Below are 133,889 nucleotides of genomic sequence, written 5' to 3' on the forward strand. Positions count from 1 at the left end.
CAGCTAAAACCCACCTGCTACCCACAAGCCCTCAGCTTGACCTCAGAGAGCCTGGACGTCTCCCAGCTGCCCGCAGCATCTCTGGCTGCGTCGTGCCCGGGCCCTGGCCCAGGAACCTGTACAGGTGCCCCTTCCTCGGACTCACCCTGGAGCACTTGGGGCTGCGTCAGGCGGGGCCCAGGATACAGGCGTCTTGTGGGTGCGTCCTGACGCCAGGTGGCCCCGCAGAGACGCCGTGACGGGCGGCGTCCTTGCCCAGGTGGTGCCGACCCGCCAGGTCCCGCTGCCGGCCCAGGTGGTGCCGACCGGCCAGGTCCCGCTGCCGGCCCAGGTGGTGCCGACCCGCCAGGTCCCGCTGCCGGCCCAGGTGGTGCCGACCCGCCAGGTCCCGCTGCCGGCCCAGGTGGTGCCGACCCGCCAGGTCCTGCTGCCGGCCCAGGTGGTGCCGACCGACCCAGGTGGTACCGACCGACCCAGGTGGTACCGACCGGCCCAAGTGCACGTGGCCCTCGCCCCGTGGCAGCTGCTGCTGGGGAGGGGGCGGCACCTCGCGGGCTGACGAACCTGAGATTGTCCCTGGATGCTCACCATTCTCAGGTTGGACAGTCCTGGAGGCACTGCCCAGGCGGCTCATGGGGCCTCAGCAGGCACGTTGCTCCTCTGGGCTCCTCACCCTGTGTCCCGGGAACTTCTGGACAAGTGAGGGAGGGGCTCCGGGTCTGCCTCCCGCCCACTGTCCTGTCCCGTCCCCGGCTCTGAGGCTGCAGGCTGCAGCCCCACCCTCAGCTTCTTCCCGCTACCCGCCGACCCCTCGGCCTCTGCTGGGCCCACTGGAGCCCAGGTGCCCGGAAGGCAACACCAGGGGCTGTTAATCAGTCCCAGCTGCCACACAGCCCGAGACGTTTTCCCTAGAGGTGGGCTCCTCCGGCCCTGAAGGGCACCACCCAAGGTTTCTTCCCAAACGGGAAGCCCCCGATGTTTCCAGCGGCTGTGCCGAGCCCTGTCCCCAGGACAGCCTTGGACCTTGGATCCTGGTCCTGTTTCTGGGACCAGGAGGCTCCCTGGGGCTGGAGGGATTGCCCCTTCCTCCCATCGACACCCCGAAGACTCTCTGTCAGGGCTGTTTGGAAGGTGACCCACTTCTACCACCCCTTGGGGGCCTGGCAGGAAGTGGCCCAAGAACTCCCCTAAGCCGTGACCTCGTCTCTGAGCTGTCTCTGATGAGAAACCCCAGCCTGAGCAGGCAGGGCTCGGCCCTAGGCCACCACCGACCCTCGAGAAGCGGGAGGAAGCCGTCCCACCCCCCGAGGCTGGTGGCTGAGTGAGGTGGGGGCCCTGAGCTGCATCACGCACACGTGTGTGTCTGGGGCCATGTGGCCATCTGCACACGCATGAGCACATGTGGGTCTGATTTCTTCTGTGGGAGCTGCTTATCCTCTAGCTGGACTCGGGGCCCCTCCCAGGATCACCTAGCTCCTGCCCAGCTCCTCATCAACGGTTTGCCCCATTGCTCATCTGGGAAGAGCTGGCCAGACGGAAGGGTATCGGCCGCACCACAGCACCTGCGCAGGGCCAGGCCTGCTGCAGCCTCCAGGCTCCAGGCACAGAGCACAGGATGAATGAATGAACCAACCAACCGACCAACCAACGAATGGGGCCCTGGAGATATGGGGGAGGGTCCACTCACCAGGTTGGGGAGGAGAGGCCCCTCCTGCTGACCTCGGGGCTGTGTCGCTCCTCTACCCTGGCGCCTGGCCACCTCTGGACAAGCTCCCGCCTTTATCTGCTGCCCTTGGCCTGGTCCCCACCCAGGGACTTCCTGTCCCCGCCCCATGACAAGCTTTTCCATGACATGGCCTTTGTGAGGTGAGGGGAAACCGAGGAGACCAGGAGGGCAGGAAAGGGCAAGAGCCAGGCCAGGAGGCGGGGGACGGGTGGGGGATGGTTCCGAGAGCTCACCGGCAGCAGCTGCGAATCAATCGGCATCAGGCTCTTGAGCCAGGCAGGCAGCACCCTCGCCGGTGCCCTTGCCCGGGAGCGGCGAAGGCAGGGCGGGATGTGGTTTCTGGCCCTGAGCGGTGTGGCCGGCTCGGTGAGGCACCGGCCACATCCCTTGCAAGTGGGCCGGTTCCTCACTCCCTCCTCCAGCCCCGCCCACACCCATTTCCGCCCCGCCCCCGCCGCGGACAAACACGTGCTGGGGGAGGGAAGTGGCTGTGGAGGCTGTTGACATCTTGTAAGACCCAGAGCCCCAGGCCCCGGCCAGATGGCCACCAAGGGGCCAGTCTAGCACGGCCAGGAGCTGCAGGCCCAGCTCTGCCCTCTCCCAAATCTGCACTGACCCTGGACGGTGAGAAAAGCCAAGTACAAGACCAGAAGCCCCTGTCCTGCTGCGGGGAAGGCGGGGGCCCAACCAGGACCCAGCGGAGGCCAGGCTCCTCAGTCCCTCCCTCTCCACAGTGGCCTCGCCGCAGTGGGGATTGGGGCAGCCCTGGGGGCCACTCCGCAAGCCCAGGGCCCAGGCAGGACACCACTCCCGCACCCCAGCTAACCAGTCACGGCTTCATTTTCAAGTTTTATTTTACAAAATGTTTAGACAAGGTACACCGGTAACACGTTTTTTCATTAAAATAAGTTAACATCTCTACCCTGTAAGCCCCGGGGAAGCAGGAGGGGTTGGGGGCGGGGAGGGCGGCTACCCCGCAGAGCCCCCTTCCTCCTCATCGCTGCCATCGGGGACGGCGTCGGTCCCGAAGTAGCGGTCGCCGAAGTTCCCTGGGGGAAGAAGCAGGTCCTTGTGGTGGGGGCTCAGGCCCACCTGCCGCCCCAGCTGTCACTGACAGGGCCGGGCAGCCTCACCTATGCCGGGGATGATGCGGAAGAGATCGTTGACGCGCTTGTCCACCGCCGTGGTGATGATTCTCACGCGCGGGAAGGCATAGGCCACCGAGTGGACGCCCATCTCCGCCATGAGCAGCGACAGCAGGAAGATCTTGTCCTCGGGCACGTCGTGGTCCTGCGCGGCGAGGGAGTGAGCCGGGCCCAGCCCCCGCCCGCCGCCCGCCCGCCCCCCTCCCGCCCACTCACCAGCAGCACCCGCACCGCCATCATGGCCGCCGCGCCAGTGGACACTGTGCAGTCCATCAGGATCACGTGGTCGTCACTGATGTCCTTGGGGAGCCGCAGGTAGTGGAGCTGCAGGCGGCCACAGGGTCAGGGCGGCCCAAACCGAAGGCTGCACCTGGGCTCCCCGTGCCCCGCCCCCTCCCCAGAACTTCACCCCTGCCCTCCCCCCACCGGACCCCCCTTCCCCAGGCCCCCCACCTCGGGCTCCCCGGTGAGCTGGTTGGTCTGGATGAGGATCGTGCCGATGCGCACGTCCTTGCACACGGCCCGCAGCGCAGGCTCCATGGTCTCACCGGCCCGCAGGATGGACACGCCTGTGATCTGGGGGGACGAGGCTGAGCTAGCCAGACCCCCGCCTTCCGGCCGCCCCAGTCCCTTGTCGCCCAGGTCGGGCCCCTGGTACCTGCTTCCCCGCGTAGCACTTGCCCGAGTAGTCCTGGCCCTGCGGGGTCTGCACGACGCAGTCCTGCGCAGGGCGGGGGCGGGGCGTGAGCGCAAGGAGCCTCCCCTCCCCCTACTCCCCCGGCCCCCTCCCTCCCCCCGCTCCGCACCTGGAAGGGCAGGAAGGAGAGCGCGTGCTCGATGAGCAGCCGCATCAGCCTCTTAGAGTAGAAGATGAACTCGTCGCGGCTGGTCTCCCGGTCCCTGCCAACGCGGGCCAGGTGGGGTTAGCGAAGGTCGGCCCCGCCCGCCCGCCTGGCCGGGGGAGTGGGATGGGCCTCACCTGATGATGGTGTGCATGCCCCGCACCTGCGGCGTGCTCTTGAGGACACTCAGCGTCCGGGGCAGGGGGTGGCACTGGTGTGCTGAGGCCAGCGCGGCCCTGGGGACACAAAGCGATTGGGAACTCAAGAAGGGGCATCTTCCCCCAGAGCCCCATCCTCCCGCTGCAGACTGTAGGGAGCAGTCGTGGTGGGCACGGTGGGTGTGCAGGGTGGAGGCCACCCTCCCAGTTGCTGATCTGGAGGGAGGGCCCCATCCCGAGATGCCCTCCGCCGTAACAGCCAGGCAATGGTTAAGGGACACGGTGGAAGGCAGAGCAGCTGACCGTTAGCCAGGAAGCAGGGGCTGCGGTGCGAGCCTCCCTTCCCGCTCCAGGTCCCCTCCCCGTTCAGGACCTGGCAGTGGGAGGGCGAGGCCTCACACGTGCAGATGAATCTTAGCCCCCAAGTTGGGCATCTGGACCCCAACCTCAGGACACCTCTCCCTGGGGAAACAGCTGAGCTTTGGGGCCAAGCCCTGCCTAAGGCTTCCCCCCAGGTGATGTGCAGCCCCCTCAGGAGAGGCGGGCAGAGCTGGCTTCGCACTGCCCTGCTGCCCCAGCCTGGAGCGGGGCGGGGCGGGGAGGAGGCGGAGTGGGGGGCCGGGGCGGGGCGGGGAGGGAGGGGAGGGGACGGGCGGGGCGGGGCGGGAGGGGAGGGGAGGGGCGGAGCCTGCAGAGCGCCGGGCACACAGCGCGCAGGCAGCACCGCGGCCAGAGCACTCTGTCCTCACAGATCCCAGCGCAGCTTCCTCTGCCCACCAGGTGAAGAGGCGAAGAGTAGGTCAGGGAGGGAACAGGGCAGGAAACCCCAGGGTTTACAAAGAGGAAAAGAAGAGAAAGAAAAGACCACTTAGCGGGGAGCACGGTGGCCTCCGTGGCCACCGCTGGCCTGGGGAAGGGAAGAGCAGGAGGCCGGGTTGGTGGCAGGGAGACCCTGCAGCCCGCGCCCCCGGGCCCGCGAGCACCCGAGAGTCCACTGCATTCGGCCCTGCGGGTCCGTCCCTCCCACCCACCACAGCCACGCTTCCTGGAAACTTTTATTTCTCTGAAACAAGGCTTCCAGAGGACGTGACGTGGCCAGACCCGCAGGTGCCCCGGGCCGGGTGAGAGGCAAGCGAAGACTCATGCGTGGGCAGGAAGCTGGAGGCCGGCACCCGGGCCTGGAGGCATTTCCAATGCAGCTCGAGCTGGAGGCTCGGTCTGGTGCTTCCCAGCTCCGCCGACCACTGCGTGGGGACAGGCGCCCCATCCCTCTCGTGGGCAGGAAGGACACGCAGCCCAGGACTCCTGGGGGCTCCTCCTGGCTCTCTGTGCCTCGGCTCCAGGGCCACGGTGGGCTGGGGTGCCGGGATGCGGGGGGTGGGGTGCCTCAGCACCGCTTGGGGGAGTAAAGACCCGCCCCTCGGCTCAAGTAGAGAAGCTGCAGACCCAGGCCCTCTGGCTGCTGAAGGTACAGGCCTGTGGCCACCGCCCTGGGGCACAGCGGTGCTGGCTCAGGACAGCTGTGCCCTCGGGTCCGACCCCACACAACCAGCCCCAAGTCGGGTAAGAGCCTCCAGAGAGGTCTGGCCAGCCTAGAGTCAGGGTGCTGTGTGAACTTGGGCAAACACCTTAACCTCTCCGGGCCTTAATTCCCTCGACTACTGGCAAGGGCAGGTAGAAGCGGTGTGGCGGCCACCACGCCACTCCTTCTGTGCTGGGCGGGGGGTGGGTCCACCACAGGGGGTGGGCGTGGTGGGAGGGGACCTCGCTGCCTGCCTGGGTGACAACCCAGACTCCGAGCTCCCTGTGGATGCTGGAAATGCCTCCGTCTGTGCAGACAGGTGTGGGAAGTCTTACCTGACACTGAGCTCACGCTGCGGCAGCGACACAGGGAGACACAAGGGAATGGGGTGGGGCATCAGTGACGGCAGCACTGCTCACCTCCAAGTCACCGGACGGCACGGCCCGTCGCCACCGTGTGCCTCAGCCAGCTGGGCCACCCCCACCCAGGAACGGACACACCACAGCCCCGTAGCGGGAGAGTCCCGGGGGGCTGCCTGCCACGGGAGGGGGCCAGCTCCCTGTGGCCTCTGGCGTGGGCACCTCTGGGCTGGGCCTTCAGAGCCAGGACGCTTGAGGCTCTGTTCCGCAGGCCCCGAGCACCCCATCGTGAAGCCTGCCCGAGGGGTGGGTGGCGCCCTGGGCCGGCCCGGGGTGTGTGACCTCCTAGGATGCTCAGGACGTGGGACGCAGCACCAAAACCCAACGGTGGCCCAAAAGGGTCTGGAGGGACAGGGGCACACCCTTCCGTGCGAGGCCCAGCTCAGGCTGGGGGCGCTGGAGACACTCCGCGCCCCATGGTCCCTCCGGGAGCCCAGCGGCCTCTGGCCGGCACACGACGGGGCAGTAAACGTGGGGGCCGCCCAGGCAGGTGGCCGTGGGCGGTGGCGGTGGGGAGCAGGCCTGGCGGGGCCGCGGGAGCCTGGACACCGGCTCACCTCTTCCAGCTGGCTGTGCACGTGCTGCACGATCAGATCGATGGCCACTGTGTTCCCGCTCCCTGGGTCGGGACAGGGGGGAGGGTGAGGTCCAGCCTGCCCGCCCCCGCCCTCCCCCCCGCCAGGCGGGCCGCAGGCTCACCCCGGGGCACCACGATGTCCGCCACGCGCATGGTGGGCTGGATGTACTGATCGAAGGCGGGCTTCACAAACTTGTTGTACTGCTTGATGACACCCTCGATGTCCCGGCCCCGCTCACTAATGTCACGGCGCAGCCGCCGCACGAGGCGGATGTCAGAGTCCGTGTCCACGAAGATTTTCATGTCCAGGAGCTGGACGGGGAGAGTGAGTCGCTGAAGAGGGCCTGATACGAGGGGCTCCAAGGCCCTGTCACCAGCAGGATCAGAGTGAGCACCAGGGGACGGCCTCCGGCAGAGATGTCTGGTCTGCGTGTGGGCCCAGGAGCAGACCAGGCCTGCGCGGCACCTCTCGGGTCTGGACGGGGCGGGGGCGGGGGGGAGCGTGTGGTGTGGCTGCGTGTGTGTGGGGGTGTGCACTGTGCGTGGAGTGTTGAGCGTGTGCGTGCGTGGCGAGCAGTGGGGTTCCTGGGGCATGAGCACACTCACACTCGGGACCAGCGAAGGAGCCAGGACAAGGGCATAGCCGGCTGGGCCCTCTCGGGCCTCGGCAGGGCGGGGTCACACCTGGGGCAGCTGCCCAGAGCCTCCCAGGGGAGACGATGTCCTCACAAGCAGTGCAGACGCAGGAGGCTGGCCCCCTCCCAGGCAAGAATACACACACGCACACCCACAGGTGAGCCCACTGCCACCAACGTCGCTCTGACCTCGGCGGCCACGTGGACCCCAGAGAACAGCAGCCGAAACCCTGACTCGGGGGGGTGAGGTTCAGGAGACAAGGCTGTTCCTCACCCAACCCTGGGGCTACGGCACGGGACGGGGATGGAGGCAGGTGTAAGGCGAGTCCCATGGGAGGACCAGGGAGCCAGGCCATCCGTCCTGCAACCCGTCCTCACCTCCAGCAGTGTCTTGTCAGCAAAGGCCATGATGCCCTCGAAAATGATGACGTTGGCACCATAGAGCGTTTTCTGCAAAGGAATCCTGTGTGTTGAAGCGGCCCCGAGGCCCCTGCGCCAGCCCCGTGCAGCTGAGCCTGCAGGGCCTACCCAGTCCTTCTTCCGGCTGTGGGTGGTGAAGTCGTAGATGGGCACCTTGACACTCTTGCCCTGCTTCAGCTTCTTGAGGGTGGAGATGATGAGGTCGAAATCAAAGGCATCTGGGTGGTCGAAGTTGAAGTTGTTGTGGGCAGCCTGCTCCTGCTGCTGCCTGGTGAGCACCTGCAAGGGGAGGAGCACCTGCAAGGGGAGGAGCACCTGCGGGGGAGGAGCACCTGCGGGGGAGGAGCACCTGCGGGGGGAGGAGCACCTGCGGGGGGAGGAGCACCTGCAAGAGGAGGAGCACCTGCGGGGGAGGAGCACCTGCAGGGGGAGGAGCACCTGCGAGGGGAGGAGCACCTACAGGGGCAGGAGCACCTGCAAGGGGCAGGGGAGGAGCACCTACGGGGGAGGAGCACCTGCGGGGGGAGGAGCACCTGCAGGGGGAGGAGCACCTACAGGGGGAGGAGCACCTGCAAGGGGCAGGGGAGGAGCACCTACGGGGGAGGAGCACCTGCGGGGGGAGGAGCACCTGCAAGGGGAGGAGCACCTGCAAGGGGAGGAGCACCTGCGAGGGGAGGAGCATCTGGGGGGGGAGAAGCACCTGCAGGGGGAGGAGCAGCAACGGAAGGAGAAGCAGTCGCGGGCTCAGGCCCCAGGCCGGGGCAGGAGCTGTGGACCTCATGGAGGCAGCTGCTCGTGCAGGACACCCTTACCTTGTAGAAGGAATCCATGGACAGCAAGACCACCCAGGGCACATCCAGGGCCTCGATGATCATTCTGGCCACAGTGGTCTTTCCAGAAGCACTGCCGCCTCCCAGGCCTGTGGGGAGGGGCAGAGAGACCCTGAGCGGAGCGGCCCAGGTCAGCCTCACAGATGTGTCCCAGTGGTGCCCATCACCCGACGCTGCCTCCACCCCGGGCTGACCTGGACCGAGGGGCCCGAGCAGCGCGGGTCACGGAAACACCGGCTGGGGCATGGCGGTGGGTTCTGCCTGACCCGCCCACTCAGGGGTCTGGGCGGGCGGCGGCCTCGGCCCACCCACGCACCACAGCCATGCTCACCAATGGCGAAGGCCTCCTTGGACTGGGTGCCGTGCTCGTTGTACCAGGGTGGCCGCCCTGCCGTGTAGATGGTGCGCTTGCTGGTGCGCAGCAGGGGCGGCTCGGACTTGCACTGGCTGGTGGTGCGCTTCCGGGGCGAGCGCCCGGCCCCCACAGGTGGGAGAAGCCTGTCCAAGGACTCCGCGTTGCTGCTGCTGCTGCTGGGGGGGGTGGGGGCACGCTTGCCTTGGCCCAGGGCCACCAGCCCCCCTGCCACCCCACGCTGGGCCTGGCGTGACTGGTCCACGTGGTGCCTCCACGCAGGCACGTGGGCACGGCCAAGGTGAGCGGGCTCGTGGCGGGACACAGCAAACCTGGCTCCAGCCTGTCCGCTGGGCCCGGGGGCCTCGGACTGCCACTGTCCACAAATCCAGAGGGACAGCAGGTGGCAAAGGAGGACACAAGGGGAGCGCTGTACGGGCCCAGCTCTTCCTCCCACGTGGATCGGGCCTCAGCAGGGCCACGAGGCCCCCTTCCCGCAGGCGATGAGAGGTGGGCCCGCCGAGGAAGCCAAGACCCTGTCGAGGACTGTGTCCTCTGCCCCCACACACTCTGGGCGGCCCTCTAGTTTTGTGCCACCCTGCAGGGCATGCAGGGAGAGGGGCTCCAGAGACAGAGGCTGCTGACAAAAGGGATGGGCCGGCGGTCGTGTGGACGGACCGGGAGGGAGACCCGGGGCGCCCTGCCGAAGGGCGGAGGCCCCCAGAGGCTGTGCACAAGGCGGGAACCCGCCTGGGAGATGCAGACGCCATGTGTGCCTGCTCTCGCCGTGCCACGCCACTCGAGCGGGGCTGTGCTGACTTCTCTGTAGGTTTATACCCCTAAAGGGCATGGGAGTGATGACTGGCCCAAGGCCTCAAGGCCTCAAAGCCTTCAGGAACAGCTCGGGAGGCTCGGCTCAGCTGAGGGCCCGACGAGAGGTAGCATCTGCCCGATGCCGGCTCAGTCTGTGCTGAGAGGCTGGGACGCAGACCCGGTGTGAAGGTGGCCCCGGGGGCAGGACCAGCTTAGGGAGGAGGCACTTCCACCACTGCCTGAGAGAGAGACCGCTCACAGCGTCAGCTTGCAGACCTGCCCCAGAGACTCCGAAGGCAAGCTGATCGTCTAGGCGGGAAGAAAGTACCGGGAACCTGGGGTGCACCGGACAACCCTGGCAGGACATGTGTCCACCCACGGCTGGAGCCCCAGTGATGGATGCTGCTTGGGACACAGGCGGGAACCTGGGGAGGAGCCACACACGGAAGGCATCCTCGAGGCAAAGCTCCCCGAGCCGTAAAAGCCAGCGTGAGCCTGTGAGACGCATGCACAGAGACGGCCACCAAGGGCAGGAGCAAGGACTTCCGCCAGGTTTTCGTGTTTTATGAGCACACGCCCCTGCTTTATCCAAAACTAAACCAAGCCTCTGTCTGTCCTCGAAGCTCGCTGTCACGGCTACAGCCTGCTGTAACGGCCAGGGCGCAGGGTGCTGTGAAACTGGCCTGCTCGGGGTGGCCCGAGCATCCCCTGACAGGAACACTGGCGTCTCCAGCTGTGCGGTGCTCCCAGCACACCCAGTGTTGCCAAGAGCCAGGAGGACGGCGCCTGTGTGCACACGCGTGTGGGGCGGGGGGGAGCAGTGGAAGGGATTAGCTCAGGCCTAACACGTGATGAGCCACACCAGCAGCTCTCGAGGGCACAGAGGGCCGTGTCAGCACAAGTTACGCAGCAGGAAAGCCGGCCATTGGATGTGACAGGAGGCGTGCAGCACCGTCCAGGGGACAGAGAGCACTGGGCCGCCTCGCTCCTCTGTCATTGGACGGCGTGGGGAGAGAGCCCTGGGAACCACTGGCTGCCTGTGTTGCCTCTGGAAGTAGCAATCACTCGTCCGTGGAGCCAACAACACAGTGGGACACCCAGATGACGGGGCAGTGACAGCTCACTTGATGTCTCACTCAGCCAAGCAGGAGATGGACGGAGCACAAGCAGTGGTGTCTTCGAGCCCCGGCCGGAGGGCAGCGCTGGCCGTTCCCCTGGACGCACTCATCCCCCAACAGCAAGCACGGGGCCCCCGGGGCTCACAAACAGCTGCCCTCCCCCGCAAGCGACCCACAGACCCTGGAGATGACCGACAGCCTATAGCCGGGGAGGGGAGCTCCGCACAGCCCCAGAGGAAAGAGTCCAGTCTGTGCCTCCTACCCGGGGAGGAAAAGCCAACACAGAAAACCTGGTTTGCAAAGGAGCTGGGGCCTCAGTGCCCCAGCTAACCCGCCCTTGTGCCCAGCACGCTCACGGACGGCCAGACGGCCTCGCGGGGCTGACGTGGGATGGGAGGCCTGGGCTGGCGCTGCTCCCGTGCCCCTGCTGAACTCACCCCAGGCTGGTGCCCTGGCCTCTCGGCAGGAGCCCTCACCCCTCTCTGTGACTGACCCTTGTCCTACTGAGGTGACGACGACCACTACCACGGACGACTTCCAAGGCCTGTGGCGCCGACAGCCTGGGACAGACACCTCTTCAGGGAAGAGCCGAAGGTTAGCCAGGGATGACCTTGCCAGAAATCCGCCCGGCCAAGGGCTTGCAATAGGCCTGAACGGCATCAGGCCAGTTCTGCAACCACGTCCAGCTCCACTGCCTCCTCCAAAAGCCCGGCTCTCTCTCAAAGCCAGGGACAAAGCTCACTGCGCCCTCAGAGCAAGCCTCACTCCATTTTCACAATGGGACAAACTGTGACATGGGCAAGACTTCACCTCCCTGCTCACAGATGGACAGGGTGCTGCCAGCCACAGGGACAAAAGGCAATTTCAACCGAAGGGTTATGAGCCACATGGACACAGGTCAGCTGGTAACTGAGAGCCCCAAGCAAAGCCGGCAGCTGGTCCCCACGAGCACCTGCCTGGCCTGTCTCTGCCCTGATGTGTCCACTAGATACGGCACACGGGGCTGGCGGTGGCCGAGACGCAGCAAAGATGGGCATCGTCACTGGAAGACAGCAGGCCTGCCACTCACCTGCCTTCTGCTCCAAGGGTCCAGCACCCTGAGACCCTGATGCCAGGGTAAGCTGGGGCGCTGCTCATGGCCAGGACACAGGGGAAACCGGGACAGCAGGGTGATCCCAGGTGTGTGCAGGGCACCACCACACTGCCTCTTAGAGCCCTGGCAGACCCCCAGGACAGCTCAGGAGCCCCCTGGACTGCTCCTCCACGGGTGGGCAGCACAGCAGGTGAGAGGCTGAAGTGGGGTCCAGGCCCTGGCTGGCAGAGGCTGTCCCCTGGGAGGCGGGGGGCCAACAGGTGAGAGGCCGTAGGAGCCCGTGCCGAAGCAACAGCACTCGGCGCCAGCCTCAGAGGCCGAGGCTATGGGCATAAGAGGATCACCCGGCTGGGGGCTGTGTGCTGGCCTGATATTAATAGCACTGAGCTGCCCAGAACAGCCAGGCCAACCTCAGGCCAGCATCGGGCGTGAACTGCCCCTCCTGTGCTCAGGCTGGCACACTGCCCACCCAGGGCTGGCTGAGGACCACTGTGCCCCCCTCCTCTACAACAGCCTGGAGAAAGCTGCAGACCCCTGGTCTGCCGGGGACGGCAGGGCCCACCCCCGCACCCCCCCAGCGGGACAGGGAAATCAGAGGTGTCTCTTGGCCTCCAAGCTGTCAGCGCAGCGGAGCTGAGCTGAGCACCCCTGCCCCCAGGTGCCTCCGAGAGGCATAAACAACCTGAAACTCTACCCGGCTGAGGCCTCCTCCGAGAATAACTGCCCGCCACCCCCCCAACACACACACGAAGGCTCCAGCACGTCCCCCAAGGCCACCCGTGCTCAGCGCTCAGCTGGGGACACAGCCACGCCCCAGCCTGGCAGCAGGAGGCGGAGCAGGCCCTCGGGGGGGCGGCTGCAGTACTCACTCCCGTCCCAGGTCCCTGGCCCCTCCCTGTGATGAATCCAGCCCACACGCCAGCTTTTCTAGTCGGCTTCCCACAGCATCAACGTGGAGACGGCTGGCGGGGGCTCAGGGGAGAAAGAGTTTCACTTGGGGTCCGCACACTGAAGGGGGCCCCTCCCGGGCGCTGCCTCAGGGTGACAGGCCTGCCCCGCGGTAGCTGCTCCTCCTGCTGCGGCCCTGCCCACCGGGGTCTGAGGAGCCCTGATGCCCTGTCCTGCTTTAGGAAAATCTCCGGGGGGGCGGGGCGGGGAGTGAGTCAAATGAAGCCAGAAGCAGGAGGGAGGAGCTGGCCCGCTGGGGCCTGGCCTGGGGAGGCGGGGCCGTCCCAGACTGGCTCAGGGACAGGGAAATCAGGGCAGCTTTCTCAGAGCAGGGAGAGAACTGGGGGGCTGGGGGGGCTGCAGCCCTAAAGGGGTGCAACAGGCTCCAGGAACTTGCACTGGCCCCACCCCACCCCACCCATTGGAAATCCCCCTGTGGGACCCCCTCCTTCCCCGCTGCTCTAGGCGAGTCCAGCGGGCTTCCTTCCAGTCGCCCAGCGGCAGCCCCCAGACCCGTGCCCACCTGGACCTCACCAAGGGACAGCCCGAGGGGTACCCTGTCACCACTGCGAGGTGCTCACTTGTCCACCAGCATGTCCAGTGCAAAGGTAGGCCGAGGTCCCCGTCCTCACCGGACTGACCTTCCGGAGGGACAGGCACACAGGAAGCCACGGCAAGGTAGACCGACCAGACCACGCTGTGCAGCCATGGTGATGCGGAAGGCGAAGCCGGAGCCGTGGTCGGGGAGAGCCTCGGTTTCGAGGCATCTGCACAGACACCCGGACACTGACCAGAGCCAGCTCTGGCTCCCTCGGGCCGTGCAGGGACTGCGGGGGAGGGGGAGGGCACGTGCTTGAGGAACATCGCAGAGAAGGCAGGGGTTACGGGAGCGATTTCCCCGTGACGTCCAGAGGCAGCTCCAGGGCCACCCCAGGCGCCCTGGCTCCCCTCCTGTCCCCTGAGGACCACGCTCCGAGGAGAGGAAGACCACTGCTGCCCCAGCCCCGTGAGGGGCACCCATGCCCACTACGCGGTCTGTGCACGGGGCAGAGCCAGACGGCTGCTGCCACCGTTCTGCGTCTGCAGGGAGTGTTCTTCTCAAGAGCTTATCTGGTCTCAGGCTACATCAGATTCTCTGGAACTAACAAGCGTCACAGACTCAGGTCCTCCCTCTTCCACCCTATCACCCTGAGCCAGGCTCGGAGTCACTGCTCCCCAGGAGGGGGTGAGCCTAGAGGAACACAAGATGCTCCTCCAGGCCCAGGGAGCCTCTTCCTGCCGGCACCTCACCCCTTTGACCCCTCTCCCCTCCTGCCCAGAGGCGCTGCTGGCAGCACCCCGACAGTCCCAAGCAGTCCAGGCCACGGCACTTCCCAGGAACAGACACCTGGCTGGAAAAGTTTCCTTTGGCCCCAGCCTGGAGCCAGCGCTGGCCCTGGCCCAGGGACGGTTCAGATCCAGAAGTGAAGAGCCAGCCCTCGCCCGAGCGCCGCTTGGCCGTCACCCTCTGGGGCCTGGCCCTAGGCTGACAGCGGAAGCCGCCCCCCCAACCAGGTGACAGCGGCCCCCACCACCTCCCCTCCTGCAAAGCCCCCAGAGCCTCCAGGGTCCCCTCCCCCGGCGCCTGGCCGGCAGTCGGAAGGCACTGAGCACCGCGCCGCCCAGCATCACGACCTCTGGCCTCGAGTGGGGCAGGCCGAGTCCGTGCGGCTCCCGGAACGCACTGACCACCTGGGAGCATCCGGCGGGCGCACAGTCCAGCCCGGGTGCTCGCTGGCCCGCCACCCCGTCTGCTCGAGACAGACCGAGGCCCCACGCGGGCCCTGCCCACGGGCCCCTTCCCGCGGCCGTCCGCGAGGGCCCGCCACCGCCAGGCCCCGGGGACCCTCCGCTGGTCCAGGCTCGGCTCCCGCAGCCGCCCCCACCACGAGATGCGAGGGGCGCGCCGCGCCTACCGGTCCTCGCTCTTCCCCTCCAGCCGGTCTGGCCCGTCTCCAGCCGCTAGGGGCGGCGGCACCGGGCGGGGGGCTTCAGCTGAGGCCGGGAGCGCAGCCATGAGCTCGGGGGCCTCTCCGCGGGCTGGGCGGGGCTCGGGGGCCGGGCGGGGCTCGGGGGCCGGCCGCACAGGCTATCGGAAGCTGTGGTTCGGGGCCCGGCACCAGGCGCCCGCCAGCGAGCCCCGAGGACTACAATTCCCATCAGGCTGCGCGCGCCCCGCGGACTACAAGTCCCACCAGGACGCGCACGCCCTGCAAACCAGAAGCCCCACGAGGCCGCGCGGCGCGAGTGCGGGGAAGGCCCGCACGCGCTCTTTAACACAAACTCAGCTGCACAAAACCCCTGGAAAAAAATCAATAAACATTTATTTGATACAGTCATTTTTAATACATACAGTTGATGGCCCGCCCCCGTGCCACTTGGGGCCGGGGGGCGGGGACGAGGACCGGGGACAGATGGTCACAAGGCGGGCAGGGCCCGAGCTCACCGTCAAAACATCTTGCAAATAAACACTTTGTAGATAGAATATATACGTATATATATGGTTACAAGTTGATAGCCGGAACCTCTCTTTCGAAATGCACTTATTACGGAGAACTGGCATTAAAACACCCAAACCGAGAAACCCCAAGTACAGGATGTGTGGCTGCCAGGCAGGAGGTGCTGGCTGCCCCCAAAACCCCAGGCCTCCAGGACAGCTGCCTGGGGCCCACCCACGGGGACACACCGGGACAGCCCTCCCTTCTATGGGTCAGGGTGCACCCATTCTTTCCCTTCCAAACCCGAGGGACCGGAGGGGCCTACGACTGGGAGGGCCGCCAGTCACACCAGGGGACACTCATCTGCCCTTGCATGAGCAAAGAAGTGCATCCTATTCTCGTGTGATGTGTCGGCCCCTTGAGTCGACCCTTTCCTGTCCTCAGGGCAAGGGGGGTGGGCTGGGCCAGAGGTAGATCTTCAGAAAGGGACCTGACACTGTGCCCTGCGTTTGGGGTCTCAGGCAGGGTCCACACCCACCGCATGGAGGGGGGTGTCTGCCGCTCAGTCCCTCTCACGGAAGGTGTCAGTCAAGGCTACCTGGCTGCACTCCCACCAGAGTGGGAAGTGGGCAGATCTCGCTGAGCCACCCAGGGCTCTGCCCCTGTAGGAGGAGGGCTCTGAGGACCGGCTTGCTGCTGCCACCCACCAGCCAGAGCATGGAAGCCGGGAGGGAAGAGGGGAGAGAGAGGGTCCAACCCAGCGCCACTTTTGGCAGCAGTCCCCACGCCCACCTTAAAGACAAAGAAGGGGGTTAAAGTGCTCAACATCAAGTTACCCAGGACCCCACCTCTTCCCACATATCTGGTGGGGTTCCCACGCCAGGGACCACACGTGGACTTTCAGGGGTGACAATGAAACGCATCCCCCAGCCAAAACCAGCCCCCGCTCCCCAAGGGCCAAGTACCTGAGAGGCCGGGGCAGGCAGCTATCCCCAGCAGAGGTGTTGAGGTCCAACCTCCTCCAACCATTGGTGACAAGGACAAAGTGCGCGTGGGGCTCCCATCAGTGCCTGCTCTCCACCCTCCCCCCGGCAGCTGCCCCTGCAGTGGCTGCCCGACCCACCTCTACCTCCACCAGCTGTACCCAGGAACACCCAGGAACACAGGAAAGAAAGCCCTCCTGCCCCGAAGTCATGCTGCTTGCCTCAGCCTTTGATGCTGGATTACCTGCACCTGCCCAGGCCTTGACCCCCTGATCAGATCAGGTGCGTGTGAGTGGGGGGAGTCCATGTCTCCACACCCCCTCCCTAGCATATCAGGCCAGGACTGCCCGGGGTCAGAGCATTTTGGCTGAAGGAAGAAGCTGGAGACGGGCAGCACGGCGCCTCGGCCCCAAAGCCCTCCTGGAAACTGTCTCCCTAGTGCGGGGTGAGGAGAGCTGAGCCCAGATTGGAGCCCCTCCTCTCCAGGGACTGGAGGAGGACAGGAGCTGGGGGGCAGAGGGGTGCCCAGTCAGCACCGCCTCCCTGAGCAGGAGAGGGACCCCAGCCCAGCCCCCAGATCCACCGTCGGCACCAGGAAACCCTTAGCACCAAAATGTCAGATTGTTGTGAGTTTTCGTATAAAAAACAGAATTAAAAAAAAGGTTTGTTACTTGTCACAGCAACAAGACTGGCATCCACTACACCCAGGAGACACACGCACACGGGCAAATATCAAAATTCACATCATCCAGGGTCGGCAAGGCCGAGCCCTCAGCCCACCCCCACCCCCCAGTGGAAAACAGCCTCCATCCAAATCCAGCAGCTCTGAGCATCCTCCCTGTCCCAGTGATGCCACGGTTGGAAGGTGGGGCCCAGGCAGGAGGTCAGAAACCATGTGGCTGCCTCCTCAGGGTGCCCTGGACTCCACCTGACCCAACCTACAGACCTCGCTGCCCTCAGGGCACCAAAGGGAGCCAAGACAGAGACTTGGAGCCGCCACCAACCTACTGTGACCTTGGCCAAGCTCCCCCCGGGCCTTTGGCTCTCACATCAAAAGGCCACACAACCAGAAACGAAGGAGCAGCTAAAAAAGGGGGAAGGAGGCTCCCATGGGAGCTTGGCCATGGGCCAACCCAGGCCAGCGACAGAGGCTGCTTCCCACAGTGGTCACTACTCGAGCCAGGCCCCAGGTCCCCGCCCCTCATGCCCGTGGGCCCCAGGTGACCCCGGAACCCAGACTGGCCCATCCCTAAACCCATCAGGCTACCCGACTCGGGCCAGTGGCATTAGCGAAGCTGGAGGCTGAGGCCAGAGCTCACTTCATGTGGCCCCTGCCCCACAGCCCTGCAGTGGCAGAAGCAGAGCCTCTGCCTGGCCCCAAGTGGGGAGCACTCCTGGGGACGGTGGAGCAGGGCTGCCTCTGCCACCACGATGGGCACACGGGCCAGCGGGGCTGCACCGCAGGGGAGGGCGGGCCTGGAGAGGTAGAGAGCAGAAGTGCAGGAACCAAAAGACGGCGGGGTGGGGGTGGAGTGGGGTGCGGTGGGGCGGGCAGGTCAGCGCGGCAGCTGTCAGACTTGGGGTCTGTCCCGGGAGGTAGCTGGGGGGTGCCGGGGTTCCAGTGTCGGGTCACGAGGTGAGGCTGCTCAGGTACCCTCATCAGCCCAGAACCACGGGCCACCAGGGACCCCCGAGCCTTGGGCCCGAGAAAGCAGATGGGGCACGGAGCTCACACGCCGAGGACCGGAAGGCCATCTGCCTGCTCCATGCCGCGCCAGCACCGAAGCCCAGGCTGGAGCCCTTCCGCTTGCCGGCCCGTGAAGGTCCCTCCAGACTATTGCACTTCTGCAGCTGCCCTGGCCCTCCCGGGAGCCCCAGCCCAAGGTGCCCTGCGGCAACCCGCGTGGGGCAGGGCCACCCTCGGGGAGGGGAGAGGGCTGGCCGCCCCCGCTGGACAGATGAACAGGCAGGGGTGGGGGGTGGAGACCTGGAGGGCAGGAGGCTCTGGAGCCCCACCCTGGACAGAGGGGGCCGGGCCCCACCCACCTGCCAGGCTCCAAACTCACTTCTCCGGCGCCTTGCCGGCTCCCACCTTCCGGCCAGCAGAGCCCCGGGCCCCCTTGTCTCTGCCTCCGGGGGGCCAGTCGTCCCGGTCGGGGGGCGTCCCAAGGGCTGGACCCTCAGGGGGTCGCTCCTTGGGCTTGCGGCCTCGCTTCTTCCCGCCAGCCGGACTCTCCTCCTTTCTGGGCACCAGGGAGTCTGGACCCTTGTGTCTGGGAGGCGGGTCTGCCGAAGTGCGGAACCAGTTCTGGGAGAGAGAAGCAGCGATGGAAACCCTGGGGCCCAGGACCCTGGAGGGCGCGGTGGCAGGGGACCCGGGGCCTGGGGACACCCAAGCTTCTCTAGGGAAGCCGGAAGCTGCTCTGAAGAGAAACCAGCAGATTCCTCAACGTCGCCCACTCGCTCAAATAAAGAACCGTCACCCTGACGCCCCTGCCCTGCCCAGCCCCCTCCACGGGGCCAGCGCATCCAGCCACAGGCCCAGCAGGGCTCGCCCACCAGGCCCCTGTCCCTGACGCACCTCCGCGTGGGCCTTGAGGATGTGGTACTTGACGCCACTCTCGGAGCTGAACTCCTTGGGACACAGCAGACAGCAGTACTTCCCCACCAGGTGGTCCCCCTGGAAGGCACAGTGCAGTTCAGTCCCTGGAGGTTGGCCCCCACCACTGGCCCTTGGAGGACCAGAAGTACCCAGATGCAGCCAGGACCACCCCAACCTGTGTGGCTTATCTGGATGGGTGCCTGACAGGTGTGCTCTGGGGACCCACGAAGCCACCCTGTGGCAGGATCACCAAGGTGCCCCCACGGCAGGGGAGGCGGGAAGCAAGGAGAGGGTGAGAAGAGGCAGCTGCTCCTGGGAAGGGTCGCAGCCCTTTGCCGAGGGCCCTTACCCCAAGCCCAGGTCGGGCTGTCCCGGCACAGACGAGGAACCCCCGTAGGCAGAACCACCCGAGACTGAGTGACTGACAGCTGGGGCCGGAGGCGGTGAGTGTCCGGGGCTGCGCTGGCCCCGCCCCACAGGGGCAGGGGCGCACACCCGGTGTGTGCGGACCCCTGGGGGGCAGCTGGGAGCACCAAGCACGCACGCCTGGACGCCGGGAGGGCCTGGACACTGACCTTGCTGCAGCTGGCCAGATGGGCCTTGAGGCCGGACACGCTGGAGTAGATGGCTTCGCAGCACTGGGGGCGGGAGGCGACCGTGGGGGCGGGCCCTCCGGCAGGGGCCCCCCACCAGTGTGCACCCCTTGCCCAGCCCGGGGGACCGGGGCCCATCTGGGGCAAGTGGGGGGACTTGATCCCAGGAGTCACCCCTGCCCAGGGGTGTGGGCAGGCTGGGCCGCTAGGGCTGAGGTCAAGCAAGGCCCCTCTGCCTGTGGGGCTCCGTCTGAGGACCCTGCAGGGGCCACGTGGAGGGCTCCCCCCAAGGCCACCCCTGGGCCCTCCGTCCTGAGTCCCAGCGTTCCCATGCCTGCCCAGCCTCCCTGGCTCACATCATTGGGGCAGTTGACGTGGCCCTTCTCCTTGACCTCATTCTTCCACTCCTCCAGCAGCTGGGGGCTCAGCACAGGAAGGCCGGGCCGCGTGTAGTTGAGCTGCAGACGCGGGCAGGTGCCAAGGGTAAGCTCGGGGCTTGGGCTGGAGGTGACCCAGATGCTCCCTGCTGAGCTGAGAAAGCCCCAACCACGCCCTCCCAGGTCACGGGGGCCTCAGGCTCAGCGACGGGGAGGCTGGGCTCACCCGCGCGGTCTCGGGCACCAGGTCGTCCTTCATCCGCCGCTTGGTCCAGTCTCGGGCCAGCTCGTCCTCCGCAATCTCCTGCAGGTGGAACACAGCGACCTGGGCCGACGTGCGGCGGATGCGGCCGCTGGGGGTCCGCTCGACGCCCAACAGGTCCTCAGCCTCGGGGGCCTTGTCCGCAGGCTCCTCGGGGGGCTGCGGGGGCGGGGAGGGGGAGGCCGGATGAGCCACGGGAGCCACGCGGCACATGCCACAGAGAGAATGTGCGAGCAAGCGCACGGGGGACACGGAAGCCCATCCCAGGCTCACTCCCCCCGACCCATGATGCACGTGGGCCCCTGGGAGGGAAGGCGGAGCACACGTGGCAAGCAGCACACAGGCGCGCCTGCCTGGTGCCCGAGGGACAGGAGGCTGGGCTGTGGGCCGCTCACCGGGGCCGCGTGCTCCGAGCGCACGTGGTAGTCGTGGCCGGCCTTGGAGCGGTAGGTCTTGCCGCAGTGGGTGCAGGGGAAGGAAGGGGTCTCCACCTCGCAGGGCGGCTTCCCGCAGCGTCGCTGGTGGTACTGGTAGCCCATGAGGCTAGAGAAGGCGGCCCCGCAGCCCTGGGGTTCCGGGGGCAGGTGAGTGGCCGGAGAGTGGCGGGCCCCATCCCGCCTGGCGCCCGCACCCACGCGGCCCACTGACCTCCTGGGGGCAGCGCAGCCGCCCCACCTGCTTCAGCACCTTCCGCAGCCGCTCCCGCTCCTCGCGCTCGCTCGCCTCTGAGGCCTCGGCGTCACAGGGCTGCGGGGCAGGCCAGCTTCAGTGCCCCCGCCACCACAGGGCCCCGCCCCTGCCCAGGGGCTGTGGCCACGGACGTCCCTAAGCTCTGCTAGTGAGAGGCCAGCAGTCAGAGCTGGGCAGGCGCAGGGGGGAGACCAGCGGCCAGTGGGCAGGGCCCGACGGCAGCTGGGCACAGGGGCGTACCTTGGCGCTATGCTCAGCCATGGTATGGTAGTTGAGGCCCGCCTTGGACTTGAACTGCTTCCGGCAGTGCTGGCACTTAAGTGCATCCTGCAGCTGCAGATGGGCACGCTTGTGAGAACCTGGCCCTGGGGCGCCTCCCCTCCCAGACACTGGGGCAGCCTTACCTTCTGACACACTTCCATGTGCTTCTTGAGCCCCACGAGGGTCTTTCGGGTGACCACGTTGCAGGTGGGGCAGACGGCCTCCCCCCGCTCGTGGATGGCTCGTTGCCACTGCCCCTCAGGGCCACCTGTGGAGCAGGGCCAGGGCCTCAGGGGCAGGCAGGAGCTCCCAGATGCCCTGGACGCCAAGCACAGAACCCAGGGTCCACGCTCGGCGCTCGGCCCCCGGCCCCCGCCCCACCCTCAAGACCCGGCCTGTGCCCCGCCACCCGGCAGCTCCCACCTGGGGCTGGGTGGGCCCCGGGGGCCGGCACCTCCTTGCTGACAGCGCTGGTGGGGGCTGGTCCCCTCTTCCGCACCTCCTCGGGGACCGGCCCCTCCTGCTTCTTGGCGCGGTGGATGCGGGCTTTGTCCTCCGCCTTGGCCAGGCCTACGTGCACACGAGGGAGGGGCACGTGCAGGCTGAGGGCGCGGCCACCGCGTGTGCTTGGCCCCGCAGGTGCCCGGCTGGTCCAGGCCTCACCTTTGAGTCCGAAAGTCCCTGAGATGGAGGGCTGTTCACCCGTAAACTTCTTGGGTGTCTTCTGTTTCCTTCCTGACTCGGGGGAGAGAAAACAGAGAACAGGGCTCTGGTCAAATAACCATTGGGAGGCTCGGGCCGGCTGGCCGCTGCCCCCGCCCGGCCGCTGCCCCCTGCTCTCGTCTTACTGTGCTTTGTGCGCTCTGCACCCTCCTCAGGCGGGGACACGGGGCCCGCGGCCCTCGGCGCCTCCTTTCCCCCCAAGGGTCTGCCGCCCAGAGAAAGGGGGCTGCTGCTGGGGTCTGTGCTCAGCTGGAAGGCTGAGCTCTGGTCTGTGGTGGACGGGCCGTACTCCCCGTTCTCCGGCCTCGCCTGCTTGGGCGGGAGGGGGCAGGCATCCAGGCCGTCTGCAGCCCTGCAGAGAGCAGGGAGGTAAGGGGCGGGAGGGCCCGCTCTGGGCCCTGTTACCCCTGAGCCGCAGCCGGGGACACCCAACCCCAGCCCAGCAGGAGTCCCCATACCTTTTCTTACCGCTGCTCCTACCCGCGGCCCGAGGAGCCTTGTTCTCAGACTTGGCCAGCAGCACCATCTTGCAGGGCGGCGTGTGTCTGCTGATGGCAATGGGCCTGCTGACCGTCACCGGCTTACTGACCACAATGGGCCTGCTGACCGTCACCGGCTTCGCAACTGGCACGGGTTTCGTAACTGTCACAAGCTTTGTCACAGACACCGGCTTGTTGATGGTCACTGGTTTGGTGACCGGCACCGGTTTGTTGACTGTTACTGGCTTGGCAATTGGCACAGACCTGGTGACTGGTATAGGCTTGTTGACTGGCACAGGCCTAGTGACCGGCACAGCCTTGGTGACTGGCACGGGCCTGCTGGCCGTCACTGGTTTGGTGACCGTCACTGGTTTGGCGACCGGCACAGGCCTGCTGACTGTCACTGGCTTGGTGACCGGCACAGGCCGGCTGACCGTCACTGGCTTGCTGATGCCGATGGGCTTGCTGATAGTGACAGGTTTGCTTACTCCAATGGGCTTGCTGACCCCAACAGGCCGACTGACGGTGACTGGCCGGCTGACTGGCCCAGGCTTGGGGGCAGGCAGGGGTCGGTCCATGTGGTTCCAAATCCGGTGCTTCTCCAGCTGGGTCTTAGAGGTGAATGCAGCCTCACAGAAGGGGCAGGGAAAGGTCAGCCTTTCTGAGATGGCACCCTGGGTGGAGAGGGCAGGCGTGGACACCCCCAAGCCAACAGCCAGGGCAGGGTGGGCCCCAGGCCTCCCCTTCCCCAGGCCGCAGCCCCTTACCCCTTGGCACCGCTGGTAGTGGTACTTGAGCCCGTAAATGCTGGGGAACTCCAGCCAACACCCAGCGTTTGGACACTTCACCCTCGAGTGCGCCTTGAACTCGTCTTTCCACTGGTTCATCAGGGAGAGCTGGGCATGGGAAAGGCCAGGCTGCTGACCCTGCAGCCACCCAGGCCTCTGCTGGCCAGCCCCCGACTCAGCACTGTCCCCAGGCCGGCGGGAGCCCCGCACAGGACCCGCTGGGCCCCAGGCCGCCTCTCGAAGCCCTCGCACACGGAGCAGCCAGTGGATCCGGGCTGAGGCTCGGCACTGGATGCGCAGCGGGCCAGCCTGCCAAGGCGGTGGGCTCCCCGGCAGACCCTGCAAGAGCCCCACCCGACCCTTGGGGAGCTCACAGGAATGTCTCGGAGTGCTTGGTTCTCGGCTTTCGGACGCCCCTTTTTCTTCCCTTCCGTTCTGTCGCTGGCTGGACTTCCCGGGTCAAAGCAGAGCGGGGCCTGGCTGGGCACTGTCGGCCCACCCCGGACTACCGGCAGCCCTGCAGCACACAACACACCAAGGCTCAGAGGCTGCATTCCCTGCAGCCTTGTCTGCCACCCAGGGGGCTGGTCCCGCTTGGAAGGAGCCTCATTTCCCCTGCACTGAGGCACGAGGGGCAGGAGGCCGTGGTCCACCCAGGGCCCCAGGCTGCCCCCACCCCGGGAAGCCTCTCAGGAGCCGAGGCTGGGCGCCCAGGAGCTGGACATCCAGGGAGGCCCACACCCAGCACTGGCTGCCCGTGACCACCTGGAGTTGACCTTGCCCTGGCTCCTCTTACCCAGCTTCGGTGGGTCGTGAAGCATGGGAAGTCGGACCTCATTCCGGCCGCCATCCCTCCCAGGCCCACTCTTGCTGGACCCCGGGAGCCGGCGGCCTCCTCCAACACAGAAGGGATCGGTCATCTCTGCAGAGCAAGCGGACAGGCCCATGAGGTCCATTGAGCCCAACTCAGGACTTGAAACGGGCTGCTCTTGACCCTGCCCCAGACAGGCCCGCTCTCTGGCCTGAGGAAGGGGAGCCCGCCCGCCTGTGTTTTTGGCCACAAGGGAAAGCAGGTGATGGGGTGGATGGGCGGGGGGTGTTCCGGTTTAGGGGAGGGGCTGCTCAGCCAAAGTCTCCCTGGATGACCCAGAAAACCCTATCAGCATGGAAGAATCTAGCCCTGTCCTGAGACCTTCACCAGCTCCGGGGGGCTCCCTGCCTCCAGACACACAATCCCAGAGAGCGAGAGAATCATGCGCCTCTCATGCACCTCGTACCTGGCGCTTAGCTGGGGATGGCTCCAGGAGAGGCGGAGTGCCCCAGGGGAGGAGGCCAGGGACACCCCTTGGGGGCCAATTATGACACCAGCGTGGCTGCCGGCTCACAGGCTGTGCTGGCCCAGCACCTAGAAACACCTTCCCCCACAGCCCCACCCAGACCCAAGGCCACGCTCTGGGGCCCAGGTGGGTGCCCTTGCATCCTTCTCCCCAGGACACAGCTGGAAGATGGCCAAGGTGGGCACTGAGGGCCCCAGCCCACTCCCCAACTGCGCACACACCCTCTCCAGGGGTAGCAGACCAATGACCCTGCAGCACTGGCTTCTGGTCCCTGTGCCAGCTGAGCCACCCTCCCTGATCCCCTGCCCTGCTTTGTTTCCCGCCGGGGCCCCTCCGACCAGACGGACGCCTCATGCTGGGTCCCTCAGCCGCTCTCCACCTGGCTGACCTCCTCCTCACCTCCACCCTCAAGAGACTCTCTGTCCCCAACCTACAGGCCCACCAGCGCCACTCCAGAGACCACAGGCCCCTGGCCACAGAGAACATTCCGCCGACTGAGGCTGGGCTTCAGTGGGCCCATTCTGCTGGGGGACCCCAGGCTCTGAGAGCTGGGACGACTCTGAGTTCAGCCCTTTTGGGTCCTCCCACAGGGACACTTAAGGCCACAGAAGAAGGCGGGGCGGAATGTGGGCAGGTTACCCCTCCCACACAGCATGTGGGATCTTCATTCCCCAACCAGGGATTGAACCGGTGCCCCCTGCAGTGGAAGCGTGGCGTCTTAACCACTGGACCGCCAGGAAAGTCTCCTAACTTCTAACAGAGAGAAGAGGAGGGATGTGCTGTGCCTAGGTGGTCCAGAGGCCATCTGGGTAGACTGAGATCAGAGATCGGGGCAGTCACTGCCCATTGTCAGGGGGCTGCCTATATCCTGGGCCTGGGGTCAGTAAGGGTCCAGAGAGCTTCAAATAAACTTCTCTGGAAGCCCTCACACTGATACTTCCAAGGAGACATGCCAGCGCCCTTTTGACCCCAGCGGAGGAGACTGTGGGTACCTGCTGAGCCCCACCTTTCCAGTCTTCCTCCAGCTTGGGTGGAGAATTCGGAGTTGGGAGCCCCCGGGACCAGGGCTGGCCTAGGAGGCAGAGACTCCCCTTCCATTCAAGGCCTGCGACTCCCGCACCAGGAGGAGAAAGGGCTCGCCCCTCCCCAGAGGGGCCAGCAGGGTCGCAGAGGTGGGACCCTCTGGAGGGGGGAACAGGAGCGCCTCGCGCTGACCGCAGGCGACGCTGGCGGTGGGACCGCGGCCCAGGCCGCTCGGCCTGGGACCCCGGCCTAGGCCCGGGCGCGCGGATGAGGCCGGCCAGGGGGCGCACACCTGGGGGCTGGCCTCGCCACCCACCTGTCACCTGCGGCGGGTGCGGGCCCGGCGTGGCCCCGGAAGGGCCGATCCCGGGCGCCTGGGGAGGGGGGGCCCAAAGGCAGTGAACCAAAATGGCGACTTTTTCTGGAGAAGAAGGAGGCAGGGACGCGACGCCGGCACGGGGCGCGGGGCGCGGCGCGGGGGTCCGGGCGCGGCGGGGGCGGCGGGCGGGGGCTCCGGGTCCGGCCCCCCAACCTGCGCGCGGGGTCAGGGTCGAGGGCGCGGCCAGCGCGGGGGCCGCCCGGGGTCGCGGCCGGGAGCGCGGCCGGGTGCTTACCTGCGGCGCCCAGCGGGCCGGGGCCGGGCGGAGGCCGGGGCCGGGCCGGGCCGGGGCGCGGGGCGCGGGGTCCGGGCGGCGCAGGCTGCGCGCCGCGCTGCGCACATGCGCGCTCCCGCCCCTCCCACCTTTGACAGTTTTACTGTGGGGGGGAGGGGGCGAACTCTCGCGGTATTCCTGCCGCTCTCCGCGACGGGAGAGACGGGTCGGGGGAGGGGGCCCGTGCGGCCATCCGCTTGCCGGGTGCCCCGTCCGTCGCCTGCGTGGGCTGGGCCGTCAGGGCGAAGTGGCCAGTTATGCCTCCGTCGGGCGGGAGGTGTTTTTCAGGCATTGGGGTAAACTGAGGCACGATGGGGCGCTGGGTGCTGCCCCAAGCCCAGCGCGCACGGATGGAAGCGACGGGAAGGTGCAGCGAAGGAGGCCGCCCTCCCCTGGGACCTTGAACTCCTGGCCCCGGGGGCTTTGAGCCTGCAAAGCAGGATCCAGCCTCTTTTCCAACCAGCCCTGTGACCACGTCTGCCTGTGGCCACCCTCAGGAAATAGCCTGGCTCCTGGCAGTGCCGGGGCAGTTTGAGGCCATGGGATTTATTGGGGTGACTGAGCAGCCTGTCTACTTTAGGGCGGTGGTCCTAGACCAGCAGCCAGTGCCCTCCTTGCTCCTTTGTGCCCCAGAACTGGGCTCTTGGCAGGGATGCTGGGATCAGGTCTGGGGGTGACAGGGCACCCACCTCACCGAGACTTGGAAATGAATGAAGTAGGGAAGGAGCGCTAGTTTGGAGACGGAGGTAAAAGGTGCTCCTCCTTCCCCGAGGCTCTTTCTACCTGCCCTGTCCACGCTGGAGCAGGTTCGGCTACACTGTTTGTGGGCAGGGCACAAAACATGTGGGCAGATTTGGAGTCTTCCTTTTCTCACAGGGACCTTTGGCAGCTGCTTCTCTCGAGGCACAAAGTGTCCACACTGGGGCAGAGGCAGGGAGGGGCCCTCTGTGGAGGGGTCAGTCGGTCCTTCCTTCGGAAATCAGAGCCAAAGAGACCTGTGTAATCCCTCCCTCATTCACCGTGCCCACCCCAGGGTCAAGACATGCAGGATTTCGGGAGAGGGGTCAGTGTGTGTGTCCTGAGGTGCATCCAATTGGTAGGTGTATGTCTGCATGACCACATATGTCAAGCTGTGTCCTGTTTGGCCATCAAGGTGTCAGGGTATGTCTCTGTGTCCCGTACTAGGTGAGGAAGATGCTGGTCGTATGTTAGTATCCAAGTGACTGGACACCAGGTGTGGGGGGATGTCTGGGTCTTGGTGGATGTGTGTCCAGGCCGCGGTGCGTCTGCATGTCAGGGCAACGTGTGATGTTGTGTGTGTTGTGTATGGGGTGCACTGTGCCTGGTGTTTTTCTGTATGTTAGGAGGTCATGGGATGCTGGGACCCTGTGTCAGTGTGTTGTGTGTCTGGATGCTGGTGTCATCGTGTCTCTATGTGTTGGTGCGTGTGTGTCCAGACTGCAGGGCTCGGTTTATGCCTCTGTGTTAGTATTTGTGTGTCTGGTTGCTGTGTGGGTATGTGTGGGGGCATGTGCTGTGACGTGTGTTTCTTATGTCAGGGCTTTCACTTGTGTGGGGGGCTAAATGGGGATCCCCAAAAGATAGTCACTTCAGATCCCTGGAACCTATGAATGGGACCTTATCTGGAATAAAGGTTTTGCAGACGTGATTTAAGTTAAGGATCTTGAAATGAAGAGATCATCCTGGATTATCCAGGTGGGCCCCATGTCCAGTGACAAGTGTCCTTGTAGGAGGGAGATTTGGCAGAGATTTGGAGATTTAGGCAGAGGTAATGTAACCCTGGAATCCAGGATGGAGTGGTGTGTCCATGAGCCCAGGGATCCCCCCAGGACAGCCCCCAGAAGCTGCAGAGACGAGGAAGGGTTCTTTCCTGAGCCCAGGAAGGAGTGCTGCCCTGCTGGATTCCAGACTTGTGGCCTGTAGAACAGTGAGAAGGTTCGTTTCTGTTGTGTTAAGCCTCCCTGTCGTGGTCATCTGTTACAACAGCTCCAGGAACCTAACACACCTGTGTCCCTGTCTCTGGGTGCGGCCCATGGGGCAGCTGGGGCCAGCAGGGGCCTGGGGTACACAGGCGCCCCACCAGGATGGGACACCACTGCCCCCTGGTGGCCCCAGCTGGAGGCAGCTGGCCCAGGCGCCCCCTCCTCCCAGGCCCAGGCCCCACTCAAGGCTCTGAGCGTCCCCCACATGCCTGGGTGGCCAGAGTCGGACACCACACTCGCGGCACTTGAGAACCAAGTTTATTTCTGATTTTTTTGTCAGAATATAAAAAAGCGCAAAACAAGGAAGATGAGACAGGAACACAGCGGGGCTGAGGGTCGAAGACAGGGAGGGAAAAGGGGAGAGAGACAGGAAGGGCTCCCTGGAAAGGGTCATGTCGTGATGGCATGAGGTGGCCAGGGATATTCAGGGCAGCCGGGCAGGATGAGGGGCTTCCCATGGGGAGGCGCACGGGATGGGGGGCACCAGGCCAGTTGTTCAAATTCCACATGGGACCTGCAACAACCAACCTCCCATCCTGAGGCTGGCACGGGGCACGGATTGGGGTCTGGTGGCTCAGCCTCATCTATCCCCGAGAGTTTCAGAATCCCCTAGGGGATTGAGTGGGCAGAGGTGCAAGAGGGTGGGGCTGCCAGGGCTCCCTAGCTACCCCCCTGCTGGGCCCACGGAGTGGTTGCTCAGGTGCTGGCTGGGTCTCCACTGGGTGGGCCTGGGGGGTGCAGCTGTCAGAACAGTTCTTGTGTGGATCCGGGTTCTCCTGGGAAAGGGGCAGTGGGAACGCCCACCCATGACTAAGCCTGGAAGGCAGCCTCCATGACCCTGGGAGGAGGGAGCTGTCCCCCAACCTAAGGCCAGGACACAGGTGAGCCTGGTATTGGGCACTGGGCGTGGGGTCCTCCTGGGGGTCAGGTCTTGGGCGTGTGTTCCAGTCCCCATGAGTAGATGGGGGCGTGGTAAGGGTTTCAAAAATGAGTGACAGCACTTGGCACGGTGGCTGGCTGGGCTGGGCCGATGACCATTCTCTAGGCAAGGACAGGGGAGGGCCACACACCAAAGGGAGCCTTGGCAGTTTACCCCACCTGTGCGGGCAGTCCTCTAGGGGCTGGGGGAGGGCAGGAGGCCTGGCGATGGAGGGTGCCGGTGAAGGGAATAGAAATAAACAGACTCCTTGGGAGTCTGGGGGGATGTCCAAACCGGCTCTGGCTCCCGGTGGCTGCCCTGCATGCTGCCAGCAGCACCAGGGTGTGGACCTGGGCTCCGGTCCTGGGAGGAAGGGCCCCACTCAAGCAGCCCCTGCCCGCCCGCCCGCCCACTCCCAGGCACGGCCCGGAGTGCACAACCAGAGGTGGCTGGACGTGGCGATGCTCGTCCCACCTGTCCAGGGGCTGGCCCCTGGAGCCTCACGCGGGGTCTGAGAGGGGCTGCACGGCCACCTCTGCCTCGTCCTCGTCAAGGGCTCCGGTCACAGTGCTGAGGTCCGGCGTTCAAGCCTAGGCAGCAGCTAGGACATGTTTCCGAAGGAAGCTATGGGGTGAATGGGGATGAGGAGGGTCGGGGGCCTCTGGCATCATCCCCTCTTGCCCCAGGTGCACGACAGCCCTTACTGGGGTCCCCGGCCACCCTCCTGAGGTCAACCCACCCACCCTGCACTCCGGGGCCTCGAGGCCCAGCCCCCCCAGGCCTTTCTGAACCTGTGGGCATTCCTGGCTCCTCCCACTGACCTTGGCTGAGCAGCTGCAGGCTCCGCCCCTCCTCGCGCACCTGTAGGCGCAGCAGCTGCTGCAGCACCTCCTGCCGCTGCGCCTCCTGCGCCAGCCCCATCCGTTGCAGCTTCTCCGCGTTCAGCCGCAGCAGTGCCCGGCCTGGGAGGGAGGGGAGAGGGGTTGAGCCGAGGTTGCCATCCAAGGGGCTTCGAGAGCAAAGGCAGAGAGAGAGAAGGGAGAGAGAGGAAGAAAGGGGTCGGGTGGGCAGAGACAGACATGCAGAGAGAGACTCAGAGAGTCGGGGCAAGAGAGGGGGAGAGGCGGAGGGAGGGCAAGGAGGAAGGAGGCTGAGCAGAGCGAAGCCAGGCGACGACAGAAACAGAGACGAAGACCCAGACGGAGAGGCCGACTGGGGAGGAAGCACAAGAGAGAGGGGAGGGGGAGAAGGCTCTCCGGGGAGCCCGCCCCTGCCACACCCCAGCCCCCCAGCCCCCCACGGCACCGGTGATGGCGTGCTGGGAGAAGGCCTCTACGTAGACGAGGTAGTTGTGGGGACAGTGCTTCTTGAGCCACTTGCAGACGTCCTGCTGACTCCACAGGACCACGGGCCTCGTCAGGCCACCCAGGGAGGGGCTTGTGTGGTACAGGCCATCGTGGTCAGAGTACAGCCGGCCCTGTGGGAAGAGGGGTGGCCGGTGGAGTGGGGTGGCAGGGAGCGCAGGGGCTGAGGTGGGTGTAGTGTGTGGGTGGGTACCTGGGGGGCCTCGGTGCCGGGCTGCTGAAGGAGCTTGACCTGCCGGCTGCCAGCTGCCCTCTGGCTGCGGGAGTCGTGCCACGTGAGGCTGGTGCCCGGGGTCCGAGGCAGGGGGCAGGGGATGCTCTCGGCCGACACCGTCTGCTCCAGAAGGGTCCGGCAGAAGCTGAAGTGGGCAGTGGCTGCAAAGCAGGGGTGCCTGGTCACAGCGGTCAGGGGCAGGGGCTCCCTCCCTGTGATCCGGCTTCCTGCTCAGCCCATCTTCCCTCCACGGAAGAGGAGAGGCACGTTCCCAGTTAGGGGTTCCCAAGCCTCCCCAAAGAGAAGGAAGTGTGCATGAGCTGTCCTGAGAACTCCACCTTCAAGAAGCATAGTCCGTGCTCTGGGGAGCAGGATGGATTCTGTTTAATTAGAGAGAGACATGCCCACCAGGGAGCCTCACACTCAGAACCAGGTGGGGCTATCCTGGGACGGCCCTGGTCTTCTCCTTGGGCTGGCATAGCCACATCAGACCAGGGCGCACGCACGCACGCACAGGACTTGCCTGTGCGGAAACGCAGCCCCAGCGTCCTGGGAGACTCTGTGCGGTGGGGAGACCCCTGTGGCTGGGCTGCCTGCCCACGTCGTTGAAGGCACCTGGTCCCTGCAGCCCCACCTGGCGTTCGTTGGAGGCTTGGCCTCTGTCCTGCTGTGCTCACTGGCTGTGACTTGTGAACAAGAAGAAGCCTGAACTCTGGGCAAAGCCCACAAGGTTCCTGCTCCCCCTTCCTGCAGGCACCCTGGCCCAGGGCAGCTCCTGGGCATGGCAGTGTCAGCACAGGCACACAGGCTGCAACCACGCGCTCGGGGACCCAGGCTGACGCCTTGTGCTTTCTCTTCCCATGCCAGCTTCGTTACGCTCATCACGTTTTAGTTTTACCGTCGTTTCTGTGCTGGTTGCTGACAGGAGTCAGAGGAGGGTAGACACCCGGACTGACTCCTCCCAAGGCCTTGCACAGGTCTTGGGACACAGGAGGTGCCCAGAAACATTGTGAATGACTGAATGGATGGATGAAGGCTCCGTGTGGTGTCCATAAGTCAACAGAGCCCTGGGGAGAGACAGGAAGCAGGGCCCAGCCTTGCCCCATCTTACAGCATCCACGCCCTGACTCAGCAGGCAGGATCGGGGGGCGGGCGGGGGTTCCCAGGCCGGGGTCCTTCCCCCACCCCCTCAGCAGGAGTGTTAGTGACCCTCCTACCGCAGACACAGCCTCTCACCCCCACTGAGGGCAGGGCTTGGTGATGTGCCCAGGAGGTTTCCGTAATGAGGGAAACCCACATCTTCCTCCCCCCCTCCCTCCCCATTCTTACAACTTTCTGGAGTTGGCTGGCAACTCTCAATTTGAGGTCTGGGGTCAGACAGAGGGCGTGGCCGAGGGTGGTTCTAGTACGGTGGGAGGAGACTCATTCTAAGCAGGCACGTTTCGGGGGAGGGGCGCCCGGGTCGCAGGGCTTCGCCTGGAGGGGCCTCCAGGCCGGAGAACCAGTCGGACGCCTCTGCCCGCGCCGCACCTGTCCTGGGCCAGCCGGGCCCCGCCCATTTCCTGCCCGCGCTGGGGGAGGGCTCTCGGTCCGTCTGTCGGTCCGTCCCTCCTTTCCAGCCCCAACGTCAGAATTCCAGGAGGAAATGGGGCGGGGACCCCCCTCTGGGCCCCACTGCAGGGGCCGGGGAAGGTTTTCTCCGCGCGAAGGAACAGGTGACCGCAGGGTGGTGCTAGCCTGGGGACAGGAGCCTCGGCGGGTCACCTCCCCCAAACCAGGGCGCACCGATCCCCAAGGCCTGACCGCCGCCCCCCCCCCGCCCTCGCCCCAGCGCGGGATAAAGACACCCGGAACCCCGTTCGGCCGGGACGCGCCCCCTACTCCGAGCGCAGCTGCAGTTTGGATTTCGCTAGGACCTGGCCCTGTCCCTCCGGTCCTCGTGCCCCCAGACCGCGATAGCTCCGCGCCCGGGTCCAGCCCTGCTCACCGTCCACATCCCGGCGCTCCCCGAAGCCGGCGCGCACAGCCCCGGCGCGGCCTCGCGGGGGGCTCGGCTTGGTCCTCAGCTCCGTGAACATGGGGCCCGCCGGTCCCCAGCCGGTGCACACGCCCCTCTCCGGGCGCAGGGCGGCCCGTGTGGCCGGCGGGGAACGCGCGCCGCTGCCCCGCCCCAGCCGGCCCCGCGCCCGAGCCGGTCCCCGCGCCCGGCGAGTCTGCGCGGCGAGGCACCTGCTGCCGATCCCTGAGAGCGGGGCGCGCTCCGGGAGCTCCGAGGGGTGTCGGCGGCGCGCGGATGTGCGAGCGCGGAGGGCGTCTGCCAGGGCAAGGGGCGGCTGTGCGCACCTGGGCATGGCGCCAGGGACGAGTGACTCTGTGCGGCCGCCCGGGGTCCAGGCGTCTGCAGGAGCATCTGAGGGTGCCTTAGTCCTCTCTGCGGATGGAGAGGAGGGGGTCTCCTACCTGCTCCTGGGACCCTCTGCCCCATGGGGCCTAGGTCAAGGGCCAGACCCACCACTTCCCTCCATTCTCCTTTGTCAATTTACTTACTCATTCGTTTATTATTCATGCATTCTCCAGACCTCTCTGGAGGTTTCTCCCTCGAATGGACACTTGCTTCCCCAGAGAAGCCAGTTTGACCCTCTCTTACCTTCCCCTCCCCACTCTGTGAACTTCAGGTGGACATCAGGGTCTCTCCCCTTCCCTCTGTAGCCCCAGAATCTGGCTCAGTGCCCAGGATATGGCACCGAAAAGGGGTAGGCTGGGGACAGGGAGGAGAGAGAAACTCCGAGGGGGCTGCAGCAGGCAGGAGGGATGTGCTTGCTTCAGGACTCCAGTGAGAAGTGTTAGGGTGGGCTGGGGGCTGCCTGGTCCAGCAGAAGGCTAGACTTGTGACCAGCTTTTTGCCTGCTCTGCCAAGAGCCCAAGGGCTCTCCCCAGGTGTATGTGGGGACCAAAGAATGTCCCACCGCCACCTCAGCAAAGGTGCACATGGACACACAGTCATGTATCCAGATAACAGTCCTGCGTGTCCACCTAAAATATGAGCACGGGTGGTCGGACTTGCACCCCTGCGCACCAACACACACGGAATTCACCCACATGCTGTGACCGCCCATGCCCACATACTGACTTGTTCTGCTGCATTTATTTATTTTCGTCAATTAGCTCTCTAGGGTCTGGGCTCCCACGGTCACCGGAATCACCGGAATGTTCAGGGTATGGTGGGGGTGTGGGCGGGGCCCAGGAGTCTGAGCGCGGAGAGCTAGGGCAGCAGTCTGTACCGCGATCGGGGCACATACACCCCGCACAAGCCCTACACAGTCGGCTAGGTGTGCAGCCTGCTCAGGTGTGTTAGGCCCTGCCCCGGGGCCAAGGCGACTCTGAAGGGCAGGGTGGGAGGCTCAGGGATGAAGGGGACCCATGGGTCCTGCTCGTACAGGCAAGTCTCGGAAATGCATCGAAAACACGCAGTAAGCAGGGCCGCCCCTGCTCAGTTTTGAGGTCCCCCAGGGCTAGTCCAGGAGCACATCGCCTGCCCGCCGCACCAGGAGCGGGCGCTACAGCACATGCGCTCGCCGCGTCTCTGTCCGCTTAGCCGCGGTCCAGAGCCGCCGGGAGCCGCCGGAAGTCGAGTTTCGGAAACTTCCGCCCAGGGAATCCGCGGTGGGCGGGGCTACGTGGGACCACGGGCTCTGCTTCCGGGGCGCGGGTGACGCGGGCCGCGATCCTTCCTGTTACAGGGCCTCGGACGTGTGTGGATTTTCGTCTCCGGCCGCGGCCTGCGTCCCTTCCCTTCTTGGCCGTCGGCGTCACCGGCGCCATGAACAAGAAGAAGAAGCCGTTCTTGGGCATGCCCGCCCCGCTCGGCTACGTGCCGGGGCTGGGCCGGGGGTGAGGCCTGGGGCGGGCCGCGCGCTGGGGGAAGGGGCCCGGGTCTGGGCGGCCGCCGACAGCGACGGGGAGGACGAGAACAGGGATGGCGCGGGGTTGGCCTGATCTTGTTGGGAAGAACGGCGCTCTGGGTTAGGGCAGACCCGAGGGAGGCTGTCTGCCCCTAGGAGGCGGGACGCTTGGGCTTGAAGCGACGATTCTGAGCCCGGTTTCTCTCCCCGGGGTGGGTGGCAGCACCGTCTTGCGAGTCTGCCGTGGCGAGGACGCAAATCTCCGTCAGGTAGTCGGAGCACCGTGGCTACCCTCCCCCCCAGCTCAGGCCGGGCAGGCCGGGCCCCCCCCCCCCCATTCTTGGCTTGAGCGTGACTGATTCTCTCCTCACGATCCGGGCTGGAGTCCTCTGTGTGGCCTCTCACGGTGGTACCTCATTCTTCCCCTGAGGTGCTGGTGGTCACATTGCTGCTTCTTCAGACTCTCTACTCCCCAGGGGTAGGGATGGCATCTGTGAGCCTTGTGACTGGGTCCCCCAGGTCAGATGACTACCGTGTATTGTTGAGCACGTGAGCAGGCATCGTCACCCTGTTTATTTGTTATTCATCTGATCAGGTTTCTCTTGTTGGGATTATTATGTCCAGCGTTATGGACGTTAGAATCTGGGGCACACACAAGTCTTAAGATCTTGACAGTGTCTTCAGAGGACCTGCAGTTTACTAGGGGAGATGAGGTGTTTGCATACATAAGTACATAAAGAGGAACAGATTTAGAATTCTGGGGTTCCAGCGATCAACATCTGAGCCAAGTTCAGAAGGACGTAGGGGTGTTCAGATGTGGCAGGGTTAGAGGAAAAACTGCTGCTTTGTGTGTTGGGCATTTGAGAAGGAAGATGAGGCGTGGAGGAAGAGGAAGGAACTGTGAGGAGTCTGTGCGGGTGGGATGTGCGGTGGGTGGCGTGGAGCTGCAGGGGCAGAGGGCCCAGGGCCCCTGTCGGCCCCGGAGGAGTAGACACCGCAGTGCGCCGCGCTCAGAGCTGTGCCGAAGCACAGGGAAGCTCCGTGCAGGGGTAGCTAACTTGGATCCCAGCTGCGGTGGGAGTCATGGTCTCGGAGGAGGGATTTTGGCAGTAGACCCCGTAGAATTTAGAGACGGATGGGAGGGAGAGGGAGGCAAAGCTGATGCCGTGGTGCCTGGGACGACGGCACTGCCACCATCGGTGGAAACAACCCAGGGCAGCTGTAGGGCAGGCACAGAAGAGGACCTCCGCCTGGGCCGCGTTGGGTTTGGGGGCCTGGTTGGATTCAGAGAGAGGGCTGATCGGCAGATCGTTGGAAACGGGAGACTGTGACCTGGGAGCAGGGCGGTCTGGTGCCCGGGGGAATCTCCCTCAAGGAGAATGTGGGGTGGCAGAAGGGAGCCTGAGAACCTTCTCAGGTTTCTCTCTTGAAGAGGACAGCTGTGTGGAGTTCACTGCTTCTGGGCTCTTTGGAGGTTTCCCAGAGGAGTTAGAAAAAGAGAGGTCATTAGGTGACAACTGTGGAGGGTCTTGGCACAGGAACAAGGCCACTCACATAAATGGGCATCTTGGGGTCTCCTGCAGTGCTACTGGCTTCACCACCCGCTCGGACATCGGGCCTGCCCGGGATGCCAATGATCCTGTGGATGACCGCCATGCGCCCCCAGGCAAGAGGACTGTCGGCGACCAGATGAAGAAGAGCCAGGCTGCGGATGACGATGACGAGGATCTGAATGACACCAACTACGATGAGGTGACTTGTGAGGGGCTCCCCGGCCAGCGTCCATGTTCTTAACCCAGTGTGCTATTGGCATCTGTGATGAGTGCCTTGGAGTGGTGGGTACACTGGCTGTTTCAGCTAGTCGGGGGGTAGGGGGTAGGGGATAGGGGATAGGGGATAGCTGAAACAGAGCTTGAGAGGGAGCAGGAGAAGTATAAAGAAACGTGCCCTTTCGTGGTCTCTTCAGAAGAGGTACACTTGCAAGTATTAGAACTGTTGCGTTGGTGCTGTGTCTTGGCTGGCCTTTAATGATGAAAATTTTAAGTGGAATCGGTAATATTTACCTTCTTTTGCTTTAGTGCTTATTTTCTTAATGAATTCATGTTTGGTCTATTGAAGTTTTCTACAGATATGTTACAACAGATGGCATTTTTCCTCAGAGAAAAGTTTTTTAAAAATTCAATTTCGAGTAATTGTAAAGTTACAGAGAACTTTCAAAAATAACATGGAGACTTCCTGCATACTCTTCACAAGTTTCTCCCCATCTCACATGACCCTAGTACTATTATTATTTTTTTATTTTAAAATTTTTAAAAATTTTCATTTTTTTGGTCACGCTGCATGGCATGTGGGATCTTAGTTCCCTGACCGGGGATCGAACCAGTGCCCCCTGCCGTGGAAGCATGGAGTCTTAACCACTGGGCCGCCAGGGAAGTCCCTATTTTTTTAATTTTTATTTATTTAATTTTTGTTTTTATTTTGAGGTATAGTTGATTTACAATGTTGTATTAATTTCTGCTGTACAGCGAAGTGACTCAGTTATACAGATATATACATTCTTTTCCATTACGGTTTATCCCAGGATATTGAATTGGGTATTCGGTGCACCCTGGTACTGTTATTGAAACCAGGAAATTAACACTGACGCAGCAATGTTAACTAACCTGTAGATGTTACTTGAATTCCACTGGTTTTTCCACCTGTGTCCTACTTCTGGCCCAGGACCCCACCTTGCATTTAGTTGTGCCTCCTTAGTGTCCTCTGGTTGGTGTGGGTACTCTCTCTTTCATGCCCTTGACAATTTTGAAGAGTACTCATCAGCTATTTTGTTATCCTTCAATTTGGGTTCAACCGATTGAAAAAAATTGTTGAGCAAGCATTTTGCAGCTAGATGTGCTCTATTGATGTTTCTGTTAGTGGGGGTCGTATTGGAGAAAAGCTGACACTCTAAGTATGTTGTTTGGTTCTCAGTTTAACGGCTATGCTGGGAGCCTCTTCTCAAGTGGGCCCTATGAGAAAGATGACGAGGAAGCAGATGCTATCTATGCGGCCCTGGATAAAAGGATGGATGAAAGAAGGAAAGAGAGAAGGTAAGACAAATTATCGCTCTTCATGCTGTGTTTATCCAACTTAAAAAAAAGTGTTTGTTTGTTTTTGGGCTGCACCGCGTGGCCTGCGGGATCTTAGTTCCCCGACCAGGGATCAAACCCGTGCCCCGTGCAGTGGAAGCACAGAGTCTTAACTGCTGGACTGCCTGGGAAGTCCCAGAAAGTTTCGTTTCAATTTATTTCAGACTTGGAGAGAAGTTGCAAGAATAGGACATGTGTCTGCTCAGCTTTGAGGCTGCCTGGGGCTTGGTCTGTGGCAGCCACACTTGGAAAACCCTGGACTGTTGCAGAGTAGCCTTGGGGCCTGGGGACTGGAGTGGAGAGCTTGGGAACTCCGTGTTTGACTTCCCAGAAATCGACAGAATTTGGGGGATTATTCTGCCTATGCATCAGGGTTACTATCTTTGAAATGGGCGTGGTGATGTTGATGAGTGTATATTAAGTAATGTGGAGGCTCACTGAAGATGGCAAATGACCATCGCAGTCCTCGTGGGCATGCGGCTGTGTCTTGAGGATCTTACTGCACAGGTCATTGTTGAACTGGGCTGGTGGGAACGGACTCCAGTGAGCTGGAGGCTGCGAGGCCCAGGCAGGCTGAGGGAGGGGCACCCTGTGTTTCTGGGGGTCCGTTGGGGGAAGACCACTCCCCCACAGAGCCCTCCTGTTTTCCCTCTGGGGCTCTCACGTGGGTGTGTTGGACTGAACTTGGCCCAGCACGTCCGTCCTATTGATGTTACCTCATTGGCAACTTTCTGATTCCTTGTCATTTTTTGGGGAAATACATGCAAAATCAACATAGGATCTTGCAAACTGTAAGTTTTATTGCTTCATAACATTTTTATATTTTTTACTACAAAAAGAATGCATTCTCGCTCTAGAATATTAGGACAATAAGATTAAGTGTAAGTAAAAGCGTAATGTTTGTTCACAAGCCTGGAAGTTGACAGTTAACATCCTGGTTTACTTTTTTCTTTCTGTTGCTCATTATACATACAGTTTTCTTTTCATAACTTGTAGAATTTTTAGTTTTTTCAAAATCACATTAGAAGAGTGAAGTACCGTTCTTCAGGGGAGTTTTTTAAAAGCACGTTATTTAATCAATGGGCATGAACTTATTATACGTATCGTAATTAGGTGGTTTTCCATATTAAAGAAGACTTGATTCCAATCTTCTGGAGTTCATTCATTAAAAAAATCTGAGGGATGTGGACACATACAGAAAGTTGTTGTATTAAGTGGTTTTAGGGAAGTGGTTGGCTTTTGAAAACTTTTCACAATACAAAAAAGCAGAAAGAACAGCGCAGCAGACAGGCGTGTGCCCCCACGTAGTCTGCACTATTCGGTTTGCACGTTCGCTTCTTCTGCTTCTGCAGGTGGGCTTTGCTGGGTCCCGTTGGGGTCAGTTCGCCCTGGCGCTGAGCAGTCCATCCTTGTTACTTGGTGGCCAGTCCACATCCAGTGTTCCCTGCTTGTCCCCAGAATATTGTAGAACTGCCTTTTACGAGCCATGACGCAATCAGTGCCACTCCTCCGGCATGTCTCCTAGCCACCACCACCCCTTTACGGAATGACTGCCCACCTCCTCATGGCACCCTTTTCCTTGTTACGCTCTCGGCGTTTCCTGTGGATTGGAAGTTGGAGCCTGAGGCTTGATTCAGATCAGGTGGAACATCTTTGGCCGGAAAACCTGACGGTATCTGTGCGAGTTGCTCCCCATCAGGAGCTGTGATGCCAGGCTGTCTCCAGCCGGTCGAGAGGTGCTTGTCTTTTCCAAGCACGTCATTATTCACAACGCATTCAAGTTCCTGTCTGACCTTATGGAGGGAAACATAAATCTCAGCGTTGGGAAGCCCTGGCTGCTGGGCTCATGTCTACTCCGGTTTGCCTAACTGGGTCGATACTTTGTCACCATTGCCCACGGCTCTTTGTGTTCACATATGACCTGGTCCTAAGTCACCAGGAACGCATTTGGATGGGTGACTAGGACAACGGTTCAGCTTTTCTTCTGAGCTGAGTTATTCAGAGGATGGCCCCACCTTTGGGATTTTATCGAATTTTAAAGCAGGAAATATACTTGTGTTCAAATGCAAGTATTTAATGGAGTAAGACAGCTTGCTTTTTATTTTAGTGAGTTCTGGTGTTTTCATCTGGTAGCAAGTTGAGTTATTTGTGAATGTATGCATTGTTGCCTTAAAGTAGATTTGATTTAACTGCTAAGTGTGTGGGATTACTCTTTTTGGTGACTTAATTAGGAAGGATAATGAAGTGACTGTGTTTCAGGATATGGACATCCAGGGTTTCTAACACGTGCACACATTGTACTTCTAGGGAGCAAAGGGAGAAAGAAGAAATTGAGAAATACCGCATGGAGCGCCCCAAGATCCAGCAGCAGTTCTCAGACCTCAAAGTGAGCACAGGGGTGGCCTTCCCAGCGGAGGACAGACGCTCTGGGGCACAGCTGATGAGACGAGCACAGCGCTGCTCACTCTGCTCTTGCTTTAATTCAGAGGGTAGAAGAAGGGCCCTGCCTGGGTGTGCTTCATTGTACGCGCGTGTGCAGACAAGCTCTCCTCCGCAGAAAAGGGGGGACGGAGGAGCTGAGTTTCTTTGTCACTTGGTAACTGTGTCCGTGTAGACATCAGGTTTTCTGAACTGTGCTCCCTGGGCTTTGACGGCACAATTGAAATCTGAGTGAAGGAGAGCAGATGCAACAGGTCGCTTTTTCCAAGCGAAGTAGGGAAACCGTGTCTGCATCAGAGTCCTTAAGGCGGCGTGATTTGGGCGATACGGGTCAGGGAGAACATAATTTTTCTTGTGCATGTGCGGTTCTGCCAGAGAATTAATGTTTGGGGGCCGGGTGTTTCCAGAGGAAGTTGGCAGAAGTCACAGAAGAAGAGTGGCTGAGCATCCCTGAGGTCGGCGATGCCAGAAACAAGCGCCAGCGGAACCCCCGCTATGAGAAGCTGACCCCTGTTCCGGACAGCTTCTTTGCCAAACATTTACAGACTGGAGAGAACCACACATCAGTAGATCCCCGGCAGACTGTGAGCACCCACAGACAAGGCAGACGGGGCTCCTTGTGTCTGGTCGGACAGATGAGGGCGGGGGTTGGGGGCGGTGCTGGAGGAGCCAGAGTACGTGCTGCGGCTGTGCTGCGGCTGTGCTGCGGCTGAGTCTGTCCGCTGGTTCAGATGCCAGGCTCCAGCGGGAAGAGGTTCCAGAGATGAGAGTGAAGTGCAGGCGATGCAAGCCAGCGTGTTGTCCTTGCTTCCCCAGCAATTTGGAGGTCTGAACACACCCTATCCAGGCGGACTGAACACTCCATACCCAGGTGGGATGACACCTGGACTGATGACTCCCGGCACAGGTGAGCTGGACATGAGGAAGATCGGCCAAGCCAGGAACACTTTGATGGACATGAGGCTGAGCCAGGTGAGAGGCTGTGTCACGCGTTATTTTCCTACAGATTATATTACAGAATTTTTGGGTTTGCTTATAAAACTAATTTATATTTGTGAAAAGTTCACCCTTTGAAGTGCTTCGTCACATGTTAAACAGACCTGTGACATGTCCAATTCCCTGTCCCATTACACAGTGTGATGGAATCCTGCACTCAGGCTGGTGCGTGCGTCGACCCGGAGGGCGGGCACAGGTGTGCTGCATTCGGTGCCAGCAGCAAAGGGCCACCTGATGCAGTTCTCCTGCTCCCTTGGGGCTTGGGGTCTGTGGCAGGTGACAGAGGGCTGCCTGAGGAGCAGCCCAGACAGGCACTTGTGACAGGCCACGTGCTTACTGTTGATGTCGCTTAATGCCCTTCTCTCTTTACATAAAAGTTAAACGTACATGTGTTCCTCCTGCACCCTAGTGAATCCCTGTGTCCTTACGGGGCGTGCACTTGGTTCCGTGCTCTAGAAAACCCAGGCAGAGCGAAGACCCTTTCTCATATGACATGCACGTCAGAAACCGTGAAGGAAAATACTTTCAAATTGACTACACACAAATTAAAAACTTTTGCACAATAGAAAGCACCGTAAAGTCAAGAGAACCAGCAAATCAGGAAGGAGTCATCATGCACATGAAAACCAGACCCTGAGTAGTTGTGTGTGTTGAAGAGAGTGTGGATCTGCACAGGCCAGGACGTGACCAGGGCGGCACACCCACACCACTGGGGAATGCTTTGTGTTAAACATTTTTATGGAAAAATTTCACACATACTTAGAAAAACAGCAGAGTGAAGTACTCAACCATTCCTGTTGCCTCAGTGGAAAACTTAAATTTTAATTGAGCTTTTGCTATACTTGAGTTTTTTATGGTGAGCAGGTATTTTACAGTAAAAAAAAATAGGAGCTTACAGATCCAAGAAATTGCACGTTTTCATGTTACTAGATATGTATTTACTTTATAAATTGGAGAGTAGTTCATTGTGGATATCACGATTTAGTCTTTGATTGATGGACCTTTTGGGTGGATTCTGCTTGTTTGTGGTTACAAACCATGTTTTTAAAAATTTTTTAATAAATTTATTTATTTGTTTATTTTTGGCTGCATTGGGTCTCCGATGCTGCGTGCAGGCTTTTCTCTAGTTGCGGCGGGCGGGGGCTACTCTTCGTTGAGGTGCGTGGGCTTCTCATTGTGGTGGCTTCTCTTGTTGCGGAGCACGGGCTCTAGGCGCTCAGGCTTCAGTAGTTGTGGCGCACGGGCTTAGTTGCTCCGTGGCGTGTGGGAATCTTCCCAGATCAGGGATCGAGCCCATGTTCCCTGCATTGGCAGGCGGATGCTTAACCACTGCGCCACTGGGGAAGTCCCACAAACCATGTTTTGATGAACTCCTCGTGCTTCTATCTTTGCAGATTTAAGTAAATATTTTTACAGTATCTTTCAAGTGGAATTGTTGGGTTGGCATATTTTCACTTAGGTGCCAAATTGTCTCTCAAAGGCACGACATTTCACACTCGGCAACGTGGGGGAGGTGGCTGTGCCATCCATCACCCCCCACCCCCACCCCTTTGGCAGCTCTGGTCAGGGGGCTTTGTCTTCGCCCATCTGGGAGGCCCATTCCCTCCAACAAGCCTCCACTTAATTTGCATCCTTGTGAGTGGTGAAGTTGAGCTTCATTTATGTTGCATGGATCTAGTTTGTTGTTTATCTTTCACACTTGTGTGTAAAATGTAGAGAAAAAATAGTAATGTTTTGTGCTAAGATATGTATAAGATAAAATTTAAAGTTTTAGCCATTTTTAAGTGTATAGCCCAGGGGCATTGAGTACATCCATATTGTGCCCCATCCCCACCATCATCTCCAGCACTTTCTCATCTTCCCAGACTGAGACTGTCCCCGTTCAACACGTCCTCCTCATCCCCTACCTTAGCCCCTGGCTCCACCATCCTACTTTCTGTCTCTGTGAATTGACTGCTCTAGGGACCGCATGTGAATAGATTCATACAGTATTGGTCCTTTTGTGGCTGCTTTATTTCACATACTTTGGTTTACGTCCTCAAGGCTCATTCATGTTGTAGCAGGTGTCAGGATTTCCTTCCTTTTTGAAGCTGAATGGTGCTCCATTGTATGTATGTATAAACCGCATTTTGCCTATCTTGTTATCTGTCGTGACACTTGGGTTGCTTCCACCTTTTGGCAATTGTGACTAATGCTGCTGTGAGCCTTGGTGTACAAATATCTGTTCAGTTTCAGTTTCAGTTTTCAGTTCTTTTGGATATAAACTCAGAAGTGGAATTTCTAGATCACATGGTAATTCTAGGTTTACTTTTTTGAAGAACCACCATACTGTTTTCCACAGCAGCTGCACCATTTTAGATTTCCAGCAGGGCAGCACTGTACAAGGGTTCCAGCTTCTCTACATCCTTGACAGTATTGGTTATTTTCGGCATTTTGACAGTAGCCCTCCTCATGGGTGTGAAGTAGTAGCTCATGGTGGCTTTTCATTGGCATTTCCCTGATTGGTGACGTTGAACATCTTTTCATGTGCTTATTGGTAGTTTGTATCTCTTCCTTGGAGAGATGTCTATTCAAGTCATTTGCCTTTTTTTTTTCTTTTTTGGGTTGGGGGGCCATGCTGCGCGGCTTGCGGGATCTTAGTTCCCCGACCAGGGATTGAACCCGGCCCTTGGCAGTGAGACCGCCAGGGAGTTGCCCGGGTTGTTTGTTTTCTTGAGTTTTAAGAGTTCTCTGTGTATTTTGGATAACAGTTCTTTATCTGATATGTCTTTTCCAAATGTTTCCTCCTGGCTATAGCTTGTCTTTTCATTCTCCTGACAGTGTCTTTCACAGACAGAAATTTTTAATTTTAATGAAGTCCAGCTTATCAATTCTTACCTTCATGGATTGTGCCTTTGATGTAGTATCTAAAAAGTAATTGCCAAACCTCAGCTCATGTAGATTTTTTCCTGTGTTGTTGTCTAGGAGTTTTTTTTGCCAGTACCACACTGTCTTCATTACTATACCTTCATAGTAAGTCTTTAAGTTGGGTCGTGTTCTCCAACTTTGTTTTTCTGCTTCAATGTTGTGTTGGCTGTTCTGGGTCCTTTGCCTCCTCTCCATGTGAACTTTAGAATCTGCTTGTCAATATCTACAAAGTAACTTACGGGGATTTTGATTGGGAATGTGTTGAATCTACAGATAAAGTTGGGAAGAACTGACATCTTGACAGTACTGAGTTTTCCTGGGCATGAACATGGAATCTCTCTACATTGATTTAGTTTTTCTTTGATTTCATTTGTTAAGGCTTTGTAGTTTTTCCTCTTACAGATCTTGTACATATTTGTTAGATTAATGTCTAGGTATGGTTGACCCTTGAACAGTGTGGGGTGTTAGGGGCACTGACCCTGTATGCAGTCGAGGGCCGCCCACGGCCGTCGGTTCAGCCAGCTGCAGATCGTGTAGCGGGTGTGGTATGTGTTGAGGGGAAAAATCCAGGTATAAATGGACCCACGCAGTTCAAACCCGTGTTCAAGGATCCACTGTGTTTCACAGTTTTGGGTGCTCTTCTAAATGTTGTGTTTTTAATTTCAGATTCGACATATTCACTGCTGGTATGTAGGACAGTGATTGATATTAACCTTGTATCCTGCAGCCCTGCTGTAATTACTTATTAGTTCTGGGAGTTTTTTGTTAATTTTTTTCAAATTTTCTGCATAGATAATCAATCAAGTTACCTGCAAACAAAGGGAGTTTTATTTCTTCCTTCCCATCGCTTTTCCTCTCATCCTTTTCTTGTCCTGCGGCATTTTTTTGCCCATTTTTGACTCAGGTGCTTTTGTTTTTGTTGTTGTCATGGTAACTTTAAGACACAACTTGAGAGAATGCTACAATGAACTGCTCCGTGAAAATGTAGAGAACATTAGTTGAAATCATCGATCTTCGTGATTTCTGGGTTTCACTCTTTCTTAGATGGACCTTATGTTCAGTTAGGCTTTTCCCCCGGGACTTTTATGTTTTCTTTTTTTTCTAAAATCTTTATTCTGTATGGGTGAAATTTGCTTATTATCGTTACAAACTATTGTTTGAGTTAAGGTTGTTTTCTTACTTAAAAGTTCTCATGCCCACTGGTAGTCGGGATTATGGGAAGGGGCTTCAGGGACCCTCTGAGGACTTCGTTCCAGGCATTCCTGGCTCTGTCCGACTAGCTGGGCTTGGCCTGTCTTGCAGGTATCTGACTCGGTGAGTGGGCAGACTGTGGTTGACCCCAAAGGCTATCTGACAGATTTGAATTCCATGATCCCGACTCATGGAGGGGACATCAAGTGAGTACCCTGCAGGGCCAGTGGCTGGGTGGGCTCAGGTTGCTGGGAATGTGTTGGATTTTATTTGAAAAATATGCAGCCAAAACAGGATGTGGATGTTCTAAGAAAGGTAGAGTGGAATTGTTTGATTTCTCGTTTAAAGTATATCCGTACCCGTTCGTTGTGGACATTAAATTTGTTACATTCCAAACATTCCAAATCTGTGTGTGTGCCGAGCTAGCGAGCAGCTTCCGGATTGCGTCCCATGTTTCTGACCTTGACCTTGGGCTCTATGCCTGTGTGTGTGGAGGTGCCGCAGACTTGGAAGGGTGCCCACTGAGTTCTGACTTGGTTCTGTCAGCAGGGGCATCAGATGTGACAGTCTGGACATTGTGTCTGCAGTGGCACCCTCCTCCGGGCCGGGCATGCCCTCAGCGCCTCAGCGGGTGGTGGCCTGACCCTGTGCTTTCTCGCCTGCACAGTGACATCAAGAAGGCCAGGCTGCTCCTCAAGTCTGTTCGGGAGACAAACCCTCACCACCCGCCAGCCTGGATCGCGTCGGCCCGCCTGGAGGAAGTCACTGGGAAGCTGCAGGTGGCTCGGAACCTCATCATGAAGGGGACAGAGATGTGCCCCAAGGTAGGGCGCCCTCCCCAAGCTGCACCATGCCCCTGAGGGGCTTCAGCGTCTGGGCCGCGCAGGACGCCGTGGGAGTGAGCTGGACTTGGAGGGAATTGCCTGCCTTTTGGTGTTGAAGCTACAGGCGGGGAGGGGAAGAAAAGTGGGAAAGGGTTTTTCCTGCTTGTTTTTCCTTGGAGTGAAAGCCTGACCGCCACGACTTCAACAGGGCGATAACCTGAACTAGAGAGAGCCAGGCCGCTCAGCGCTTGGCCCACCCTGAGGTCAGAAACCTGGAGGTGGGCCTGACTCTTAGGGCGTGTGATTCGATCAGCTCCAGAAAGCCCTGAGACCCTCTGAGGGACTGTGCGCTGGCTGTGAAGGCTGGGGCACCCTGACAGCCAGAGGTGCCCTGTGAGTTCTTCCCGCAGGACGTTTGCATCAATCCGAACCTCTTCCTGCCTGTGTGTCTCCGCCTCGTCGTGGGCTGACTTCCTACCCTGAGTGCAGGCTGTGCTCTCCTCACAGTGTGGTGGCGTGTCTTTCCCACACAGGCACAGATGTGCTGTAGCTACGCTCCCACGTGTGGGGCTTTCAGGGTGCCTCTGGCGCAGGCGTGCTGGGCGCCCAGCTCACCGTAAACCCTGGGCCCCGCGGGTGGGAGGACCCTGGGCCCCCTGTCTCCGAGGCTCGTGTGCGCCCTTCTGGGGTGCCTGCCGCCCCACCAGCCTGCGCGTACGCTGTCTGTCCTGTCCCTTTGCCCCCCAGAGTGAAGATGTGTGGCTGGAAGCAGCCAGGTTGCAGCCTGGGGACACAGCCAAGGCCGTGGTGGCCCAGGCTGTCCGTCACCTCCCGCAGTCTGTTAGGATTTACATCAGAGCAGCAGAGCTGGAGACAGACATCCGCGCCAAGAAGCGGGTTCTTCGAAAAGGTGAGCCTCCCTTAGGGACCCGGCAGGAGCGGCGCCGCCTGGCTGTGGACCTGAAGGTGGGGGTAGCCCCCTGCTCTGTTGCCGACCCGGGGAGCGGCCTCGCTGCTGCTTCGCGAGGGCTCTGCTGCGAGGGCTTAGAGAGTGGGGGACGCTCTCCACGCCTTCGTCTGGCCTGGGTTGCTTCTGCCCTTGGAGCCTCTGTCAGGGAAGCTTCTGGTTGAGGTGCTTGGGCTTAGAGCTCACGCCTGCCTTTTCCTGCTCTGTGGCCTTGGGTGAGGGCAGGTGCTCTGTGGCGCTGTGGAATGCCGCGTGCAGGTGCTGTGTGCAGGGCAACGGAGCCACTAGAAGCTGGCCTTGCAGCGCTAGACTTCCCGTCTCCGCCCGCAGCAGGTAGAAGGTGCCACTCGGGTCTGAGTCTTAACTGCCTCGGTGGTCGCACCAGAGTGGCACGAGAAGTAACTCCTTCCCGTCTTGGGAAATTCCTGCAGGGCAGTGTGTTGGCGTGTGTGCCATTGGCTCGTGGCACGCTGAACGGTTTGCACGCCGGGGAAACTGAGTCCACCTAGGAGTCACTGCCAAGATGGAGCTTTTGTGGGTAGTTTGCTTTTCATTGTTGCAGAAGTGAGAAAAGAACAGCATTGCTCCCTTCACTGGAGCCGTAGAGGAGATGCTGCTTTTGACTTTTGTTCCAGATTCAACACCAGCTGGTCGGAGGGCTGACCTGGAGTAAGCCTGCGCAGACGGCTTGTTCCCCGTGAATTTGTAGCGTGGGTAGAATAGGTGTGTTTTGGGGAACTGAGGGCAGCTTGCAGTGGGCCGTTTCCAGCTCTTGTTTCTAAGGTGTGTGTTTGCGTGAACCGTCAGGGGCGTGTGATACCAGATGTGCAGGGGTTGTTGGCTGCGGCCTGTGACGCTCTACTCTGTGTGTGTGTTAGGGGCCAGGTGGTGGCCACTTGTGTGTGACTCTGACCGTGTGTGAGTGTGTGTGCGTTCCAGTTTGTGTTCCTCCCTTGGGTCTGGTGTCTTGATTGCAGCTCTGCCACGCTTAACCTGAGGCCGGGCGGAGCGTCAGCCCCTGTGTTGGTTTATAGACATCAGCTCATCTCTTTTCAGCCAGGAAAATAGTGCTCTAATGACAAACACATTAAACTCTGGGTAATCAGCATGATTTATTTAGGAAAGCTCTACCGACCCCTGCCACAGTGTGATGAACGGTCAGAATGGCTTTGTGGCCACTCCCTGTTCACCCCCAGATTACCTGGGTCCATTTCCAGTTGGCTTCAGGTTTGGAGAGAGGGCTGGGCCTGGAAGGGGGCCTCCAGGGGAGGGTCGAGCGATTGGTTTCCAGGCCGTCCTGGGCCCCAAGGGGGGCGGGCCTCCCGGCTCTGCTTTCCGTCAGGCTGCGCGAAGGTGGGGAGAGGGTGGAGCCCCTAGCTGGCCTCCACCCTGCTCCCCGGTCCTGTTCCTGGCCTTCCCCGTCCTTAGAGTGTTTCCAAAAACAGCACTCTTTCTCTAGGTGCCTGGGGGCACAGCTGGCGATGCCTCCTTTAGCGCTTGGTGAACCTGACAGCTACTGCTGGAAGGATCTGATGTTTGGAAACCAATGACAGTTACTTCCATCAGTGACTGGGGAGGACTCCGTGCCAGCTCAGTTTCCGCTTGAGCTCTGGGTCCAGCTGGTGCAGCTGACATCGTGGTCCTTTGATGGGAGAACCGGAGCTTCACATGCTACTCTGAGACCTGAGGCCTTAGGAGGCTGAGTGACGTGGGGCGGGTGCTTGGCCTCAGTCTGCGTGCTGTCATCTGTAGGGGCACCTGTGGGCCTGTGAGCGCTGTGCTCCGGGGGCCAGGCTGCGGCTGCTTCCTGTGGGCTTCGCTCACGATGAAGGTGTCAGGCACCGTGTTCCTCGGCTGATCATGCAGGCCTGGAACAGTGGAGTGACTCTGTCTCCAGCCAGCGTGCTCTGGTCCATAAAGTGAGTACAGGATGGCACCATGTGTCCCCACCTTGGGGCCAAGGGCCAGAGAGTGCGTTGGCCTCTGATCGCAGGCTGTCTAGTTCAGACTGCTCCGTTCCCGACCGGGCCGGCCCTGCCACCCTGGCTGGCCACAGCTCTTGGCGATAGCCTTGACCTGGCGTGGTGGATGGTCTCTGGGGAGCACCTTGGTGAGATCTGGACTCGTCAGCAGTGGTTGGCTTCAGCTCCGGTCCTGGGGGCTATTGATGAAATGCCAACAGAGGAGTTCCCAGTCTCTCCCGAAAAGTGGGGCCATCCTGGGCCTCACGCCCGTCGCGGGGTGAAGTTAACAACCCCATGGCCACGGGCGTGGAGTGTGACCAGGGGGAGGGCGCAGGCAGGGCGGGCGGGGCGGGCCCCCGCAGGCCTCCTTATCTGACATCACTGCTGAGGGGCTGTTCCCTCGGTGGTCTTGGCTTTCTTGGGCTGCTGTGCTTCCTGGTGACTGTCACTCCGGGAAGTGGGACTGCTCAGCCAGGCCTCGGGACGCCGCTCTGGGCTATGGTTGAGGTCTCCCCTCGCGCACACGGTGGCAGACCGGTCTCCCCGTGGGGGTCAGGGCTCACCTCGCCAGCCGGGGCTGGTCTGGCGACGCGTGGAGGCCAGAGAACTGGGTCCGCCTCAGCCTCCAGTGCAGGAGAACCATGGCCACGGGCCTTTGGACACATCGTGTCCCTCGGGATGAGACCTCTGGACAGCTGAGTTCAAACTCGTGGGGACAGGGACCAGGCTCCCCCAGGGATGATGACATGCAGCCCGCGGCCACATGCCTGTCAGCGCTCCCCCCTGGCCCTGGGGGTCCTAGTCAAGCAAGAAGCACCGCTGTCACTGCGTGTGGCCTCCTGCGAGGGTCCCCCCAGCTGGTGCCCTGCCGGCGCTGGGCCGAGTAACAGGTGTGGTCAGGCCAGAGAAGCCCAGGGGCCAATCCCTTGGCTGCACCTCTTTTTGCAGGCTGGTGGCGCTGTGGTCCTTGCAGAGCCCTGGGCCGCAGGCCGGGGCATCGTCTTCCATGGCAGGTGGTTCCGGAGTGGCAGCTCGTTTTTTGTCATAGAGGAGAGGTCCCCATGAGCCCTGGACCATGGGAACCTTTGAAACTCACTGGGGGTGGGTCCCTGGGGTTCGTGGGGTGTGTCTCCCCACCTCTGGCCCACTGGTCTTAAGCATCTCGGGCACGTGCTGCTTCCTGCTCACCAGCCAGGGAGGGACTGGCATGGTGTGCAGTGACCTGGAGCCACTGCCATCCTGTTTGGCCACAGGAGAGGAGGGGCACCCCTTTTTCAAAGGCCTATAAAGGAGGGAAGCCCGTCTCCCAGAAGTGGGAGGGGCTGTTTCTGCTGAAGGGAGGAACGCGAGAGACTTGGTGGGTCCGCAGATTTTGCACCATTGAATCTTGGGGCTGTTTCCCGCAAGCTTGGCCCGTGTGTTTTCTAGAAAGAAGATCTCCTCTGGGCTGTTCTGGTTTCCTGCCCTCATCAGCTCTTAGTCACCGTCACGCCTGCCAGGGGCTGACTGGAGGCCTTGCTTCAGCCTCCCTAGTCCCCCTGCTGCAGGGCTCTGTGTTTAGCTGCCCAGTGTTTTGGCTTTTTCAGTAAATTGCATCTGAAGGAAGGGCTCTGCTGCTTAAACAGAGGTTTGGGAGTTTCCGGACTGCAGGATGTCATAGCTTCTCCTGGGAGCTGGTCCCCCTTTCCTGCTGTCACTCGTGTGAACTGAGGCCCCGAGGCTGCCAGTGGGGTGCAGCACCTGGTGCCTTTGCTCTCGTGCTCCTTGGGGTCCAGGGAGGAGCCCTTGCTCTGCCGTCCTGGGCAGATGCGGATCCCAGAGTCATTGGCACTTTCTGTCCCCGTGACTTCCGCACACTCACTCACACGCAGCCTACTCGGCTGGCCCTTCCTGGGCAGCAGGTGCCTGGTCTGCGCTGCCTCGTTTTCTAATGTTGATTTTCAAGTGTGAATGGGTGTGAGATGATGCACAGCCTTCTCTGCCACCCTTGCTTGCTGATTTGGGACATCTGCACTGGTCTCGTTGGTGTCTGTCCAGACCCGAGGGACCCATGTGAAGTCCCGGCCTGTCACCCAGGGCAGAGACCATCTGGACTTGCTGGCAGCAGCATCCTCTGTGACACAGTATCTTGCTTTCACTTCCGTTTTTCTGTGATCTGGTTTCTTGTTTGACCTTTCCCAGCCCTTGAGCACGTTCCAAACTCAGTTCGCTTGTGGAAGGCGGCCGTGGAGCTGGAAGAGCCCGAAGATGCTAGAATCATGCTCAGCCGAGCTGTGGAGTGCTGCCCCACTAGCGTGGAGGTGAGTCCCCTGCCCTGCGGAGGCCTGAGCCCGAGGCCAGTGTCTGCAGGAGGTGTTGGCTGGGCCTTGAGCTCACTGAGGGACTCCTGGGCTGCTGCCTGTGGTCCAGCTGCCTGGCAGCAAGCGCAGTGACCATATGCTCCTGAAGGAAATGCAGAGCAGAATCTCAGCTCGGCCCCGACCCCTTGGGGAGCTCCGCGCCGAGCACTCTTCTTCAGGGACCAGTCCTCCTAGTTCAGCTCGAAGTTTGTCAGTGGGACCTGAAGGGTGACAGAAAAGACTGGTATGTCTCTGCCAGCCCAGTGGGAGGTTGGCTGTGCCTCAGAGCTACTTGGATTTCTTTAGTTTAAAATTTTCTTGTTCACAGCGTTTTGTGAAATGACTTTTAGTCATGATTTTATGATGTTCAGTCTGTCTTTAATTAATCCTAAGGGGTGTTGTGAAATTCTCCAAACAAAATTAATCTTAATTTATTTACATAAAAATAAGTAGAGCCCATACACATTTTTGGTGATAAACTGTTGCAGAATCAAAACCTGGGGTGTGAGAACTCCAGACAGCTGAACACCCGTGTCCTTTCAGTTTGCGAAGGCGACAGTCACACCCTGCTCACCTTCTGTCCTAACGCTGTGTGCCTTTAACCAGTGTTTGGAACGCGGGGCTGAGAACCCATCACCTATTCATGTCAGTCACATCACTAAGTGAGTCAGAAGCGTAACCAGACAGCCTGCAGATGAGGCAGAACATGCACACGTCCCCGGGCCCTGTTTAAGATGGTCCTTGAGGGCTTCCCTGGTGGCGCAGTGGTTGAGAGTCCGCCTGCTGATGCAGGGGACATGGGTTCATGCCCCGGTCCGGGAAGATCCCACATGCCGCGGAGCGGCTGGGCCTGTGAGCCATGGCCGCTGAGCCTGTGTGTCCAGAGCCTGTGCTCCGCAACAGGAGAGGCCACAACAGTGAGAGGCCCGGGTACCACAAAAAAAAAAAAAAGTGGTCCTTGAAAACTTGTACAAAGGATTTTGTGCAAGGGCTGTGGCCTGTGGAGGGTCCCCCTGACCTGGCGGGTCTCTCCGTGCAGCTCTGGCTCGCCCTGGCCAGGCTAGAGACCTACGAAAATGCCCGCAAGGTCTTAAATAAGGCCCGGGAGAACATCCCTACGGACCGGCACATCTGGATCACGGCCGCCAAGCTGGAGGAGGCCAATGGGAACACACAGATGGTGGAGAAGATCATCGACCGGGCCATCACCTCCCTGCGGGCCAACGGCGTGGAGATCAACCGTGAGCAGTGGATCCAGGTGAGGTTGGCAGGTGCCATGGTGTCTGCTTTAAACGCGGATGCCCTCCTGCTCGTCAGAGTCCCTTGGAGGGTGGGGACATCGGGGTGGCACCTGAGAGGCCCGTCCTCATGCTGGCAGGCACAGCAGGCACAGGGGTGGCTTCTCCTTATGTGATCACCTCGTGGCTTTCTATGGAGGTGCAAGCCTGAGTGCATCTTGGGGAAAACTTCAGTGTGCCGACGCTTGCGACCAGCCCTGCTTTTCCAGTAGAGAGGATACGATTTAAAAGAGAGTGAGCCTTAGAGCTTCTGTCTCTCACGTCCCCATCTTTAACTTCTGTAGATCGTGGCCAGCGAGGTCTTTGAAAGCACTCAAACCCGCTGCCAGGCCACAGCTGCCCTCTCCTGCCTCCTCCTGCCCGTTTGCTTCACCCACTGCCCTCAGCCTTGGAAGGCGGCCCCAGACCTCTGCCGCCTCCCTTCTCGTGCCTCTGCCGCCGCAGTGCTGCTTGCCCTCCTCCCAGTGGCTCCAGCTGCTGCACCGGAGCTGCTCCAGCATCGCCCTCCTCCCGAGGAGGTGGCGATGGATCAGTACCTCTGTTCTCTTCCCTTCCTGTGTTTGGGCAATGTTTTAAAATCTCAGGTGCGAGGCCTCATACGTACCTCTAAAATCGAATCATCTAGATTCAGCTCCTTTATTTATTTAGTGTGGTTTAACCATTTTTGACATTCTCATTACTTTGTGTGGATCCCGGTTTCCAGCTGGTGTCATCTTCCTTCTGCCTGACGGACTTCTTTGAACATTTCTTTCAGTGCAGGCCTGATGGCCAGTTCTTCCAGTTTTTAAATGTCTGGAAACAGTCTTTATTTCTTCCCTGCTTTTGAAAGATATTTTCTCTGGGTGTAGAATTCTAGGTTGACAGTTTTTTCTTTCAGTGTTTTAAAGACACTGTTCTTACCTGGGTGGTTCCCAGCGAGACACCTGCTGTCATCTTTGCTCCTCTGTACATACTTTTTTTTAAAAATTAAACTAAAAATTTTTTTAATTTCTAAATTAAAAGATTTCTATCTGCTTTTAAGATGTTTTTCTGTATCATGGGTTTTGAGCAGTTTGATTGTAATCTGACTTGGTGTGGTTTTTCATGTTTCTTGTGTGTAGAGTTTGTTCAGTATCTTGGATCTGTGGATTTATAGATTTTATCGGATTTGGAAAATTTGTGTCCCCTGTTGCTTCAACTCATCCTCTTTCAGGCACAATTACCTGCTCATTAGGCCACGTGAAGCTGTCTTCCAGCTCATGGTGATCTATTCATTTTTTAAATTATTCTTTCTGTTTCATTTTTTAACAGTTTGTTAAGCTATAATTAACCATCCATAAAATTTACCCATTTAAAGTAGGTAATTCAGTGGGTTTTAATATAGTGGGTTATTTATCTTTTTATTGTTTATTATCTATTTTTGAGTTGTAAGAATTTTTTGTATATATTTTGGATACAAGTCATTTGTCAGATGATTGTATTGCTTATAGCGCAAATGTTTTTGATACAGTCCAATTTATTTATTTCTTTTGTTACTCGTGCTTTAGGTATCATATCAAAGAAACCTTCCCTAACCTGAGGTTATGAAGATTACTCCTGTGTTTTTTTTTTTTTTTTTTTTTTTTTTTTTGCGGTATGCGGGCCTCTCACTGTTGTGGCCTCTCCCATTGCGGAGCACAGGCTCCGGACGCGCAGGCTCAGCGGCCATGGCTCACGGGCCCAGCCGCTCCGCGGCATGTGGGATCCTCCCGGACCGGGGCACGAACCCGTGTCCCCTGCATCGGCAGGCGGACTCTCAACCACTGCGCCACCAGGGAAGCCCCACTCCTGTGTTTTTTAAGATTTTTATTTTTTTAGTGCAGGTCTGTGATCCATTTGCCTTAGAGTTGAACTTCACGCTTTTACAAGTGCATGTCCCGTTGTCCCGGCGCCACTAAATCTTCCCCTGTTGAGTAGTCCTGGCACTGCTGTGGAGAGCCAGGTGGTCATAAATGTAAAAGTATACTTCTGGAATCGCAGTCCTGCTCCGCTAGGCTGTATGTCTGGGTTTGTGCCAGCACCACACTGTTTCGCTTACTGTGGCTTTGAAACGAGGAGGCTTTGTGAGTCCTCCTACTTTGTTCTTTACAGACTGTTTCGGCTGTGCTTGGTTCTTTGTGTTTTCATATGAATTTTAGGGTCAACTTGTCAGATCCTACAAAGTAGCCAGCTGGGATTTTGATAGAGGTTGCATTGAATCTACACTACAGGTCATCTGGGTGGACTGGTGCCATCCTAACAGTAGTGACTCTTCCAGTCAGTGAACGTGGGGTGTCTTTCCATTTATTTAGTTTTTTTTTTTTTTTTTTTTTTTTTTTTGCGGTACGCAGGCCTTTCACTGTTGTGGCCTCTCCCGTTGTGGAGCACAGGCTCCAGACGCGCAGGCTCAGCGGCCATGGCTCATGGGCCCAGCTGCTCCGTGGCATGTGGGATCTTCCCAGACCGGGGCACGAACCCGTGTCCCCTGCATCGGCAGGTGGACTCCTAACCACTGCGCCACCAGGCAAGTCCCATTTATTTAGTTTTTAAAAAATTTTTTTCAGTAATGTTTTAGTGTACTAATATTACACTTATTTTATGTAATCTAAAGTACTTTATTATTTTTGATGCTGTCATAAATAGAATATTTTCTTACTTTGATTTTCAGGTTCGTTGTTCGTGTGTAGTAATACAATTGATTTTTAAATATTGATCTTATGTCCTGTAACCTTGCTGAAATCATTTATCAAATTGTAATCGTTTCAGCAGATTCTTTAGGATGTTTTATGTATAGGATTATACCGTCTGTAAATACAGTTTTACTTCCTCCTTTCCAGCACGGTACCTTTTATTTCCCATCTGCTTGCCCGGCTCGAAGAGCAGTGGTGAGGGCCCCCACCTCTGGTCACGGACCTGGGGGACGTCTAGTCTTTCCTGTGGGTGTGGTATGAGCTCAGACGCCCTCTGATGCTCTGGTCGGTTACAGAAATACTCTTTTTTTCTCTCAGTTTCTTCTTGGATAACTTCTATTGCTTTGTCCTCAAGTTTTGCTAATCTTCTATAATGTCTAATCTGCTGTTGACGTCATCGAGGACATTTTTCATCTTAGATCTTGGCAGTTTTCACTTCTAGGAATTTTGATCTTTTTAAAAACCTTCTATCACATCTTTCATGTTGCCATATAACATTTTGAACACGTGGATCGTGATTATAATAATTGTTTTAGTGTCCTTGTCTGCTCATTCTAACCTCTGGGTCAGTTTGGGGTTGATTTTGGTAAACACTGACTATTTTCTTCTTCATTATGAATTGTCTTTCCCGGTTTCTTTGCATGCCTGATAATCTTTGCTTTGCTGCGGACGCTGTGCGTTTTCCCTTGTTGGGTGCCAGATGCTTTTGTGCCACTGTGAGCATTCTGGGCTTCGGTGTTGGTGCGCGGTTCTGTATTGGAAACGTTCTGACCCCATGGGTCTTGCCTCGACACTTGCTGGGTGGGACCCACTGTAGTCAGTGTGGGGCAGTTTGGGACTCACTCTCCTGTGGAGGTGACCTCTGGGTGATGTGCTCAGTGCCATGTGTCTCCTGGGGGGGTCTCCACTCTGGCCAGTGGGAACAGGCGCTGTTCCTGGACCCAGGTGTGCTCCGAGGACCATTCCCACTAATCCTTTTGGACGGTTTTTTCCAGCCCGCCTGTGCTGGGTTGTGCTCAGTGGAGACCACGGGGGACCCTCTGCAGAGCGGATGCCCGGGGCTGTCTCCCTGTGTGGCTCTCCTCTCTCGTGCCTGGTGCTGCGTGCTGTGCCCTCCGTGCCCTTCTGGGGTGCTGAGCTCTGCCCCTTGGCTGTGGGTCAGCCTGTGCCCTCTCCTGAGCCTTTGCCCTTGGCTCTTCTCTGCCTGGGATGCCTTTCTGATGCTTATTACCATGCCCGAGGGGCTCAGGCGAGGGCTGCTGTGCTGTGCTCCTCTCACAGCCGGGGAAGCCTGGCCCGGCGTGTCCAGCCAGCCTGGAGTCTCTGGGTGATGGCGTCAGCAGGCTGCTTCCTACTCCTTTAGCTGTCGCAAACAGTGCTACAGAAGCGTCCTGGCACGTCCGTCGTTTCGAACGACTGGGGGTATGTTCCTTAAAAGGCATTGCTGGGTCAGCCTGTGTGAGTTCTGTTTTGATAGGGAGCTTGAAGCTGCCCGCGGTAGAGGTCGTCCCTGTGTCCATCCTCAGCCGCACACGTGTACGTCTGTCCCCACCTTTGCCTGCACACTTCGATGTCGTTGGTCTGACGTGTGTAAACGCGCGTTCCTCTCTGCATTGCTGGTCCTTCCCACCGGCTGTGCAGGAGGCTTCAGTGGCACTCGGTGTCTCGTCTCTGGAACCACGACTGTCTTCTCTCTGCTTGTCCTGAGAGTTGCTCTCCTGAAGTCCAGGGCTTTTCTGCTGGTCAGCCCGTGCCCCCGCCTGCCGCAACGCCCTGGTGGCTGGTCCCTCCCCAGGCTTCTGTCTCACCTTCCATGCACTGGGCTTCTTCCCCCAGTCAGGTCTGCCTCTCTGGGTTAGAGTGGCTCTTCCTTTTGTCCACTTCGAATCTGGATCCCAGGCCGACAGTATGAGTGTGAGTGACCTCGTCTTTCACCCCCAAGTGCTTTGGAACTTTCTTAGCATAGCAACCCCTTATGGCCACTGAGTTGCCTACTCTAGTACTTTGTACACAGTAGGTGCTTATGTAATGTTTGTTAAGTGGGTAGCTTAGGGATTTGTGGAATACTTATCTGCTGGGTGGCAGGGAAGGATGATCGCAGCCAGCGGGCAGTGGCAGGGCCACGAGGGCATCAGAACCCTGGGAGCTCACCCCCTGCAGCCCGCTCCGTCCAGGCATCGCACCCATCTGTCAGGCTCCTGCAGCTCTGGGTGGTGAGTTCAGTTCTGTGTTCCTCTTTCAGGATGCCGAGGAGTGTGACAAGGCTGGGAGTGTGGCCACCTGCCAGGCGGTCATGCGTGCCGTGATCGGGATTGGCATTGAGGAGGAAGACCGGAAGCACACGTGGATGGAAGATGCTGACAGCGTGAGTGTGGCCGCGTGGGCCTGGAGTCTGTGTTTATGGGGAACCCGCTCTGGTTTGGAAATCTTTCTGATCTGCTGATTTTTATTTTGTTTAATTAATTAATTTATTTAATTCATTTTTGGCTGCATTGGGTCTTCGTTGCTGCACGCAGGCTTTCTCTAGTTGCAGCGAGTGGGGGCTGCTCGTTGTTGGGGTGTGCGGGCTTCTCATTGCAGTGGCTTCTCTTGTTGTGGAGCACAGGCTCAGTAGTTGTGGCATGCAGGCTCAGTAATTGTGGCTCGCGGGCTCTGGAGTGCAGGCTCAGTAGTTGTGTCGCACGGGCTCTAGAGCACAGGCTCAGTAGTTGTGGTGCACGGGCTTAGTTGCTCCACGGTCCATGGGATCTTCCCAGACCAGGGCTCGAACATGTGTCCCCTGCATTGGCAGGCGGATTCTTAATCACTGCGCCACCAGGGAAGTCTCTGATTTTTAAACATAAGTTGCAACTGTAAGGAGTACAGTTTTCTGTTAGTCTGCTGCAGAGCTAGAATTTGAGCGCTTACTAACCTGGACCTAGAATCCATCTCCCAAACCTTCCCAGCTTTTCACCCTTGACCTCTGGGCCGTCCCTACCTCTGGTCTTTGCTGTAACCTGCGCTTCAGAAAACATTTGCACATTGCCCCCTCTGAAATGATTTCCTTGGAGTGGTGTTCCAGAGAAGAGATGATGGGTTCAAAATCAATAAAAACATTTGAGGCTCTTAATACCTTAAATGTGGCCCTCTCTTTTTAATAGCCCCCCCCCCCGCTGTGTTGTGTCTTCGTTGCTGCGCGCGGGCTTTTCTCTGGTTGCAGCGAGCGGGGGCTACTCTTCATTGCGGTGCGTGGGCTTCTCACTGCAGTGGCTTCTCTTGTTGCGGAGCACGGGCTCTAGGTGCGTGGGCTTCAGTAGTTGTGACACATGGGTTCAGTAGTTGTGGCTCGCAGGCTCTAGAGCGCAGGCTCAGTAGTGTGGCGCACGGGCTTAGTTGCTCCGCGGCATGCAAGATCTTCCCAGACCAGGGCTCAAACCTGTGTCCCCTGCATCGGCAGGCGGATTCTTAACCACTGTGCCACCAGGGAAGCCCAATAGCCTTTGATTTAAAAAATAACTTTAGACTTACAGAAAAGTTGCAAAACTGTAAGAAGAATTCTTTTACGCCCTACGCCTAGATTCCCCCAGACTTACCCATTTCACCACATTTGCTTTTGTGTTCTCCACACGTGCACACACTTGCACACACATGCCCCTTATTTTCCCTGAACTGTTTGAGAGTACATTGCACATGTGGTGGCCTTTTCCCTCTAAACATTTCCGTGTGTGTTTCTTTAAAAGGGGACCTTCTCTTATGCAACCACAGCATAGCTATCAAGCTCAGGAGATCAGTGTTGATGTAGGACTATGGTGTAATCTGAGGCCTTATTCACATTTCACCGATTGGCTCACTAAGTGCCTTTTGGCAAAAGGAAAAACCCGACTGCGTCCTGGTTGAGGAGCTGACCAGGGTCATATCCACAGGTCTCGTGGCCCCGAGAGTTCGGGGGAGGGCTTTGGTCTGTCGTTTTTCATGAGTGTGACTTTTTTGAGGGTACAGGCCCCTTGGTTTGGTCTCCATGCTGTGTCCTCACGGCCGGGCTCTGATCGTCGCAGGACTCTGTCCTGCTGGGTCGGTGGGGGCACATCCTCTGAGCAGCTCAGGCGGTGCCTGCCAGGTCCCTCCCCTGGAAGGCTGCTGTGGCCCTTTGTAACTAGTAAGTATTTTGTGGGGAGACACTGAGACTGTGTAAACATGCCGTTGCTCACCAAACTTTGACCTACTAGTTTGCGGGTCCATTAATGATGCTTCTGGCTTCTGTCAGTTATTACTGTGGGATCTGTCAGGTGCTGGTTTTCTAAATAGCGTGGCTTCTGCGTTTGACGAGAGTTGATCAGCTGGATCCTGCCGTGCAGAGCTTTTCTTTCTCCCTTGTTCGTGTGGGCGCTCTCCTCCCCCTCCGGTCCCTGGATGCAGGCCGTGGCCGCTGTCTGCATGGAGCTCACGCGGTGTCACACGTGTGACCCGGGTGCCTCGTGAGCACTAAAGAGTCTCCAGTGCCAGCCGTCGTGGTTTCAACAGAAAAGTGTGAAGAATGAGCTCGCAGCCTGCACGGTCCCTGCCCGTGGGAAGAGCCCAGCTCCCGCTGGTTGTCGAGGCTTTTAATTCTGAGTGTGGACTTGAACTCTGTGCTTCCCCTTACTTTCCTCGTCACCCTTGACAACACAGGGGCCTCGGTGGGCATCACCCTGCAGACAGGTGACAGACCGTGCGAGCAGTAACTCTGGAGCCCTTTCAGACTTTCTTCCGTTTCTCTGTCGTCTCTTCACTTGGGCTGGAGCAGGCAGCTGTCCTCGGCGCTTTGTGACCTGCAGGAAGAGCGGAAACCCTTGGTGCCCACGAGCGTGGGGCTTTCCAGGGCTCACCCCCAGAGATGGGCTGGCCTGCCCATCCCCCAGGCCCTGAGCGACTGTCCCTTGGTCCCGTGGGGCCACGGAAGCCCCAGAGTCTTTGTAACTGGCCTACAGGGCTTGGGTCGGGAGTCACAGAGTGGGTACCCGTCCTGGGTCGGTGCCGAGCCGCCCTGTTTATGACCCTCTTTCTGCCCTAGTGTGTAGCCCACAGCGCCCTGGAGTGTGCCCGAGCCATCTATGCCTACGCCCTGCAGGTCTTCCCCAGCAAGAAGAGTGTGTGGCTGCGGGCCGCGTACTTTGAGAAGAACCACGGCACCAGGTACGTGGCAGGCCCGCCACCCTGCGCCGGCTTTAGGCCTCTCGTCCCCGCGGGTGGGCTAGGGCCTTGTTCGAGGTCCAGCCTCTGCGGCGAGGGGCAGAAGCTCTTGGGCTTTTCAGCCAGGCTGTCTTTCTGGCACCTTCTGCGCTAGCATTGCTGCTGTTGTGTAGTGCCAAGGCACTGAGGGGCCCATCTGCCCAAGTGCCTGCAGCTGAGCCAGGGGCACTGGTGGTTTGAGGGGTCCCTGGGGCAGGGCTGGAGCCCGAAGTCCCACGTCTGTGGGCTCTGGCTTCGGCAGCGTGGGCGGTGCGGCATCTGGGCCCCGGCAGGCCTGTTTTTCATTTCAGCTGTGCTGCATTTGGGTTTGGGCTGGTTTTTGTGCTCCGAGGAGGTCCTTGACAGTTTTCTTTAATTGTCCTCTTTAATTGAAAAAACCTTTCGGGTCTGCCTTATTGGCTGTAACTGCTGATTAAATTAGATGTTGCACCATCTGCAGTTAGGTGGGCAGCCTCTGCCCGGGTCCTCTGCTGCGTCCTCTCTGCTCGGGCCTCCTGGTCCCCCCTGGGCTGCAGCTGGGAGCACGGAGCCCCTGTTGCTGTTCTTCTCTCTCATCGATCAGTCTTGGGCTTTTCAGGGAGTCTTGGCTGCTGCAGTTCCCGTCCCCACCGGCTGCTGTGTGTTTTGCAGTTAACTCCTTTGGGGACACTTTGAAATGACCCTGCCGGTTCACCCTGTACGAGTTCACCCGGACAGTCCTGTCTAGAGCAGGGCTGCTCCCGGGGGGTCTTGGGCCCTGGGTTCAGGGCCAGTTCCCCCCACCTGGCTCTGGTGTCCTTGGCACGGTGAGGGGGGCCAAGTGCTTCAGACCTGGGGGTCTTGGTTCCGGCGTCGAGCTTCACGCCATGCAGACGATTCTGTGCGCTCACTCGGTCTTGCTGCCGAGGCCCGGGGAGGTCGTCTGTGCCGGGGGTATTACAGGGGTGGTGGGCTGCGCAGGGGTTGGGGGCTTCACACCTGAAACCCAGGCTCCTTGCTTGATGGTGACCTAAAATAACTTTCTTCCAATAAGACAGTTTCTCTAGATGCCGGAGAGTAGACTCGGGTCGTAATCTTTATCGGCGGATCTGTGGTTAGAGATGAAAAGGCCCCGGCCCCCAGACCGCGAAGTTATCACGCCTCCAGGACACACGGCTGTAAAAGGCTCTCTTGAGAGGTTCCATCAGACTCTGCTGTTTGAACAATGCATTGCTTTGTAGCACCCTCTTCAGTAGTTGACTTTCGAGCCTTTATGGAGAGAAAAGATTTCCCCACGCTCTCCCCATTGTAAAAGTCTGGCAAATCATTGACAGCTTCGAACTTTGAAGCGCTAACTGTCTTTTCAGTGCCCGCGGCTTGGCTGAGAGCGGCCTGCATTCTCTGGTGGTGACCAGCCCCTGTCTTGCAGGGAGTCCCTGGAGGCCCTGCTGCAGCGGGCCGTGGCCCACTGCCCGAAAGCCGAGGTGCTGTGGCTCATGGGCGCCAAGTCCAAGTGGCTGGCCGGGGACGTGCCCGCGGCGAGGAGCATCCTGGCTCTGGCCTTCCAGGTGGGTGAGGGGCGGGCCTTGGCCTCAGGGCTCCAGGGTCCCGTGCCCTCCTCAGGCCCTCCCCCCTCGTCGACGGGAGCTGACCCTGGAGGGGCCGAGCGTGGGCAGGCCGCGTGGGACTTGGGCTGCTCTGTGGGCAGTGGGGCCCTGAGGGGGCCTGAGAGGAGGGAAAATGGCCCAGACGATGGTGGACACCTACCTCTCATCTGCCGCCACTCAGTCTGACCTCGGGCTAAGTGTTCCACAACACAGACTCAGGGAGACAGGAGGGACAGGGTGGCAGCCGGAGCACCATGTCCCCACACGAGGGCACGGCGACAGCCACTTTCCTACGTGAACATTAGGGTGTCCAGTCCCCGCCCGAGGAAGGCCTGAGCACAGGTGCCTGCATTGGGGTCACACGTGGGCCACCTAGTGCTGCCGAGGCCCGTCAGCGGGTGGAGTTGAGTTCAGACAGCTGCACCTAGCCAGGCTTACCGTGGCTGATGCTGTGAGCTGTGCATTTTTCTTTCCTTTTTCTAGTTTTTTTTTCTTTTTTTCTTTTTTGGCTGCGCCACATGGCATGTGGGATCTTAGTTTCCTGACCAGTGATCGAACCCGCGTCCCCTGCATTGGAAGTGCAGAGTCTTAACCACTGGACCGCCAGGGCAGTCCCCGTGCATTTTTCTTAGGACCTGATTTTTATTGTCACGTGTAACATCCTAATACTTTATGACAACAGGGGTGTTAGTCAGTGGTTTGCGGCATGCTTTTTTATAAACTAGAGAGTCTACGTCACTGTGTTGTCACCCAGGCTGGCATAATAAAGTCTGTCCTTCCTTGAGTAAATACGTGGCGGCGCCTGGCCTGGGTCTCCCTTCGGCTCTCAGCTGTCGTCTGGGCGCCCAGGGTGGAGGACACTCCTCCTCTCCCAGTGGTCCCGGCGCTCTCCCGCCACTGCCTGGGCAGTGATGCCTGTCTCTGCCCCTCTCCTCCTTAGCTGCCACCGGGGGGTGCTTCTCAGGTTGGGGACGTGGTCAGGCTGAGTGTGGCCAGCAGCTGGCTGTGCTTTCAGGAAGCTGGAGGGCACTACCTACGTGTCTGCTGGACTCGGGGTTGTACGTGACCCAGTCCTGACCCTGGGAGCCCTCTCCGTGCCGTCCGTGATGTCCCGGGCGTTCTTCCGTCCTATCCACGTTGACACGCTGGGACGGCCAGTTCCTCATTGCCAGGCTTGGGAAAGAGCAGGGTTGGGTGGGCGGATCCACGCGGGTGGGACGTGAGTGACGGCGTCAGCAGGCAGAGGGGGGCGGTTGGCACCACGGCCCCAGTGCCATGGAGGCTGCACGTCTGTGGCAGTGAGACAGGCTGGCTTGTTTGTGAGGAAGTCGGTGTCCTGGGGCTGCACTCTGCTCTGTTCCCGGTTAGCCCAGGACATGCCTGGATTAGACGTCCTGCTGCAGAGGGAGGCCCGGCCTGGCTGCCAGGCGGGCTGCCTTTGATGAGGGTACCCTCGCCCTGCTCGCTGCTGATGCTGCGTGCTTGCCCCGCAGGCTAACCCCAACAGCGAGGAGATCTGGCTGGCGGCTGTGAAGCTAGAGTCCGAGAACAACGAGTACGAGCGGGCCCGCAGGCTGCTGGCCAAGGCACGGAGCAGCGCGCCCACCGCCCGGGTAAGCAGAGCCGTCCCGCCCGTCACACGCGGGGACCCCCCGCGCCCCCGCACCCGCCTGAGGCCACGGTACTCGGAGCTCATTTGTTCACTCTTGGCTTTAAAATGCATTCATGTGTGTAGCCCTAGCTTGTCCCAAAAGATACGAGAGGGCATTCGGGGCGAGCTCTCGGGGCGGCGAGCGCCAGGAAGGTGCTGGCCCAGCCCCGGCCCAGCGCCAGAGCCGGGCTGAGGCCGTCCGACCCCTCAGGTGTTCATGAAGTCTGTGAAGCTGGAGTGGGTGCTGGGCAACACCGCGGCTGCGCAGGAGCTGTGCGAAGAGGCCCTGAAACACTACGAGGACTTCGCCAAGCTCTGGATGATGAAGGGCCAGGTTGAGGAGCAGGCGGAGCTTGTGGACAAGGCCCGCGAGGCCTACAGCCAGGGGGTGAGCTGGGCCCGGAGGGGCTGTGGGCTCGGGGCAGGCCCGTCATCTGCTGACCCGGTCCCAGCCTCTGCCCCCACCAAGCCGTGCACGCTGCACTCAGCGGAGTACGTTTTATGGCCCACGTAAGGCACAGGCTGCTGAGTCGACGACCGTGTGTCCATGCACATGGCACAGCGTGCTCATGAACACACACCCCGCGCACGTGTGCACAGTTCAGCCGTGCGTGTAGACACACGCCTGGGCGTGAAGTGTCTGGGTCTCTGGGGGCAAAGGTGGCCCTCACTCCCGTTTCGAGGAGCCACCACGGCTGTTACAGCCCCCCCAGATGCCAGCTGAGCCCTCTCTCACTTGTGTCTGTGGCTGCAGTTGAAGAAATGTCCCCACTCCACACCCCTGTGGCTTCTGCTTTCCCGGCTGGAGGAGAAGGTGGGGCAGCTGACCCGAGCTCGGGCCATTCTGGAGAAGGCTCGCCTGAGGAACCCGAAGAACCCCGGCCTGTGGTGAGTCCCTGCGCCGCCCACATGGGCCAGCCTCGCTCACACGCTCAGGCCGAGGACTTGGTGCAGCATTTCCAGCTCAGGCTCCGTGGGAAGTGCCAGCCGTGAGGAGTCCTGTCTCGGCCGTGGGAGGGTTCAGACGGGCCTGAAGGTAGTTTGACGCAGTGTAGCCTGTGTTCAGATTACGTGTTCCCCAGGAGAGCCAGGAGCTGTTGATGGGGCATCGGGGGTGGATGATGCCGAGAGAGTGGACTCTACAGAAGAGGTAATATCTGGGAAAGGCCTTGGAGGATGAATAGGAGTTTGCCGGGTGAAGGATATCCATAGGAGGCTGTGCACACAGAGATGCAGCGTGCGCCTTCAGGGTGTCAGCTCACTGAGGCGCCCCAGCAGCCGTCAGCAGGCATGTCTGTCTTCATCCTGGCCGCCTTCATTCGCACCTCGATGACATCAGAGTCCAGGTGTCGGCTACTGCGGCGGCTTGAGGGTGGGGGTCACCAGCATCTCCCTCCTCTGGTAGATGAGCCGCTGGGCAGAGCAGGGAAATCCAGCCCCTGTGGCTCCCCAGGACCTTCTGCTTGTCACCGGGCTGCCAGTGGACGGCGCTCGACCCCCGCCTCGGGCCTCTCTCCGCAGGCTGGAGTCCGTGCGGCTGGAGTACCGCGCGGGGCTGAAGAACATCGCCAGCACGCTCATGGCCAAGGCGCTGCAGGAGTGCCCCAACTCCGGTAAGCACCCCGCTCCCAGGCTGCAGACAGTGGGCATCAGGTTCGAACAGACAAAAATACATCTGTCATACTCGGTCGTTTAGACGATTGAACTCAAGCCTCAACGTGAGGAGTTTGACCTCGTGTTCTGAGGTGCTACCATTTTTTTTTATATACAATTTAATTTTTTACTATTTCATCTCAAGTCTGCAAGTTAGTGCACGTGCAGTATAAACGAATTTGGAGCAGAAAAGGGGACATGAAAATCACCTGTAAGCCCAGTACTCAGAAATCACTGCTTTTAGCTTGTTTGTATTTTTACAACTTGTATTATTGCACAAAATCAAAGTCATACTGTGTGTTTGGTTTTGTGCCCTTTTTTTTTGGGCTGTGTTGGGTCTTCGTTGCCGCGCGTGGGCTTCCTCTAGTTGCGGCGGGCAGGGGCTACTCTTTCTTGCAGTGCGCAGGCTTCTCATTGCGGTGGCATCACTTGTTGCGGAGCACGGGCTCTAGGCGCGCGGGCTTCAGTAGTGTGGCTCGCGGGCTCTAGAGCACAGGCTCAGTAGCTGTGGCGCACGGGCTTACTTGCTCCGTGGCATGTGGGATCTTCCTGGACCAGGGCTCGAACCCGTGTCCCCTGCATTGGTAGGTGGGTTCTTAACGGCTGCGCCACCAGGCAGGGAAGCCCCGTGCCTTTTTTTAAAGCTGAAAATTTTGTGAGAGTTTTTCATTATTGAATTCTTAAGAACGCACAGTTGTTAGTGGCATCGTAGAATTACCTGCGTGTGTGTCAGAAATGCACCACCCACTGGGGGCCGGCTTGCAGGCTGCTGTCAATCCCGGGTTGTCTTTCTGCCTGAATCTTTAGTAGCACTTCTGGTTATTTTGTTACAATAAATTCTCAGCTGTGAAGTCACTGAGGCCCTGGGAGTGAACCCTTGGAAGTTGTTGGGACTTTCAGCCTAGCCGCCCCCAGGATGTTGTCCCATCCGTGCCAGTGGGGCCCTGTGGCTCCAGGTGGGCAGTGGGGCAGGCAGCACAGGCGGCCTCTGCTCTTCTGCCCGAGCAGACGTGAGCGGCCATGCGGGAGGTGCAGCTGTGGACGCTCTCAGTCTTCGAACGCCGCCCTTGGGCAGCCTGTGTGTGGACGGGCACAACTCTGAAAGCTGAGGCAGACGTCTGTGTGTCTGGATTTCAGGGGTCCTGTGGTCTGAAGCCGTCTTCCTGGAGGCGAGGCCCCAGCGAAAGACCAAGAGCGTGGATGCCCTGAAGAGGTGTGAGCACGACCCCCACGTGCTCCTGGCTGTGGCCAAGTGAGTAGGTGTCCTCGTGGCGGTGCTGAGCCTCTCACGGGTCCCTGGAGCAGGGCGGGCTCCCCTGGTCCGCGGCCTCCACAGCTCCATGACCGAGCGCATCTCTGGGCAGAGGCCCCCTGGACCTGGGCTACCTGGATGGCCTGGGTCATCCTGGACCCCGGCCCTCTGTCCTGGTTCTTTCTTGTGGCTCTGCTCTCTCTGTCTCTACTACTCTTCAGTTTATTCCTACGCGGGCCTTCGGTTGCAGGACAGACAGAGGCTTGCTGATGCTGGTCCACACGGAGTTTAGTTTACAAGCGAACCTTCTTTGGTTCAGAGGGCTGTAAGCAAGACAATTGTTTCCATTGCGTTAGGGCCAGAAGCCAGACCCTTTGACCTGTGTGACCCCGGGAACAATCCAGGGCCCAATCAGTGTGCCTGGGGGTGTGGAGGCCACCTCCCAGCCTCAGGGGCAAGAGGAGGTGAGCAAGCGACCTCCCGCTGCACACTCATGCAGGGTGCTGGGTCCGGGGCTCCCTGGGGAGGCGTGGAGGGCCTTCAGAACCTCCTGGCCCCGCAGGGTCTGTGCTCCCTTCTAGAAGGAGGACGATGGCCTGAGAGGAGCAGCCTGAGTCCCGGGCCGGGGTTGGGTGTGGCCGGGCTAGGAGGGCTCCTTGGGCTCTCACCTGGGCCACGGGGTGGGTGGGGCCCAGGAGCTCCTGTGCGCTGTTGCTGCCCCGGCAGGAGCCTGGCCCACCTGCTTGCTCAGCTCCTGCCAGCACCCCCTCCGTGGGGGCTGAGGGCACTGCGTGTGGGGCTTCCCGCAGGCCCCTGAGGCGCAGCCTGGGCCGCCCCCACCTCGGAGGCCCCCCCACCGCCTCCCTCCCTCCCGCCTGCCCGCCCTGTGCTTCCGCCTTCTACTCCGCTCCGATAGGGCTGCCATAAAACCTCATAAAAGGCTTTGTAAGGTAAACAGGTCCCTCCTTGCTGTTCCCAGGTGGGTGCTCTGTGTGCTGCTATCTGGGTTTGTGCTCTTTAAATCACAGTTTATCTAACATTAGCAATTAAGAATACCACAAGGCTTAAAAAACAATCAGGCTATCAGAGCATGAAATTATTCCGTTTTGTAGCTGAGACCAGCCCAAACAGCTGCCTGGAGGGTGCGTGGTGCACCCTGGTGCTTCTGCTCTGGTGCTTCTGCCTGCGGAGCTGGGTGGAGGATGGAAGCCACCCAGAGGTCCCGGTGGGCGGCTGTCAGAGTGCCCACCGTGCCTTCCCGCTGGCCTGCCCTTCTCTCGCTGGCATGTTGGCAAGGCTCCCTGGGCCCCTGACTTGATTTCTGACGCTGTGGATCCTCTCCTGGGCCTAGTTTTCAGGTTTCTGTGTCTGCTGGTATAGCCCAGGTTCTCAGTGTTGGCTTGGGTTCCCGCTGGAGCTGCCTGGTAGGGCAGAACGTTCCAGAAGGTGAATATGGAGGAGCAGGTGGAAATTCACTTCACTTTTCCTAATCAAAGCCTTGATTTAATTTTTGTCAGGTTTATTACTTTCATCTCCCTGCATTTTACTCAAAGGAAAATAATTTAAGGGAGTTTGAAGTTCTTGCTCTGTGGGTGGTTTTTAAGAAATGCTCTGGTTAGACACTTGCAGGAGGGTTTCAGGTTAGACACCTGGAGTGGTTTCCGGGTGCTCAGGACTGATTCCTCGGCACCCCTGTGGGAAGCCCGAGCTCTCCAGGGAGAGGACCAGGCCAGCAGCGCTTGAGCCAGGCTCCGTGCCACGGTGGCTGCCTGTAGCAGGTCCCTAGACTCACCAGGCTCATCGTCCAGCCCAGCCGGGAGCACGCTGTGGCCCGAGGAGGCCAGGGCCAGCCCCAGCATGGCTTCTGCGGCCGCAGGGTGCCCCCCAGCACCGTCCCCTGGCCCCTCACTCGGCCCCACCCCACTGCCTCCCCGCAGGCTGTTCTGGAGCGAGCGGAAGATCACCAAGGCCCGGGAGTGGTTTCACCGCACCGTGAAGATCGACTCGGACCTGGGGGACGCCTGGGCCTTCTTCTACAGGTTCGAGCTGCAGCACGGCACCGAGGTGAGGCACCCGCCGCCCGCCGCCCCCGCCCTACCTGTCCCGCAGCGCCGGCGGCTGATGCAGCTTCTACGCGGCTTTCTGGCTACAGCCTTGGAGCCTCTCAGCCTGAGATTTAGATGTTTGGGGCATCTTTTAATGAGTTGGTTGTGATGGGGGCTTGGGCCATGGCAGAAATGGGGCTGGAGCTGGAGGCCTGGGGGTCCTCCTTGCGCCTCGGGGGCCCTGTCCTGCTATGCAAGAGCCCTCCCGGAGCCCAGTCCCGTCGGGTGCCCACGGGACGTGGAAGCCACGCTTGGGGGAGCTGGTCGGCTCCCAGTTGGGGGGCAGGTGCGGGCACTGGTGTGAGGCCTGGTGGAATGTGGCGGGCCCGCTCCTGGGGAGCGGGGCTGGGGGCGGCGGGGGAGTGGGGGCGTCTCATGCGTGCGGTCCCCACCCAGGAGCAGCGGGAGGAGGTGAAAAGGCGCTGCGAGAATGCCGAGCCCCGGCACGGGGAGCTGTGGTGCGCCACGTCCAAGGACATCGCCAACTGGCAGCGGAAGATCGGGGAGATCCTGGTGCTGGTGGCAGCCCGCATCAAGAACACCTTCTGACTGTTCGGCCCTGCACTGGCTGGGGGCGGGCCGGGGGGTGTGAGAGGGGGCTGTCCTGTCTTTGATTAAAGGCTTTCTAGTAGTTGCGGGGTTTGTGGCCGGCGGGTGTTCTCCGAGCCCTCCCTTCACGTGCTTTGGCCACCGCAGTCTGCCCCGCGCTGGATGGGGCTCACTTTCCAGGAGGCCTCGTGAGAGCCCGTGCCCACAGAGGAGACGCCGGGGGAGCGGTGAGGCTCTCCAGGGCTTTATGGAGACGGTGGCAGGACTTCATGTCCTGGGTAAAAGCCCCGCATGGGGACAGCCAGAGTCTGGCTGGCCTGGTGACTCCAGTGCCCCTGCGGGTGAACATGCTCTCCCGCCCCGGGGTGGTCTGCGGCCCCCACCCGCCCGCAGCGGCAGGCTGCGTGTGCCCCTGGGTAGGTGACTTTCCTGGGTGCGGATGGGCCTGGCCCCTGAGGTGCTGCCCCCAGTGTGTGAGAGGCTCACTCCCATTGGCAGGTGAATTCACTTTTGCTAATTTGTAGTCAGCAATTTTATGCTAAAGCACTTGTAACTGTCCTCTCTCTAGACTGGAAATGCATTCATTACTTGGGAGACTTGAGTGTGTTTTCACCATGTGAGGATGAAAGACTTCCTCGGGCTCTGGATCCCTGCGTCTGTGTCCAGTTGGAAACTAGCTAGTTCTCTTGGAAGGGGGTGCGTTGGCCACGGCTGGAGGCATCTGGCCAGAGGTCAGGGTTGGTCCAGAGGCCATGAGCCAGGGAGAAGAGATGCGGATTGTCACGTGTGGTGACGAGAAGGGCGGCTGGCAGTTACTGCCACACATTCTTTTGTAAGAAACGATCCCAGAGGGGCTCCTCGGTGCCTCGTTCTGCGGGTCGGTCACTGACCCGTGGCTTAGCCCTCTGGCAGCAGCCGAGGTTGGGGAGCACTCCCTCCTCATCAGCACCAAGGGCGTGGGCGTCTGCCTGCAGAGCGCGGGCCCAGCCGGGTCCACCTCCGATGCTCTGGGAGCCGCAAGGATGTGGCCAGCCCTGGGCGGGATCGGACCATCCCTGTGTGGGGTCAGGAACTGCTGGTGCCGGGGTGGGCGTCCGGGGCAGGCCCCGCTCACCGATGGTCTGTGGCTCTGGAAATCCTTTCACTCCTTACCCGAGATCGGCCAGTCCCAGAGGGCCATGCCGGAGGTTCCTGGGTGTTTTCATTGATCCTCAAGAGTTTCCTTTGATCCCTTTTGGAGGAGGTGGGAGGGATCCTGCCCATTGCGCTGCAAAGTGAGTCCTGAAGTTTTTTAGGAGCTTGAAAGCCAGCTTGTCCCTGTACAGATGTGGAAACTGAGACCCAGGAAGGGGCAGTGACTTGGCTGTGGCCACAGGGCAGCTGGCAGCCCTTAGTTGGTTGTGGCTTCTCCCGGACACTTTCTCTGATCTCAGGTCAGGTGAGGCCTCTCCCACAGGGCCTTTGGAACGTTCCAGAGCATCTGATTGTCCACATGCAAATGTCTTTCCTCGTTTGCCTGGGGATTGTTTTCTCAGTGCCTCTCGAGGTGGTGGTGAAACTACTTTTCTCCCTGGGGAAAACATACCTTAGCTTTTCTTCCACTGACATTTTTCAGTTCCAACTCAAGGCTAACTGAGTTCCTAGGCTTGGGCAGGGCTGGGCAGCACCAGCATACTGCCCGGCAGGGTGCTGTGGCCCAGTTCCCTGCAAGCCTGGTTGGGAGGGTGGCCGTGAGCTCCCCCAGCAAAAGACCCCCTTCAGCCCGGGATGGGCGAGCGGTGGGAAGCACCTCTCCCCTGAGTGCTGGGCCAGTGGGGAGCCCGGGAAGTCCCCTGCCTGGGACCTGCTGGGGCAGGACCCCCCGGACGTCAGGGTGGGGGAGCTGGGGGGTGGGAAGGTTAAGTCCTGCTCACCTGGTCCTGCTGGTGGCCAGGTTCCTGGCAGAGGCAGCACCTGCTGACCACTGAGGAAGGCCCTGGAGGAGGGCGCAGGGCGGCCCCCGCTTCTCCTGGCTCCCCTTCCCCGCCAGCTGGGCCCTACCCTGCTCTCTGCCCACTGAGCACCCTACCCCCTCCTCGGCAGAGAAGATCTCCCAGGTCCCATGGCTTAATCCAAGATCCACTGGGTGGGAAGACAGCCCGGTGGGGCTGGGCTCCAGGGTCAGGTTAATTGAAGAAGTGATTGGATAGCGGTGGGGAGAGGGAGGGGGCAGGGCTGGAATCCTGGGGCCTCCCTCCTCCCTCCCCCCTTTGCTCAGAGGAGCCAACTTCAAAAGCCGCGTCTGCCTGCCGTCCAGGGAAGCCTTGTTGGCCGGGTTTGGAGCCGGACCTGGAGCGGCAGCTGCACTCCCCACCTGAGGACCCCAGGGTCATGTCCGAGGCCCGCTGGCGGGAGTGAGGGGGGGCCTGACCCTGAGACGCCCATGGTGAGCAGCTGCGGGCCGCTGGGGAGGGGACTGACTTCGGCTGAGGGGCAGGGAGCGTGCACATCCCGCTGTGTCCCCACCGGGAAATCCCCCTTGGTTCCCGTCACCGCAGCCTGGCCCTGGGTGCTCTTCACGGGCCTTCCCGGCAGCGGCAGCGGCGGGGGGAGGGAGTCTCCCTCTTGGAGCTGGGGCCACCCTGTCCTCATGGGTTGGACTGGCCTGAGCCTCGGGCCCTGGTCAGGGGCAGACGGGCCTTCCCGGGACCCCCCGGGCAACCAACCTACCCCACTTGGACGTCCTTCCAGCACCAACGGCTCTTGTTCTCACTATGATCTCTGACCCTCAGCAGGCAGAGGGGGCGACTGAGTTGGCCATCATGCCAAGCCTGTCTAGGGAGGGGGTGGGCTTCGAAAAGGGCCCACAGCTAATTGCATTTGGTCCTGCGGCCAACGCTGCCGGGTGCCTCAGGCAGAGAGCCCCCACGGACTCCGGGTCCAGCCCTGCGTGGTCAGGCTCTCCTGCCAGGCTGGGAAGCAGAGTCGAGTCCTGTGTCTCGAGTCCCAAGTCTCGCTGGGTTCGCATGATTGATTTTCCAGTGCTGTGTGACTCCAGCCTGGGGGCTGGGAGCCTGCAGACAAGCTGCTCTTTCTCTCTGATGTTTGGGCTTCTGAGTGGGGGTGGGCTTCTTCCCCATGAGAGCCAGTTCTCTTCTTTATGGGGGCGGGGAGCCCTGGTGGTGTGGACCGCGGTCCCCTTCCTCCCTTCGCCTTGGGCTTTCCCCAAGCCTTCCCCTTCCAAAGGGGTGTGGCCTTGAGCTCTGAGCCCTCACCCCTGTCCTGGTTGGGTTGGGGGTGCAAGGGAACCCCAGCCCCCATGGCTCTCAGAGCTGGTAGCAGAGCCATGGGGAGGGTGAGGAGAAGCTGCCCGGCCATTGAGGGGGCACCTGGCGATGAGCCCAGCTCTGGTGGGCATGGGTCAGGGCATGGCCAAGGATGATGCTGTACAGGGGGTGCTTCCCGCTGTAGCCAAACCTAGGTCAGTCCTGCCCTCCAGTCTTATGGGTACTTGGGCCCTCGCACCCATGCAGACCAGAGCCGCGGGTGCTGTCGTCTGTCCTTCCCCAAACCTGCCAGCCCTGTGCCTAGAGCATTTGTTGAATGGCATGGCGACGTCTCCGTTATACCAGCTCAGAGATTCCCTTGTACACGTGTGTGTGGAGTCGGGTGCAGGGGCGGGCGGTCGGGGGCGGGGAAGCACATTGCCCGCAGTGCTGCAGGAGGGTCGGCCCCTCCGCAGACTCTTGAGTCTGTATCCCTTCCAGGGGCCCCCCAGGCCCGCGCTCTGGGCGCTCCTGCTGGCGGTGCTGGGGGCTGCACCGGGCCGGGCCAGGCTCGGCGCCTGCAGCGTCCCCGACGTGCTCCACCACTACCGCGCGGTCATCTTCGAGGACCTGCAGGCCGCGGTGAGGTGGACCGGGCCGGGCTCCAGACAGCTCCATTTCATTCAGAAAAACCTGACTGGAGCCGCGGCCTCCCGATGGCGGGGCCGGGTGGGCGCCTCCTGTGGCGCCCATAAGGTATGGAGACATCACCACCCAAGCCCTCCAGCCCCCTCCCCACGGGGCTCCTCCCCCAGTCCCCCGCTTCCTCCCCTCCCCAGGAGCACAGTATCCTCCTGTCCATCGTGGCCCTGGGTCGGACCCTACGTGGGGCGGTGGCCGGGGGCCGCCGCGGGGCTCTGGAAAAGGCGGCTTGGACCGTGGCCGTGCGCACCGAGGCGGTGATGCGGCGCCACTGCCGGACGCTGCGCCAGGTGCGCGTCCCCGCTCGCTCCCACGGCCCCGCGGTCTCCCTTCCCAGGGGCTGGACACGAGCTGCGGGGGAGGGGGCGGGAGGGGACCGTGCCCACGCCCTGACCGACGCGTCCCCGACAGCGGAGCCGGCGGCCTGAGACGCGCCCTGTTCGGCGTCGGGGCGGCCGGAGGCGGCTCCTGCTGCGCGCCCTGGACGCCGTCGCCACCTGCTGGGAGAAGCTCTTCGCGCTGCGCGCCGCGGCCACCGAGGGCTCCTAAGCGCCCCGAGCGCGCGGGGCTGGGAAAGGGTCTTGCGGCCCGGCCCCTCCCTCGCCGCGGCCCGCACTCCTCGGAGGGCCCGGGACTGGGAGGCGGGGCCCGCCTGGCGAGCTGCTCCCGGCGGGGGCCCGCCCTCCGCCCCCAGCAAGGCCCCAATAAACTGAGCTGGTGCTGCGGCCCTGTTCGCTCTTTCTTCGCCAGCCGGCTGTGGGGCCAGGCCGCCCCGGGTCCGCGCCTCGGTGGGGAGGGGGCGCTGGGGCCTCCCGCACACGCGCGGTGTTGGGGACGGGGGGAGCGGCGGCGTTCCCGGGCTCGGCCAGCAGGGGGCGCCTCGGGACGGGACTCCTGCTAAGTCGGCGCTGCAGGCATGGGCGGGGGGCGCGGGGGCAGATGGGGACTCCTGCGGGTCCTAAAGTGTAGCGTCGCATCCGTCCTGCTCCACTCTGGGATGGGGGAAGGGTGGAAATGGAGGGGAGGGGAAGGCTGAGCTTTGTGAATTCGGAGCAAAACAACCGGATAAAGGAAACGGGCCTGAAGGGAAGCGAGCTGCGGCCCTGGCTGCAAGCTGGGCCAGGCCATTTCCTGTGGCCGGGGAAGGGTGGCAGCAGCTCCTCGGCGGCGGGACTGGACAGGCCAGCCAGGGACCCACCGTCTTGTGTCCTGGGACCTTATGTTTGCGTGGCCCGGTGGAGGGCTGATCCCTGGAGTCCCGCACCTACAGCCGCGTAGGCCTGAGGTCCGTGGCCCCCTCCCGTATCACAGCCCGTGGAGGGGGGCGCAGCAGGGCAGGCAGAGCACCTGGTCAAGGTGGGTGCCTGGTCGGCACACCTGTCGTCATGCTCTTCCCTAACAGGTGGACAGACCCAGTAGGCACCGAAGCAGGCCTTGCCCTGGGCACCCTGGCAGAACAGAGGCGAGCAGGAGATGCAGACAGGCCTTGCTGGCGGAGCCGTCAGCAGGGCACAGCTGGCCCTGAGCGCCCCCATCGTGCGCGTGTGGACGCGTTCAGTCCGAGAAGCAGGAACCACTGTCCCTGGTTCGTACAGGAGGAAACTGAGGCACGGGGAGGTTACAGGACTTGCCCCAGATCTCACAGCCCGAAGTGTAAGGGCTGGGATGAGAGCCAGGCCCAAGCACTCATGTGCCCTGTGTGCAGGCTGGGGACCTCAGGGTGCATCCAGTCGCCTTGTAGGTTCCCAGGCCACGTGGTCGCGCTCTTGAGTGTGAGGGTGGCCTGGGCAGGGGGCCTGTGTGGTTGAGGTGAGGCTAGAGGAGGTGGGCTTGGACATGAATGGGGTGAGAGGAGGTGCGGGCAACCCCAGGGTCCTGGCCTGAGTCCCTGGGGGAGTCCCCATCTTGAACTTGGGGGACACTGGTGGAGGAGCAAGCTGAGGGGAGCAGTCACGTCGCTGCCTCCTGCTGTGCGAGCCTGGGGGTGGCCAGGTGTCCAGGTAGGAGGGAAAAGTCCTGCTTTGGCCGGAGCACAAGGTTTGGGGGAGCCGAATCGGACCTGGTAGAAGGTCAGTAAGAGAGTCCGGGGGTCTGGGTGTGGGGACAGGCCCTCCACAGAGGCCCCCACCATGCTCCTGCTTTCCCAAGGGCACCTGGCTCCTTGCACTTGGACCTGCCTCAGCGCCAGGGCCTGTGGGGAGAGTGCTCCTCCTAAGGGCGCTTGGGCGTGGCCTCTGGGCCGTCATGGCTGCTGCCCACCCACAGCACTCCTTGCTGCCGTGGTTAGAGGGCAATGGGCAGCCCTTCCGTCCGCCCACGCCTGAGGCAGTTCCCAACAAACCCGTTTCGGGGGGGCTGGGAGGAGGCGCAGAGGCCTCAGTTACAGGGACACAATCTCCGTCTTAGTCCTGGGCTGCAGCCATGGTGGTGGACAAGATGCTCCTGCATCCTGGCCTGGCTGTCCCTCCCTAGGGGCTCCTGCCAGAGCCTCCCCGGTAGTGAGCGTGTGTACGTGTGTGTGTACACAAATGTATATGTCGAGGTGTGTGTGCACAGGGATGTGTGAGTGCACGGGTCCAGGTTCCTGCCCCACCCTGCCTGGCAGGGCGCCCCTCTCTCAGGCACACCCTCCTGATGTCTAACCCTGGTCTCTCCTGGCAAATGGACCGCCTGGGCGTGGGGGCTGGAGGCCTGTGGCCTGAGCTCAAAGATCCCAGTGGTCCCTCCTTCATCTCACTTGGACGTTGTTCTCAGCACAAGACCCCCACCCCCCGCCCCGGCCACTGCTGTCCACCCTCTGCACTTTCTCTCGAGGCCTCAGTGCCAGGCAGAGGCTCTGCACATCGTGCCCAGGCCTGCTTCTACCAACCCCCAGATGATGGGTCAGCATCATGGCTGTGGGGACATGGGCCGCTATCCCCATATCTCAGAAACCATCTGTATTGGTTTCCTAGAGCTGCTATAACAAATTACCACAAACTAGGTGACCTAACACAATAAACTTTTCTTCTCTCACAGTTCTGGAGGCCAGAAGTCCAAAATCAGTATCATTGGCCTGAAATCGGGTGTTGTAGGGCTGGGCTGTGCTCCCTCCAGGGGCAAAAACATTCTTGCTTCTTGAAGCTTCTGGTGGCTCCGGGTATTCCTTCGCCTGTGGCTGCGTTGCTCCGATTACCTGCCTCTTGCTTCGTGTGGCTGTCCCTCCTCTCTGAGGATCTTTGCTGCTGGATTTAGTGCCACCTGGGTAATCTAGGATGATCTCCTCACCTCAGGATCCTTTATTACATCTGCCAAGACCCTTTTTCCACGTAAGGTCCCACTCATAGGTTCTGGGAGGTGGACGTATCTCTGGGGCCACCATTCAACCCACTTCAGCATCTTTGCTCATGCAGGATGAGGGCAGGGTGGGCTTCTGGGACGAAGTTCACTTGTCCAGGGCGGGGACATCCCAACCAGACCACGGCTGGGGCAGGTGGAGGGAAAGCTGGGGCCGCCCTGCTCAGACCTGAGGTCTGGCCCTCCAGGCTCGGCACCGGGGCACATGAGCTACCCGAATCTTTGCTGGCTGGAACTGACCAGAACCGACAGAGAGATGGAAAGAGACTCAACGGTGAGGAAAGAGCCACTGGCCAGGGGTCACGGGGCCACGGAGGGCACAGTGCAGGCAGTGGGACCCGGTGGATGGGCCCCGCCTTTCGTGGACTCGAGGTATGTGCCGGGCCCCAGTGCCCTGCCTTCCCTGCCAAGGCCCCGGGCACGTGGCCTGAGCCTGGTTCTTCCTCCGTAAAACACTCTGGGGCACACACGTGGTGGGGTTGGCGCCTGCCTGCACCCCGTGGTGTCCTGTCCTACACACATGCCTTCTCAGCTGCTTCACCGGGGCGGGGGCGGGGGGGTGGGTGGCTGGGACCCAGGGGGAGGGGCTGTGCCGGGGTGGCAGACACGGCCGCAGAGCACTGGCCAGGGAGCCAGACTGCCCATGTGCAGCGCTGCAAGGAGGGGCCAGGCAGGCTTTGAAGGGTAGTCCGGGGCCCACGGCCTCCCCAGACTGGGAGCCTTTGAAAGAACATCTGGAACACGGGCGACAGGCAAACTAGTCTCTCTGGATTCGGAAAACCAAAAACGGGATCCCAACTGCGCCACTTGTGTGTCCCCCGCCCCCAGGCCCCTCTCTCTCCCGACCCCCACTTCCCACCTCTGCCCCTCCCCAGGCTGCCAACAGACTGCAGGGGTGGGGTCCGTGCCAACCTCGATCACTGGCCCTTCTGAGGGCGGCAGAGCGCCTTTGCCCTGCCTGGGGCCCGCTCATGGGCTCCAGCGGCACCTCCCCCGTGTCCCCTCCCCTACTGGCCGCCACCCCAGGCCAGCTGAGCACCAGGAGGCGGTGGGAGGTTGTGGGAAGGACGGGTGCCCGCCATGCCAGGCCCTGAACAGACACACCTCCGCGTTCGCGGAGCCAGGGCTCTGGGACAGGACGTGAGTCGGCCGGACCCTGCATCTGGCGCTGGGTGCCGCGAAGGAGTGGGAGGAAACACCTGCACCAGACCTGAGGGCCCTCGGGCTCTTGCCTGTGAGCCTGAGTGTGGGGTCCCTGCCTGCAGGTGTGCGCGGAGGCGCCGTTCCCGTCGTGGCTGACACGGAAACACACGCGGCCCCCCACTCCAGGAAGCAAAGCACATACTCATGGGGCGGGGTGGGGGGGAGTGCCAGGTGTTGGAGCCCATTGTCCCTGCCAGTGGCCTGCGGGACCCTGGGGGGCGCCCGGGGACAGTCCCCATCCTGCCGCCTCCCCAGGAAAAGACCCAGCTTTGTAAACACAGAAACAACCATCGGCGCGCCGTCCCCCCCACCCCAAGAGTTAAAGCCCGGAAGAAGCAGCAGGGAGCCTGCACCTGCAGGGCAAAGGGAGTCCTTGTAAGGGGGGAAACGGGGCGGTCAGGGCCTGGGGGGCGGGGCGGGCCCGTGTGCGTTGTGGGGAGGTGGGGCGCCCTGCGGTTGGACACCGGCCCCTGGGTCCCCGGGCTGGAGGGGCACAGCCTGGCCCAGTGAAGGCCTGTCGCCTCCCTCCATGGCCCAGTTGTGACAGTTGTGGCTCGGTGGTAAGGCGGCCAGGGCCCCCCGCCAGGTGAGCAGGCCTGTCCTCCGGCCGCCCCCACGTCCCCTGCCCGAACGGCGCGGGGCGTGAGGCCAGGGGTCCGGCTGGGGTCCGAGATAAGCGCCGCACCCGCCGCCGCTTCCTGCGCTTCCTTCCAGCGCCGCCGCCGCCGCCGCGGGCCCCTTCCTGTTTTCTCGCGCGGGCGGGCGGGGGCGTGGGAGACAGGGCGGGGTCGTGGGGCAGGGGGGTGGGGTCGTGGGGGAGGAGCGGGTTGTGAGGCAAGGGGGTGGGGTCGCGGGGGAATAGCGCGGGGGCATGGGAGAGGGGTCCTGGGGGAGGGGCCGGGTTGTGCTGGCCAGAGCAGGAAGGGGGCGTGGGTCGGGGGCGTGGAAGATAAGGCAGAGGGTGGGGAGCCCTGCCGGGCTTCCCTGGGAGGCTGGGTGCTTGTGCAGAGGTAGAGAGGGTGGAAGGAAGCGGGGTGGGCTGTGTCCTGAAACACAAAGAGGAGGAACAGGGGTGCTCCCATCCCTCCTCCCTCCCAGTCCTGGGCCAGGAACCCCCACACGCTTGGCCAAAACCCACTGTGGACTGGACTGGAGCCTGCTCCTTGGGGCCCCTCCCCAAGCCTGGGGCAGGAGTGGGGGTGGGTGGGCTGGGTGGAGGGTTGAGTCTTGCTTGTGAGCACCCAGTTGGGATTGGAGGTCAGCTGCTCTGGAGCCCCCGCTTTGGGGGTAGCTGCTCTAGCATATGAATTTTTTTTTTATTGGAGTATAATTGCTTCAGAATGTCCTGTGAGTTTCTGCTGTACAGTGAAGTGAATCAGCTCTATGTATACCTATATCCCCTCCCTCTTGGACCTCCCTCCCACCCCCACCCCTCTAGGTCGTCACAGATCACCGAGCTGAGCTCCCTGTGCTATACAGCAGGTTCCCACTAGCTTTCTGTTTTACACATGGTAGTGTATTTATGTCAGACCTAATCTCCCAATTCCTCCCACCCTCCCCTACCCGCCCTGTGTCCACATGTCCATTCTCTGCATCTCTATTCCTGCCCTGCAAATAGGTTCATCTGTACAATTTTTTTAGATTCCACATATGCGTTAATATACGCTATTTGTTTTTCTCTTTTGGGCTTACTTCACTCTGTATGACAGGCTCTAACTCCGTCCGCATCTCTACAAATGACCCAGTTTCATTCCTTTTTATGGCTGAGTAATATTCCGTTTTATATATGTACCACATCTTCTTTGTCCATTGTCCTGGCTGTTGTAAATAGTGCTGCGGTGAACATTGGGGTACATGTGTCCTTTTGAATTATGATTTTCTCAGGGTCATTTACTCAGCATATGAATTTGAGGTACTTAATCTACTTGTTCAGACTTGGTCATTAGAGATAAACATTTATGTTACTTTACTGAAAACACATCCACATAAAACCTTGCACACGAGTGTTCGTAGCATCAGTAATCACAGTAGCCAAAACGTGGAAACAACCTCAACGTCCATCAGCCGATGAAGAGAGAAATAGACTGTGTTCCATCCATACAATGGAATATTATACAGCCTTAAAAAGGAATGAAGTTTTGATTCAGGTTACAACATGGATGAACCTTGAAGACTCGATGCTCAGTGAGAGAAGCCAGACTCAAAAGGCCACTTATTGTGTGATTCTACTTACATGGAAAGTCCAGAATAGGCCAGTCTACAGAGACAGAAAGCAGATTAGTGTTTCCCAGGGGCTGGGAGCAGGGAGGATGGGAAGTGACAGCTAGTGGGGATGAGGCTTTTTTGGGGTGACGGAAACGTGCTGAAGTTAGTGACCATAGTTATACCAGCCTGTGAATAGATTAACCACTGAGTTGTCCCCTTAGAAGTGTCTGTAGGTGTTGGAGGCTGTCAGCTGAGCAGCTGGACCGTCTAGCGTATTTGTCCATCAAGTGGGTGGACAGTTCAGTTCCTCTTCGCCTGCCCAGCCTGGCCTTGCTGGGGGCGGGTGTGTGAGCACAGCTTTGCCCCTGGTGTGGTGTGTGGCTGGTTGTGTGTGGGGTGTTCCTGAGGGTGTCGAGGTGATGATCGTGCCTACTGGGGAGGGGGGTGCACCTTACCTGCTCTAACCACCCCCACCTCCTCCTGTGGGCAGCTTGCTGGGGAGGGTTCCACACCTCGGCTCAGGTCACCCCCGGGCTAGGCTGGGTCCTGGGTGTGGGAGCTGTGGCTTAGGCCAGGCCGGGCTGCTAGAACTTCCCGCCAGGAGCTAGGTCGCCTGGGTCTGTTCCTGGCGGGCCTGACTCAGCGGGAGCTGGGGGTGGGGACATCCCTTCTCTGACCTTAGGGGAAGCAGGTGGGTGGAGCCGGGGGGTGGGGGGGGCGGTGGGGGGGAAGCCTGACCCGGGGCTGGAACCACCCAGGCCCTGGAGCTGTGGTCCTGCCTAGGAGGGCTGCCCAGCCTGCCCCGGGTCCCTTGGGAGGGCCCCAGGCATGGTGCCCACCTGAGGCACTCCCTGAAAACAGTTGCCCTCCGTGTGTGTGTGCGTGTGTGTCCCCAGTCCTGATTCTGCTCCTGAATGCCCCCAGCCCCTGGCTCCAGGGACTTGGTCCAAATTGGGACCCCCGGACCCCCCCATGCCCCCCTCCCGGCATCCCACGCTGGCACTGAGGGAGGTTCTTCCGGGGAGCAAGCTACTCGGCCCTTCCCCACTTGGGCAGTGGGGCCTGTGCCACCCCAGGCACCTGGAGGTCCCCATCCTCCTGACTCCGAGGGTGGGGTGAGGAGGATGTTAGAAAACTGTTCCATGTACAGGAGAGACAGCCTTGCCGGCCCGTCTGCAGCCTCTCTCTGTGTGTGTCCATGGGTGTCTCTGGGGTGGGGCACAGGTGAGGCGATGCCTGGGCCCAGACAGGGGTGCCCTCCGAGGGGCTGGTCACATGGCTCCGGTCTTCCCTTCCCTCTGCCCTGGCCAGGGGGTGGGGGGAGGAGATGGGAGCGTCCGCCCCCCAGGGGGTGGCGGGGGCAGAGGCTGCTGGACTCTGGCGGCTATGGGCCCCCATCCGTACAGAGGCCATCCCCACGGTGGGGGGGTGCACCTTGGCCCTGCTAACCCAGGGCTCCAGTGGGTGGGTCGCCTGTCCCCCTACCAGGGGCAGGCCCAGAGTGGGAGTCAGGGGCCATGAGAGCTGGCTGTGCACACTCATGGGTGATGTGAGCCTTCGTGCGTGAGACCAGGACTCAGCACTGGTGTCTCAGAGCTCCCTCCCGCCATGACAGATGCGGCTGGACTGGACCACCCTTGTCCCTTTGGGCCTCACTCCCTGCCTCCTTCCTGTGTACCAGCACGGTCCTTGGTGTCCTGGGGGCCATTTCTGTTTGTGCCTCGATCCGCCCAGGGCTCCTCTCTCCACCTCCGAATCCGTCTCCTGCCCTCCTCAGCTTGTCTTTCTCTGTCCCTTTGTCTTTGAGGTTTCTGGGCCCCGCTCACTATGAGGTGGGGATGGGGGCCCAGGGGTCCCTCCCCGACTCCACCCACCGAGGTGTGGGGCTCATTCCAGCTAACAGAGAGGTGATGTCCCCGTGCCTCTCAGAGGCAGGACACCTGTACGAACAGCCCCACACCCTGTTCACCTCTGCACACACGCTCAGGCAGCAGACCCATGTGCACGGACACCCAGGCTGACACACAGACACACGCATGCGCACACAGTCTCAGACACCCTGGGTGTCACACTCAGTCATCCTCATGGAGGGTCACGTCGAGTCACGTGGTCACACTGTCACAGCATCACAGCCATGCTCGGAGCACGTGCACACACTTGCTCACACGCACTCGGATTCAGGCTCACGGCAGCCACACAGCAGCGCACCTCATCACAAGATGCCCACGCCCCGTGGCGCACGCACCACGTCAGAGTTGTCAGAGATCAGCGGGACTCCCCCCCATATGCTACTGGGGCAGGACAGGCCAGGGGGACACACGACCTCTCGTCTTGGTTTGGAAGACCCGTCAGGCCCTGAGAAGGGTGTGCGTGTGTAGAGGCCTCACTTCGGGACCCGGTCCCAGGAGAGAAGAATCGCCCAAGATGATTGTTGCCAACTTTCCCTGAACCCATGGGCTCCCCAGTGAGGGGGCGCTAGCGGAACCAAGGAAGCCGTGTGGAAAGAGGGTGTCCGGTCCTGCTGGGAAGGGCCCAAGGCTAGTGTGATGGGTTCCAGACGTGGAGGCTCGAGATGTGGGGCCTGGGCTCCCCCGCTCTGGTCATTGACCGCGTGTCACTGGTAGAGCCCGCACACGTCACCCTGGCAAGCAGTGTGGATTTGTCATGGTGCTGCCCTCTCTGGGGACACTGTGTTGAGAGAGAGTGACGGATGGGAGTCCCAGGATGTCATGTCTGCAGACAGGCGTCAACCCCACCAGCCTCCTTCAGAGAGAGGCGCTGTTCTAGGCACTCACTGGGCTTGAAGGAAGTTGTTTTCAGGGTGAGGTGAGGATGGTGAGACCCGGGTGAGAGCGTGGAGGGGATTTCTGGTGTAGCCTGACCGCTGTGAGGCTTGAGTTAACATGGGGGCTGGGGGCGTGGAGAGCTGGCAGGGTGGGGAGTGCCCACACCCCCTGCCTCCCACCGGCTGTCTGGGGTAGCATCCTGGAAGGGTGGAGAAGTGCATGCTGTGGAGCCCAGCTGTGAGTCAGGCTCCCTGGACTCTGGAGGGAGGGGCACGCCCAGGGCCCTGGGGGGACTGCTCCCCCACCCCCAGCGACCACAGACGAGGGAGTTCCGAGGAAAGGAGAGGCGCTTTATTGTGGCCTCGCCTGGGGCACCCAGCTCCCGGCTCCTCCTTTACAACAGAGGAACGTTATTTAAAGAGCCCTTGCTACATTGGTGCTTTGCATCACGGAAACCCCTTGCAAGAAAAAGTTTAAAAGTTTAATTAAAAATTAAATATACTGTTTCATGTATATAAAAAAGGCAAAGTAAAAAACACAGCCTAGTTCTAGAAAGTACGCGGCAAGAAAAGGATTAGGCGCTTCAAAAACTTAGCCCTGGCAGGGCCAGCCCACACGTCCTAGGCCTGGGCTTCCCGGCCGAGCCCCGGGACGTGTGGGGATCGCCCCGTAGGGGCGCCCTCCGCCAGGCCAAGCCCCGGCGTTGCCGGTTCCTGCGGGGCTATGACGAGTAGCGGCAACTCCGCCTGCGAGAGAGACAGGTGACACGGTGACACGCAGCGCCCCGGGGGGCCTAGCCGGAGATGCAGGCGCTGTAGTAGACGGCGGAGCTGGCGTCGGACAGCGCGGCGATCAGGCTGCTCTCCTCCGGGCAGGATATGGCGCGCGGGCCCAGCTTGGCCAGCGCCACGTGGTACGGGAGCCCGGCGGCGTCGGGGCGAGTCCGGCCGCAGTTGAGGTACTGGTCGAACTCGGTCAGGTCCACGTCGGCCCACAGGTCGGCGGCGGGCCCCAGCGGCTCGGCGCCCTCCAGCGGCGGGGCCTCGGGCGGCGGCGACAGCGGGCCGGGGTAGGGGCCCGGGCCCGGCACACCCGGGGCGCCGTAGTAGAGGCCGCAGAGCGGCGCGGCGGGGGCGGGCGCGGTCCTGAGCGCCTCGGCCGGGGGCGCCCCGAAGCAGCCGCCCGGGTCCCGGGGCAGCTCGGCGGGGCCGTAGGGCGCACGGAAGGCCCGCAGCGCGCAGTCCTCGGGCGCCGCTGGCGGAGGGAAGAAGGCGGCCTCGCCTGCCTCCAGGCCGTCCAGCGGCGAGCGCTCGGGCGTGGGCAGCCCCAGGCCGTCGAAATCGGCGCCCAGCGGCGGCAGCTCGCGGAAGGCCCGGGCCGGGCCGGTGGCCGCGGGAAAGGGCTCGGGCGGCGGCGGCGGCGGCGGCGGCGGCGGCGCCAAGCCTGGGAGCAGGAGACCGGGCTCCAGACGCCGAGCCTTGCGCGCCTGCTTCTTGCGGCGCGGCCGGTACTTGTAGTTGGGGTGGTCGCGCAAGTGCTGCACGCGCAGCCGCTCCGCCTCCTCCACAAAGGGCCGCTTCTCCGCCGGGCTCAGCTCCTTCCACGCCTTGCCTGCGGGCCGCGGGCGTGGGTCAGCGGGTGCCGTCGGGCGGGCGGGCGGGCGGACCGCCCGAGCTCCGCGAGCGCCCTAGCGTGAGGTGCCCCCGCGCCCCGCCCGCCCCCACCCCCCCCCACGTCCCCGCCCCCGCCCAGCGGCCACTCACCCAGCATCTTGCTGAGCACCGCGTTGTGCAGGTCTGGGTTCTGCTGCGCCAGCCGCTTGCGCTCGTCCTTCGCCCACACCATGAAGGCATTCATGGGCCGCCGGATGCGCGACTCGTCGGCCGCCTGGCGCTCCCCGCGGCCGGCCGGGCTGAGGCCATAGCGCCCCGGCTCGGGGCTGCGCGGCGGGCTGCGTGGCGGGCTGGGCGGCGAGGCGGGCGCGGCGGGCGCGGCGGGCGCGGCGGGGGCGGTGGGGAGGCCGCGCGGCTCAGCGGCGGCCCCGGGGCCCGGGGCCCATGCACAGTCGCGGCGGGCGGGCGGGTCGTCCTGTGCGCCGTAGCCGGGCGGCGATCTCTGCATTCCAGCTGGGCGCGGCCTGGGCGGAACGGAGCGCGGGAGCGCGGAGGGTGGGCAGCGGGCACGTCGGGATCGGACGCGTGGGGCGGGTGGGCGGCGGTAGGGACGGCGGTGGCCTCGCGCCGGGTGGGCGCCCAGATATAGCGGCGCGGGGCCAATGGGCGGCGTGGCGGCCGGGGTGGGGCGTGGCGGGGCGGGCCCGGGCCGCCCCCTCCTCCCGGGGGCTCCCTTTCTTCTCGGCGCGGCCGGATTCCGCCTCCTCTGCGCGGCGCCCCCTGCACCCTCTGAAGGAGAGACCCCCTGAGTGGGAGAGGGTGGCTGATGTGCCCCGAAGCTTGGCAGGGGACGTCCTCTTGGGGGCTGTCATGCTTTCAGAGACGAACCCACACACACACAACGAGTCAGAGCCCCCGGGGAGGACCTGGGGAAGGCTGCCTTCCCAACCAGAGGCTGGCTCCAAGGGAAGGGCGCCGTGGGAAAAGCAACTTGTGTCTTGGGGGAGCTGCTCTGGATAACCTCGGGGCATCATGCTCGCCCACCCTCCACCCACACGTGGGACTTTCAGCGCTGGGGGCTTGGAGACCCTCCGCCACCCCAGGCCTGTTCACGGGGTTAGAGGAGAAGACGGTCTCCGTGTCCCCCACCCCACTCCCAGACCGACTGGGAACCGGGCCGGCCGCAGCTGAGTACGGGGAGGGAGAGGGTAGATGCCCCGGATCCATAGCAGAGCCGGAGGGGAGGGGTCCAGAGTGGGTGGAGCCCCGAGCCTCATCCCCCTCCCCCGGGCCTGATGGGACCAGTAGTAGCTGGTTACCGAGCGGGGCAGGTGGGGGGAAGAGGGGCCCTCCCCTGGGCCATCAGACCCCGGAGAGTTTCCAGAGGAGCTTCTAGCCTCCTTGCAGTCCCTTCCCACCCCGTCAGGAGGGGGTCTGGGCTCCAGACATTGAGGGGTCTCCCCCAGGGCAGGCTCCTTCCCTGCCCCTCCTGCGGAGGGTGTTTCTCTTGGGGCTGGGATGAGTTTTCCCTCTTGCACATCCATTCGTAGCTTGGGAGCTCTGTAGCCCCACTACCACATCAGGAGCCCCACCCCATGTGCTGGGAGCTCCACGGTGCGTGCGTGACCATAGGTGTCAGTGACCCTGGGTCTGTGTGGCCAGAGCTTCTGGGTCCCCTGTCCCTGGTAGTCCCTCTAGGCCACAGTCAGTGCTTATGGGTGGGGTGGGTCCCCTGTGGGTCTGACAGATCCCCCCAACGGCTGCCCCTGAGCTGTCCTGGGGAGAGGCCAGCGCGCCCACAGGGGTCCTCTGAGGGCCATTGGGCGTGCACCCTATCCCCAGGGCAGGTTCTGTGGTGTAGGACTGGGTGGCTCAGACTGGTTTCCAGACCTCCCAGGCCCTGGCACCTAATTCGTGGACACTGACCCCATGCTGGGGCACTGGGGATAGTCAAGGCGGGTCCTCTTGGGTCTCGGGGGAAGGCTGGCTTTTCCTGGGAGGCAGGCAAGATCGGGGGGCCTGGGGGTGGATGGGTGCACAGCCTCTCCCAGGGGTGCCAGCTCCCCTTTGACCAGTGTAGGTGGGTGGACTGGGCAGCCTGCAGGGGTTGGGGGGGAGAGATGTGTGAGGAACACTCCAGGCGGGTCCAGGATGGGTCCAAGGGGCCAGCACTTGGCAGGCCTCTCCCTGCAGCCTTCTGGGTGTGATCTGGGGTCACCAGGGCCTGGCTCAGCCTGGGCAGCAGTGGGTCTGGGATGATCATCACTGGGCTTGGGAAGGAGGCTTCCCGGTTCCTCTGCTCAAGCGCCCTACCTTGGGACAGACTTTGGGTTCCCCTAGGGGCCCCGCCTGGCCCCCTGCAGCCCCCGACAGCTGAGTTGCTCAAGCTGCTGGGAGCGCAGTGGCCGCAGTGCCCAGAATTACCTCACCACCAGTGCCCACCCCCCAGGATGGCCGCTTCTCCTGGCGCCAGCCAGTGACCCTCCCTCCTGGCTGGGCTGCGGAACTCAGGTGTCCGGCTGTCACGTCCTGTGGGCCGGGGCTGGGCAAGGCAAGGGGAGCGTCTCCTGGGGTAACCACCCACCTCCTGGGGGTCAGGCTACCCTTCCCTGTGTGCTGCCCAGCAGGCACAAGGACGGCGGCTCTGGCCCATGGTCCAGTTGGGAAGACAGAGGGGTGGGAGATGCAGTCAGGGTGGCCCCGACCTTGGAGCCTCAGGGCTGGGGGTACTCCCTGGGGCTGTAGGAGGGCCGGCGTGGGTGTGGCCAGTTCTGCATCTGAGGTGTGTGCCTGTGCATCTGTGGGTGGTCGGTCTGTGTGTTTTTGTCTGTCTGCCTGGGTGTGGGGGTGAGGCTAGACTCTGCCATGGGGAGATGGGGCCCCGCGGGGAGTCGGGTGGAGGTTTGGCCCTGGACACCCACCAAGGGAGGGGTTCCCCAAGACTTCTCTGGTTACCAAGCTGTGGCCTCTGATCCATCCACAGTCTGGGGGCGTTCCCACGTCTCCAGGACCCCTCTCAGGCTGGCCTGGTCCAGGTCTGCTGCCGCCCACCCTTGCGGGGGGCCCTGTCTGCAGCCCGCATCTCCCCAGACAGAAGGTGGGAGGGAGGGCAAGCTTGCTCTGTGAGCGGGGTCTGGCCTGGGCGTCCAGTGGACACTGCCTTCCTGGCCCCCCACTCGCTCCCTCCCTCAGCCTGGACTGGACCCCTAGGCTCTGGTGGAAGCCTGCAAGGGATGCTGGGTAATCCCCTTGGTGGCTCTGAGTGGGGCCTTGGCTGGGCCCTGGGGGTGGTGGACCTCCCAGGCGCTGCTGCCCGGGGCATAGACCTCACAGGCTCCCAGCCGCCCAGGCCTGGCTGCTGCAGGAGCAGAAGCAGGGGCTGGGACCAATTACTGAGTCCCGTGGGGCAGGACCCTCCTCCCAGAGGGAGGGGGTGGGGTCCCCGTCAGACGCTCATCCAGGTGGAGAGGTCTCTGGTCTCCTGACACCTCGGCTTTGGAGCCAGGCCGCCCAGTTCAGACCCTTCCTGGAGACCAGGGCTCCTTGAGGTTGCTCCAAAGGCTGGAGGCTGGTGGGGATGGGGGTGGCCTCTGGGGAGGGCACCCGATGGCCTAGAACCCAGTGGGCACACACCCAGCGGCAGGCCTCATCCTGGTGGACCCTGGGGCTCAGGCCTGGGGCTGCAGGCTCGCCCCACCCATGCTTTCCTGCTCTGTCCTGGGGTGCCGGGCCCAGTGTGCAGAGGGCCATGGGGGTACGAGGGAGCTGGCACGGTGCTCACGCTTGCAGGGCAGCGCTCTCAGGAGTGCTGGGGTCAGTGCACGGTTTGCCACCGTCGTGGGACCTGGAAATCCCCCCAGAAGAGCTGGGCGCTGTGGGAACCAGGGTGTCAGTGTGCTCGTCGGGGTGCCCCTTGGGCCTCTTGGGCGCATGGAGAGAATGGTGCCATCGCATGTCTCAGGGCTGTCGCGCAGGGGTTGGGCCCGCCCCTGAGTGCTTTGGGCCAGCAGGAGCAAATGGGCGCGGGGCTTCTCTGGGTTGAAGGGGCCTTGTGGGTGGGGGGGCACTGAATGCAGTGTGTGTGAGGAGGACCCCGTGACGGTGGCTTCAGGGGGGCAGGCGGGCTGTGGGCAGTTGGGTTAGGTCACTTTTCTGGGTGTCCCAGGTGTTGGGGTCTTGAAGAGGCATTTCCGAACGCCGGGCTGCTGTGCTGGAGGGGAGTTGGGGTGCTGAGCCCGGCGAGCCCTGGGGCATCGGGGCCATGCCCATCATCCAGCGACCTGCGTCCTGTGTGGTCCCCACTTGGTGCTCAGCGGGGGCTCCGTGGGAAGCTGGGGGCGGGGGGCCCAGGCCCCTCTTGGTTTCCACGGCAACAGCAGGGAGGAGCCAGGAAACACCAGCTCAGGAAGGAAGGCCGCAGCTGAGAGGAGGGAGAGGAGGGCCAGCCTGTTTGAGCAGGCGCCAGACACTCTGTCTGTCCAGTTGTCCGGCCCAGCTGGCCAGCCAGGCCCCGTGTTCCTGCCTTTGGCTCCACCCCCATGCCTCTCAGTCTGGGCCCCGGGCAGCCTCTGGGAAGGCTGTCTTTGCTCAGACCTCGGTGACCCCGGCCCCCGTTCTCCAGGAATGGTGCCCTGGTCCCCCTCAGGGGCTCTTGGTGGGGCAGAGATGGGGCTCTCCGTGTGTCTTGCCTGGGGGACTGTGTGGACACACTTGCGTATCCCAGGCTCCCACCCCGACTGCCCTGCCCTGGGCTGGCCTGTCTCCTCTTCTCTCCTCCTGGGCTCTGGCGACAGTTCTCATTTGCCCTGGGGAGCACGGAAGGAAGCGGCAGAGCCCCCCAGTGGTCGGTCACGGGCCCACGGGGCCTGGGGGGCACGGCAGCTGCGAGTTTCTTTTCGGCTGATGCCCTGGCTTTGGTGACAAACGGCTTTGATGGTCCAGCCGGTTGGGGCTGCCAGCTGGCCGGGGGGCAGGCCTGTGCTCTTGGGGACCCTTCTTGCTCAGGGTCAGGAGCCATCCATTCATCCATTCATCGATTGGTTATTGACCCCCGTGGGTCAGGCCCTGTTCCAGGAGATAGGGATTTAGCAGCGGAACAAAACAGCCCCAAGCCCTGCTTGTGGGGAGTTTCTGCTCTGTTGGAGAGGGAGCCGATCAACAAATCCACAAACAAGTCAGATCTAGAGCGCCAGGCTGTGGAGGAGAGAAGGCTATGTCGGGGTGCTCACTGCCTGCCCATTCAGGAGGTGACTGTGGAGCCAACCCTGAAGGAAACATGTGAAAGCAATGAGGGGACACGTGGGGAAGAGTCGTCTATGCAGAGGAAACAGCACATGCAAAGGCCCTGGGGCAGGGACCTGTGCTGGAGAGGGGACCAGGGGCAGTGTGGGGCCTGGGAGGGTCTCGCTTTCTTATCTGAAGGAGACTTGGTGGCTTGGGAGGGTTTTGAGCAGGGGAGGGGTGTGATCTGGCTTAGCTCTCCACAGCTGCTGTGTGGAGACGGGCCTGTGCAGGCAGTAGGATGGGCTCACCAACTCACCACTAGGAGAGAAGGGCAGGGGTCCGCTGTGGGAGTGGGGCTGGGGCTGGCCAAGGTCACCGCCCGAGGCCTGGCTCCTCGGCCCCCAGTCTGCCTCTCCTAGGAGTTTCCTCTTGTCTCTCTCCACCAGGGCAGGGCTGGTGGGCCTGGACCGCCAGGAGGCACTGCCTTGGGGACCCCTGTGAGTCAGACCCCCTGCTTTCACCGGAGCCCCTGACCCTGCGGCTGCTGGGGCCCCTGTGGAGGGGGAGGGTGGAGTGGCCGCCAGGCTGGCGGGCTGGCAGGGCAGGGAGGGCGGTGTTTCTGGGAATTGTGTGGGGGAAGCGCATTGTTAGAGCGAGCCTGGAGCAGGCCGCCAGGGCCGGCTGCTGCTGGCCTCTGGGGGATGCCTCCTGCCTCCCCCAAAGTTCTGCCTCTGGGGGAGGAAGCTGGGCCTGGGCCAAGGCTGTGGGCTGGGCTGGGGACTTTCCGCGAGAGGCTGCTGGGGGCAGCGGTTCTTCCCATTCTGCAGACTGGGAGACCGAGGCCCAGAGAGGGGGCGGCTGGATGGCAGAGCCGAGATATGCGCTGGCACATGGGACAGGGGACTGGTGCTGGACTGGGTCCCTGGTCACTGCCCTGCCTGGCCTCAGAGGCCGGGATCTGAGGGAGGCCTGGATGGGGTTGGCTGAGGTCCGAGCTCCACAGAGCCCCTGTGGTGGGGAACTGCAGCCCCCAGGGTGGGCTGGAGGGTCTGATGAAATAGGGTACAGAAACAGCTGGGTGCCTGTGTCGGGGGAGAGCTGCCGACAGGGTGACAGGGGAGGGGTGGGGGCTTCTGGGGCTGAGAGAGCTCCCTGCCCCAGCCCTGTGGCCGTGTGGAGAGGGGGAGCGGTCTCCGTGTGAGTTTGGCGGCACTGGCCTTCCCACTGAGGCCCCTGCCCCAGCCAGAAGGGAAGCACAGATTCGACCTGCTGGGGTCATGGCCGGCTTTGGGCGGGCAAGTGGTGGGGGACACAAATAGAAAAATAAATGGCCTGAGCTTCCGATGTTTCCGTGCACTGAGGGCGGGGGAGGGGCAGGCCTCTGGGTCAAAGGTGCAGCCTGTCCCTTGGGGGATGGACCCTGGACGTGTTGTTGGGATGTCCCCAGACCCCCGTCAGGGCTGTGTCTGCCCCCTCAGAGCCCCCAGGACAGGGCCAGGCTCCCTACGGCCCAGGACTCCTGAGGGCAGACCCAGGTATCTCTCGCCGTAAAGGGGTCAAGCGTGGAAGACCCCTGCAGGAGGGGACACAAGCTCTAAGGGGGAGCTGGGGGGTCAGCCCCAGGGTGGGGGCAGGAACGGGGCTTCTACTAGGCGCTTCCCTGGGGACCATCGCGGGGACGGAGGGAGGCCCCCTGGCGGTGGGCTGGTGGGGTGTCCCGGAGGGCATCCTGGAGTAAGGGGGTCGGGTGGGTCTGGGAAGGTGAGCTCGTCTGTGCCCCACCCTTGGGGGCTCTGTCCCTGCTCCTTGCTGATTCCTCTCCGCCTCTGACCTTTAATCAGGAGCCCTGCCCCCACCGCACCCCTGGGTGCCCCTGGCCCTCCACTCTCCGTGCCCCACTCCTGCCCCTCCTGGGCCCATCTCAGGAGGAGGTGGAGGGGTTGGGGGTCGTGGGGACAGGGCCCCACCTGATTCTAGGAAGGTCTGTGTGTCAGGCCTGCAGCCCAGAGTAGCAGGCAAATTGGTCCCGGGCTGGCCTCTCACGGGGTGAGGGTGGGTGTTTTGGGGGCTCCCCTGCTTGGGGGTGGCCAGAAGGTGAAGACGTACGTTCTTTCCAGCTCTCCCCAGGGTGCCATGTTCCTTCCGTTACCCAGTAGGTGTCTGGGGGCTGGGATGCAGCAGAGGGTGGAACTCAGGCCTGGTTCTTCCGGCCAGCCGAGCATTCCGGGGAGACAGACGCCTCACAGCCCCTGTGCGTGTGTGCGTGTGATTTGTACTATGCCCAGCGTGCATACACGTGGGCAGCTTCACGCATCGCCCCCACGTGACTCGGGTGGTATGCCGACTCCCCGGATGCCACAGACAGGACATGGGGTCTGGAGCCCCGTGAGCACCCTGTTGTGGGTACAGCCAGGTTCGCGGTCCTGACGTCACCCTGCAGGCACAGCTTTCTGAGGGCGCGGGAGGGTCTGGGGGCCCAGGCAGCTTGTTGGGGGACGTTCCTTGGAGGAAGAAGTTCCCCACCCTCAAGTTAGGGTAGGGTCCAAGGGGTCTTGGGTGGGCCGTGACTGACCTGAGCAAAGTTCTGGGGGTTGTGAATTCATGAGGGGCCCTGGGACCAGGGACTTCTAAGGTGGGGAGTCGGGGGTTTTGGGGTTGGTCAGTCAGTGCTACCCTGGCCAGGGTGGGACCCACCGACAGACCTCACACGTGAGGGTCACTCTCCAGGACTGACCACAGCCCCACCCGGGCTGCTTCGAGGCTGTGGCCAGAACCAGCTGGACCTTCTGGGGGGTGGGGGAGGGTGGTGGCCACCTGGCCGCAGGCCGTCTGTGGCTCACTCCCGCCACCTAGCGGCCTCTGCTCATTGTGGGACCTGCAGGACACAAGGCGGGTCACCCGGCCCGGACCCTGCATGGGGGTGGCTTCCACGTGGGACTGCACCGTGTCAGGGCTCAGGGCTCCCGTGACAGGGCGAAGGGCCGTGGTCCGCAGGTCCCCAGCTGGGAAGCACCCCGCCTCCCTGCCACGCACCCCCGCCTGCCTGTCCACTCGCCCTTCCCCGTCACCTGCCCTGCCCGGGCCAGGCTCCCCAGGATGGGCCCTCCTCCCGCAGGACGCCCCACCTCCTGGCCACTCTTCTCGAGCGCCATGGCGTCTTGGTCTCCCTTTGTCTGCAGCCTCGGTGGCCTTAGTCGAGAGCTTCTGAGACACGTCAGGCTCCTGATGAGCTGTCTGTGGCCCTTGCCGGAAGCTCCAGAGGTAGAGACCACCTGGCTTCTCATGAAAGAGGACGAGGGCCTGAGGTGGGCGGTCTGGCTTTTCCACCGGCTGAGCCGGGGCAGGGCCCTGGTGCTCAGCTGACAGCCCCTCCCCGCCTCCCTGTCCTTGCTTTGGTGCCACATCGCGGGGCAGCGCACAAAGTAAGCCTATGGGGTTACCATGGAAACCGATTACACTGAAACACAGTTACCAAATTATTTTCTAAAATGTGTGACATAGAACCTAAGTGCTTCTTTATCGCTGCAGCTCCTGACAGCGACAGCAGTGAGGGTCGGCAGGACGCTGGGGCATCAGCAGGATGGCTGTGACACAAAGTGGCTCTAGTTTGTGCTGTGGTCAGTCCCGGCCCTGCTGCGACACGTGGTTCACTGCTTCATTCGTAAGTGAAGGGACAATGTGTGTCCCCTAGAGAGCAATGCAGAGGCGACCGGGAGTCTTTGCCACCAGTCTTTCTGCCAGGGGGTTGGTTCCTGACCCGCAGGTTGACACCCTGTCCTATTCTCCCTCCCACCCGACCCAGGCCCCCTCCTCAGCTCCCAGACCTGCCCTGTCTCCATCTCTGCCAGCCCCCCACCCCAACCCCAGGTTGGTCCCTGTCCTGCGGCTGCCTCTGTCCCTCTCGGCAGCTTGGATACGGTCACAGGGGCTGGGGTACAAACTCTGCAGCCTTGGAATACAGTCCCGAAGCCCCTGCCCTCCTCTGTGCGCCCGATGTTCAGTGTCCACCCGGCTGGCTGGGGGCCGGTGCCTCTGCCACTTGAGGAGAAAGGACAAAACCCTAGGGCCCCACCCCTGAGGGACAAGGGCCAGGGCCCTTCCTTCTTAACCAGCTTCTAGGTCATGCTTTAGTCTCTGTGGCTTGAAACATCCAACCCAGTCCCACACATAGAAGCCTCCCTCACTCAAAGCCAGGACAGAGGAGGCTGCCCGGCTAGGCCTCCCCAACAGACAAAGTTAAGCTGATTCGAGGACTGATAGGAGGAAATTCGTCCTCCAAACAACACGACAGGGCACCCTGAGATGCTGAGCTCAGCCATGGCTTCTGACAAAGGCTGGAGGACAGGGGAGAGCGCGTCAACCACACGGTCAGCATGCAGCAAAGCACTCAGCCTCTCCCCTCTGGAGTGGGCGGATGTATCTCCGAGAAACCTCAAAGCAGCTTCCGGTCCCTAAGATTACAGTCAGAAAGGTGAGGATCAGGAGAGGCCTCTCAGAAGCATCACCTGGGCTGCCAAGAAGGGTTCGTGCCAGACAGTCAGGGTCTGGGCCATCAGCACAGCCCCCGGGAGTGGGGCCCCCGGGAGTGGGTCACTGTTACGGAGCCAGCCTCGAGGCCCGTCCCCATCTGATTTCTCCGCAGGGCAAAGGAGGATAAAGTGCTGGGGGTTGGGGGTGGGCATGCAGAAACCCCGGAAAACCAGCCTGAGGACCAACCCCCCCCCCCCCCCCCTTGACCATGCTCCGAGGGTCTCCGAGGCCACAATCCCGGCCAGAGCGCTCAGGAGGTCGGGCAGCGGCCCCGGGACAGCGGAAAGTGGCGGAGGACGGCTCATGGGTAGGGGAGAGGGGACGGACCCCAGCGTGCCTTTGCGGCCCTGCGCAGTCGGACCCTGGCCGCCCCCGCGAGGTGTTGGGAGGAAAGCGCGGGTTCGGCGCCGCGGCCCCCACGCACGGCCGCGCCCCGCGCTGCCGCAGCGCCCTCCGCCGGCTAACCGGTCCACTGGCGGCTGCCCGCGTAAGGACTACACTTCCTAGGATGCCCTGCGCGCCCCCTGGCTCCTGGGAGTTGTGGTCCGGGGCTGGGCGGGCGCGCGCGTGGCGGGCGGGCGCGAGAACTACGTGTCCCAAGATGCAGCGCGGTGCCGCGGGGGCCGGGGGTTTGAACGGAGGGTCTCCCGCCCGTGGCGGGGCTGCGTCTGCTGCGGCGGGTGCGGGAGGCTGCGGCGGCCGGGGCCGGGGTCCGGGCCGGGAGGCCGAGGCTGGCGCGGCGGGCGTTGGGGGCGGTGCCCCCGAGGCGATGATGGGCAAGGAGGAGGAGATTGCGCGGATCGCCCGGAGGCTGGACAAGATGGTGACCAAGAAGAGCGCGGTGAGGGGCGCGGGCCGCCAGGACCCCGGGACCCCCGCCCCGCCGAGCCCCCGCCGAGCCTGCCGAGCCCCCGTCAGGGCCGCGGCGACCACCCGAGGGGCAGGACGAGACTCCCGGGCCACGGGGAGACCCCCGCCGGAGGCCGAGACCCCCGCCCTGAGCCAGCCCTGCCCTTCACCTCGCACCCACGGCAGAGGCCGCGATCCGGTCTGAACCTTGTCCCGGGAGCCAACCGCTCTGGACTCAAACCCCAACTGCCAGACTGAGACCCCGCAGGCCTGGGATCCGCCCGCTTCCTCCCCTCACTCCGGAGCCCCTCGGGAGGCCGGGCTGGTGGAGACCCTCCTCGGCCGAGTCCCTCCAGGCTCTGCGGAAGCCCCGGCCCGTGCAGCCCTGACTGGCCGCCCCCCCCCCCCCCCCCCGCCTTCCTCCTCCCCAGCCTGGGCATCCTCGAAGTCCCCCAGAACTCCCCGCCGAGCCCCGTCCCCGACTCAGAGCCCTCTGTCCCACCCTAGGTCTCCCACACCCATTCTCCGCCTTCAAGAGTTTGGAGTGTGAGATTGGACCCTCTTTTCCCCTGGAGCTACAGCGCCTCCCCTACCTCTGCGGGGCCTGGGGCTGCAGCCCCCATCGTCTCATTTTCACCGGCCAGCCGGCCAGAGGCCTTTCTTGTCTGGGAGGCCCTTTTTTTCCCCTTGTCTGTTCAGTCCCCCCAAAACCAGGTTGCCCTAATAAATCCTTTCCCTTCCTTAGCCAGGGCTCAGCCAGCAGCTACTGGGGAGTGGGTAGATGCGTAGGCACCCTTGGGAAAGAGCCCTAGGAAGCCCCCAGCCTGGCCTGGGGATACCAGGGCGCAGGGCTCCCCCCGACCCCCGCGACCAGCTGTGCTCACTCTGCGGCCGGCTTCTGTCGTCCCTCGGCCAGTGAGCCTTTGGGGAAGGCTGTGCCCAGTCTCGGGCTGGTGGTGGTAGGGGGCGGACAGCACATGGGGCTTCAGTTTCAGGCCCCTCTCAACTTTGGACCTTGGTGATCTGGGTATCCTCGCAGGAAGCATCTTTGGTGGGTGGGACCTGCCTCTAGAGGGTGGGGAGGAGTCCTGCTGGCTCCCTGAGAGGCTCAATAAACGCGACCAGCTCTCTCCCCAGACTGAGCTCCTGGGGCGGGGCGAGTGGTGGTGGGGGCCGTGAGGGAGGCTCAGCTGGGGTCTTGAGATGCCTGCCTCACCACCCCAGGGCTGTGTGCCTGCACTGGTGGTTTGGGGGTGACTTTTGGGCTGAGCATAGTTGAGTCTGGGTCTTTGGACAGGGTTCTCCCCCCCGGGGCTGGGAAGGGGCTGGCTCCCACGCTTTCATCCATCCATCAAGCAGCAGCCGCCTGCCCCAGAGCCCCTGCCCCAAAGCCCGCATGATGCTCACACCCCTGGGAGGCTGTGGGCAGCACAGAGCAGGGACGTGGGAACATCTATGGCTGTTTCCAGAGATGAGCAGAGAAAGAAGCTGCTTCCCCTCTGAAGGAGACAAAATAAATGCCCCCCAGGTGGGGGCAGAGATGGGCCACGGAACCCACGGAGGGCTGGGTCGGGCCAGGCAGGACTGGGGGAGGGGGCATCTAGGTTGAGCACCGCGTGGATGTAAGCCCAGGGGAGAATGAGGAGGGGGGACAGGTGCGGACTGGGAAGGGGGCTAGGGGGCTTGGGGCGCCGTGGAGTGGGGAGTGAGAGCTAGCAGAGGCTCCTGGTGGGTCCCAGCGCCTTTGAGGCCCCTTGGGGGACTTGGGGGCTGTGACTGGGCATCACGTTTATGCCCCTCTGGTCCGGAGGCCACAGAAAGCTGGCGTTCTGCAGCCCGGGGCTCCGTTTGGGGGAAGATGATCGATCGCAGAGTGGCTCTGTGCCCTCGGTTCTGGCGACCATTTGTCCCCTCTGAGGAGGTGACTACAGGGCTCGACTCTGTAGCCCAAGGGGCAGGGCCTGCGGGGGTGATGAGGGGAAAGCTGCAGCCCGAGCAGAGATGCCGCCCAGGTCAGGGATGGGGCGGGCTCTGCCCCTCCCACGGCCAGGCTGCAGGACATCTGAGGCCGTCACCCCTTGGATGGCTGCCTCCTTCATGTCGTGAGGGAGACACGCACACGTGAAGCCACACCGGTGGGTTCCACGAGCCTTCTATGGAGGAAGGCAAGGCAGGGAGTGAATGGGGTGGTGCCAGGCTGCTTGCTGTCTTCAGCGAGAGAGGCCTCACCGGGAATGTGTCATTTGCACAAAGCTCTGGAGGGAGAGTGGGGCAGGCGTGTCGCTGGCAGTGGGAGCAGGAGGTCCCCTGAGGGGCCCTGGGGAGCCTTGTCTGCTGTGGAGCCACGTGGCCCCTGTGTGTGAGGCTACGAGGAAGCAGATGTGGGCAGGGGTGCCGGGCAGAGCAGGGAGACGGGGTTCTGGCACAGCCGTCCAGGCGAGGTGACGCGGCTGGAGGGAGGGAGCAGGGGGTGTGGGGTGCACGTGAGGGGAGAGAGGCCCCTGAGGGCTTGGCCCCAGCAGGCGGCACTGAGGAGGGGCTGCCTGAGCCACGTGGGCGGGGGATGTGGGACCGGGCAGGTGTGGGCGTTCCTGGGGCGGTGCCTCCACCTGCTGCGCCGCCTCTGCTGGGGAGGGGCTTCGGCCCTTTCCCCTGACGGCCCTCGGGGGCCCTGGGCTGGGGTTAAGTGCACAGCAGCTTCCCTTCTCGTGCCTGCCTTCCCTGGGCATCTGACCCCAGATGGATCTCCAAACTGTCACTGCCTTGTGTTCCCCCAACCCTCGTGTGTAGGAGGAGCTGAGCTTGCCCACTGAGACCTCAAAGTCATTTACGAGGGTCCTCCCTTCTCCTTCCAGGAGGGAGCCATGGACCTGCTGCGGGAACTGAAGGCCATGCCCGTCACGCTGCACCTGCTGCAGGTAGGGCCCTGTGTGCCCCGCACCCCAGCTCCCAGGCACCTGGCAGAGCTTCCTGCTGCCCACCCCGGCCCTTGGTTGGCATGAATCCCTGCCCCTGAGGAGACTGTCCCTTGCCTTTCTCTGTTGCTCCACGAGACAGGGAGGGACATTCAAGGAAAATCCACTGTGTCCCTCACTGAGGTTCCTGCAGATGGGGCGGTAACCGTCGGGGAGGGCGTCCACCTCCCCTCGCTGGTCCCCAGCTTGCCCTGTGGGAGTCACCGAGGGTCTGTGGGGAGGGTCTGACCGCTGCCCCCAGCCTGGCCGCTTGCCTTGCAGTCTACCCGCGTCGGCATGTCCGTCAACGCCCTGCGGAAGCAGAGCTCGGACGAGGAGGTCGTCACGCTGGCCAAGTCTCTCATCAAGTCCTGGAAAAAGCTCCTGGGTGCGGGTCAGGCAGCCTAGGCTGAGCGTGGGGACAAGGGGCAGCCGAGACGCGCTGGCCCTCGGCAGACTGTGCTGTTCCCGAGCCAGGGCCACCTGGGATCCAGTCCAGGAAGCACTGGCTCAGGCTGGGAGGAGGGGGCTCCGTGAGGAGCAAGGGGAGGAGCTGAGGGGGGGAGGCTGCGCTGAGCCCTGGAGGGGGGCCTGGCAGAGCTGGGGGAGGCTGCCCAGGGGAAGAGTGGGGGGCAGCAGAGGGCAGGGGGCAGCTCCGGACGGGGGTGGGAGGGTGGGGGGCGAGGAGGGGGAGGAGGGAAGGGGCGTCTGGAGCCGCCCAGAGGGAGCAGGGGCAGCCTCTTTCTAGGGACAGTGGGGCAACTGGGATGCCCCCACCGGACCCTGAGCTTCCCCTCCCTTCCCAGCCCCTCCTGGGCTCTGTCCAAACCCTTGGGAAACAGAGCTGCATGTCCTGGGCTTCTCTCCAGTCCTGCGTGGCTGTTGGGCTGCGTGTTGGACAAGCGTATTTATTCTGGTGGCATATGGGACGCTTCTCGTCCTGTGGGAAGGTCCCCGGTGCAGGCTGGGACTCACTCGATGGCTCGCTCTGGGGCCCGAGGCCCAGCTGGGGAGTGGCCATGCCCAGCCTGCCTGCGGCGACCAGCCTTTGTTCGAGTCCAAACGTGCCATCCGTGAAGGCCGTCACTCTGGGGGGGGGGGGGGAGACTTTTCAGGACCTTCCTTGGCTGGGGAGAGAGGACCCCAGTCGTTCACAGGAAGCTGGGGCTGGAGGCAGGGTCCGATGTCCGATGGCTGGGGCTGTGCCTTGGTGGTGGTCTGCCCCCCTCCCCGGCCCTGCCCTGCCCTGCCCTCCGGGTCTGCCTTCTCCCAGCCAGCCCTCCCTTCTTTCCCGGCACATGTAGATGCTTCAGACGCCAAAGCCAGGGAGCGGAGGAGGGGCGGGCCTCTGCCCACATCGTCCTCCAAGGAGGCCTCCGAGGACCCCAGGTAGCACGTCTGGAAGGCAGACACATGCCCCGCCCATGGCCCCACTTTCTCGGCAGACCGGGGTGTGGATTTCCAGGGGCCCTGGGGGGGGGCTGAGGTCATCAGCCCTTTCAGCTCCTCGGAAGGGACTCTCCCCAGGCTCAGCCTCTCGCTGGACACTTTCCCTCCAGAGACTCCTCGGGATCTTTTTAGCCCCAAGCATCTGAGCGGGAGGCTCTGTCTGCCTGGCTACACGGAGCTGACCCACACCCTGAGCGGGCCTGTGGGAGCCCATTGCTCACATACCCGGATCCAGGCCCCGGTCTAGGGTCTGGTTCTCGCTGTCTAACTCTGGCTACCCCCGCTGGCCTGGTGTCTCTGGCTGCCGGCCCCTCCCTCACCGGGGATGCCCCAGGCTGTGGCATGGTGCAGGTTTGGGGGTTACTGAGGCCGCCCTGCTCCTGCTGCCCCAGGGGTGGGCTGTGGCTGAGAGGCTGCTTTGCCCTTGACCCCACTGGGCGGCAGTGGCCAAGGGCGAGGAAAAGCTGAGCTTTGGATTCACGGCATGGCTGTGCAGAGACGTGGGCTCATCCGCCCACCTGAACGTGTTATTTTTCCTCCAGGAAGCCGCCTGCTTCCACTGACTTCTGTGGAGGTCACAGGGTCACGAGATGCAGGGGTGGGAGAGGAGGGCCGTGGGTGGACAGAGCCTTGTGGGCAGGCAGCCCATGGAGGGGTGCCCAGACCTACATGGGGTGGGGCTGCCTGCATAGTGGTACCCGGTCTTGGGTGATCCCTAGTCCCGTCTGCCTCTCCCTGACCTGGCAGTTTGCGTTGGGCAGTGTGGCCCTGTGTTCCAGGTCTCCCTGAGGGTGGGAATCCCGTCTGGGAGTGTGTCCCACCCAGTGGTCCTCACGGCCTCTGGCCAGACCGCATGGACATGCTGGACCTGACTGTGGATGGGCAGGGTTCTGGGCCGCTGTCAGGGTGGAGCAGACGGGGTCTGGGGGCATCGTGGCTGTGACATTGGCTTTTCTGGGGACCGGCATCTCATGGAGGTGCACGTGGCCCGAGCGGGCCTCTCTCCAGCCGCAAGAGGCCAGAGCTGCCCAGGACGCCATCGACACCCAGGATCACCACGTTTCCTCCGGTGCCGGTCACCTGTGATGCCGTGCGCAACAAGTGTCGTGAAATGCTGACCGCCGCCCTGCAGACGGACCGTGAGTGCCTGGGCCGGGGCCACCCAGCACACCTCGGGGTCCTGGCTCCTGACACACGCTTGATTCCCAGGTGGCCTGGGCCCTGCCTGCCTGTGGAGGCCTGAGTCCAACCCCGTGCTGCTGACCTTGGGGGCAGGGAGCCGGGGGTCTCTGGGGAGCAGGGCGCCTGGATCCTGCGCAGGCTGAGGCGTGGGGGGCGCCGGCAGGGCAGCTGGTCAGGGCTCCTTCTTGCAGATGACCACGTGGCTGTCGGCGCAGACTGCGAGCGCTTGTCGGCCCAGATCGAGGAATATATCCTTTGTGCAGCGACTCGGGGGCTGGAGTTCTGGAGGAATTGCGGGGCCGGCCAGGCTCAGCTCCCCTGGTGGCCACCGTCCTGCGCCCTCGCCAGGGGATTGGGCGGTCGGGCAGGCTTGCTTGTCTTGACCAGGGGGCTCCTCCCGGACCCTCTGGGGTCTGACCGGGCCTGCGGTGGGCCTGGGTCCCGGGCCTCCAGCCTGCAGTTGGGTCTCAGCCGGGAAAGCGTCAGTTGTCGACGACCCGGTGTGGCTGGCTCTTCCGACACAGCCCCCACAAAAGGCCCTGGCTGACCTGGGGGCAGGGGTGGAGGGTGGGGCATCGGCCTCCCTACGGGTCCTTAAACGTGCACACGCATCTTCCGGGACGTGGGGAACACGGACATGAAGTACAAGAACCGTGTGCGCAGCCGCCTCTCCAACCTCAAGGACGCCAAGAACCCCAGCCTGCGGCGCAACGTGCTATGCGGCGCCATCACGCCCCAGCAGATCGCCGTGATGACCTCGGAGGTGAGCCCGTGGGGCGCGGGGGGCTGCCCCTGGGGGGCCGCGGGCTAAGCACGCGCTCCTCGCCCCAGGAGATGGCCAGCGACGAGCTGAAGGAGATCCGCAAGGCCATGACCAAGGAGGCCATCCGCGAGCACCAGATGGCGCGCACGGGCGGCACGCAGACCGACCTGTTCACCTGCGGCAAGTGCAGGAAGAAGAACTGCACCTACACGCAGGTGAGCGTCGGCAGGCCTCCCGGGGCACCGGGCCTCCTCGGAGCCTCCCGTGCCCCTGCTATGCAGGCCGGATCTCCCTTGCGTCTGGACACGTGCGGTGTGAGCGGTGCTGGGACAGGGGTCCGACAACCTAGTCTCCGATGGGGCCGGGAGCTGCGGTCACCCTTGGGGCCTCCCCCTTGCCGAGGACCCCTGCTCCCCAGCAGGCAGTCTCGGGCGGTGGGTCCAGCCCGTTCGTTCTGGGACACTGAGGTTTGGGAGCCCGACCCCGCTGTGTTGCCGCTGGTGGGAGGATGGGTGCCCGGTGGTGGTAGCAGGAGTCGTGGAGGTGGGCCCGAAGAGACGTCGGGGGGCCCTGTAAGAGGAAAGCGGTCGGGGCGACTGCAAGGTGGGGGTTGCAGGGCAGCCTCAGCCCAGGTGACGTGAGGCCAGCGCGGCCCGAGGCCATGGGTGGCGGGCTCCCCAGGTTGTGACTCCTGGGAAGTCCTGCTCCCTGGGGCCTCCAGCTGCAAGGGACTGAGGCCCTGGGCCCCACCCACCGTGGCCCTCCCCACAGGTGCAGACCCGCAGCTCCGATGAGCCTATGACCACGTTCGTCGTCTGCAACGAGTGCGGAAACCGCTGGAAGGTAGGCGGGTGAGCCCAGGCCATCCACCCCCAGCCCTGTTCTCTGGAGGTGGGTGTCTCCAGCCTTTGTAGGGTCTGTGGTGTGAATTGGGGGATGGCCATGCCAGCCAGCCTCTTGGGAGCTTTGGAGATGGTGGATGGAGACCCCAGCCCTGCCTCCTGCCCTTTGGGGTCCTGCAGGCCACATGGCTGGATGGACGCCTCTCACCTGTTTCTTGCAGTTCTGCTGAGCCCTGTGCATGTGTGCCTGCAGCCTCGGGCCACGGCCAGTGCTGGCCGTCGCCCTTTCCCCATCCTCTGCCAACAGATACAGCTTCTCTGGAGACCTGCCCTTTGCCCACCTGGCCTTCCTCAGAAGGCAGCACACCCTGCCCCCCACCCTACCTGCAGTGCACCTTTCTCCCTTTTTCCCCCCAGTTATTAAATGTTTCTTTTTGCCACTGTTTTTTTCCCTAGCCCTTGGTCCTGGTGGGCCATGCACAGGCCTGGGCTTCAAGCTGGGTCCCCCGTCCCCTCATCTCTGGTTTGATCCCCCCGACCCCCGCCGCTGCGGGGACAGCCCACCTCCCCTGGGGTCAGGTGACGCTGAGGCTTGGCCTGTTGGGACAGCACTGGAGGGAGGAGCCCGCTGGCTCTCAGAGGGGCCTGAGTGTGCCCGTGGGAGGGGCAGGGCTGGGCGTGCATAGCATGAGGATCAGGTGGGGTGGGGGGGCCGTGGGCGCACAGAGAGGCCGGGGTCTCACGACCTCTCCAGGCACCGCAGCTCAGGGTCCAGGGGTTACAGGCGGGAGGCTAAGTCTGGGCCCCACAGCCGTGCCTGCCTGCAACCCTTCAGGATGCCCCGCTGCTCGTGGAAGCAGTGTGGATGGGGGTGGACCCCGACCAGACCCTCTGCGCCCCGGTTGCAGCGTTGAATCGCTTTACCAAGCAGAAACTCAGGGAACAGGGTGGCAAGTGTGTGCCTTGTAGGGCCTGTGAGACAGTACAGGTGACTGCCCGGCACCCAGGGTCTCGGGGAGGTCTCCCCCGTAAGTGTCCTGCCCCAGAGGGCCAGCCCCTGCCAGGCACCCTGCCTGCCCAGGACCTGGCCAGTGCCTCTTGTTGCGTTGCCACCCTTGGTGGCCAGGTGCCTTGCGGGCGCCCTCGCATGGTGGGGGGCTGAGCACAGCTGCCCGCCGAGGCTGTTGCTCTGAGGGGTGGGGTGGGAGGAGAGCACAGGGTCCCTTCACTGAGCGTGGCTGCTCCCCTGCTGGGGGTCCTGGACGATTCCTCCTCCTCTAATTCCCCCCGCAGATGTGGACAGAGGGGAGAGGCTTTTACTTTAAAAATATCTTCAATAATAAGATTCTATTTTGGGGGGAAGAGGAGTGGAGTTAAATATGAAAACTTTTGTTGTTGTTTTTTTGATAAAACACACAGTGCCATGTTTCCTGGTTTAAACTCAATGAACATATAAAAGAGAAACCGGGTCCTGCTGCCTTGAGCCTGGTCCTGAGGTCCTGGGTCTGATCCCGGGGTGCAGATGGCACCAGTTGGAGGTCTCCTCTTGTCACAAAACTAGACAGTACAGAGGTTCTGTTCTCCACCAAAGGCATTTCTCAGGGCCCCCAGGGGCCCGGGGAGGAGGACCTTGTGAGCTTTGTGGGTCCAGGATGCTTTCAGGGAGGGCGCCTCCTTTCACCAGGTGGGAACCCCAGCAGGAAGCGCTCAGTAGGGGTGGTGGTGCTGGAGGGGCCGCCTAGGCCCAGAGGCCCTCACGCATGCCTCTCAGCTGGATCCTGGGGCGCTGGGTCCTCTGGGTGGGGAAGGGGGCTTCTGGCCTGCCCTGCACCTGGAGCTCCTGCCTGGGGCCGCCCGGGGTGCTGGGCCCGGCGGGTGTGCCCCACACGTGAAGCGCTCTTGTGAAAGGAGACTGTGCCCGCGGGAGGGGTCCCGCGTCCAGGCAGCCACGGTGGGCAGTCTAGGCTTCACTGGAGGACGTGGAGCGCCCCCGGAGCAGCAGGGCACGGTAGGTGGGGGAGCTGAGGAAGCGGGGGTAGGAGTCTCGGTGCATCAGCGTGTAAATCTGCAGCTGCGCGTCGTCAAACGTGTGCGCCGACGGCTCCTGCATCTTCTTGTTGATGCCCTCCCGCACCCGGGAGTCCAGGCTCACCTGCGGGACAGGGGCCGCGGTCAGGGGCCCGGAGGCGCCCCCGCCCCCCACCCCGGTCCCCGCGCGGCACACCTCCTTGGGGGACAAGATGGACACATAGTCCTCGTAAATGAGGCGCGCCTTCTCGTCCACCACGTGCTGGTTGGCCTCGGCCTTGAGCTCCTCGCAGGCCAGCCAGAAGAGCATGTTCTCCTCGCTGTACTCGGTGCGCAGGAACTCCCGGAACACGCTGCGGCCCGCTGGGCTGTGCATCAGCTTGTCGAAGGACTGCGCCCAGCTCCGCACCTCCTCGGGGCTCGGCGTGGCACTGCGGGCATGGGCATCCGGGTATCCGCCACCGGCCGCGCCAGGCCCCGCCCCCTCCGCCCGGATCCCCCCCCCACCCTCCCGCACCGCGCAGACCCCCGGCCAAGACTCACCAGGCTTCGCAGCTGGGGAGGGGCTGCAGCCTGCTCTCCCGGGAGGCCCGCCACGCTCGCCGCCGCTCCTCGTTCCTGCCGGCAGAGGGGAAGGTGGCACTGCCCTCCGCGGCACGCGTGTGCGCGCAGGACGCTGGCCACACGGTGACACCGACGCGCGGCTGTATGGGCACGAGGCCTAGGGGCTCTCGGCACACGTGTGAGCCCCCTGCAGGGGCGGGGTCTGCTCCTTTCCCAGACTCCGGTCCGGCCCTGGGCCCGTTTTCTTGCCTTTGGGGCGTCACAGGCCCCTCGGGTACCTCTCCCTCCCTGGCCTGACCTCGACCCCCACTGCTTTCTCCCAGAGACTCCGACTGATGTGGAGAAAGCCCTCAGCCCGTGTGTCTGAGCCCTGACTCTCCCTCGGGGTCCTGCTTCTCTCCTTAGTTCCTGGCACAGCATCAGTGCTGGCTCCCCAGTGCACACCTCCAGCTGGACCTCTTCCCAGGGTCACTGAGACAGCTAACAGACACCTCAAACTCAAAGGTCCAGACAGAACTCAGTTCCCACCCTACCCCCACCCGCCAGATGCCAGACTGCTCGCTTGGCCCCCACGAGCCCTAGCAATTCACGGCCTCGCGTCTCTACCCCCAGGCGGTCCCTCTCCTGTTTCAGGCCTCAGTTGCTCACTGCTCAGCTGATCCCCCTTTGGGTCCCCTCAGCGCTGTCCACTCAACAGCCAAGGGATGGAAGCCCGAAAAGGGCCAGGCCTCTGCAAGGCACAAAAACCCCAACAGGTTCCCTACGTGCCTAGAAACCACATTCCCCCTGGAGGCCCCACGTCCACCCCCTGCATTGTCCCAGGGCCAGGTCTCTGCTTAAAGCTCCTCCACCTGACACAATCTGTAGGACCTGCTTTTGTTCTGCTGTAGGTCCCCAGGGCCAGCCTGGGCCGGCTTACAGTAGACACACGCGTGCGCGCGCGCACACACACACACACACACACGTACACACGTGCGCGTGCACGTGCTGGCTAGGTGCCTGCATGTGGGCACAACCTCGGCACACCAGCCATGAAAATCACACACACACAGGGGCCTGGGCACTGGCTGCCGGTCACCAGGCCCCTGGACGAGTGCTGTGGGTGATGCCTCAAAAGCCCCCCGAGGGGCTGAGGAGTGGGGTCCTGGATCCCAGGTCTGCTCAGCGCCCCCCTCCCCACCAGGCACGCGGTGCACCCCCAAGCCCACGTACCAGGAGCAGCTGCAACAGCAGCACCAGCACAAGCAGCAGGGGTTTCGCCTGGGGGGAGCCGGGGGGGCCGCATCATGACTGGACATGGAGGGAGGCTGGTCCCCCTCCTCTGGCCCTGTGTGCTGGGGGAAAGACGGGGCCGCGTCAGCCTCCAGGCAGAACCCATCGGAACCCCCTGCTTCCCCCCCGCACCGCCCCCCGCCCGCCTGCTGGGGGCCGTGCTTGCTCCCGGCGGGGCGTGACCCTTCTGGCCTCCCAGGTGTCCAAGGGTCTCCCAACTCCTAGTCATGCCCCCAGCCCCCGAGGGACAGAGTCAGCGGTGGGGGCGGCCCACCTGCTTCTCAGCCTCAGGCGGGGTGGGCATGGGTGGGTGGAGGAGGTTGCCGGGGCTCCGTGGTGCCTGCTCCAGGACCCTCACCACAGCCTGGGGCTCTGGGAAGAGAGGCCGGGACTCTCGTGGAGGACCTGACACGGGGGGGGGGGGGCGGCCTGGCCCCCTGGAGAGGTCCCGAGCCTCTCCCTCCCCCCGGAGGCGTCCCCCCGCCCCTGCCCGGCCTCCCACCTCCAGACGGCTCTGCCCAGGCCCTGACCCCCGCTCCAGTCTACACTGTGGCTGTGAGGGGACGTGGGGTCAGGAAGGAGGGGACCCCAGACAAGATCTCCACAGGAGGTTCTGGGACACCCCCATCTGCTCGCTCCCTGGGAAGCCGGAAGCCAGGGTTCCTCTTTCTCGGCTTCCGGCTCCTGGCCCCTCCCAAGGGGGCTGGAGGCCCCCAGAGTCTGGGGCTATAAGGGCTGTGCATGGGGTGGTGGTCAGACAATTAGACCCCCCATCCCAGGTTTTCCTCGGCTGGTGGGAGGTGGTGGGGGTTGCTCCGCACGGGCAGTCCGGGTCAGCCCTGGGGAGGCGCCCCACCTGCTCCTGGGGACTCAGCAGGGGCAGCAGACCAGGCCTGCGACAAGGAGGACTTGAGGAGGACTTGGGGCTGGGGCGGGACGTCCTGAGGGTGCGGGAAGTGCAGCAGGCACCGGTGAGGAGGGCCGAGAGCAGCCAGGGACCGCCACCTTCTCGGCCCGGTCACTGGCCCGGCACCCGAACACTAGGCTGGCACCTTCCCGCGCCCAGGGTCCCCCGGCCTCCCTTCCCCTCCCCCTCGCCAGGCTGCGGAAACCGCTGCGGTCCCAGGCCTGCCTGCCGCAGGGCAGGGCGGGCGCGCCGGGCGGCGGCGGGGGAGGGGGCGCGTCCTGCTCCCGGGCGGGTCGGAGCCGCGGGGTCCCTTCCGCTCGGCGTCGGGGCGCACCTTCCACGGTGCGGGCGCGCGGGGGGCGCCGGAGCCCCATCCGGGTGAGCGGCCCCCGCGGGGAACCCGCGGACCCGAGCCGCGGGGGCGGCCAATCAGGGTCCAGGAGGCAGTTTTGAACGCCTCCCCACCTGCCTCCCAACCTCTACCTCGGCCTGCGCCCACCTCGGCCCAGGCGAGGCGCCCCGTCGGGGCCAGGGGCGCCCCCTGGCACGTCTGCCGCGCGGACCTTCCTGAAACCCCGCCGCGAGATGCTCAGGACTTGGTTTCAGTTTATTTTCTCATTAAATGATCATTCTCCCTGCTGCCCCCCATCCCTCAGCTCTTGGCCTTTTAATGTCTGTTTGGTCCATGTTGGCCTCATGGGGTGTCCGATGGCAGAAGAGGAAAGTGCACGCTCTGGGACAGGCCCTGGGGCAGTCACCAGGCTAGGCAGCTCCTGCCTCCCAGCCACTGATCGGGTGCTGCGCTCAGAGGTGACAGCCCGGGATATGCACACCTGGGGCACCCCTGCCTCCAGAGCCTGGGCATGCGGAGGCCTCGGCCTTGACCCAAATCTGGGGGCCAGGTGTAGGGTCCCACGGGGCCTTGGTCACTCAGCCATCTGCCTGGCTTCGCCTGAGATCGCTGGGGGGGGGGGGGACCCTCAAACTGGATCCCACTGGCTTCCAGCAAACAGAAGGGGAAGCAGCAGCCCGACAGCATGCCTCCCCTCAGGGGTCAAGTTTCTAGGGAAAGGAAGGGGTGTGGCAACCTCTGAGGTCTGGTAGCTGTACCCCAGACGGGCTGTGACTTCCCCAGGCAGAGCCGCTCTTCCTCCTCGGCACCCCTACCCACTGTGAGTGGGGGCAGGGCCCCAACCCCCGCCCCCCCAGCACCCTGAAGGCTGTACCCCTCTAGGCTGCCTTCTCCAACTCAGCTCTGACTTGGACGAGGGGACCTGCCTGAGGATGCAGGGCCCAGGTGCTGGGGGGGGGGGGGGGGAGGGGCAGGGGGAGAGGCCGTCCCTTCTGCCCTGGCTGTAGGCCCCGCACCCGGTCACCCATCCCTGGGCCTGGCTCCGTGCACCCTCCTCAGGCTGGCTGGGGCCACCTGTGCCCCTGGGGCACCTGCTCTCTTTCTTGGTAGGGGTACAGGGTCTGAACCAGGGTTCCCGCCCCTCATTCGGGCACGTGGGAGGGGCTCCCTCCCCTTGCCAGCCCCTCCAGGCTTTGGCCCCTAAGTCTGGGATAGGAGACGCTGGACAGGCAGCAAGTTTGGCCTCTGGGGACAGAGGCTCCCTTGGGAGCGGCGGCCGCTCTGCTCCACAGAAGGAAAAAGAACGTCCCCGAGCCCGCCCAGTCCAAAAAAAGAATGAGAAAATGTGACAATCCCAGGGAAAAAACGCCATAACCTTTGGGAGGGGGGTTGACAGAGGGGCTCCATTCCCTTCTTCTCATCCTCCTCAGCACCCTCCTGTCTGCTGCGCCGCCCCCCTCCCCCGTAGGTAAGTCCCAGCCGGGCTCCTCCAAGGCAGGCCAGGTCTTTCCTAGCCCTGGTGACCCTCGCCGCTGCCCACCTCTACAATGGTGGGGGCAACCCACTTCTCTCGCTCCCTCTCTCTCAGGGTGGGCTTTGGCCTGGAGAAGTCTGCCCCTCCCTCCAGCCTCTGACGCCCCCACCCCAATCTCAAGGAACTCGCCATGCGCCCCACTCACCAGCGACCCAAAGGCGAGGCAGGGGCGGGAGGGGCCAGGTTCGCTCTGGGCCCCACCCTGGCTGCCGAAGGGGCGTGTACTGCAGCAGCAGGACTCAAGTCAGACGGCAGGAGGTCCTCCTGCGCGTTCTGGAGCGAGGCTGGCGCCAGGAGCCCCCGATCGGCTCGGGCCGGGGGCGCAGCGCCTCCCCTGCGACTGGCAGGGATGACTGACTGCCAGATCCAACAGGGTGGGGGTGGGGGCGGGGGCAAACCGGGTGTCCCGCCTCGGCCCCTCCCCACAGGCTGAGGGGGGGGGGGACGGGAGACGCGGAAACCTGGGTTCTTCCGGCCCCCCCCCCCCCGCTTTGAGCAATCACTTCCCCAGTCTTTGAGCTGCAGAAAAGGGGAACCCGGTTGCAACGGCCCCTCCCCCACGCGCGGGGACGGGCTCCAGTCCCGCCGCGGCCCAGGGTCCACGTGGACCCCGCGGCGGAGTCCTTGGGGCGCGGATTCCGGCGCCGGTTTCCGAGGCTCCCGCCCCGCACGGCCCCCGGGCCCTGGCCGGAGGGGCAGGGCCGCGGTCTTCGGCGCCGCGCGCGCGCACTCACCGGCCGCGCTCCCGAGTCACTCGCGCCGCAGCCGCCGGCCCGCGCGCTCCGAGGTCCGGCCGAATCGTCGGGGAGCGGGCGCAGGCTTCAGTGCGCAGGCGCCTCGGCCTCACTTCCCCAAAGCGCGGGGCCGGGACTTCCTCGCGCGGGCAGACGCCGGCCCGGCCCGCCCCGCCCGGCGCGCCCCGCCCCGCGTTCGGCCGGCTCCGCGCCCCACGCGCCCACTCCCCACCGCCCCGCGCTCAGGAGCGCGGCGCCTCCGTCCCCACCGTCGCTTAGGGTGGCCCGTGCTGATGATGGGGCCTCTGGCCCTCCGGGGCGGCTGAGTTGGTACTGCGGCAGCTGGGGGTGTGGCCGTGTCCCAGCTCTGCTCGGCAGGGCCGGTCCAGCGTTGCCGTTACGGGGTGGGGTGGGGTGGGGTGGGGTGGAGGCGGGGGTGGGGGGTGGGGGGCGTCCCCATAGGCTACTTGCTCCGCTCGAGGGAGAGGCCACTGGAAAGGACTGTCCCCCGTAGTCAGTTCCGGCCTGGCCCTTAGCCTCTCTGGCACTGGGTGTCCTCACCTGTGAAATAGGGTTAAGGGCGCGCTGTCACCGTGCTGTAGGGGACTTCCCAGGGAAGGAGGTTCCTGGGCTTCAGTGCCAGTGATGTCGGGGGTACTGGTTCTTATATCCGGGGTCGCCAAATGTCCCTGTCTGCGGGGCCTGGCTGAGTCCCTTTCAACCCCTCCTGTTGCCCCCAGATGTTCTACAGTTTAAAGCCACACCTCCCCTTTGCCACGAATGCCTGTCCCTTCTCTTTGGACAACTCTCCTCCTATTTTATGACCTGGTATAGCTGTGAGTTAAATTCCTTATCCCAGTATGCTTTGGGCCAGTGTCTGGGAGGCCCTGACCCTGCTCTGGAAGTGGTCTGCAGAGTGTCTGAGTCCCCCTGGCCTCCGACTGTATGCAGCTCCTGTCCCCTGGTGCCCAGGGCCCGCTCACAAAATGCCTTCCAGTTGCTCAAGTTGTAGGTGCTCACTTTTTTCAGTGCCCTTGGGGGTATAAAGGGAGTGGAGATTTTACATGCGCTCTTCATTCATCCAGCAAATGTCTGCGTGTCCCCTGTGTGCCAGTCAGCGGGACCTGGCAGTGAGCAGGACCGACAAGCCCCGGAGCAGAGAAGAAGTGGACTTGCAGACCGGGTGAGAGGTGAGGAGAGCTGAGGAGAAGCACACGGCGAGGAGGGGGGTGTTTCAGCGCTGCCTCCTGCTCAGCACAGGACGGAGCTGGGGCCACTAGCAGGGCAGCAGGGCAGCAGGGCAGGGGCTGAGCTGAAGAGGGTGCGGGCCAAGGTCAGGGAGGAGAGAGGCGCCCTGCAGTCTGGGGGGTCTCTTGATGCCATGTGCCCAGGGGGCTTGGCTGCCATGTTGACAGGCTGGCTGGAACAGGGCAGAGGCTGGAGGCCTGCCCAGATGGGAGGCGGCTGCTTCTTATTTAGCCTAGATAACAGTCCCGGGAGGTAGGTCCTTCAAAGACGGGCCAGAGCTTAGTCAAGGTCACACAGCCCTGCCTGTGCCATGGTACTTGATGCGGCATCTTCACCCGCCTCCTGAGACGTGTGGGGCGGCTGGATGCGGGTGTGGGTCAGCGCACTTCTCTTCCACTCAGGCCACACTCCATACGCTTCTCTGGCCCTCCCCTCCCCCTCCCCGCCCTCCATACACTGTCCTTCCTCTCGCCACCCCCGCATGTCCCCCGGCCACTGAGGCCTCTCCATGCCCCTCGCCTCAGCCCTCCTGGGTCTTCGGCCCTTCCTCTGGGGAGTCTATCCCATATTCCACAGGAGGAACCAAGTGGGCCGGGCAGGGGCTCATTCAAGGCTGTGCAGCAGGTAATGCTGAGAGTGGGATTTGAACCCAGGACCCTCTGTCTAGAGCATGAGCTCCCAGCCCCCAGTACATTGGGCTGTGGCCTACATGCTTTGCTTTCCCATAGCAGAAGCCTCCTTCAGGGCCTGCAGAATTGTCCTCGGCCACTTTCCCGGGCCTTCTCTGCAGACCGAGGACCCCTCCCTGGTGTGGGCGTCAGAGGGTGCCCATGTGCCAGCCTCACACCCGGTGCAGAGCCGTCTGTGAGGCCGCCCTCTTGCTGGCCTCCTCAGGGCGGCGGGTGCCCCTCTCGTCCTCTGTCCTCAGGTGCCCGCCTGATGCTCCCCTTCCCTGGCTCTCTGCCCCTCGCCCAAGCCACCTTCTCTTCCCCTGTTCCGTGTCCCCTACCTGCCTGAACCACCCCCCGCACCCCCCCCATAGAGAGCTGCCCCCTCCCTCATGGAGCTTCCAGTCTCCGGCTCCACACGCAATTCTGGGCTTGGATCAACGCCAAGGGTGCAACAACCCGGAACAGGCGAAGGGTCCTGTGAGGGGGAAGGGCTTGCTGAGGACACAGAGGGCTCAGGTCCCCATTCTGAGCTGCGTCAGGGAGGGCACTGGCCGCCACAGAGCAGGATTCCTTGCTGGACCCCAGCTCTGACCTCTGCCAGTAGAGGGCCCACCCCTCCAGGACCAGTTCTCTGCTGAAGGCTGGCAACTCTGCCAGAGCCTCCTGGCAGGGGAGGGCCTTGTCTGAGGCCCCCACCTCTGTAGCCCGCTGGACTGCTGGGAGGGAGGAAAAGGGAGAGCCGGCTAAGAGAAATCTCAGTGTCTGCAAAGAGCCTGTGTTGGGCAGGAGAGTAAGTTCTCGAAGGGAGATCTGTCCAAAAACTTGGGAGGTTCTTCAGAATCCAGAGGGTTTGCAGGATGTGGGTTTGTCAGAATGGAACAGGGGCGGTGTCCTTCCTGTCCTCTGTGTGTGTGTATGTGTGTGTACGTGTGTGTGTGTGTGTGTGTGTGTGTGTGTGTGTGTGTGGTCCAGCAAGGGGGATCAAAGGGGCAGAGGAGGACTATCAAGATGGAAAGGAAAACCCGAGGGTGATTTCTGCCTGAAGGGGTCTCCCATTCCCCAGTCTCCTGGTCCTCTTGGGGAGTCCTCCCAGGCATGGCTGACTGTCCAAAGGCCAGCTGTGGCTTGTGCAGTCACTCTCCTGTCCAGAATGTCACCTTCCTCGCTGACCCTCTGATGGAATGACCTGCAGTCTGGGGTCCTACTTGGGTACCACTTTCTCCCTGAGGCTGCCCTTACCTCTGGGGGTGTGACTGTTGCTGATACAGGCTCTTCTTCCCATCACACCCAGGCTGGGGGCTCCCACGGACTCACAGGGCACCAGATTGCCTGCTGGGGGCAGCGTGGGATTTGGGGGATGAGGGGTGTCCCTGCCCCCTGTGAGTCTGATGTCAGCCAGCTTGTAGCTTTCCACTTTATTGGAGGAGCTGCACTCTGAGTACCCCAATGCCTGTGCCATCGGATGTGGGAGACGCAGCATCCATCCTTCCCCCTTCCCTCCCAGGGGACCTAGAGAAAGGAAGCCTAGAGACCAGGGGGCGCTTGGAAAGTGAGAACTTTAGGTAGGAGGGTGGGGCGCAGTAGTGCACTGTGGGGTCGCCATCAACGCGGGAAGATGCTGCCGTCGACTTTCTCCTCCAGAATGGTTTCCACGCGCCTCCGCTGCGGGGGAGGAGGTGCTGGGGCCGGGTGTGCGGGGCGGAGGGCGCGCTCCCCCCCTCCCCGGCCCTTCCCGGGCTCGCAGGCACCTCTTGACGGTCTAGGGGGTCTGGGATCCGCGTGGGCTTCAGCTGCGGCGGCAGAAACAGCTCCAGCCGGAGGGCGGCGCGCGCGGACTTCTGCCGCAGGATGAGGAGCGAGATCTCCTCCGCCTGCGGGTGCCGGGGTCAGGGCGCGGGGGTGTTGCGGAGCCTTGGCGACGGGCGGCCCCGCCTCGCCCTCAGAGCCCCGGGCCGGGTGGTCCCCCCGTCCCGGCCTCACCCGCAGGCGGGCGTAGCGCAGTCGGAGAGCGCGGACTCGGCCGCGGGCCTCGGCGGCCTTGAGGACGCCGAGGACCCTGTCCTGGCGCTGCGCGGGCGTCTCGAGCGGCAGCGTCCACGCAGGCGGGTCAGGCATGCGGTGACCCAGCTCCGCTGACTCGCTCGGGAAGACGGAAGCGGCCGCGCCCACGTCCTCCAGCAGGTCGCCGAAGAGCAGGTGGCTGTGGCGCTGCGCGGGCCGCATGGCCGCCAAGCCCTCCAGCGTGAGGGCCCAGCCCGGCGTCGGGGGCTCCGCCTTGGCACAGCCCACGCGGGCCCCTGCGCCCTGCGCGCCCTTACCCGCTCGCTCCCGCGGGACCCTGCGCGCGGTCCCCTTCGCCGGCTCTGGCTGCATCCTCGGGCCCTGCCGAGGGAAGGCGATGTCCCGTTGGCGCCCGCTCCTTCGGTCTGACCTGGCCCCGCCGTGGGTTCCCAGCTCCGGCCCCTCTGGACCCCGCGCAGCCCGCCTTAGGGCCCGCACCTCCTCTGACCTCTGCACCTTTGCCGCAACCTCGCACACGTCCCGGTCAGCTCAGCCTCCTTACTCCGCTAGAACTTTCTGATCCACTCCCTTCCTGCCCACGGGCTGTTTCTCCCGCCACTGGGAAAATGCTGAGACCCCTGAGTTGACCTCAGGGGTGGAGACAGCTTGAGACTGACTGCCCCGGGTGAGGCTAGGAGGACACCACCTCCCATGCCGGGACCCTCGCTGTGTTCAGTCCCCCATGTCTGCGTAGGCCTCAGACCCCTCTGTCTTAGTGTTAGGGGCTGGAGATGGAGGGGGTGGGCCTTCATCATATCTTCGGCAGAGGACTCATGCTTTTCTGGGAGATGTGTGCGTGTTTGATGTTGTTGTGTGGGTCCGTTTGTGTGTCTGTGGGAGGTCTCACTTGTGTGCGGCGGAGTCTCAGAGTCGAATGGACAGCTGGCTTGCTGCAGGGGAGACGCCATCCCCCCCAGCCTGTCCCCCGCTGGGTCTAGATGGAGGAAGGGAGAGAGAAGCCCAGGGAAAAGGTGGTAGAGGGGGAAGGGCCCACGAGGTGGGACAGGGAAACACCCCGGGAGTCCCGGTGCAGCCCTGCAGGGCTCCTTTCCTCTCCCGGCCCAGCCCACAGCACCCCAGACCCCAGACCCCAGATCCTGGGCCGGGTCCTGGCCCGCACTGGGACAGAGGCTGGCGTCCGCTCCCTCCCCTGCCCCGTCCCTAGCAGCGGCGGTCGAGTGCCCGGCCCTTGCTTCCCATTTCCACACCCCATACTTTCCGCCTTCTCGGGTCTGGGCCTCCAACTCAGCCCAGACTCTCTGGGACTTGTTGACGCGGTTGCTCGGCAACCAGGAGGCCCGCCCCTCCCCCAAGCCAACGGGGGCAGGGCGAGCCCTCGGGGAGGTGAGTGGTCAGAACCTCGGTCCAAGTGCGCCGAGGTCCCTGGCCAGATCCCCCGCCCCGGGACCTCCCGGCTGTCAAGGACCATGAGGGAGATGACCGTCAGCTTTAACAGCCCGGGTGCGCTCTCTCTTTTCTGAAGAGCCCCAAACGCACTCTTCTGCGGGCTGTGGGCCCAGCTTCCTGACTGGAGAGGCCTTTGCTGGTTAGTTTTGGGGTCAGGGGGCGCAGATCTGAGGAGACATTCGTGGTTGAGCCCCTTCCCCTCTTCACGGCCCACGAGGCCTCCCACAGCAGAACTCAGGACTCTTCACCTCTTCCAGGGCAAGTCTGGGGGTCCCAGGGGTGGTGTAAGAACAGAGTCGGTTTTTTTTTTTAGACCATTGGTTTTGTTTTCCTTTTTTAAAATATTTATTTATTTTCTTTCTTTTTTTCAAATAAATTTATTCATTTATTTATTTTTGGCTGCATTGGGTCTTTGTTGCTGTGCACAGGCTTTCTCTAGTTGTGGAGAGCTGGGGGCTACTCTTCGTTGCGGTGTGTGGGCTTCTCATTGTGGTGGCTTCTCTTGTTGCGGAGCAGGGTCTCTAGGCGCATGGGCTTCAGTAGTTGCGGCTCGAGGGCTCTAGAGTGCAGGCTCAGTAGTTGTGGTGCATGGGCTTAGTTGCTCCGAGGCATGTGGGATCTTCCTGGACCAGGGCTCGAACCAGTATCCCCTGCATTGGCAGGTGGATTCTTAACCACTCCGCCACCAGGGAAGTCCTTTCCTTCTTTTTTTCTGGGCTGTGTTGGGTCTTAGTTGCGGCGCGTGGGCTCTTCGTTGCGGCACGTGGGCTTCTCTCTAGTGGTGGTGCGTGCGTTTTCTCTCTCTCCTTGAGGCGCGTGAGCTCAGTAGTGGTGCATGGGCTTAGTTGCCCCGCAGCATGTGGGATCTAAGTTCCCCGACCAGGGAGCAAACCGCGTCCCCTGCATTGGAAGGCGGATTCTTTACCACTGAACCACCAGAGAAGTCCCCAGACTCGGGTTTTGATTTCTGGGTCCTGGGTCCTAGATTTCTGTAATTTATTTGTGCATTTGTTAATTTCATAATATTTTATAACTGATTCACTTAATTGATTAATTCTTTAGTTTGTTCATGCACTCATCAGATTATTCTGGACTCATTAATCCATGTACTCATTCCACAGTTGATGTTAGGCCAAAATGAGTGCATTAAGTCCATAATTTGTTAATGTATTGGTGGTTCCCACAGTGTAAACATGCCTCTTCCCTTCATTCATGGATGTGCCAAGGTGGGCACTGACGCCCATGGATGGTGCCGTTTTGGGAGTTCACAGCCTCAGTCCCTGAGGGGAGAGGCTGTCCTGGCTTTGGGGGTGGTGTCTCAGCTGAGGTTCTGGCCTTTCCGAAGGAGGCTGTTGACTGTTCCCATTGTTTTTGGAAGCTTGCTCAGGCCTCCCAGTGAGAGGGTAAGCTTTTTTTTTTTTTTTTAAATACATCTTTATGGGAGTATAATTGCTTCACAATGCTGTGTTAGTTTCTGTTGTACAACAAAGTGAATCAGCCATATGCGTACATATATCCCCGTATCCCCTCCCTTTCGTGGCCCCGTATCTCCGGAGCTGGCGTGCCATCCCCCCCTTCCCAAAGCTGCATGGAACTGTCCATCCTTCCAGCCCCCAAGCCTTTGCAGGAGCTGTTCCTTGGATGCTTCCCCTCCCCCCCCCCCCCCGCAGAGCTTGTGCCTTTAGGGTGAGGCCTGGGCCTTGGGATTCAGCATCACCGAGGGGCTTTTGAAGGCAAAGGTCTCTGGGCTCCAGAAGAAGCAGTGAGGACCTAGGCAGGCTGACCTACCTCCTCCTTCAAGCAGTCCTCCTGGATACACGCAGCCCAGGCCAGTACCACCTCTGGCCCTCACTCTGCGCTCCCACAGGAGTGAGTTCTCTGAGACAGGAGTCTGGGCCCTCCTCTCAGCTTCCCAGGGTCCTGGCCAGGGAGATGCAGGGGGGAAGTGACTTGCAAGAGTGGGAGTTATGGGGGGAGGGGGAGAATGGCACACTCCCCTGTGAGAAGGGACTGGTAACTTTCCCTCTGTTTTTGTAGGATTGAAAACCTCTGACACCCTCTCCTCCTTAATTCCCAGAGGGCCTGGTGTTGGCATAGTTCACATTCCTGAGCGGAGCTTCTTCCTGCTTCTCCACCCCCCCTACAGCTCCCCTGGGAGGGGAGGTGCTCGGAGGTGCTCCCTGTGTCTGGGGCCCAGCCACTGTGAGGCCCCGGGCCACGTCTCCCGCCTGTTTCTGTGTCCAGGATTCATGTGTTTTTCAAGGGCTGGTGGACATGCTGAGATCTAAGAGCATGCTGATCAATGCCAAGGCCTGAAAATAAAACTTCAAAATAATATTAGTAAGTATTATTAAATGACTGCAATATTTAACATTATATTGCAAATCCACAATTCTCTGTCACTGTATGTAAATATTAGGATGTTAAAATCACAAGGAAAAAGTAATATTTTATGAAGAAGCCCAGAATTATGAAAATCCTTTTACTTTTTTTTTGCACGCAGGCTTTTCTCTAGTTGAGGCAAGCGGGGGCTACTCTTCGTTGCGGTGTGCGGGCTTCTCATTGCTGTGGTTTCTCTTGTGGAGGAGCACAGGCTCTAGGCACGCGGGCTCAGCAGTTGTGGCTCGTGGGCCCTAGAGCACAGGCTCAGTAGTTGTGGCGTGCGGGCTTAGTTGCTCTGCGGCATGTGGGGTCTTCCCGGACCAGGGCTTGAACTCGTGTCCCCTGCACTGGCAGGCGGATTCTTAACCACTGCACCACCAGGGAAGCCCCATTCCTTTCACTTTTTAACAGCACAACTGGCCTGGTGACTGAATTCCCTGGGGACGGCTGTTCTGGGTGAGGCTGCTGGCGACTGACTGTGCTTTGATTCCCGGGCCCTGCTCCGGGGGGGTGGGGGGAGTGGCAAAGCATATGCGGACCGAGGGGCAGCGGACAGTGTGCCATCTGGCGTTGACGGGCCCTGAGTCACTGGGTGCAAGAGTGAGGTGCGTTCACCCCAGTTTGTGGGTGTCACTGGCACTCTGGGACCTGGGTCCTGCCCGGAATGCCTGTGACCTCCAAGTGTAGCCCTGGTCAGGCTGTCACTTGATATGTTGCGGACCCGTGTTCTGTGCTGTCATTCACGTAAGCTGCGTGTCTTGGGCTGTCGCTGGTACCCTTGCGTGTTTTGTTTTGCCTGCATATGATGTGTGTGTTTGAGGTTGTCTTGCTTTGATACAGATGCTCACACGTGTTCCCTGCTGCCCCATGTGTAACACATATGTTCTGTGTCTTATCTTGGACGTACAGGGGTCGAGAGAGGCTGGGCCATTTCCTGGGCCAGGCCCCCTTTGTGGGAACCCTGCAGGGTCCAGGGCTGGGGGCTACCATCCCCAGGGAGTGTTGTCAGTACCCTGGCCTGGCCCCCCACCGTCCAGTCCTTGGGCTGAGACTGCCCGTGCGGGCAGGTGGGCCCAGGCGTGCCCGATGTGCCCTCATGGGAGGTCTGTCCAGACGGGAACTCACACCCAGCCTCAGGGCAGCCTCCGAGCCCCGCCCTTTCCCCAGGCTGAAGGCCATTAGGAAACAAGTTAGTAAACTGGCGGGCAGGTGGGCCCAGGCAGTGGGGGTGGGAGGGGCTGAGGTTGGCTGCTCAGACCTCGGGGAGCCCAGGTCGGGGAGGCTGCAGGAGGGCGAGCCCCTGGGGTTCCTGCCCTGCTGGGGCTCCCAAGGTCAATGGGATGGGGCTTCGAGCTTTGCCTGGAGAATGTGGTGCACGTGTGTCCCCAGGCGTCTGAGGCTTTGGTCTGCCTCTTCTCCCGTGTCTACCTTGTGCCTCACGTGCACCCTAGTGTGGGTTTGCGTGGGTGTGGCCCATGCGTCTGTGGGTCCCTTCGAGTGTCTGTGCGTCCTCTGAGCAGGTACCCCTGTCTGTTTGTTTACCTGTGTGCCTATTTGGGCATCTTTGTGTGTGTTTTTGTGAGTCTTTGTGTCCTGAGTGCCTCTGTGGATGTGCCCCGTGTCTCCACACGTGTCCCTGGGTCGACTGCAGTGAAGACGCACAGATACGTCCTGGGGGACGGCCTGGGATGCTGAGCCCTGGGCTATTCGCCTGCTCTGTCCTCTCCTGATTCGCCAGGTATCCTAGCGACGCTGCTGCCAGTCGCCTAGCAACCAGGTCCCCATCCTTGGAGACAGATGCTCCAAGCAGGGTCTGGGCTGTGTGGGCAGAGCCCGGGCAGGAAGAACGACCCCTTGACAGGGTGGGGCTGGCAGTTCAGCTCAGGGGTCACCCACAAGGCATGTGACCCCAGGGATGGGAAGGAGGCAGCTCCGTGTTCTGCTGTGTGGGTGCTGGGGGCCCAGGCTGTGAGGCAGTGACGTTCGGATGTCGTTCAGGGACCCAGCTGAGGCAGAGGGGCCCTCGGTGGGTCTTCAGGTGGCAGACAGACCTGGCTTTGAACCCCGTCTCTGCCACTTTGACAGGTGGCTTCACACTGCTGAGGTGCTGAGGCTTACTGCTCTTGTTGGCACAAAGATGATGCTGAGGCCCGCAGTTAGGGGTAGTGGGGATGGACAAGCTTGTGCTTGTGATGGGCTTGGCACCCAGGAGGCACATGGGGCACACTGGACAGTCCAGACATCCTGCTTGCTTATGAGGCTCTGATCTGATCAGGGCTGGCTGGGCAGGGGCCCAGCCACCTGACCGGCGGCCCCCTGTGGCTCAGCTGCCCTGGGATCCCAGCTGAGGGGCGCTGTTCTGGGCATGGAACTCCAGCTGGGGCAGGTCTGAGTCCGTCCAAGGCTCTGCTTCTGAGTGAGATGCGGCTTCACGTCTGTCTCTTGTCTTGTGTGTGTCTCTCCGAGTCTCCGTTCCATGTCTTTGTGTGTTTCTGCATGTCCTTTGTGTCTGTTCTTGTGTGTTTGTCCCTGTGTCTCCATGTGTCTGTCCCTGAGTCCCTGTGTGTCCTTGTGTGTGTGTGTGTGTGTGTGTCCGTCCACGTGTCTGAGTTCTCATGTGCACCTATCCCTGTGTCCGTGGGTTCGAGCCTGTCTCTGCCTGGGCTCTGTGGGTCCAAGCCCCTCTCTGTTGTTCATCTCTGAGGGTGCACCCTGGTCCTTGCATCTGTCCCCATCCAGCCTGGGGCCCCCTCCTCCATCCTGCACGGCCCCTCCCCTCTGGAGCTGCAGCCTCCTCCCCTCCCCCAGCTCCGTGCACCAGGCTGCTGCGTCTGGTCTGGCGTCTGAGAAGGAAAAGGAGCAGCTGCCACTGTGCGGCAGCCGCAGTCCCGTCCAGACCCAGAGCTGAGTCGGGCCGGCGCTCCCAGCCCTGCTCTGCCGCAGGCCGAGGGTTAGGGGCTCCAGGGTTCCAGCTCCCACGGAGGTCACCGAGGTAAGGCTGAGCCGCTGGGGGCTGGCGTGGAGGTGACCTGTGGTGGCCGCCGCTCTCAGGCAGGGCTGGGGAGGGGCATGAGGAGGCCCTGTGCTCGGTTGCCCTGTGTCCAGTGTTCCAGGTGTTTCTGGGTGTGTCTTGCTCCCTTTTGTGCCTGCGTGTGCACAAGGGCAGCTTTGGGCATCTGTGTGTGTGTGTGTGTGTGCGTCCGTGTCTGTGAGCCCCCATGGGTGGACACATCCCGCTGTGTAAGCGCATCCGCGCACCCATGTGGGAGCCTGCAGGCCAGCTGAGACTGTGTCCCTATGTGTGTGCACGTGTGCCCCTGTCCCTGGCATACACGTTTGCGTGTCTCCGTGTGCCCGGTGTGTGCGTGTACGTGTGTGCACACGCACGTGCCTCCGTGTCTGTGGCCCGGGGCTGGGTGGGTGCTGGGTGCTGCGCTCACGTGTCCCTGTGCCTCCCCAGGTTCCGGAGGGCTTTGCGTGCAGGGCGGGGCATGGAGTCCCTCTTCCCTGCCCCGTTCTGGGAAGCCTTCTACAGCGGCCACCTGCAGGGCAACCTGTCCCTCCTGAGCCCCACCCACAGCCTGCTGCCCCCGCACCTGCTGCTCAATGCCAGCCACGGTGCCTTCCTGCCCCTTGGGCTCAAGGTCACCATCGTGGGGCTCTACCTGGCCGTGTGCATCGGGGGGCTGCTGGGGAACTGTCTCGTCATGTACGTCATCCTCAGGTAGGCTGGGCACCACCCCCCGTCTCCCCCCGGTGAGTCCTGAGCAGCTGCCGAGGGCATGGAGCAGGGGCTGCTCCGGCAGGCTTGGCACGTGGGGATCTCCCCCACCCCCGTTCAATCCCTGGCCCCCTGGCACTGGGCAGGGTCAGTCCTGAGGCCCCGGTGGCTCAGCTCCTGAGGGCAGAGGCATTTGGCTGGGGGAGAGGGAGAGGCACGGTCCAGTCCGGGTGTGGGAGGAGGCGCGGCTCCGTCCCAGATGGAGCGCCGCCCTGACTCCCGAGAGATGACGCTCCGTCTGAGCCGTGCGCCAGGCTCCCAGCCAAGCTGCCGCGTGAGTACCTCACGGGCCCCGCAGTGATCCCGGAAGGCAGCTCTTGTCGGCGTCGTCCAGGTCCGGCGCTGGGGCAGCTTCACGAGGCCCCTTCCTCAGCTCCGGGGCTCCGTGTTCACCGCTGGTGTTTGGGCCGATTCCAGCATTTGCTGGCGCTCAGAATGGGAATGCTTGTGGGGTCAAGGATGGCAGCCACGCTGCTGGGGGGACATAATGGGGGATGATGTGGGGACATTGTGGAAGGATGGCCAAGACAGTATGAGGGGACAGCATGGGGAAACAAAGTGGGAAGAGCGTGGGAGAGAGTGTGGGGACAGCGTGGGGAAAGCATGGGGGACAGCGTGGGGATGGCATGGGGCGGTAGAGTGGGAGGAGCGTGGGGGGAATGTGGGGACAGGGTGGGAACAGCGTGTGGGGATGGCATCGGGACAGCGTGGGGACACATGCACTGTGCATGTGCGCACACACGTGTATACATGTATGTGCACACATGCACATGAGCATGTATGTGTGTACACATGAGAGTGTGCACCCGTGTGAATGTGCACACGTGTGTGAGTGTGTGCACGTCTGGGTGTGTGCATATATGTGTGTGTACTGCACCTTGTACATACATCTGTGTGCACGGACACAATACATGCGAGCATGTACATGTTTGTACATGTATGTGAGCGTGGGCATGAATGCGCGAGTATGAACACACATGTGTGCATGTGGGCACACACGTGCTTTATGTGTATACACACGTGTGCGTGTGTGCACATGCATGTGTGCATGTGCACACGCCCTTGTGGCTCTGTCCGTGTCCGTGCATGTGTATAAGCATGCCCTTGTACACTTGTAGTGCCAGTGTGTGTCATGTGTGTAAGCATGCCCTTGTACACTTGTACGTGCCGGTGTGTGTCACGTGTGTAAGCATGCCCTTGTACACTTGTACGTGCCGGTGTGTGTCACGTGTGCGCTCAGACAAGGGGCTGCGAGGAGCAGCCGCCCTCCCCCCAGCGCTGGCCCCGGGTACTAGACTCAGGTGCCCCTTCGTGGCTGGAGGGTGTGCTGTGGGTGAGAACTGTGGGTGGGGGTGGGCGTGTTCCTCCTTCCGGTTGTGAGCGTTTCTTGTGGGGTCTCTCCTCTGCGTGGGGGCATCAAGCCCCTCAGAGGCACGTCTTGATTAGAGCAGAGAGGGGAGGTCGTCTTGCCCACGAGCAGTCTCCACAGAGAGTGATGCCCGGGAACTGCTGTGAGCACGCCAGGCTCAGAGGCAGAACCATGTGTTTTGAGCCATGGCACTGGGGTGGCCTGCCTCAGTGTCAGAAGCACCCAGTTCCAGTCCCTGCTCTTTTTTTACAGGCAATGTTTTTTTTTTTTTTTTTTTTTTTTGCGGTACGCGGGCCTCTCACTGCTGTGGCCTCTCCCGTTGTGGAGCACAGGCTCCGGACGCGCAGGCTCAGCGGCCATGGCTCACGGGCCCAGCCGCTCCGCGGCATGTGGGATCTTCTCGGACCGGGGCACGAACCCGCGTCCCCTGCATCGGCAGGCGGACTCTCAACCACTGCGCCACCAGGGAAGCCCACAGGCAATGTTTTTAAAGTAGTTTTAGGTTCACAGCAAAATTGAGGAGAAGGTACAGTGGTTTCCTATATAGTCCCTGCCCTCCCCTCCCCTCCGCAGGCATCATCTCCCCCATTATCAACATCCCCACCAGAATAGTACATTTTCACAACTGATGAACCTACACTGATACATCATAATCACCCCAAATCCATAGTTTACCTTAGGGTTCCCTCTTGGTGTTGTACTTTCTATGGGTTTGGACAAATATATAAAGGCATGTGTCCACCATTACAGTATCACACCGAGTAGTTTCACTGCCCTAAACATCCTCCGTGCTCTGCCTGTTCATCCTTTCCCACCTCCCAACCCCTGGCAAACACTGATCTTTTTTACTGTGTTCATAGTTTTGCTTTTCCAGAATGTGGAATCATACAGTCTGCAGCCTTTTCAGATTGGCTTCTTTCACTTAGCAGTGTGCACGTCAGGGTCCTCCGTGTCTTTTCACGGCTTGAGAGCTCATTCCTTTTTTACTGCTGAATAATATTCCATTTTCTGGGTGAGCCACAGTTTATTTATTCATCCACCTACTGGAGGACATCTTGGTTGCTTCCAAGTTTCAGCACTATGAATAAAGCTGCTATAAACATCCGTGTGCAAGTTTTTATGTGGATATATTTTCAACTCCTTTGGGTAAGTATCAAAGGGTGGGTGATTGCTGGATCTTATGGTAAGAGTCTGTTTTGTAAGAAACTGCCAAACTGTCTTTCAAATGGCTGTACCTGTTGACATCCTCACCAGCATTTAGTGGTGTCAGGGTTCCAAATGTTGGTCATTCTAATAGGTATGTAGTGGTATCTCGTTGTTTTATTAAACATTTTTTTTTTATTTTTGGCTGTGTTGGGTCTTCGTTGCTCTGCACGGGCTTCCTCTGGTTGCGGCGAGCGGGGGCTACTCTTCGTTGCGGTGTGCGGGCTTCTCACTGTGGTGGCTTCTCTTGTTGCAGAGCACAGGCTCTAGGGCGCAGGCTCAGCAGTTGTGGCGCACGGGCTTAGTTGCTCCGCGGCATGTGGGATCTTCCCGGACCAGGGCTCGAACCCGTGTCCCCTGCACTGACAGGCGGATTCTTATCCACTGCGCCACCAGGGAAGTCCTCATTGTTGTTTTAATGTGCATTTCTCTGATGACATAGGTGGAGCATCTTTTCATGTGCTTCTTTGCTGTCTGTATATCTTCCTTGCTGAGGGTCTGTTAAGGTCTTTGGCCCATTTTTAACCAGGCTGTCTGTGTCCTTATTGTTGAGTATTAGGAGTTCTTCGTGCATTCTGGACAGCAGTCCTTTGTCAGATGGGTCTTTGGCAAATCTTTCCTCCTGTCTGTGGCTGCTCTTCTAGTTCTCTCGACCCACTTTTCCTTTTACCATCTCTGTGGCCTTGAGAAGACCATTTAGATCCTCTGAGCCTGAATGTCCTCCTGTGCAGACTGGGCATCAAAATAGCGCTTCTGAATCTTAAACGAGTTAAAATCCAAGTGAAGAACTTGGCACAGGCATCTGCCGTCACCACTGTCCTTGTTATTTGGTCATGATTAAGGCCTCTTTGAGCTTATTCTTAATCTCTCTCTAAGAGGCAGAACGAAACCCCAGATTCCTTCATGGCAGTTTAATTGACAGGGAACATTGTTGTCTCTGGTGTTGCCACCGTCACCAGCACCACCACCACCGTCACCAGCACCACCACCATCACCATCACCACCACCACCACCGTCACCATCACCACCACCGTCACCACCACCACCACCATCACCACCACCACCATCACCACCACCAGCACCATTGCCACTGCCACCACCATCACCAGCACCACCACCACCACCACCACCATCACCACCACCATCACCATCAACACCACCAGCACCACCAACATCACCACCACCAGCACCATCGCCACTGCCACCACCAGCACCACCGCCATCACCATCACCACCACCAGCACCACCACCACCAGCACCACCACCACCACCACCACCACCATCACCACCACCACCACCATCATCACCACCAGCACCACCGCCACCAGCACCACCACCAGCACCATCTCCACCACCACCACCATAATGACCACCACCACCACCACCACCACCACCACCATCGCCACCACCAGCACCATCGCCACCGCCACCACCATCACCAGCACCACCACCGCCACCATCACCATCACCACCACCATCACCACCACCATCACCATCACCAGCACCACCACCATCACCACCACCACCATCACCACCACCACCATCACCACCACCACCACCACCATCGCCACCACCAGCACCATCGCCACTGCCACCACCATCACCAGCACCACCACCACCACCATCACCACCACCACCACCACCATCACCACCACCACCACCATCACCACCACCATCACCATCACCAGCACCACCACCATCACCACCACCACCATCACCACCACCACCACCATCACCACCAGCACCATCGCCACTGCCACCACCAGCACCACCGCCACCATCACCATCGCTGCCACCACCATCACCACCACTGTTGCTAGCACCATCTCCACCACGACCATCACCACCACCACCACCATAATTACCACCATCACCAACACTACCACCATCACCACTATGACAACTATTAATTCATTTAGCAGATAGTTATTAAGCACCCACAGTTCCTCCAGGCCCATGCCAGGTTCTTGCATACAATCAGACCCCATTAGCATCTGTCCCATCCCTGTCACCATTTCCTGTCTCGGTTGCTAGGCAACAGTGAGGCCTGGTTTGGTGTGCTCTTCCAGATTCTGGAGCCCCTGGAAACCTCTGGTGGTGGAAGGGCCAACGTTTTGGTCCAAGAAGGGTCTTGGGGGAGACTTGAAAGGGAGGAGGACAGGTTCTTTGTCCTACGAGTCCTGTCTCTGCTCTCATGCAGGGGCAGGCAGACACTCTGCTCCCCCGACCCCACACCCGTCTTTTCCAAGGCAGACAAGTCTTTAGGTTGCGAACCGTAAGTACTTGAAGAATTTGTTAAAATACTTGCCTTCAGCCTCCATGGCATTGGGCTGGGCCCATGAGCCTACATTTTAGCAGGGGGCAGAGTGGGTGCCCCCTGTGATGGCCAAGAGGAAGAGACCCTTGCCCTTTGCTGCCAGGTCTGCCAAGGTGGCCAAATGAAGCCTTCTTCCTCCCTGTCCTCTCTGCAGACACACCAAGATGAAGACAGCTACCAACATTTACATCTTTAACTTGGCCCTGGCAGACACGTTGGTGCTGCTGACACTGCCCTTCCAGGGCACAGATGTCCTCCTGGGCTTCTGGCCATTTGGGAACGCCCTGTGCAAGACAGTCATCGCCATTGACTATTACAACATGTTCACCAGCACCTTCACGCTGACTGCCATGAGTGTGGACCGCTACGTAGCCATCTGCCACCCCATCCGTGCCCTTGACGTCCGGACATCCAGCAAGGCCCAGGCTGTCAATGTGGCCATCTGGGCCCTGGCCTCTGTTGTGGGCGTTCCTGTTGCCATCATGGGCTCGGCACAGGTTGAGGATGAAGGTCAGTGCAGGGCACCCTCCTCCCCAGTGCCACGCTCCCCTGGCTCTGGGTGGCTCTCTCCCTGCCCACCTGCCCACCCGCCCTGACCCTGCTTCTCTCCCTGCAGAGATCGAGTGTCTGGTGGAGATCCCCACCCCCCAGGACTACTGGGGCCCCGTGTTTGCCGTCTGCATCTTCCTCTTCTCCTTCATCATCCCTGTGCTCATCATCTCCGTCTGCTACAGCCTGATGATCCGGCGGCTGCGAGGCGTCCGCCTGCTCTCAGGCTCCCGCGAGAAGGACCGGAACCTGCGGCGCATCACGCGGCTGGTGCTGGTGGTGGTGGCTGTGTTCGTGGGCTGCTGGACGCCCGTCCAGGTCTTCGTGCTGGTCCAAGGGCTGGGCGTCCAGCCAGGCAGTGAGACTGTGGTGGCCGTCCTCCGTTTCTGCACGGCCCTCGGCTATGTCAACAGCTGCCTCAACCCCATCCTCTACGCTTTCCTGGATGAGAACTTCAAGGCCTGCTTCCGCAAGTTCTGCTGCGCGTCCACCCTGCGCCGGGAGACGCAGGTGTCAGACCGCGTGCGCAGCGTCGCCAAGGATGTGGCTCTTGCTCGCAAGACCTCTGAGATGGTGCCACGGCCGGCATGACTAGGCGTGGACCTGCCCATGGTGCCTGTCAGCCCGCAGAGCCCATCCACACCCAACACGGAGCTCACCCAGGTCACCGCTCTCTAGGCTGACGTGCAACTGCGCATCACCAGCCTCCACGGGCCCTGTGGCCTCGGAGGGTCTGGTGACATCATGGGACAGGTCAGAGCATTAGGGCTGCCCTCGAGGCCCTAGTCGCACTAAAGCTGCCCTCCTAGTGGAGGGCAGGGGGTGGTGCAAGGACTCGCTGGTGAGCATTGCCCGGCCAGAGCCACCCCGGCACTGCCAAGCTTCATGGACTGTTCCGGCCTCTCCCTGCTGCATCCCGCTCCAGGTAGGCACACAGCCGGAAGCGTGACAGCGGCTGTACAGTCCTACGTGCCCCTCGTGCTGTGTGCTGTCTGCATGGAGCCTTGCAGTATCTCCTCTGGGCCGCTGGATGGGCCTGGCGCTGCCTGGAGAGTCCAGTGGGCATCCCTGGGCAGTGGGACTCGCCCTGAGAGTGAAACTCTTAGGAGGCTTCTCAGCAAGGCTGCTCCCTCCAGGACACGTGAACTGCTGCGCCGCAGACATGGCCGTTCAGGTTTGCGAGGTGGCCAGGACCGCCGCAGGCCACCCTGTCGTTTGTGAAGCAGCCCCATGTGCCTGGTCTCAGCTGTGGGGTGGGGAAGGCTCTGCAGTGCTCTGTCTGGGTTGCCTGGGCCCCCCTCGGGCTGTCCCTCAAAGCCCTCCTTTCAGACTCCATCAGAGGTCAGCAGCTGTGCAGCTGTCAGGACCCTGTGTCCTGCTTGGGTCCTGGTGGCCTTGGAAGGATGCCAGCTGGGACAGGTCCTGCCCTGCACCCCCAGTGACTGAGGCCCTACTTCATTTACAAGCCTCCAGAGTTATCTGTGGGGGAAGCCTGAGCTTCCCAGTCAGAGGCGGCTTCGTATGCAGAGTTGGAAGGAGAGCTGGGGCTGGCAGACCTGCTTGAGGGAGGCTGCAAGGACCATCTGAGCCGTGGGGACCCTGCCCGCTGTGACCACCCAGAAAAGTACCCTCCCAGTCTGCAGATGGAGGCTGCAGCTCGGTGACTTGGCAAGCGTTCGCCCTGCAGACAAGCTGCTGAAACATCTGCAGTGGTAGAGCTGCCTCTACCTGCTAGCTGAGCTGCAGACCTGGCCAGGTGAGCTGAGGCACCTGGAAAGAGGAGGAGGTGCTGACTCTGGACTGGCCTCTCCTGCTCTGGGGGCCCCGGCCCTGTGGGGTCGTTCTTGGGGAGGACGGGGCTCTGTCCGTGCTGCCAGCAGCGGGAGGCTCTGAGGACCAGAGCCACTATGGCTGCAGCATTTTTGTGCCAAGGCTGAAAGACATGCATTTGCGCTGGTGTAACATGTGTCTCCATGTATCTATGCATGTGGACAGTGTGATTTCCCCTGCACGTAACCAGCCCTGAACTGTCTCCAGGGGCCGTGACGGAGGGTCAGAATAACCCCCTGCACACTGGTCAGGGCGCTCTGCTTGCAACAGGTGTTTCTGACTCTTTGGGGGGCCCATTGGGGTACACTCTCTGGGATTAGCACGTGGGGTGTAAGTCGATTCGTCCTCCAACCTGCTCTGTGCTCTTCATGTGGCTCTGTGCTTGGCCGACTGTCCCACTTTGGGAAGGGGTCGACTAGTTCATGACGTCTTGGGGGCCTGTCTTCTTTGCTTCAGCACAAAGTTTCTCCCCAAACAATCAAGCACTGCATTCCCCACCCCCGTAGCCGGAGGTTCCTGTGGGTCCAGTGGGTGGGCGCTTCCCCACAGTGGGCTCTGGGTTCTCTTCACTCCCACCTCCCCCCACTCTAGCTCCTTCCTCGTTCCTTGGGTGGATCCAAGGGAGTTTGATGACAGATGGACAGAGCCGCTTCCTCTGGCAGCCCCGAGATCCTGAGATCCTCCTGGCTCCTGCGTGGGCCCGGTTCTACCCAGGCTGACTGTCGGGCAGACAACCCTGTCAGAGAGAGGGGCTTCGCAGCGGCATCCAGGGCCAGCTCGGTCGCAGTGCTTGGGCACAGGCTGAGGGGCCAATGTCCGGGTTTATATAAGTTTTAATGACAAGCAAATTGCTGTTAACACAAAAATTCAGCATCAAGGGAAAGCTCAGGGTGCCCCCTGTGACGGCCAAGAGGAAGGGCACCTTGCCCTTTGCTGCCAGGTCTGCCAGGGTGGCCAAATGAAGCCTTCTTCCTCCCCGTCCTCTCTGCAGACACACCAAGATGAAGACAGCTACCAACATTTACATCTTTAACTTGGCCCTGGCAGACACGTTGGTGCTGCTGACACTGCCCTTCCAGGGCACAGATGTCCTCCTGGGCTTCTGGCCATTTGGGAACGCCCTGTGCAAGACAGTCGGTGGCAGTTAGCATGGGGGGCGCTCAGGAGGCAGCGAGGTCCTGGCGGAGGAGGCGGCTCAGGGTGTGCTCCGGGCTGCCAACCAGGCCGACCCCACAGCGAGCGTCTGCGCTCGTCCCCGTTCAGGCAGGGCTGAGGGGCCGGCCAGCAGCCCGCGGGACCTCGGAAGCGGGACCAAGGCTGGCTCGTCCCCCCCACCTGCACCCAGATCTCTCCTCTGTTCCGACCTCCGACCCCGCCCCCTGCCTCCAGCCCCGCCCCGCCCCCACCTCCACGCCCCACCGCCCCGCCCCGGCTTCCAGCCTGCATCGCCACCTCCGCCCCCTGCCCCTTTCCTCGCCCCAATCCCCGCCCCCGCCCAACCGCAAGCAGCTGGGCTCGGTCAAGTCTCCCGGCTTCGCTGAGCCTTGGTTTCCCTGCCTGCGCAGAAGGGACGCCGAACCTTCCTCACGGGGTAGTGGGGGAAGGCCGGGTTAGGGGGGTGTCAGCGGATCGGCTGGACCGGGGAAGCTGCGGGCTCACCTGGCGCTCTGGACTTTGCCCACCAGGGGCGCTGTGGCCCGCGGGAGGCTGCGCCCAGGGGCCGCGCCGGGTGGTGCCGGGCCGGGGTCCGGGTGGAAGGAGAGGGCCAGTTCTCTCTGGGACCAGGAGCCCAGAGCATGGGGACACTCCCTCCCCGCTCCCCAGTCCATCTCCGGAGTCACGGTGGAGGGGGCGGCCTTTTCCCCGGGGTCCACAGCTCAGTCGGGGCGGGATCCCGGTGAGGGCTCTCCTCTCCCCCCGACCTTGGCTGGCCCATGGCTCCCCCACCCTTGGCGTGTCGCGGGCCCTGCGTGAAGACCCTCCCTCCCATCGGATGTGGGCCGCCTGGCTGGGCCTGCCCCTCCTCGGTCCCCACCATGGAGTTCCCAGTGCCAGACGGTGGCTCCCGTTGCTGGGCTGTGTGTGGGGCGGGGGCCACCCCAGGGAATAAAGAGTGTGGGGTCCGTTGAGGAGGCTTGGTTGGCACCTCCTGTGCTAGGGAGACGTTCTGCTGGGGACGGGGTGGGAGACCCTTGCTCGTTCCCGTGGGCTTCCGGCTGACACAGCTCCGCCCCTGCGGCTCCGCGTTCACGCCACGCGCACTCACGCCACGCGCGTTCACGCCTCGCTTCGGCCCAGCTGGGGTCTTAGCTGGGGTGTGGGAGCCGCAGCTTCTCCTCTCGGGGGGCTCGCAGGGCGCAGGATGAACGCTGACCAGGTAATCACGGCTGCTGCTTGGAACCGAGGTGTGAGTGCAGCACAGTGAGAGCGCGGATCGGGAACAGCTAGTTCTTCGCGGGAGAGGCTGGGTGCTAGTGGAGGTTTGAGAAGTGGCCACAGCCCCTGAGTGTGCTGGGACCTGGGGACTCGCTTCTAAGGAACAGAAAGTACCAGAATGGCTTCCCAGATAGGCCTTAAATGTATGGAGGTTTCCGCCTGGCTCTCTCTCGGATGCTGCCCTGGGGGCTCGCTGCCACCACTGGAGGATGCCCAAGCAGCCTGTGGACGGCCCGCAGGGCCAGGAACCAAGGCCTCCGGCCAGTGGCCACGAGAGGGAGCAGCTCCTCCAGCCCCAGTGCAGCCTTCGGGTGACTGGGGCCTCGGCTGAAGGCCTGCCTGAAATGTCCTGAGAGACCCTGAGCTGGAGCCAGCTGAGAGCTGCTGGAAGGTTCCTGACCCACAAGAGTTGTGAACTAGTAAATGTTGTTCTGAGCTGCTAATTTGGGGGGAATGTTTTATACAGTAATAGCTTACTAATACCATGTGGTCAGAAAGATAACAGGACGGAGGTAGCCTCTGAGTTGTTTCAGGCTGCGGGAGGGCAGGGGAGAGGGGTGTGGACCCGAGCTCTTCCACGTGACGGGGTGGGGGGGAGGCGGCCATGCAGCCTGGGGGCCACCTCACCCGGTGGCGAAAGGTGTGTCCTGCTTGCCAGCTGGACAGACTGGCCAGAGCCGTGTCACAAGGACTAAAACCAACCTGGGGCCCCATAAGCTTTGAAGGGTTATCGGGTGCCAGGCAGGTGACTTACGGAACGGCAAGGGTGGAGCTCCAGGCCTGGAAGCAGCTGGGAGCCATGGGACCAAGGGTGCGGAGCCTGGCCGAGGCCCACCAAAGCGGTCTTCAGGGACTTGTCCTCTGACCCCCCACCAGTGGCAGAAATGGTCTCTGAGCAGCCAGCCCCTTAGCGTTCCCACCCCACCCCCAGGCTCAGTGTGGAGCTCCTGCTGGCTGAGTCTAGGCCCCAGGGCACACCTCAGGGGGGGAGGGGTCCAGGTGCCATCCTGTCTAAGTGACAGGTGCCCCCTCTAGAGAGTGTGGGTCCAGAGGTCCTGGCAGAAGGGCCCTGGGTCCTATAGCAGGACATGGGGGGACCACAGGCATCGGCCTGAAGGGCACAAGGGGCATGGGGCGCTCAAGGGGGCCTGAGCCCTGCTGAGGGAGCCAGGAGGGGACACGGGCACAGGCCTCCTGGTGAAGTGTCACCTGAGTTTCCGGCTGTGAGAGCGTGCTTCATGGCCTCCTTTGATGTGCGCCTTTGGCTTTTACAGCAACACCTGGCTTTGCTGCCCAGGTGCCCCCCAGGATGTCTGTTGTGCCAGGACCACCTGCCTGGGTCGGCAGGACCTGAATCCCTGCAGCTGGCCACCCAAGGGCTGTCTAGGAGGCAGAGACAGGGGTGGGTCCATGGCCACCTCTGAGGGCTCGGTGGCCAGCCTCTGTGGGTCTTTCTCTTTCTGTCTGGAGAAAATAGTGATGGGATGTGAACAAGTGGGGTGTTGCTCTAAAGGAACAGAGCTTTTCTACGGTTGCGTGGGCCATGAGGGAGGGGTGCTCATGCTCCCGGGCACTGGAACGTGGTGCAGAGGCTCTTCCAGAAGCTGTGGTCCAGGAAGGCCTAGGGGAAGGGGCTGAGGCGGGAGCCGGTGTAGCTGAGGCTGGTGACGACACAGGAGACGATGAATGGCCAGGGGCGTCGGGGCAGGTCTGTGGTCAGGGCCACGACGGGGGCCAGGTGGAAGGCCGTCCAGCAGAGCAGGCCCACGGCCAGCACAGCCAGGACCTGGAGACTCGCCTTCCGCTTGGCCTTGCCCAGAGCCTCGGCTCCGGAGTGGAGCCGCAGGGCCGGCAGCCTCCGCAGCAGGTCCGCGCAGAGAACATAGAGGGTGCACGTGGGCACCGTGAAGCCCAGCACCAGCGTGTAGATGCGGCTCGCCTGGAACCAGGCCCACTCAGGCCGTGGGAAGCTCAGCCCGCAGCTTGTGACCGGCAGCTCGTTGCTGTAGACTCCGGCGAAGGTGAAGAAGCGCAGCATTGCGACGGTGACACCAGCCAGATGCACAGGCTGGCGATCTTAGCCCCGCGGACGGTGTGCCGTGGCCAGCACCACCAGGTAGCGGTCCATGCTCACGGCGGCCAGGAAGTAGATGCTGGAGAAGCTGTTGCAGCGGTCGATGGCCAGCACCAGCTTGCAGAGCAGCTCCCCAAAGGGCCGGCGCTGCAGCACGTGCTCGGCGATGTTGGTGGGCAGCACCGGTGTGAAGGGTCGTCGGCGACGGCCAGGTTCAGGATGAACGCGGGGTCCCCGTCTTCATCTCGGGCGCTCTCAGGATCACACAGGTGACGGCCGCGTTGCCCGTTAGCCCTGTGGCGCAGATGGCAGCGGACACCACTGGCGGGAACACGGGGGAGCCGGCAGCGGCTCAGGGAATGTGACGCTGTGTCTGGTGCTGTTGTCCCAAGAGAGGCCGGCGCCCGTTGTGCCTGGCCAGGGGGAGCCTCGGCTGTCCAGGCCCTCCGGCCCCGTGGCCTCCATCGTTAGGCAGGACCGATAATGGTTTGTGCCCTGGGCAGGTGGGAGGTGCTTCCAAGCTGGGAATCTGGTCAGGGGCCTCCTTGGGCTGGATTCTGGGAACGAAACAACCAGAAACTCTGGGATCTGGCTGTCAGCTTAGAACGGTAGCTGCCTCAAGTTCTCTGGCAGAAGTTGTGGCCACTTTGCCGGGGTCAAGGATTCATGGCGTCTCTCTCCATCCACCCCTTTCCAGTGGCAAGAGAGAGCCTGGCAGAGTGCATGGGCACCTCCTCCTGGGCAGCACCTTCGGCTGGTTGGGTTCCTCCCCCGAGGCCCCCTCCTCTTGCAGAGCAGCTGCCAACCACCCTTCTGGGAAGGGAGGGCTTAGACCTGCCCCCCACCCACCCCCAGCCCCCATCCCGGCCACACCCCAAAGCACAAGCTACATAAGTCAAGGCAGTCCCTTCGAAAATGCCCCTCCCGTCATATTCCTGGCCCCCTTCGAATCGGGAGTCCTGGAGCAGTGCCCTCCCAGTCAAGCTGCAGACCCTCTGTGTGTGGCCACCAGCACTGTTCCTCGCTGACGTGTCTGGAGACACATGGCCAGAAGTTGGTGGCCTGGGTGACATGTGGTGGCCAGCTCAGGCGGCCTCAGGGGTGGCGGGGGGAGGTGTGGCCTCCACCAATGGGCCGCCTGCCAGCGTCCCAGTCCGTCCTTAACCACCTGGGGGGCTTTTAGAACCTGCTCACTGGCAGCCTCAGAGGGAGCTGGCTTCCCGCAGAGTCTCCAGCCTCGTGGCAGCGCTGCTACGTGCCCGGAGGTGGTGGGGAGGTGGGGGGTCCCCCGGCTGACGTGGAGCCCTGGGCTGCGAG

The 133,889-nt window shown here is 61.8% G+C and overlaps 11 protein-coding genes across 20 annotated transcripts; 4 read left to right on the top strand and 7 right to left on the bottom strand.

The window, feature by feature from the left end:
* Window positions 1–2,590: 2,590 nt before the first annotated feature.
* On the bottom strand, window positions 2,591–14,654 carry UCKL1 (uridine-cytidine kinase 1 like 1; the record flags this gene model as incomplete). Of its 5 annotated transcripts, none has more annotated exons than XM_079719452.1 (15): window positions 2,591–2,775; window positions 2,860–3,016; window positions 3,088–3,195; window positions 3,325–3,447; window positions 3,530–3,592; window positions 3,678–3,771; window positions 3,851–3,949; window positions 4,621–4,640; window positions 6,370–6,431; window positions 6,512–6,701; window positions 7,403–7,474; window positions 7,553–7,723; window positions 8,257–8,363; window positions 8,606–8,796; window positions 14,554–14,654. In XM_079719452.1, the coding sequence occupies 15 exons, from the start codon at window positions 14,652–14,654 to the stop codon at window positions 2,696–2,698; spliced, it is 1,638 nt and encodes a 545-aa protein (XP_079575578.1). In that variant the 3' UTR covers window positions 2,591–2,695. The 5 variants fall into 5 exon arrangements, with proteins under 5 accessions (XP_079575578.1, XP_079575579.1, XP_079575580.1 ...); XM_079719453.1 differs by lacking the exon at window positions 4,621–4,640 and adding an exon at window positions 5,729–5,745; XM_079719454.1 differs by lacking the exon at window positions 14,554–14,654 and adding an exon at window positions 11,627–11,694 and having other exon boundaries at window positions 8,606–8,793.
* A 3,466-nt stretch (window positions 14,655–18,120) lies between these two features.
* On the bottom strand, window positions 18,121–23,753 carry ZNF512B (zinc finger protein 512B; the record flags this gene model as incomplete). Of its 2 annotated transcripts, XM_079719762.1 has the most annotated exons (16): window positions 18,121–18,366; window positions 18,640–18,738; window positions 19,236–19,298; window positions 19,610–19,711; window positions 19,857–20,051; window positions 20,288–20,458; window positions 20,541–20,639; window positions 20,823–20,915; window positions 20,987–21,111; window positions 21,267–21,413; window positions 21,507–21,578; window positions 21,692–21,918; window positions 22,025–22,719; window positions 22,813–22,941; window positions 23,208–23,350; window positions 23,630–23,753. In XM_079719762.1, the coding sequence occupies 16 exons, from the start codon at window positions 23,751–23,753 to the stop codon at window positions 18,121–18,123; spliced, it is 2,730 nt and encodes a 909-aa protein (XP_079575888.1). The 2 variants fall into 2 exon arrangements, with proteins under 2 accessions (XP_079575888.1, XP_079575887.1); XM_079719761.1 differs by having other exon boundaries at window positions 22,025–22,941.
* A 4,336-nt stretch (window positions 23,754–28,089) lies between these two features.
* Window positions 28,090–32,424, bottom strand: SAMD10 (sterile alpha motif domain containing 10; the record flags this gene model as incomplete). The annotated part of the gene is made up of 6 exons (XM_079719849.1): window positions 28,090–28,625; window positions 29,243–29,392; window positions 29,590–29,730; window positions 30,074–30,245; window positions 30,326–30,507; window positions 32,334–32,424. The coding sequence occupies 5 exons, from the start codon at window positions 32,422–32,424 to the stop codon at window positions 29,370–29,372; spliced, it is 609 nt and encodes a 202-aa protein (XP_079575975.1). The 3' UTR covers window positions 28,090–28,625; window positions 29,243–29,369.
* Window positions 32,425–34,083: 1,659 nt separating this feature from the next.
* PRPF6 (pre-mRNA processing factor 6) lies at window positions 34,084–69,053 on the top strand. Of its 3 annotated transcripts, none has more exons than XM_079720203.1 (21): window positions 34,084–34,237; window positions 35,832–36,000; window positions 37,219–37,337; window positions 39,684–39,762; window positions 40,223–40,399; window positions 40,632–40,787; window positions 45,021–45,115; window positions 45,577–45,733; window positions 46,481–46,643; window positions 50,846–50,964; window positions 52,043–52,261; window positions 57,231–57,353; window positions 60,018–60,139; window positions 61,584–61,722; window positions 63,255–63,374; window positions 63,624–63,800; window positions 64,167–64,300; window positions 64,934–65,025; window positions 66,203–66,317; window positions 68,255–68,381; window positions 68,819–69,053. In XM_079720203.1, exons 1-21 carry the CDS (start codon window positions 34,167–34,169, stop codon window positions 68,969–68,971), a joined length of 2,826 nt encoding a protein of 941 aa, XP_079576329.1. In that variant the 5' UTR covers window positions 34,084–34,166; the 3' UTR covers window positions 68,972–69,053. The 3 variants fall into 3 exon arrangements, with proteins under 3 accessions (XP_079576329.1, XP_079576330.1, XP_079576331.1); XM_079720204.1 differs by having other exon boundaries at window positions 68,825–69,053; XM_079720205.1 differs by lacking the exon at window positions 63,624–63,800.
* A 357-nt stretch (window positions 69,054–69,410) lies between these two features.
* LOC307063152 (uncharacterized protein C20orf204) lies at window positions 69,411–73,467 on the top strand (the record flags this gene model as incomplete). Its single annotated transcript, XM_079719127.1, has 7 exons — window positions 69,411–69,444; window positions 69,884–70,090; window positions 71,229–71,364; window positions 71,509–71,632; window positions 72,718–72,972; window positions 73,056–73,208; window positions 73,330–73,467. The coding sequence occupies 7 exons, from the start codon at window positions 69,411–69,413 to the stop codon at window positions 73,465–73,467; spliced, it is 1,047 nt and encodes a 348-aa protein (XP_079575253.1).
* Window positions 73,468–82,915: 9,448 nt separating this feature from the next.
* SOX18 (SRY-box transcription factor 18) lies at window positions 82,916–84,569 on the bottom strand (the record flags this gene model as incomplete). Its single annotated transcript, XM_079718436.1, has 2 exons — window positions 82,916–84,059; window positions 84,212–84,569. The coding sequence occupies 2 exons, from the start codon at window positions 84,567–84,569 to the stop codon at window positions 83,242–83,244; spliced, it is 1,176 nt and encodes a 391-aa protein (XP_079574562.1). The 3' UTR covers window positions 82,916–83,241.
* Window positions 84,570–94,583: 10,014 nt separating this feature from the next.
* TCEA2 (transcription elongation factor A2) lies at window positions 94,584–102,260 on the top strand (the record flags this gene model as incomplete). The annotated part of the gene is made up of 10 exons (XM_079718599.1): window positions 94,584–94,655; window positions 97,519–97,581; window positions 97,900–98,005; window positions 98,922–99,006; window positions 100,075–100,205; window positions 100,440–100,505; window positions 100,857–101,011; window positions 101,080–101,226; window positions 101,783–101,854; window positions 102,075–102,260. 10 exons carry the CDS (start codon window positions 94,584–94,586, stop codon window positions 102,081–102,083), a joined length of 906 nt encoding a protein of 301 aa, XP_079574725.1. The 3' UTR covers window positions 102,084–102,260.
* Window positions 102,261–103,181: 921 nt separating this feature from the next.
* Window positions 103,182–106,021, bottom strand: RGS19 (regulator of G protein signaling 19; the record flags this gene model as incomplete). 2 transcript variants are annotated; one of them, XM_079718715.1, is made up of 5 exons in its annotated part: window positions 103,182–104,005; window positions 104,078–104,312; window positions 104,425–104,499; window positions 105,658–105,779; window positions 105,992–106,021. In XM_079718715.1, the coding sequence occupies 5 exons, from the start codon at window positions 106,019–106,021 to the stop codon at window positions 103,814–103,816; spliced, it is 654 nt and encodes a 217-aa protein (XP_079574841.1). In that variant the 3' UTR covers window positions 103,182–103,813. The 2 variants fall into 2 exon arrangements, with proteins under 2 accessions (XP_079574841.1, XP_079574842.1); XM_079718716.1 differs by having other exon boundaries at window positions 104,425–104,492; window positions 105,654–105,779.
* A 6,744-nt stretch (window positions 106,022–112,765) lies between these two features.
* LKAAEAR1 (LKAAEAR motif containing 1) lies at window positions 112,766–113,536 on the bottom strand (the record flags this gene model as incomplete). The annotated part of the gene is made up of 3 exons (XM_079718813.1): window positions 112,766–112,825; window positions 112,912–113,034; window positions 113,144–113,536. 3 exons carry the CDS (start codon window positions 113,534–113,536, stop codon window positions 112,766–112,768), a joined length of 576 nt encoding a protein of 191 aa, XP_079574939.1.
* A 6,854-nt stretch (window positions 113,537–120,390) lies between these two features.
* Window positions 120,391–126,823, top strand: OPRL1 (opioid related nociceptin receptor 1; the record flags this gene model as incomplete). Of its 2 annotated transcripts, none has more annotated exons than XM_079718957.1 (3): window positions 120,391–120,737; window positions 125,838–126,193; window positions 126,300–126,823. In XM_079718957.1, the coding sequence occupies 3 exons, from the start codon at window positions 120,505–120,507 to the stop codon at window positions 126,821–126,823; spliced, it is 1,113 nt and encodes a 370-aa protein (XP_079575083.1). The 2 variants fall into 2 exon arrangements, with proteins under 2 accessions (XP_079575083.1, XP_079575082.1); XM_079718956.1 differs by having other exon boundaries at window positions 120,505–120,722.
* A 5,233-nt stretch (window positions 126,824–132,056) lies between these two features.
* Window positions 132,057–133,037, bottom strand: NPBWR2 (neuropeptides B and W receptor 2; the record flags this gene model as incomplete). The annotated part of the gene is given in 7 exon segments (XM_079719128.1): window positions 132,057–132,119; window positions 132,123–132,553; window positions 132,556–132,593; window positions 132,595–132,766; window positions 132,769–132,801; window positions 132,804–132,908; window positions 132,911–133,037. Coding segments are annotated over 7 exon segments (969 nt in total).
* Between the last annotated feature and the right edge of the window lie 852 nt (window positions 133,038–133,889).

Source organism: Hyperoodon ampullatus (assembly GCF_949752795.1).
Source record: "Hyperoodon ampullatus genome assembly, chromosome: 14".
Classification (NCBI taxonomy): domain Eukaryota; kingdom Metazoa; phylum Chordata; class Mammalia; order Artiodactyla; family Ziphiidae; genus Hyperoodon; species Hyperoodon ampullatus.

Bases quoted from the DNA above. Each gene is read 5' to 3' on its own strand.
- PRPF6 (XM_079720203.1), top strand. From the start codon at position 34,167: ATGAACAAGAAGAAGAAGCCGTTCTTGGGCATGCCCGCCCCGCTCGGC. The intron at 63,801-64,166 runs GTGAGCTGGGCC...CTGTGGCTGCAG, and splicing joins GCGAGGCCTACAGCCAGGGG to TTGAAGAAATGTCCCCACTC. The intron at 64,301-64,933 runs GTGAGTCCCTGC...CTCTCTCCGCAG, and splicing joins CCGAAGAACCCCGGCCTGTG to GCTGGAGTCCGTGCGGCTGG.